The sequence below is a fragment of the Humulus lupulus genome, chromosome 2, assembly GCF_963169125.1.
Source record: "Humulus lupulus chromosome 2, drHumLupu1.1, whole genome shotgun sequence".
In the NCBI taxonomy this organism is placed as follows: domain Eukaryota; kingdom Viridiplantae; phylum Streptophyta; class Magnoliopsida; order Rosales; family Cannabaceae; genus Humulus; species Humulus lupulus.
Genome location: NC_084794.1, coordinates 91,038,898 through 91,183,076, shown reverse-complemented (window position 1 = coordinate 91,183,076; position 144,179 = coordinate 91,038,898). Strand labels below are relative to the sequence as shown.

Here is a 144,179-nt window from a genome sequence, read left to right as displayed (position 1 = left end):
AAGTTAAGAAGATCGAGCTCAAGGCCGGTCCCACCCTGGACGAACAATGTCCGGGGGTATAACTAAAGAGGACCGAGCCCAAAGCCGGTCCACCCCGGACGAACGAAGTCCGGGGGTATAATGTTAAGAGGACCAAGCACAAGGCTGGTCCACCCCGGATGAACGAAGTCCGGGGGTATAAAGTTAAGAGGACCGAGCCCAAGGCCGGTCCCACCCCGGACGAACAATGTCCAGGGGTATAACTAAAGAGGACCGAGCCCAAGGCCGGTCCACCCCGGACGAACGAAGTCCGGGGGTATAAAGTTAAGAGGACCGAGCCCAAGGCCAGCCCCACCCTGGACGAACAATGTCCGGGGGTACAACTAAAGAGGACCGAGCCCAAGGCCGGTCCACCCCGGACGAACGATGTCTGGGGGTAGATAATTGTAACGGACCGAGCCCAAGGCTCGTGCTGCTCCGGATGAGTGGTGCCTGGGAAAAAAAAAAGGCATCCGGCATGCCCCAGGGCAAAGCCATGGCGTATAACTGATAAAGGGAGAGACGAGGTTTCGGGTTAAACGAAGCCCCGATGGCCCTGGACTTGGTGCCAGGATTGAAAACTCGGTGAGTTAAGTCGTTGGGTCTAGTCTAGGTCGTTGGAACCGGAACTAAATCCTCACAATCAATTAATCGCGGCAACAAAATGAAATTTCTTCTTGAAATAACGAAAGGATTCCTATATAAAAACCAGAGAAGGTAGCAGTGTTTTGAACTTAATTACAAGCCAAAAGTACTAATAAAAAAGAAAAAAAAGGGACAAGGCCGGGATTCGGGCCTACAGCTCGTCCGCTCGGAGGTCCGCGTCCTCCTTCTCCTTGGCCTTGAACTCGGCCTGCTTCGACTCCAGATCAGGAAAGACAAGGAGGTTCATACTCTTGTCCTTGCACCAGGCCATGTAAATGGCCTCATCAAAGGTGACCTTCAACAAGCCCTCGGCCTCCTCCTTTTCGCGGCGGGATGTTTCATGCGCCGCCTTCTCTTGAAGGAGAAAGTCGCCCAGTTCGCAGACCCGGACCTTCAAGGCCTGGATCTCCTCCTTATCCAGGACGGACTGAGCCGCGGCCGCCTCCAAAAGTGTTTCCCGCTCATCGGCCTCCTTTGATTTCCAGGACAACTCCTCTTCCAATCCGGCCTTGGCGCAGTCGAGCTCCTCGCGCTCTGTTTGGGCACGGGCCATCTCCCGGCCAAGGGCCTCCTTGGCGGCCTCCCTTTGATTCACGGCCGCCTCCAACTCCAACTTGGCCGTCTCCTTCTTCATGGCCAGCTCGGCCACCAGATCGGCACTCCGATGGGACAACAGGTCAACCTAGAGCAAAGAAAAGTTAGAAAATAAAATCCTCATCAACAAGTAAGGGAAGGAATATTAGAAGACAAGTAAAAGTTACCGCGGTGGCCTGGTGGCGGAGAGCCTGGGAGATGAACAGGACGTCCGGGTTGGCTATCGTGGCGTACCTCTTGAGCTGGAGGTTGGACATGGTGTTCCCCACCTGGTCTAGCAGGTCAGCTGCCAGGGGGGCCATGTCCTGTCCAAGTTTAGGGCGGAAGCCCGCTTCGGCGGCTGGCCGATCCATGATCGGCTGAGGAGCGCTGAACTCGGCAGGACGCTCCGCGAATTCAACCTGACGGCGGATCGTCAAGGCTCTGTAAGTTTCGTCCCTCCAGCCCCGACCGTTTTCCCAGGTCCGGTTGATCAGCCAGGACAGCTCATCTCACAAGGCGGACTCCCCCTCCTCGAGAAGAGTCGGACGTATGGGGAGAATGGGCAGAGCAGGGACCTCTTTCGCGGCCAGCATACTTTCACCATGTGACTCTTCAGCAGAGCCAGTTCGCCTCATCTGGGGCCTCTTCCCGGTGTTGCCCTCTTCGGCGCCAGCGTCCAGGCCCCTCTTCCCCGAGCTTCAGCTGACCGCTGCGCCCACCTCCAAGTCAATTACGGGGTGCTGGGCAGGGGCGGAGACTGCAGCAGGCACCACGGCTTGGATGGGGACCGCAGCCAGGACTCCCCCACTGGGATGGAGCTCTGTCCCGGACAATTCCTTGGTGAGGTTGGTCTCCAGGCCCGTCACCTAGTTGTTCTTCCTGGCCGCCCTGTCTTTGAGGAGCCGCCTCATTTCGCTGGCAGGAGTTGACATGTCGAAGTCCCCTGTAAAAGCACAGAAAAGGGAGTTAGGATGGTAAACCAAATAGAAACAAAAACACTCATGTCAAAGCTAAAAATGACCTGGGACGAACCCTCATCTATGCCCCGGGCGCGACTCAATTCCTCTAAAGAAAATGAATGGACCCGATCCCCTATGTCGTCCGGGTTCAGGAAACCCCCATACTGGAGGAACCCAGATAAGAACATGAGGACCTCCGAGCCTACGGGGACGGGAATTGAAGGTCTCATCTCCCCATCGGCCCTGAACGCAGGGCCCGGGGGTACTAGCCTATCCCTAGCTAAGTCCCCGACTTGGGGAGCATAAGTTAAGATTAAAGGGGAGTTACCTCGCCCCGATACGCTAGCCCCGGGAGTCCCAATGTTTGGTAGGGCGTCTTCGAAGAGCTCCTCCAGCTCCCCTGAAGTGGCCGCCTCTGTCGGGGCCCGGTCCTTCTTGCGCTGAGCCGCGTCGACTCGCGCCTCTTTCTCCACTCTAGCAATGTGGTCCAAGGCCAGCTGCTCCCGGATGGCGACGTTCTTCTCGTAAGCGATGCCCCGAAGATTCGGGATGACGATGGTTTGGGTGTCCATGAGCATCCCGACCAGTCGGAGATTGTCATCCGTGACGTAGCCACCCACATCCAGATCCTCCGCGCTCAACCCGGAGTAAAACCTCCTCCTATCCATGATGAACTCGGTGAGGGGAGTTTGAGCAAAAGGCCATGCCACCCGGAAGATATGATAAGAAACGACGAAAAAGGATAAAGAATAAAAAAGGAGAAGACCGGGAAAATACTTACCCACTCGCTGGAAGTCCAGCAGCAGTGTGGGGTTCTTCTCCACAAGGAACCCGGACGTCAGGAACCAATAATGCCTGACGTCCGGGGGTGCCTCCAGGAGCGGGATAGCCACTCCACGGCTTCAGTTTATAAAAGTCGTCCTGGGTCTTGTCCTTGACGTTGACCTGCGGCTCCAGCTTGTAGAATTACAGGATCTCCGCAAGGGTGGGCTCTGCGACCTCCTTCACGATGCAAAACACCCGCCATCCGGCGAGTAGCCGGTACGCTTGAGGCAGAAGCTGGAACGGTGCGATTCCCATGTACGTCAAGAACCACACGAAATAGTCGTGAAGCGGGAGCGTAGCTCCCGCGCTGATGTGACCGGCGCTCCAGGCCCCGAAGCCTTCCACGGACGTATGCGCCCGCTCCTCGATCCTAGCCATGCGGTTGTGAAAGAGCCCAAGAGTTTATTCGATGCCCAGGTGCTGCTCCAGGAGCATCATCATCCAATAATTCCGGAACAGGTTGGGAGCCACGTCCATTTCCCACCTGTTACCCTTGGGCGTCTGGGACCCAGGAATGACGACAGGGGCCCTATTGACCTATTCTTCAGAATGGAGTGTAACGCCCGTTGCCATAGTTGACGATCTGGGAACAAAGAAAGAAAGCCAAGCAGTCAGTACCTAAACCCAAGAAAGTCGGTTAAGGTATAGGGGGTCTCCTAAGGACTACTTGGAGCCCCTTCGGATCAGGTCCGGGATCACCGAAGAGCCACGAGACCCTGATCGGGAAAGAAGAGACTACTAAGACCGCCCTATGTCCGGGAAGCACCTGGATACAGAGCAACCCGAACCATGCGTTTTTCCTAACAACTCCTAAATGTAATGCCTAAACGTGCGAATTAAAAGAACATCATAGGTTCATATAGTCGTCAAGAGGGTCAAGGGGACTTACTGTGAGTTGTTGACCGTAGAAGGTGGTGGTTGTCCGACTGTAAGGGCGGCAAAACTTCGCTCTTGAAATGGTGTAGCCGGTTTAGCAGTTAGTCGACAGGACAGGCCCAAGACGCGTCTTCAGGCAGAAGGGCAAACGTTGGAGTTCTAGGGAACAGGCAGCGGCGCAGAATCAACAGAAGGTGGTGTATGCTGTCGGCGATGTCGGACATGCAAGGCTTGAGCAGAGCTTATCGGTTCCTAAACTGGTTCGAAAGTGAAAAAATGTCAAATTGGCTTTCGTGAGGTATTTATAATGGCCCCAAATCCTGGCCTCCGATCCAACGGACAGATGTCTCCCCATTGGACGGTCAGGAGTCGCACAGAGGTATTTATGAGCCCCCTCAGACTGGATCCTCACCGTCTCGGATCTAACGACCCAGGAGGGGCGGATGCCAAAGGTCGCCCCATCCTATGGTCCACCTCATCCCAAGGATATCAATGATGGACCCCCGTGCGGATGGGACGCTTTGTGACATGTGCTGACACACTAGCCTAGGCCTAGCGACCCTTGGGAGGGATTGGCGACCTTTCAAGACCTGTGCAGCAATCGCCTAGTGACACGTGTACCCTTGCCACGGAGCGGGACAAAGGCAAACGTCCCCGGACATTGGTAAACGGTCCAAGCCCAGCATACGGCCAGTACCACTGCCTGCTATCACGAACCCACGATCCCAAGCAGGAACTGGGGAGGCAACCATACGAGAGTCCTGGGGGCAATGCAAGCCTCCTCCTGGCGGGCCTAGGCGAAGGCTTGAGGGGTAAATGTTATCCCCATTTCTTGCGTGGACCTGGTACCTTCGTCCGGGCCTACGGTCAGGGGCTGTTCAAAATGTGGGCCCGGCCCAAGGCCTCGTGGTACGGGAATGTCCGAGGGGGGCACGGGCCTGGATGCAATTCTGGGCCCTTGAGGAAGTCCGGTACGGTCATCCGGGAGACGTGCAGGCAGTTCGAACCCCCCCCCCCCCCCACGACATACGCGTCATGGTCCCGGATCCTGGTATGGTCCGGGCCGGTGGTAAATGAAGAGGGTCAAAGGTAAACGAACCAGGATCACATCGTCCTCGGTTGGTGGGACCAACCGTCTGGGATCCTGAAGCCGCCCCACTCCGCGTGGGCGTTGTCCCTACTTTTCACTTGCGGAAAAGGCCACCTCGGGATTGCACGCCATTGTTTTAGATCTGCGCTGTCAAGTACTCTGACTGATCTTGTCTCCTGAATCTGCCTCGTAACTCGAAGTGTCCAGACCAAAAGCACCGTTTTGTCGGGTGAAATATAGTTCTTGGGCCAACTTATTGGGCCTTAACTGGTCTGAAATTCATGTATGTTTTACCTTTTATTTTGGGCTCCCACTAGGGAGGCCGAGAGTATCCATATCTCTGATGGGCCCGGGTCATACCCGGCCCAGACCCAGTGTTCCCATAAGCCTATAAATACAGGCTATAGAACACTGGAAAAAGGTTCTCTCTTCAACGAAGATACAGTTACTCTGTCAAAATACAGAGAGAAACTCCATTGTAAAAGGTTTTCCAAGCTCTAATACTACAGACTCGTGGACTAAGGCTCATTAACGCCCCAACCATGTAAAAATCTCGTGTTAATCTTCTACTTTTATTACTATTACCCTTAAATAATATTTATTAATATAGTTACCGAAAACCTCGGTTAACACTAACCCAATTAAATGTTTTGGAAACAAATACTAGCCTCCGGGACCTCGAATTCTACTAAACCGGGTAGTAGAATTCATCCCGAGCTCTTAGGCTTAAATCCCTGAGCTCCTCGAGCCTAGAAACAAACCTAGGCTAAAACTGTCCACGCGGACTGCGACCTGGCCCTAAGGTTCGTGGCGCACCTCAAGTCACAGGCGCAGCCTCTGCATCTGGTAGGAAGTGGGCCATGACTTGCCCCTAGAGTCGTGTCGCTTCCAACAGTCAACAACCCTCCCAGAGCCATCTGGGGCACGTGGGTCGCGGCGACCATGAACTGGGTCGCAGCGCTCCCCCGTGATCCTAGAAATCCCTGGGTTTCCAAAAAAATTTCCCAACTTCAAAGGCTAGAATGCAACCTAATTATACACTCAAACCCATACAAAGTCCAAAATTCTTATATCAGTTCAAGAACAACACATATAACCTAAAATTCTAGTTTAATCTTCCCTAAATGCCCAAATTCAGAGTCCCCTTAACATGATCAAACTCAACCAAAATCTCAATAAACTTAAAACCTGAAACCTTACCTTAATGACTACTAAATCCTCAGCTTCAATCTTTCAGTCCTTGAGCTTCAATTCCCAAACTTCCCAGCTGATTCTTGTCAATTTCTAGCCTAAATCCTCCAGACTTTCCTGCTGAATTCCCTAGGTTTCCACCTCCAAAACCTTAAAACTCCCTTAGGCACAAGAGAGGGAGAGAGAGAACGTGTATGATTAGAGAGAGATTTCAGGTGAGTTCTGGTTATTTCCTAGAGACTTGCAAAGTATATCACTTAACCCCAAAAAGACCAAATTGCCCCTTAAACTAACTTAGCTTCTCATTGCCCTTAAGGGTAAAATGGTCATTCGCTCAGTTTCCCGCTAATTCCTCCAATCATCCTACAAATTCACAATTAATCCCAACATGTCCAACTATTACCAAATACTTACACATTACTCAATAAACCCCTGAATATTCTCTAAGTTCCCAAAATACCCCTAGGCTCACCCCGAGCTGGGTATTAAACCCTGCTATGACTATTCCACTCACTAGGATCGCCTCGAGTCATATACTAGGAATATATCCGCATAATAATATGGTCTCAACCATTTAACACATATAATCACATTTATGCCCTTAACAGGCCAAAATTACAGATATGCTCTTATAAACAGTAACGGGCCCACATGCATATCTAATACTCATAAACATGCATATAAATATATTCACATCATCATATATATCATGCATACCACATAGTCACGCATTTAATCAATAAAACACTCACATCCAATTGTGCCCTCCCGACACGCTAATCAAGACACTAAACTCTATTAGCAGTTTTGGTTCGTTACAGATACTTACTTATCTTATCAATAATCATTATCGGTCCAGTCCAATGTAACAAAATACATCTGATCTTATCTACTTGGTTAATGCCTTGGATAAGACATCACACCTCGAATGTGTATGTAGATCATATCGTAGATTTCAGATCAGTGAAAATTCAATGCATTGACTTAATCTTAGGACTCGTTCTTTTGAACATATAATTACAATTATAATCCACTGTGACCTAGTCACTATAATTGTAATTATTTATATGTTCATAATTTTATAAATGTTTGTATTATTCAAATAATCATGTAAAAAAACAAGCAAGAAACATAGATGTCAAATTAAATAATTTCTACTTCTTTTATTGACAATATAAAATCGTGTTACATGCCCGACATGGTTTTATAAGGGCATAAAACTCAACAAACTCACACTTGCTCTTTTAAAACAAATGGGACATATTTCTCAAAACCATTCATTTTACATGCTTCACAATTATGCTCTTTGCTTATATATTTGTAAAGGGATATGAAAGATTGCCTTACAATGCTATTTTTATCACCTTCACATCACGCTTTCACCACACATTTTCAATAATGTGGTACTTTCTCTCTATATGCTTTGCTCTTTTGTGGCTTCGAGGTTCTTTCAAATTCGATATTGCCTCATTATTGTCAAAGTGGAATCTAAAATGGCAAATAGCCTAATGCTTCTCCAAATCACAACTACTGAGATGGCAGACAACCTATCGCTTCTCCAAATCATAGCTCCATCCCCAAGAGTAAACACATTTTTCAGAAGTAGACTTCTTGTCATCAACATCAGTCTAAAATTCGAATTTATGTAGCCTAACAGGTTCAAAGATCCACCCCGAATAGACTAACATATAGTCTCTAGTCCATCCAAGATAATGACCGCTATTTATTGTTCATTTCCAAGGTTTCACTGGAATTTGCTCACCACTCCCACTGCATAGCAGATCTCTAGTAACAACACACAACATAACTTGCATTAGACTTATAATTGCAAATGCATAAGGAATTTGTTTCATATGTTCTTTCTCTTGACGAGTCTGTGGAGACTGCTGCTTAGAAAAATAAATTCCATGATAAGACGCTAAACATCCTTTCTTAGAATTTGTTACAGAGTAATGTCCAAGCACCTCACCTAAGTAGGTCGCTTGAGTTAGAGCTGAAATTCATTTCTTTCTATCTCTGATGATCTAGATACCAAGAACACAACTTGCTACAACAAAATCTAGAATTTAGCTTCCCACCAGTTCTTTATGTCTGATGATTTCTTGACATTGTCTCTAATGAGTAAGATATCATCTACATAAATGATTAAGAACACCACAATGTATTTTTCCCAAATTTGGTTAAACACAAGGCTCAACTACATTTTTTTCAAAACCACGGGTCTTAATGTTTCCATTAAACCTTATGTTCCAAGAGCGCGAGGCTTCTTTAAGTCCATAGATTGACCTACTCAACTTGTCGGCTTTCTTGTGTAGCAACTTTAAATCTTTCTAATTGATCCATGTTAATGGTCTCGTCAAGATAGCCATTAAAAATGCTTCTTTGATGTCCATTTGCCTTATCTCTTAATCAAGAGTTATGGCTATAAATAAGATTATACTAAATGAATTTTAACATGGCAACCGGAGAAAAAGTTTTCTCTAAGTCAACTTTCTCTCTCTGCCACGAGTCAAGGCTTAAATGTCTCGACCTTTCCATCAGCTCCTCTTTTCTTTTTATAGATCCACTTGCACCCCATGGGCCTAAAGTCCAATGGTGCATCTACAAGATCTCAGAAAAAATTAGAGTACTTAGACTCAATGTCCTGGTACTTGGCTTCGAGCCAAAGATCCATTTCAGACCTACCCATTGCCTATTTAAAGGCCAACATATCATTTCTACTTGTGTCCTTAACCAGCTTGTGGGTTTCACTATCCATCTCGTAGGTATCAAGTTCTGAGAAACCCTCCCACTATGACTAGTGTAATGTCCCAAATTCCCTAATGTTGCTTAGAGCCTGGACTAGGGGGCCATGAGAGCCATAATTGATTTAATATGCAATTATCTTATTATATGCATGATTATGTGAGCTATATTCATGTGGGCCCACTTCTTATTAGAAGGGTATTTTCGTAAGTTTGGCCATTGAAAGCATAATTGTATATTTATGTGCGTGTTTGTGATTTATGGGTGAGACCACATTATTATGTGGATATGTTCGAGCTATTTAGCATGAGACAACCCTAGGATGCAAGATTAGCGGTTTGTTCATGACGGAGTTAATTACTGGGCTCAAGGTGAGTCTGGGGGTTAATTGGTAATTAGTACATTACCGGGAATGAACGTGTAATGGGATATGATTTAATAAATATTTAAGGATATTGGGAGTAACGGGAATTGGACGACGTTAATTATGATTAACGGGATAGGTGGGAAATGACAGTTTTTCCCTTGGTGGCTTTGAAGGCTTAGGATGGCCCTAGGGGCAACTTGGTCATTTTGACCATGGGTTAAGTTTAGCCAAAGGATGATTGTAGAAGGGTTAAGGTAGAAAAAGTAGAGTTTCCTTCTCTCTCACTCTCGATCATCTCTCCCTCTTCTCGGTTTGGAGTTTTGAAGCTAAGTGGAGAATTGTAACTTGAGGATTAAACCTTGAGAGTTTAGGATTGTGTTCAGCAGTTGGAAGGGTTCAATTATGTATTTGAGGTAAATATTCTAAGATTAAATCCCTGGTTTTTGCTCTATTTTTTAGATGGTTTATAGCTTGATATTTTGATTGTATAATTGGATATTTGGTGATGTTTCAAGTGGTATAAAGCTTGGGTTTTGATGTTAGAATGGTGATAATGTTATATTAAGGTTTGGTTGTGTTATTGGAGATTTATTGGTGAGATTTGGCTGAGTTTGGATTGAGGAAAATGCAGGGGAGCTGGGTTTGTGGGGTCAAGTCACAACTGAGTTCATGCAAGTTGCGACTTGAATGCATCACAGAGTCTTCCCTGGATTCTGTCTAGTAGGCACGTCGCGACCCACAAGGGCAAGTCGTGGCCCGCCCCTGGCGCCCCAGACAAGGGGCTCTCTGTCTTGGGGGTGCACCGCGGCCCTTAGGGGCAGGTCACAGCCCGCCTGTCCCTTTTGTGCCAGGATGGGTTTTAGTCACTTGTAAGCGGGGTTTTTCATTCTCTAAGCTTGGGATCGAATCTACTAACCGTTTTATTAGGATTCTAGGTCCCAGGAGTGAGATTTTAGTCCATGAACATTTTATTGCTTATTTTATTGATGGAATTTCATACTTGATTATGATTAGGTGACCGCTAAGGGGCCCAAGGACAGATCATTCTCAAGGGTCATTCTTTTATTATTTCATGCTCGAACCAGAGGTAAGAAAATTGCACCCAGTATGTGACATGCATGGTTATTGATGAGGCATGTTGAATACTCTATTTATGGACATTGGTTGCATTATAAATGCCTGGCAGCTTTGCTTACTTGTGAATGGCACTGACTTATTAGTCAAAAATGGCATTGGTGTTTAGTATTGGTCGTAAAGTTCTGACTTATCAGTCATGATCGACAGTAGTACTGAGCACTGGTCGTATGGTATTGGCTTATGAGTCAAGAGCAACATTAGCATGTGTAACTCAGGCCAAAATGATCAGATCTAATCAACATAAGCATTAAATGCTTGACCGATCTATTGGTCGAAGAAAACTAAAGTGCTTGTCTAGTCTAAAGGCTAGTTACTTATAGCCAGGGCTAGAAGGCTAAGGTGACTGAAATGTCACATGGCTTGGGGCGCGAGACCCCAAAGAGACTCATTAGTCATCTATTCAAAGAGACTTATTATTCATCTACTCCAGAGAGACTTATTAGTCATCTATTCAGAGAGACTTATTAGTCTTCTATCCAGAGAGACTTATTAGTCATCTATTCAGAGAGACTTATTAGTCATCTACTACAGAGAGACTTATTAGTCATCTACTCCAGAGAGACTTATCAGTCATCTCTTCAGAGGGACTTATTAGTCATCTATTCAGAGAGACTTATCAGTCATATTCAGAGAGACTTATTAGCTATCTACTCCAGAGAGACTTATTATTCATCTACCCAGAAAGACTTATTATACATCATCTGATTAGGGCTGCAAGCCCCAGAATCATTTATTTATATTGTATACATGAAGTAATAAGTTTTCTTGCTGAGCCTTGGCTCACGGGTGCTATGTGGTGCAGGTAAAGGGAAAGAAAAGCTCACCCAGCCTTGAGTGGAGAGCTTAGGTGGCGATGTGTACATATGCGGCCGCTTGACCACCACAGCTAAGGTGTTTCTCAAGGGAATTAGGGTTTAACCCTATTTTTGCCGCTCAGGTTGGCAAGTTGTAACTTTTAGACTGTAATGACCATTTTGGATTGTAAATAACTTTGGAAACACGTTTATGGGCCCATGTACAGTTTAACGTTTTAAATAAAATATATCCATTCCTTTTGACCGAGATTTTCACCCTGGCCTGTTAATAACACCTAGATGCACGTCTATAACCTAATGACTCGTTCAGTAAGTTAAGCACTATTTAAAGTACACAGTGTGACGGTCGTGGGCTATCCAAGGCGTTACAACTAGGCACCGTAACTTTTTGACTCGAATTAGTGGTTTCTAAATCTACCTTGCTTTCTTTGACTTGCGTTGGCGAAGATGGAACAATAGTTTATCGTTTTTCATCTAATACTATTTTGCTACGAGGCTAGAAATTCATTATGTAGTCGTTATCCAGAAAAGTAGCATTTGTAGAGCCAAATAATTTCTTGTCTACTGGACTATAAAATAGACCACCCTAAGTACATGTAGGATAGCCAACAAACAAGCAAACCTCAGTTCGCTATTCTAGCTTCCTACCTTTTTCCTCGGGACATGAGCAAGACTGTCCCAAATTCCATAATGACATAAACTAGGTTCACAACCATTTCATAATTATAGTGTTGTCTTGGAGTCAACTTTGAGATGGCACAACATTTAAAAAATGTCTTATGCGGTCTAGGTAGTATATCTCTAGAAAAGATATGGGTAAGAAGTCAGTAGAGTTGAATAGTTTATCATAGAACACACATTTTCATAAACGCACGATTCACGTCTCTCAACAACATCGTATTGTTGCGGAGTCCCTAGGGCAGTTTCTTTAGATAATTCTCGAAGTTCAATTAAATGATATTGGTTCTGATTATCCAAATATCCTCCAGCCCTATCAGATCGCAAGATCGTTAACGTTTTACTGAATTTGGTTTTAAAGCCATAGCAATGAATTCTTTGAACGTCTTAAAAAATTCTCATAATTCCTATGCTTTGGGTACTTACATGAGTCTCTAGAGAAATCATCAATGAAGGTGACGAAATACTCATAACCACCCATTGCTTGAACATTCATTTGTCCCCAGACATCTAAATATCCTAGTCCTAATGGTTCATTGGTCATTTCTCCTATCACAAAGAATGGACGATTTGTCATTTTGCCCTCAAGACTAGATTCACAAACATGTAGGTCACCCTAGGTGAGTTCCCTCAAAGACCCCGCCTTTGTTAGTCTTTGAATCCTATCATAGCAAATATGACCAAATCGAATATGCCAAAGGTACGTCATTTCTAACGTTATTGACCTTTTTTCGTTTAACAATCCTAGATTTAGCTATCTTAAACAACTTATTATTGAGTACATAGGGTTCGTATGGTTGCAATAGGTATAACCCGTTTTCAATACATCCACCCCACAATTCACATCCATTTAAAGAAATGGGATTTTATTACTTGTGAAAGTAACTACCAATTGTTGCTGATGTAATAAGGAAAACTTAAATTAAAATTTCCACTAAAATTCATAATAAAATAAACATTGTCTTAAAACAATAGATTTATTTCCAAAATTCATTCAAGCTTATCATTTTTTCTTGTCTGATACGAACAACCCTTGTCGGATTCCAAGCTTTAGCTTCTCATCCTTCATGACTTTCCTAGTTCTAAAAAGTTGTAAAAAAAAAAGGTATATGCATGTTTAGTAGATCCTGATCCAACGATCTAAAATCGAAGAATCATCCTCTAAAATCACATGCTTCCAAGACAAATATTTTATCATCTTGGGTTCCATATGCTTTGAGTACCGAGAAATCTTGTCCCAATTCCTAGTCTCATTGTAGTTGGAAACACTCCCCTTTAGTGTACTTATAATCAGGACTTGCTTCAAGATGCTTTGTAGCATTTGGTGCCTTGCCAGTGGACTTCTTGTTCTTTTTGTTTGAATTTCTTCCTCATTTTCTCTTCGAAGAAGAAGCTTAAGGCATATTCTCCTTTAGCATGTTTGGTAGTATTAGCCTTATTTCCTTTGCTTGGTCCACCATTAAAAATCCTCATTGAAGGATTCAGTGATCGTTGCATAGAAAAAATAGGAATATCTTTGATTATCACGAACTCGATGTTTTCCATAATCAACACCATGTTGATGTTGGACAAACATTTTGTGAGGTCCTCATCATTGAGTAAAATTTTAGAGATTAGAGAGACTATGGGGTGGGAAGCCTAGAACTATGATTATTAACTAAGTAGAAATTAACGCATTGCTTGACAAACATTTATTCATCAAATTTTAGAAATACCATAACATAAAATGTTTTGAGATAAGCAAAATACTAAAACACTTATCTTCTATTTCTCAGGTACTTTAACTAGCCATGAACCCATGTGTCCCGGTTGGAGAGAGTCACAAGTATTCACTTAGTTAAATAGAGAAACATCTCAGACTTTTATTAACTACCTATCAATCTGATCAAAGTAACGAAAATTCACATGTCCCGGTAGGCGAGAGTCACAAATATTTCTTAATTTATGAGTTTGACCCACAGTTTCGATTATTATAGATTTAATTCATATAGTCACTGTAGGGATAAGTCTATAGAAGGTCCATCTATAACCATTTATCCTAAGAAAATTAACCATGTTAAGAAGTCCAGTGAACACCTTCCGAGAGAGACGAAATCAAAGCACCATGAGGCCCCACTGAACTCCGACCTTGTGAAATCAATAGTAGAGATCGAATTCAGATTTCAAAAACTCATTATTAAATCTTTTAGTATTTTATTCTTTTATAAATTATCAACTTAGGTTTTCCAAATTATTAAAATAATCAATAAACCATAGTTTATAATTTTCCTATTAATTCTAAAATTACCATTGAAAATTAATCCAAAAATTAGAATTAATTTGTTTCTAATCAATGATTAGGTCCAACTAGAATTAACCTAATACAATCAAGTCAAACTTAGGTAAATTGGCCTTAACAATTTGAGCTCACATAAAAGAGAGCTGAGTCCAATACGTCGTTCCCACTACAAAGCTCCCTTAACTCCCATACAGAATGCAAAAGACAAGAATTTAAACCTTTGTTTTATTGATCGTTATTTAATTGATTAGGTCTAATCAAGTAATGCAAAGCAAATGAGCATTCACAAGTGAAACCACCCACAAAAGAAGAATTTAAACTTTACATGTTCAATTAGGCCCAAATAAAACCTATCAAGATTATGACCCGTTTTATTTTACATTTTTCTCATTATCTAAAATAATGGGCCATCACTATAAGCCCGTCATCTAAGCAAAAATTTGCAAAAAATGACAATTATAATGATGCATGGCATGTTAATTAATTGGATAGGTCTAGTATACAATCTATATGACATGTTACTAATTTATGTATGTACACATTTATTACCAAAATAAATAATCAGCTAAAAAAATAATTAATCAATCAATTTAATGAAATAAATCACAATAAATTTTAATTCAATCAATCTTCAAAATATTAATCAAATTAAAATTAATTCAATTGTTCCCATTTGAAAAAATGTATTTATTCATTTTTTAGAAGAAAAATTACCAAAAAAGTATTTACTTGCACAAAAAAATATATAATTTATAAAAGAATTAAAGATACAATTCTAAAATAAAGAATTCTTTTTAATGCTCTCCATTTATATAATATGTTACCAAATATATTAATTAACCTCCATATATAAAATATATATTAATTAATATATATATATATATATACTTTCCCAAAAAAAAACGTGACCATTATTTGTTTTCCAAATATATTTTCTTTTTTTTAATCAACCTCACACACACACATATATATATATATATATAATATGTTACCATATAAATATATAAATATAAATATGGAAACAAAAAAAAAACTTAACAAAAGGTGTTGCGGTGAGTTTTGTTTTTAATCTTATACATTTTCGTTTTCATGTATATATATAGGACAATTTTTTTATAGGGGCTTCACTTTAAATCCTACCGGTTAGGCTCTCAGTGTTTCTCAACCCGTAAATAGTTTTTAGCGCAATTTTTTTTATGACCGTATATATTGTAGCTACTTAGAGCATTCTGCAAATTTTCAGAAAATTCCGAATAGTTTACAGTACCGAAAACTAGGTTCAAACATGTTGTTTTCCACGCGCATAAAAAAAATTAGTCACGCGTGCAACAACATGTTTGAACCTAGTTTTCGGTACTGTAAACTATTCGAAATTTTCTGAAAATTTGCAGGATGCTCTAAATAGCTACAATATACATGGTCATAAAAAAAATCGCGCCGAAAACTATTCACGGGTTGAGAACACTGAGAGTCTTACCGGTAGAGCTTAAAGTAAAGCTCCTATAGGAGAATTCCCCTATATATATATATATATATGGGATAATGGCCACATAAATACTTAAGTTTAGGCTTGTGTTGCACTTAAATACTAAACTTTTTTTTATGACATAAATACATAACATTTATTTTTTGTTGCAACTGTTACTTTTTTCTGTTAAGTGACAAATACCAAAATTTTTAAATATGGATATTAACGGCATAAATACCTAAATTTATGTAATTGTTGCACTTAAATACCTAACTTTTAATTTTTGTAACATAAATAATAAAAAAATTAGTTTTAATAAAGAAAATATTTATTATTTATGCTACAAATATTAAAAGTTATGTATTTAAGTGCAATAATTACATAAACTTATGTATTAATGCCGCAAATATTCCTAATTAAAAAGTTTGGTATTTTCCTATTAACGGAAAAAAGTAACGGTTGCAACAAAAAATAAATGTTAGGTATTTAAGTGCAACAAAAGCATGAACTTAAGTATTTATGTCACCAATATGTCTATATATATAAATATATATAACTTAAAAAAAATACTTAAACATGTATATATATATATTTCATAGGCAAAAAAAAATCCCAAAAATATAAATTTAATTTTTGTGCAATTTTCCAAACTTTGTTCATGTACGTAGTTTATGAGTTTTACACAACAAAATAAAACACACGTAAAAAATCATGAACAATATTCTTTTAGCATCACACATACATAAAACTGCTTTGAAAATAATTATACTATCATCCAATTAACATATCTAACATGTCAAAAAAATCACATACATATATATATATAAACATATAAACTAGCAACTTGGGTCTGATACCAGTTGTAGGATTTCATTTATATAAGTCTTTATGCATACTCCCTATTGCACAAAATAACATACAATAGAAAAACATAAATACATGCATATAAGTGATTTTCATACAGAGATTCGTAAATACAACAATAAAATCATTAGAGTAATTATGAGATGCATAGCGGAACAATGACTACACCCTTTGAATTCCCTAACCTTTTGTCCTTGTTGAATGCTAGGCATTGCAAGGAATCCAAACTGCTTTGAAATAAGACCACAATCTTCCAAGTCTTTCTCTAAAACAACCTAGTGACATGGTTATTCTTGATGCATGTTGGATGCTTAAATGTGACATGCATGGTTATAATTGAGGCATGTCAAGTGATTAAATGTGATGCATGTGCTGCACGAGAAACATGTAATTAGGGCATGCTTTGAGTATTGAATATGAGATTATTCAGAGCTTGAGCCTCTGTGTTTATGCATGGTCCTAATTATGCTAGCAGTTGTTAAGTAAACATGTTGAATGCCTATATTCGAATATTTGACATATGATATATGTTTGGTAGCATTGCTTGCTTGTGTGTGGCACCAACTGTTCGGAATCGGCACTAGCCGCGTATCACTGACCTGAGAGTCAGAAACGGCATAAGTGTCGAGGACGCAGGGCCGAATGAAGATTAGATCTAATCGATATCAGTGTTGAATGACTCATATGGGGTATTAATGCTGGACCGACCCGAAGGTCGATCAAAATTATAAGCGCTTGGCTACTCTAGGACTAGTTACTTGGAGCCAGGGCCTAAGGCCTAGGTGACTGCTTGTCACATGGCTAGGGAACAGTGTTCCATAGTTATGACTCTAGGGTCATGAGGAAGGTTATGTTGGTGACTAATCATCATGCACATATCCTGTTTAAGCTAGTGAAAGGATCACTTATTTATAAAGGGAACGGAACCCACTTTAGTGACTTGTACCACTGTCACTCTTTTATTCAGGGCTATCAGCCCGGTATGGTTACCGGAGCCACCAGTGTTAAATCACTTATCTGATTGAGATTGACTTGATAGTCATCCACTCAGGAGGGCAGGATTTCTTATCCTGGATACCCATCATTACATGTATTTGTTTGCCTGCTTGACTAGGGCTATATCTGCTAGGCGTGTGCCTTATGATTTGATGACATGTTATTACTGTTCATGAGCATATTGAGTTCTCTTGCTAGGCTTCGGCTCATGGGTGCTATGTGGTGCAGGTAAAGGCAAAAGAAAGCTGGATCATCCTTGAGTTGGAGAGCTTAGGTGGCGATGTGTACATATGTAGCTGCTCGACCACCACAGCCGAGGTTTGAAGAGGAACTAGGGTTAAACCCTGTTTTGCCGCCTAGATCGGCTGGTTGTAAATATTTTCTTGTAATAGACCTTTAAATTATATTTTTGGGATCCCAATGTATATAATAAATGTTCTAATGAAACGTTACATCTTAACCAAAATTTTTAATCCCTAAACCGCTAATCATACTTAGTTACACGATTTTGGCCAAATGACTCGATTAGCGAGTTTAGCACTGTTTACAAGGCACACCGTAACGGTCCCTAGAGTTTAGGGTGTTACAAAAATCATTCAGTTCCAGAATTAACCCTTAAGAGAACTAATATACGATCCGTTAGGAAAAATTAGATTATGTATTGTTGATACATGTTCCCAGCCATCCATGATATTAAATCTCCAAAACAAAAGTCATTAGCCTCATTCTATGAAGAGACCTTAACGAATGAATCAAAAGATTTAATAAACATGAACAGGAGTTCATGAACACTCAGGATTTAGGTTGATCTATAAATGATCATCAGTTATGATATGAATTACAAGTCTTTATTATTAAATGGTTTTTGGATAAAGACTTTTATTCATATCAGTCCATGTCATATATAATCATATTATATAAAGCACCTTTACCGAGATGTCTTACCACATCAATAATCCGAATCTAGATTATTTGTATGATCATGATACTCAACAAACCGTACTTACAACCCCAATTAAAGAATTCCATAACTTTAATTTGTTGTTGTTGACTATTTTTATTCATTCATGTGATCTTAAATCTCTCGTACTAATACAAGATCACCTCCTCAATAATGAATATGGAATTTTTCTGATATTTACAAAATTATTCAAACAATAATTTAATAATCTAAATATAACAATAATAAACCATTGTATTTATTTATTCATCGAAATAATAAATGTCTTTTACATGCTTTTAGGACATACTCCTAACACCTTAAACCTAGACCGCTCTAATACCAAGTTGTAACGCCCTGGATAACCAAGACCGTTACACTATGTGTTTAAAGTTGTGGAAGACTTACTAATCAAGTCATTTGAATAGAAATTGTGATCCTAAATTCATAAACAAGTTAAGGTTAAAAGATTTTGGTCACAAACGGATAATTTTCATTAAAATAAATGTTTAGTACATGGGATCCAAAAAACAAGGTTAAGGACAAATTTACAAACTTCCAAAAGTCAAATACAAGCCAAGGCCACTCTAATGGAAAATTACACATTTTAGGTTTTCTGTCCCTGTACAATCCCTTAGCCGTGGCATATAAGCAGCTGACAATGTACACCTCGCCCCCAAAGCTCTCCAACTCATGGTTGATCCATCTTACCCTTGCCTTTACCTGCACCACATAGCACCCGTGAGCCGAGGTCCAGCAAAAAAACCATATAGCATAGCATAAATAATAATGACAATCAAATGATCCATAAAGCAGTTAACCATGTATTCAACATGTTATGACAGCCACATAATCAGTGATAACAATCAACGAATCATAAGCCATTCATCACAGTATTCAACAAACCATAAGCATCAGATTCACAATAGTAAACATATCATTACTCAATAGTTTATCATAATCATCATACAATACTTAATGTCAACACCCTTAGACTGCACCCTCTATTTAACCCACTGACTCTAGCTCGCTTAGGCCAAGCTCAGTGTTAATCTATCTTATCCTAGCTCTCAGTGGCCGAGCTGCGTCCTGTGCGCAAATATCAGCTTGGATACTCTTAGGTTGTTTACTTCATGCTCTCATGGCATATTATAATCATACAACATTTGTATTTACTCATAGGGAATCTCAGTCCCAACACAGCCACACAAAAGGGTGCAGTTTTCTTACCTTTAAGTCAGAACGGAGAAAGTGAAATGGTTCTGAGCACGATCCTCAGCCTTGAGCCTTGGCGATAAACCTAGTCACAAGGGCCAATGGGTATCCATCAACTTCCAATCAAAAATAAAATACCTAAGAGACAGAAACTAGCCTTCGGGACCTTAATTCCTACTAAACAGAGTAGTAGAAATTGTCCCGAGCGCCTAGCTTCAAATCTCCAAGGCTCTCCAATTCTAGGAACAATTCTAAGGCTAAAATCCCTAGGCGGGTCGCGACTTGGCTTAGTGGGTTGCGACTTTCCCCCAAGTTAGAGAGCAAGGACCCCAGCCAAAAAGGGAGGCGGGCCGTGACTTAGCCTAGTGGGTTGTGGCGCGCCTCCAAATCAGAGGCCACGCCCAGGCAAAAACGGCCACACACACCACGGCGCCCCCAGGATGGGTTGCAGTGCGCCCCCTTTGAACCCAGAAAATTTGGGTTTTCTCTTCTTCTTCCTAACCAAGAACATCAAGAAACCAACCCATAATTTCCCTAGGAAACCTCCTTAATTCAACTCCAAACTAGCTACGAATTCAAGACTATATCACACATTTTTAATCACCAAAACCTTAGAAATTAAACTACAATCACCACCCTAATCATCAGCTATTATCACCCAAATACCCAAAATTAACACATGTTCTAAGCTTCAAACTACTTAGTTCTACTTAGTGAATTCAAAGGTGAGAAACAAAAGGTTTACCTGAATTGATGATCCCAACTTCCTGGTAATCTTGGTTGTCTTTAACTTATCTTTCCCCTTAGCTTTATCCAAGCCAAACCCAGCCTAAACCTTGACTTCTCCTTTGTTTTTCCCAGCTTAATCCCCTTGGTTCCAAAGATTCACCTTCCTCCAAGTTCTACAAGAGTGAGAGAGAGATGAAGTGAAATTGGAGCCTTTTCCTCACATGTCCAGTATTTTCCTGAATATCCTTAGAGACTAACCGACCCTATCCTTACTCCACACCCAAATGACCAAGCTACCCTTCTAATTTAACTAGCCCTCAAGTGACTCATAGGGGTAAAAAGGTCATTCTCCCCTGGTTACGCTAATTCCTCAAATGTTCCCAATATCTACCAATCAATCCTATCATCCAAATTAATCACCAATTATTTACTCAATATCAAATAATTCCCAAGAGATCCCTTAAATTCCCAAAAATAATCGCGGGCTTCCCCCGAGCCGGGTATTAATCCCCGTTGTGACTATTTTTCCAATCCGCTCGCTAGGACCGTCTCGAGCCATATGCTACAAATATATCCACATAATAATGTGGTCTCAAAAATTTAGCCATATGCATATTTAAAACTCATAGCACATGCATTTCACATATCCACATAATCATATAATCGTGCATGCCACATAATCATGCATTTAACCATTAAATCACACATAAACCAATTATGCCCTTCCGACATGCTAATCAAGGCCCTTAAGCCTTATTAGTAATTTTGGGTCATTACACCAGGCAAGCTTCAAATATTAGCCATCTCCTCTTTGCTGGTGACATCGTTCATTTTGGGAAAGCTACAATCAAAGAGTCAAACACATTCATGGATTGCTTTAATAAATTATGTCTTTGGTCGGGGGAGAAAATTAGTAAACCAAATTCCTCTGTTCACTTTTCAAAGGGGGTTCTGAATGCCAAAAGATTGGAGTTAACTGGTTTCCTCCAAATGCCCAGAGCAAGAATTGATATAATCCACCTTGGCCTACCCCTTCTGCACTCGAGATCAAAGACCAAAGATCTTGATTTTATTCTAAATAGGATTCATGCAAGGGTCCAAGGTTGGAAGGCTAAACTATTGTCTAAAGCTGGTCATACAACATTGGTCTAGTCATTTGGGTCCTCACTTGTATCCTATGTTGCAGCGTCAGGTCCCATTCCAGGTGTAGCCTCAAATTCAGTCGATAAAATTCTTCGATCCTTCTGGTGGGGTGATACTTCAATCAAGAGGAGAGTTTACACCACTTCTTGGAGGGGTCTTTTCTTCCCCAAACCCTATGAAGGTCTCAGGTTTCGCATGACCAAAGCAATCAGTGAAGCCTTTTTAGCAAAACGGGCCTAGGAGAACCTCACATAGATGAAAGGTTCATGGCATGATTTAGTTCGGTCTAAATATCTAAAAGGAGATGAGCTACTCAATTACCACTATAAACCAATTGATTCTGGGCTTTGGAAGGCCATTGTGAAGTTAGTCAAAACTCTTGTGAAGGGCCTTTGCAGTAGGGTCGGTAATAGTAAAACAACATCCATTTGGTTCGATAACTGGCTTCCATCTAAACCACATAGACTTACCCCGCTTTTGGATGCCACTCACGGAGTAAGTTGGGTCAACCAGTTCATTGACAACAATATGTGGAATCTTCAAAAACTTCGTCAATGGTTCTCTCCAGAGGATGCCAAAAGAATCCTTAAAATTCCACTATCTGAGTTTGAAAGGGAAGATAATTGGATGTGGTTCCCAGACTCTTCAGAAAAATTCTCAATAAAATCAGCTCTTGCCATCCCACATTTGGAAGGTTCGCAAGATATGAGGTGGACTACAATTTGGAAAAGCAAGTTACACTCGAGGCAAAAAAATCTTTGGTGGGAAATCATGGCTGATGTTCTTCCAACGAAATCTAAACTCAGCAAGTTCTTAGAACTTGACAACTTAGGCTACTACTTTTGTGCTTTAGAGAAGGAAACTTCCTTCCATGCCTTTTGGAAATGTGAGGGGAATATAAACTATGGTAGATCAATATTTGCAGACTGAGAACGGAATTGACCGCTCTAGACAATTGGAGTGACTGTTCGCATTTTTTCACTCTACCAACTGTTGGGTTTTATGCCCTTATAAAACCATGTCAAACGTGTAACGCGATTTTATATTGTCAATAACAGAAGTAGAAACCATTTAGTTTGCAATCGTGCTTCTTGCTTTTTTTATTACATGATTATTTGAATTATACAAATATTTATAAAATCTCGAACATATAAATAATTACAATTATAGTGACTAGGTCACAGTGGATTATAATTGTAATTATATGTTCAAAAGAACAAGTCCTAAGATTAAGTCAGTACATTGGATTTTCACTGATCTGGTAATCTACGATATGATCTAGTTACACATTCGAGGGTGTGATGTCTTATCGAAGGCATTAACCAAGTAGATAAGATCGGATGTATTTTGTTACATTGGACTGGACCGATATTGAATATTGATAAGATAAGTATGTATCATTATCAACTAATCTAATCATATCACAATGTTGACCATAGGCCAATTCAATCTTAATTCTGAGTGATTAATATTCTGCTAATTATATTATACAAGTCTTTTGATTTGTTCGTTACAAGCTTACCCTACAGACTAGCTCATACTTACATATTAGAGATTTGGTAGTATAATTTAGTGGGAGTATTTATCATAGAAATGAAATCTATAGCTTCTGTTTAAGAAGTGAAACTATGATTTCCTTATAGCTTGGTGCAAGTGTTAAATGATAGAGTACTCACTTCTGTAATTAAGTTTACGGAAATATTATTTACAAGGAACTTTGTGGGAGGTAAGGATAGAATACCAATGAAGGGTAATGTAATGACCCAAAAATACTAATAAGGCTTAAGGGCCTTGATTAGCGTGGCGGTAGGGCATAATTGGTATATGTGTGATTTTAATGATTAAATGCATGATTATATGATTATGTGGATATGTGAAATGCATGTTTATGAGTATTAAATATGCATGTGGGCCATGTTTAGCTTATAAGGGCATATTTGTAATTTTGGCTTGTTGAGGGCATAAATGTGATTATTTGTGATTAATTGTCGAGACCACATTATTATGTGGTTATATTTGCAGTATATGGCTCGAGACGGTCCTAGTGAGCAGTTGGGCGAAATAGTCACGACGGGAATTTATACCTGGCTCGGGGGAGCCTGGGGGGATTTTCGGGAATTTAGAAAATATATTGGGGATTATTAGACATTGGATAAGTAATTAGAAGTTAATTGGATGATGGGATTGATTGGTAGATATTAGGAACAATTGAGGAATTAGTTGGAATTGGGAGCAAAATGATCATTCTATCCCTAGGGGCTATTGAGGATTAGTAAACCTGGAGGGGCATAATGGTCTTTTGGGTTAGTGATATATTCAGGCTTAGGAAAATAGAGAGAACTAGAAGAAAAGGAAAGTTCCTAGCTCTCTCTCTCTCTCTCATCTCTCACATTCTCCCTCTCTCTCACTCTCCCTTGATGAAATTTGAAGCTAAGGATCCAAAGGGTGCATAAGCTAGGCTTACGCTGGGAAATATTTGAAGGAGAATAGAAGGAATTGGAGAGGAATCAAGCTGGGAATTGGAGCTGGAAAACAGAGGAGAATTCAAGGAATTAAGCTGAATTGGTGCAAGGATTCTGCTGGGAAGTTGGGCTATCATTTGAGGTCAGAACCTTAGTATTAATCAATGTGTTTTGTTGAATTGGTTTAGGTAGAATTCTAGGTTCTTTAGCATGAATTGAGTGTTGAATTAACTGAGTTTGTGGGGTGATAATAGTTGAAGAATTGGGACAGTGATTCTGGTATTGTTGCTAAGGATTTTGGGTGATTAAAATGTGTAATTTAGTCTTGAATTTATGGTTGGTTTAGTGTTTAATTGAGGGGAGTTGATAGGGAAAATTCTTGGTAGAGTCTTGGTGTTCTTTGCTGGGAGATGCATGAGAAAGACCCAAATTTTCTGGGTTCGAAGGGTGTGCGCTGCGATCCAGCCTAGGGGTACCGTAGCGCGTGTGGCCATTTTGGCCTGGGGATGCCTCTAACTTGGGGGGGCGCTGCGACTCACTAGGCCAAGTCGCGGCCCGCCTCCCCTTTGGCTTGGGTGCTTGCTCTTTGACTTAGGGGAAATTCGCGACCCATTAAACCCAAGTCGCGATCCACCGGGGATTTTAGCCTTAGAATTATTTCAAGAATTGGTAGGACTTAGGGGTTCGAACCTAGGTGCTTGGGACAATTTCTACTACCCGGTTTAGTAGAAAGTGAGGTCCCAGAGGCTAGTTTCTGTCTCTTAGGTATTTTATTTTGATTGGAAGTTGATGGATACCCCTTGGCCCTTGTGACTAGATTTATCGCCAAGGCTCAGGGCTAAGGATCGTGCTTGGAACCATTTCACTTTCTCCGCTCGGACTTAAAGGTAAGAAAACTGCACCCTTTTGTGTGGCTGTGTTGGGACTGAGATTCCCTATGAGTGAATACAAATGTTGTATGATTATAATATGCCATGCATAAAATAAATGGCCTAAGAGTATCCGGGCTGATATTTGCGCACAGGACGCAACTCGGCCACTGAAAGCTGAGGTCATCTAGATAATTACTGAGCTCGGCCTAAGCGAGCCGGAGTCAGTGGGTTAAATAAAGGGTGCGGCCTAAGGATGTCGACCCTGAGTATTGTATGATGAGTACTGTTGACCACGATTTTGGCCAACGACGAGTAGACGTCAAAACTACAATAAGCCTTGAAAAGAAAGTAAATAACACACGTAATTTTTATAGTGGTTCAGCCCCAATTTGTTGGTACTAGCCTGATCCACTTGGAGTTGTGATATATTTAGCCTACACTTAAGATCAGATGAACTTGAGCCAACTGAGTTTCTTAAGTTCAAGTAGAAAAATACAGAATTTCTCTCTCTAGAGAATCCAAGCTTTATCTTTCTAAGCTCTCAGAAAATGCCCCAAGAATGCCCTGAGTGATCGTCCCAAAATCTCAAAACCAAAGAGTTTTTCTTAGTCCCCAAAAGATCAGATCCCCCCTATGATGCCATGAGCTTTGTATTTATAGGCTCAGGATCGTACAAATGAATTCCCTCATAATCAGGATATTTTGTTATTCTCACTATATTTAATTAATAATAATATCTAAAATACAACAATATGCGATTCTTTGGGATAAAATGAGAGATTCCCGCGCAGGTACGACCGATTCTATCTGAAGCCGTTACTGGGATTTCTTTGCGTAACAATGATCTGTTTAGTTGGTCCACTTCATACACTTCACCAGTCAGCCAAACCCTTACTGGTCGGCCAAGACAAGTGACTGGTCGGCCAAACACCTGTCTGGTCGGCCAAACACTTGACTGGTCGGTCATGACACTTGACTGGTCGGCAAGCACCTGACTAGTCGGTCAAGCACCTGACTGGTTAGCCAAGTACCTGACTGGTCAGCCAAGTACCTGACTGGTCTAACATGACACATCTCTGGTCTAACATGGCACATATCTGGTCTAACATGACACATTTCTGGTCTAACATGACACATCTCTGGTCTAGCATGACACTTGACTGGTCAGTCAAAAATCTTCACCAGTCGGACAGAAATTCTATCAGATCGGTCAGATCACTTTATCACAACTCTGAAGAGCCAATACATTTGACTATTAATGTGTCGTTTATGGACCATGTATTGCCACTTGTCACTTCTGATTGCCACGTCATCGAACTCCAATATTTGGGGATAACATTTGCCCCCCAAGTTTATTATATGATTTACTCGTATGATAAACTTTTTCTCTAGCAAAATTTTTTTGAGGTCATCCAAAAGCTTCCATCTGGTCAGTAACCTTCACTTTTACAGTAAACCCACGGCTTAACTTTTCTATCCATAAAAACGGTAGTTATCAGTTTCCCATTACCATTGCTCTTTCGGGCCCACGGGTATAGGATAATCATTGATGTTATCTTGAAGTTTATTGAACCCTTAAAATTCAACTTGTTTGATTTTTTTGTAGTATCCCATGAGTAAGAAAACATGTTTGTGCCCCATGCCCTTGAGATTTATTGTCCTTTCGGACCTTATAACCAATTGGTCATTGTTTTTTGGCCCTTGAATGCATACGTGACTAATAGGATAGGCCTAGTTCCTCGGAAATGGTTTGTTGGAAAATATGTGTATGGCCAATCGGCCATTTTCATCTAACCGCTCAGACAATGGGCATGCCCCAAGCTGCTCGGACGCGCGCCTAAGCCACTCGGACACGCCCACCACCATCCGCTCAGACGCGCGCATGACTGCTCGGATGCAGACCCCAGGCTGCTTAGACACGCACGCCAGCCCCTCGGATGCTTCTCCATCCGCTCGGACACGCAAACTCGGATGCCCAGCCAGCAGCTCCTAGTCGTAACCTTGAAGGTAAAAATTATTTACAATGGGTTCCGGGTTTCGGATCTCATACTATGTCTAGCTCTGTTGCCCACTCTGGTAATTTCTCCTCTGCTCTCACCAACTCTCAAATACCATGGATAATTGATTCTGGCGCCTCTGATCATATGACCAATTTATATTCTTTGTTTGAATCCTATACTCCATGTTCTAATCCTTCTAGTGTTATAATAGCAGATGGCACACTCTCTCAAATTGCAAGAATTGGTACCATTAAATTGTCGGCTGATTTAATCCTCAAATCGGTCCTTCATGTTCCTTCTTTAACATGCAATTTAATTTCTGTCAGTAAGCTGACTACTGACAATTGTTGCCTTGCTAAAAAAATTTCCAATTCTTGTCAATTTTAGGAACTATCTTCGAGAAGGATGATTGGCAGTGCTAGGATTCAAGTTGGACTTTATTTCTTTGAAAATCATCAACCAATAATGCAGCAACCTTGTTCATCTAGTTTGGCTTCTAATTCTATCTCTACAATAAACTCTGTTTCAGTTTCAAACTCCAGCAAAATTATGTTATGGCATTATCGACTAGGTCATCCAAGTTTTTCATATTTAAAACATTTGTTTCCATCATTATTTTCTAATAATAATTATGGTTCTTTGCAATGTGATATTTGTCAATTAGCTAAGCACACACGGGCTGTTTTTCCTCAAAAGCATTATACTCCAACCAGCCCTTTCTCTTTAATTAATAATGATATGTGGGGACCTTCAAAAGTCACTACTTCACATGGTCATCGACGGTTTATCACATTTATTGATGACCACACACGCCTTACTTGGGTGTATCTCCTCAAACACAAGTCTGATACATTTCATGTGTTTCAAAAATTTTATAACATGATTCAAACACAATTCCAAACATCTATTCATATATTATGAACGAATAATGGCACAGAATATTTCAATTCTATCTTAGGACCCTACCTCTCCAAAAAAAGGGCTTATTCATCAAAGTTCATGTGTTGATACCCCTCAACAGAATGGAATTGCTGAACGTAAGAATCGTCATCTCTTAGAAGTTGCCCGAGCTCTACTTTTTACTATGCACATTCCTAAGTACCTTTGGGGAGATGCCATCCTTACCGCTGCTTATCTCATTAATCGTCTCCCTAGTCGTCCAATTGGTTTTCGGACACCATATTCTCTTCTTCACACTTCATATCATCATCTATCTTCAAACACTCTTCATGTCAAAACCTTTGGGTGTACCGCCTTTGTCCATATTCATCCTAAAGATCGCACCAAACTTGACCCAAGGGCCATTAAAACTTTCTTCATTGGTTACTCTTCTATTCAAAAAGGCTATCGATGCTCCTGCCTTCTTACCAAAAAAATCTTCGTCTCCAAAGATGTCAGATTTTTTTAAAACACTCCATACTTTTCCCCAACCTCGATTCAGGGGGAGACCAATACTTATCAAGAGAACAAAGCTCATTGGTCATGGGGATTAGAGCTACCTCTGAGTCAATCCATAATTCCATCACATCCCACAAACTTCTCTCTTCTAGAATCGACTCACTCTCTTCCAAAACCAACTCACTCTTCAACAGATTCAAATTTAAAAGACCTTGCCTCATCTTCTGAGTTAATAGAAACATATACACATCCTCCAAACCAACAACAAGAGTTGCGTGTTTATTCTAGAAGACAAAGAAATAACCAAATCATGAATCCTCAACATAGTCAAGAAGTCAACCTGGTGGTAGATCCTCTTCCTCCAAACGAGTCAGGTAATAATCACTCAAACACTGATCTAGACATTCCTATTGCCTTGAGAAAAGGAATTAGGTCTTGCACTCAACATCCCATCTCCAAATTCATCTCTTATTCAAAGTTGTCATCCTCATTTAAAGCATTCACTTCTAGTTTGTCAGATGTTTTTATTCCTAGGAATATTGAAGAAGCTCTTAAAATTCCTGAGTGGAAATCAGCTATACTAGAAGAAATGAAAGCGCTCAAACAGAATGATACTTGGAGATTAGTGGAATTACCTCCTAATAAAAGTGTCGTGGGGTGCAAATGGGTGTTCACAGTCAAGTATAATGCTAATGGCTCTATTGAATGGTACAAAGCACAATTGGTAGCAAAGGGATTCACACAGGCCTATGGGATTGACTACACTGAGACCTTTGCTCCGGTTGCCAAGCTCAATACTATCAAAGTCCTACTCTCACTTGCAGCAAATCTAGAATGGGAATTACATCAGCTAGATGTAAAAAATGCTTTTCTGAATGGAGAACTTGTAGAGGAAGTTTACATGAGCCAACCACCAGGCTTTGAAGAAACTCCCGATGCAAAGGTTGTCTACAAGCTTAACAAGTCACTATATGGCCTAAACCAATCTCCTCGAGCTTGGCTCGATCGGTTCTCGAAAGTAGTCAAAAGTCTTGGGTACACACAAGGTCAAACCGATCATACACTGTTCATTAAGCAATCAGAAAAAGAGAAAATTACTATCCTGATAGTATATGTCGATGATATAATTTTCACTGGAATTAATACTGAGGAGATAAGTCTAATCAAAGAGATGATGGCAAAGGAGTTCGAAGTCAAAGATCTCGATGCATTAAAATATTTTCTAGGTATGGAAATTGCCAAGAGCAAAAAATGCATTTCTGTATCTCAACGAAAATATACTCTTGATCTCCTAAAAGAAACTGGGATGCTCAGTTGCAAGCCTAGCATAACTCCAATTGAACTTGGAGACAAGACTAAAATGTTTGAAAGAGACCCAGTTGACAAAGGAAGATACCAGCAGCTAGTAGGGAACTTATTTATCTATCTCACACTAGACCAGACATTGCCTTCGTCGTGAGTCTAGTAAGTCAGTATATGCACGATCCGTGTCAAGGCCATCTCAATGCTGTGTATAGAATTTTGAGATATCTGAAACAAGCACCAGGAAAGGGACTATTCTTCAAGAAGACAAATGAAAGAAAGGTTGAAGTCTTTACAGATGCTAACTGGGCTGGATCAATTGATGACAGGAAATCTACATCCGGTTATTGTATCCTACTATAGGGTAATCTAGTTACTTGGAAAAGTAAAAAGCAAACCATTGTTGCAAGAAACAGTGCAGAAGCATAATTTAGGGCTATGGCTTATGGGGTATGTGAAGTTATATGGCTAAAACGACTGCTTGGAGAATTAAAGATAGAATACGAAGCTCCTATCCAATTATTCTGCGACAACAAGTCCACCATCAGTATAGCACATAATCATGTACATCATGATAGAACCAAGCATGTAGAAGTGGATCGACACTTTATCAAAGAAAAAATTGATGGAGGGATAATCAGTGTTAAGCATGTGCACACTGATCAACAATTGGCGGATATACTAACTAAGGGACTATCTGAACGAGTAGTTAATTTCCTTACAAACAAGCTTGGACTTATTAACATTTACAGTCAAGCTTGAGGGGGAGTGCTGACAGCCAGGAAATAAAATCACAAGGATATGCAATATTAGCTATAGTTTTTAGATGTGATAGTTGTAGTCTTTTATTGTATATAAGTTTCCTTATTTATAGGATTTTTATTCTTTGACATTTATTGTGATTATTATGTACAGCCCTATAAAAGGGCATACCTAGCATTGATAAAATATACAAGAAAAATAGTTTCAAATCTTCTCTCATTTTATTCTTTAGCTTCGAACCTCTAAGACATTCATCGGCTGGGGCCAGTCTCTAATGGCCTCATCTTTGACGGATTCACTGCTATCCCATTCTTGGACACTATATGCCTTAGGAAAGTTACTTGTTCCAGCCAAAACTCACACTTATAGAACTTAGCGTATAGCTAATGTTCTCGTAGTCTTTTTTTAGGGTCAATCTCAAGTGCTCCTCATGCTCCTCCTGGGTCCTTGAGTAGATAAGGATATCGTCTATAAACACTACTACAAACTTGTCCTAATAGTCCTTAAATACTATGTTCATCATGTCCATGAATGTTGTTGGGGCATTAGTGAGTCCAAAAGACATCACTAGGAACTCATAGTTCCCATAGCGAGTTTTGAAAGTCGTCTTAGGAATGTCTCCCTCCTTTACTTTCAATTGATGATACCCAGATCGCAGATCAATCTTTGAGAATACTGCTGCCCCTTGCAGTTGATCAAAAAGGTTATCTATCCTAGGCAAAGGATATTTGCTCTTAATGGTGACCTTATTGAGTTCTCGATAATCGATGCACATTCGCATGCTCCCGGCCTTCTTTTTAGAAATAGGACTAGTGCCTCCCATGGCGAATGACTAGGTCTTATGAACCCCTTATCCAATAATTCATGTAGCTGGTTCTTGAGTTCCTTCAACTCTGCAGGTGCCATTCAATAGGGTGCTTTAGATATTGATGATGTTTCCGGTGCAAGTTCGATCACGAATTGGTGGTTGGTCAGTTAGCTAACATCACTCTTCAATCTACGCTTCTTGAGAGGATCAAGGAGGCACAGGGGGAGGATCCCCAGTTGGGAGAGCATAAAGAGGGTGTCTTAGCTGGAGCGGCTAAAGACTTTTCTATTTTGGAGATGGGATTACTGAAGTATAAAGGCTGGATTTTGTTTCGATGGATTCTGGTATCCAGTGAGAGATCTTGGATGAGTCTCATACCACTCCCTATTCTTTACATCCGGGTATGATGAAGATGTACCAAGATTTGAGAACTCTGTACCGGTGGCTGGGGATGAAGAGGGATGTGGTGAATTATGTGGCCAAGTGTTTGAGTTGTCAACAGGTAAAGGCTGAACATCGGAGGCCAGCAGGGTTGTTACAGCCTCTAGGAATTCCGGAGTGGAAATGCAAAGATATCACCATGGACTTCGTGGTTAGATTACCGAAATTCGTAGGACAGCATGATTCAGTGTGGGTGATTTTGGATAGGCACACCAAGTCAGCCCACTTTTTGCCTGTTAGGACAATTTATACTGTTGAGCAGTATGCTGAATTGTATGTGAAGGAAATTGTATGACTACATAGGGCTCCGAGGTCAATAGTATCCAACAAGGACCCCACCTTCACCTCCAAGTTTTGGGAGAGCCTACAGAAGGCTATGGGCACACAGTTGCGGTTTAGTACCGCTTATTATTCCCAAATGGATAGGCAGTCTGAGAGGACAATTCAAATACTGGAGGATATGTTGTGAGCCTGTGTGTTGGATTTTGGGGGATCGTGGAGTAAGTATCTCCCTTTGATTGAGTTTTCATACAATAACAGTTATCAATTGACTATCAAAGTGGCTTCGTATGAGATGTTGTATGGAAGAAAGTGCAAATCACCTATCCATTGGGATGAGACGGGTGAGAGAAAGTATTTAGTTTCTGAGGTTGTTCAGAGGACCAATGAGGCAATTGAGAAGATCAGAGCTTGAATGCTCGCCTCCCAGAGTCGGCAGAAGAGTTACTCAAACTTGAGATGCAAGAGTATAGAGTTTCAAGTCGGTGATCACGTGTTTCTCAGAGTTTCTCCCCTATGAGGAGTGAAACGGTTTGGAGTACGGGGCAAGCTGAGCTCTATGTTTGTTGGCCCCTTTGAGATTCTGGAACGGGTTGGAGAGGTAACTTACAGATTGGCGATGCCTCCAGCTCTATTGGGGGTTCACAATGTGTTTCACGTATCGATGCTCCGGAAGTATGTATCAGATTCTACGCACGTGTTGAGTTATGAGAACTTGGAACTGGATCAAGATTTATCATATGAAGAGAAGACGGTTTCGATTCTCGACCGAAAGGATAAAGTTTTGCAGAGCAAGACCATCCCCTTAGTAAAAGTGTTGTGGAGAAACAACAAAGTGGAAGAGGTGACTTTGGAACTTGAAACAGATATGCGGGACCGGTATCCCGAGTTATTCAGGTAAGTTCGAGGATGAAATTTTTGTAAGGAGGGGATAGTTGTAGCATCCCAAATTTACTAATCGGGCTTAAGGCCTTGATTAGTGTGATGGGAGGGCAATAATTGATTTAATTATGTTTATATGTGAATTTAATGATTATGTGATTAGAAATGCATGTTTAGGTGAATTAAATATGCATGTGGGCCCCATTTGCCTGTTAGGGGCATATCTGTAATTTGAACCCGTTGAGGGTATGATTTTGAGCTATGTGCGGTGTTTCCGGCATGAGGAGATCTTGTCCCATGGTGTTAGCAAAGAGTCACGAATTTAGTGTTTAGTTATGAGATTGGTAACTACTAGTAACCTGAGAATTGGTGTTGTTACTGAAATAACAAGGAAAAGGTGGTATTTTTTATAAAGAGTGAGAGGACTAGGTTTCCCTTGAGGTTTAGTATAGAAGTGAGTTAAAAGGAGGGGTAGAATGGTCATCTAGGCTCTAAACTAGACAAACCCACAGCATAAGTTAGCCTTCACGTTCTAGGCTTCTCTAGAGACCCTTGGTCATTTGGTTCAAGTTTTCAAGAAGGAAGGGGAGAGCTCAAGACTAGGCAAATGGATTTTTTAAGGAATTTGGAAGTGAATTCATTTGAGAAGGAGATTAGCAGCCATTCACACCTAGGAATCTCGAAATTTAAGATGAGGTAAGGATTTCATTTCTATGGTTTAGGTTTTTTATATTGCTCTTGAGGAATGTGAAGTTGATTTCTGAATTTGGGTTTTGGGATGAAGTTTTGAGGAACTTAAGCTTGGGAATTTGAGAATTGAAGCTTGGAGTGGCATTGGAGGCAGCTTAGGGTCGAATTCTGATCCAAAGGTTAGGATTCCTTCAAGTTTTGAAAAGTTTCTAGTTTGGTTTAAGTTTCTGTAGAATTTTAAGCCATTGATTGAAATTGAGTTTAGGTGTGAGTTTGGATTAGGTTTTGATGCATATATGTTGTCTATGTTGTTTATTTGGAGCTTTGGGTTCAATTGAAGCTTGGGTACACTTGGGGAATGGTTTAGGCAAGTTTTCGCTCAGGGGAAAATGATGGGAAAAAAACTAGTTTTCTGGGTTCGCGTAGGAACACTGTGGCGCTGCTATTCCAAGCTGTGTGGCTGGGGTGAACCAGGGCAGGGGGCCCTGGCTGGGTGCCTCGGCGCCTGTATGGCTGAGCCGCGGTTCTAGGCCATTTTCAGGGCCCTTAAATTTGTGTTTTTAGGGCTTAGGCCCAGGGGGCTCGGGGACGATTTAGAGCACGGGATTGGTTCTGGGGTTCAATTATAAAATTGGATAGTAACGAGATCGTTACTTGTGGTTTGTGACTAGGTTACTGCTAGGACTCGGGAGAGGATCGTACTTGGAAGTCGTGGTTGCTAGCCTGACAGCTAGCACTCGGATTAAAGGTAAAGAAACTATTGTACCCGTAAAGCAGGGTGTGGCCCTATTGCTTGTATTGCAGGGCGTAGCCCTATTGTTTGTATTGCAGGGGCGTGGCCCTAATGTTTATGTTCAATATATGTTTAAATATATGTTGATATTATGCTATATTATGCATGTTTGTGAGTGAACGACGAAGGTTGGGAACAGCAAAGGCCGGGAACAATGAAGGCCGAGAACGGCAGGAAGTCGAGTATGGCAAGGGGCTGGGTTCGGCATTGAGCACGCTGAGTGCAGGCTGCTAGGGCGAGACCCTCTTAGGTTGCTGGAGCCACCCTCTCAGTGAAGACCACAGACCCAGGGCCTGGTGAAGCGCCCGGGACGACGTTGGCAGCTATGTGTTTAGCCCGTTGGCTATTTTGTTGTACTTTGTGGATTGTTATATATGTTATATGTTTTGTGTTGAGTTTTCTTGTTGGGCTTCGGCTCATGGCTGCTCTATGGTGTAGGTAAGGGCAAGGGAAAGGTCGATCAACCATGAGTACGGAGAGCATGGAGCGACGGGTACATGTTCGGCCTACCTGGCTGCCACGGCCAGGGTGATTTTGGGAAAAATGTAATGTTTTGGTTGTTTTGTCGCCTCGGTCGACCTTAATTATATTTTTGAGTTGTAAAGTATTTCCTAAACAGTATTTTGGGATCTCAACTGTGTAACTTTTTAATGATTTAGATAAATGTCTAGATTTTATAATTAATGTTATTAAACGAGTTTTGTATCAGTTTAATCACACTTTTAACCTAAAACCTCAATTAGCGAGCTTATAACACATTTTTTAACTCACTTAGTAATGGCTTTAATGAAGTAGTGCCTTACAATCTATCTACATATATACCTATTTTTAACGTTTTCACAAATCATGAGGCCCAAAAGTTCATTTTTTAAAATAAATGGTGTAAACTGGTAATCGAATACATGTGGTTCAAATAATATATCTATATATACCTATTTTTAACTTTTTTACAAAACACAAGATCCAAAAGTTAATTTATAGACTACTATTAACTATACATTATTTTATATTAGTTTCTAAATATCTATCTATATATAACAATATACATATGACTTTAAAAATAAACGACAACACAATTATATAAAAGAAAATATATTCTGATCCACTTTATTTTGGTTAAATATTATTCTGAAAATTCAATACTAATTCTTTGTTCGATAAATTTTTAGTAATTATTTTACCATTTTAAAAATAAAGGGTCCAAATAAGTAATCAACCAAAATACATATGGTTCAAATAATATATCTATATATACATATTTTTTAACGTTTTCACAAAACACGATGTCTAAAAGTTAATTTTTTAATATAAATGGTCTAAATGGATAATTGATTACATGTAGTTCAAATATTTATCTATATATACCTACTTTTAACGTTTTGACAAACACGAGGTCCAAAAGTTAAAATTTTAAAATAAAAGGATCCAAACATCGGCTAAAATAAAATGTTCAAAATGGTGTGAACCCTTACACAAAACATATTTTATATATATAATTTACTTTTTATAAATAATTTTTAACCTTTTGAATACATACATAGTTCAAAAAATAATTTTTAAAAATAAAATGTAAATATGTGTTATCGGTCAAAATAGAGTGTTTAAATAATCGATCTATTATACTCATATTTTTAATCTTTTGACAAAACACGAGGTCTAAAAGTTAATTTTTAAAAATAAAGTATAATCGACCAAAATAACTCTTACACAAAACATAAATTTCTGTATACATAATTTAGATTTTTTTTATAATAAACCATGCAAAGTGTATAAAAAAATGATAATAAATATATAAATAAAAGTACACATACAACAAACTATTTGAACTTTGTTTTCGGCAGTTTAATTATTCGTTATACAATGAATATATCATAAACAAAAATTGGGGTCAAAATTAACGTGCACACGTCTTCATATAAGAAACATGTTGTACAAGTAAGATGAAAATGACTCTCTACCATTCAATTTAAATATATATACATACTTTAATCATTATAAAAGACTGGGCGATATAAGATTATATTTTCTAGTATTATATATGACAATAATGAGACTTCATGATCTGAAAGTGCTGTATGTTTTGTTCTCTACAATTTGTTGCGGTTTGGTTTGTGTAGCATTTGCTTGGCTCTAGTGTATTCATATAACAAATATGAATTTTTCTTAATTTAGTTTATATAGAATTGAGTAAATATATGGAATTATTAGTTTGGTTCTAGTGAGATATATTATGTGGTAGCTAGGGAATGAACCGTACAAGAGAAGATTTAAAAACACCATTTTCATATTTACATGAAAATTAAATGAATTTTGCTGCTGCTTGTTACTTATTGTAACAGTTTTATTACTGCTTGTACCAATTTTGTTACTAATTGCATTGCTTGTAGCAATTTTGCTGGTGATTTTATCACTTTGTTATGTTTGTATTAATTTCATTGCTGCTTCTAACAGTTTTATTATCTTTATTTATATTACAACTTGTTTTTATTTAAGTAAGTTTTTATTTTTACACAATTTTATATATGAAAAAATAATTACGATAAACAAATAAATAAATTAAGAAATTATAATAATTTTTTATAAATCATATCAACTAATATGGAAACTCATTATAACCATTGTAACTAATAGTAAACAATAGTACTGTGCGCTGACTCTGCCATCCCCATCTTAACTGCCTCATCGCCCTTGATCTTTGCCCCCTTCAACATCACATATCGTCGAGCCAAAACCGATCCTTTCTTTGACCTCATCGTTGCAGCAAAGTAGTCTGGAAAGGGAAATTTGACTTTTTATGCTTAATATGGGGTTGTAATTCAAAAAAATGCTAGGCATTTTTATTATTACAAAATAATGTCAATTCATTTTAGGATACCCAAAATGCCCCTCTCACAACTATCTCCTCTCTTCCTTCTTCTTGTTTCTTCCTCACTCTCTTTCACTCACCTCACCTCACCTCACCTCACACCACCACTAAGAGCACCACGGTAGAACCCCATCGAGCAAGGGACCGCCACTAAGAAAGCCATTTATAGAGGGGATCAAGACCAAAGTAAGGGTTGAGAAATCTTGGAGAAAAATTTAATGGGTAAGCAATTTTTTCTTAAATACTTGGATTAGTGATGTTTCCTTTAAACTTTTTGGGCATTTCGAATAGATCTGAGCAATATTTGTACATTTTTTTGGGTTTTTTCTGGTTTTTTGTCGATCTGCGTTTTCTAGGAATTTTCTGGGTTTGTGTTGTGCTCGATGCCTGCTCGATGCAGGCTCGATGACACATCAATTTTTAGAGTTGCATGTTCTGCTCGATGGTTACTCGATACCTACTCGATGTGTGCTTGATGGTAATGTGCATTATCACTATTTCATGCATGCTCGATGGTTGCTCGATGCCTGCTCGATGCAGGCTCGATGGCACATCAATTTTAGGGTTGCATGTTCTGCTCGATGGTTACTCGATACCTACTCAATGGGTGCTCGATGGTAATGTGCATTATCACTATTTCATGCATGCTCGATGGTTGCTCGATTCCTGCTCAATGTAGACTCGATGGCACATCAATTTTAGGGTTGCATGTTCTGCTCAATGGTTACTCGATACCTACTCGATGGTAATGTGCATTCTCACTATTTCATGCATGCTCGATGGATGCTCGATGCCTGCTCGATGCAAGCTCGATGGCCCATCATTTTTTACGTTGCATGTTGTGCTCGATGCTTACTCGATACCTACTCGATGCAAGCTCGATGGTAATGTGCATTCTCACTATTTCGTGCATGCTCGATGAAGGCCCGATGCCTGCTCGATGCAGGCTCGATGGTCATGTTGTTCAGCATCGTTAAAATACCATTTCCTACCATCTGTTTTTCAGCTAATTGTATTTGTGTTTTTTTATTTCAGGTTCTACTATTTACGTATTTGTTTCTTACAACGGTGTTTGGGAAATGCATGGTAGGAAATGGTATTTTAAGGATGCTGAAGGTGAAGTGATACCTGTAGAGAATGATGTCATTTACTTGTAGCTACTTGACATACTGCACGAGACATTTCAGGTGGATAGAGAGGTGTATGAATTGAAACTCGAGGTGCCATACGTATGTGGCGACCAACCATTTGCACCGGTTCAATTGAAGAATGATCGTCAAGTTCGTGTATTCTTAGGAATAAGCTTGAAAGAATGGGTAGTCTTATGTGTGACTCCAGTTAAGAAGAATATCATATCAGATCCTTCTCCTAGTGTGAACAAAAAAGACACGACCAGTGTCGATCCATCTCTTGCAGGTAGCAGTTACAAGCATCTTAGCGAGGTGGGCACTTTTGTTCCAGTTACTGATCCGATGGCTACTATTCAGCTTGATATACCACAAAGAGGTCCCACAGGTGTGCTTGAGGCATATGAGTACGATCCCTATGTGAATGATGATCTAGTTGGTAATTGCTTTGAAGATAATGATGATGGTTCCGAGGATGACTCGTATTATAGTGCAGATGTTTCAAATGAGGAGTTAGACATTTCCCAAGCCCAAGAAGTAGAAGAAGAGTCAGGAATGCCTCTTGCATGGGCACACCTCCCAACTCAAGGACGCCGAGTGTCACGGGCCGCCAACTTCGATACTCGAATGGGCGGAACGAGCGGCACTTGTTAGCACTTTTAACTAGCAAGTCAGCCTAGAATTCACACCTGCGGCAAGCAAACTCAATGGTTAGCCACGTTACAAGTCTCACACAAGTAAGGGCAATTATGAAGCGGGAGCAAACACGAGGCAAGCTATCCAGAGGCAACATCCCACACAACCATCAGAGCCAACAACACATTCAAGTGGCACGCAATGGCCCAACGAAGGCAACAAACAAGCAACACATAGACTATGAAGAATGCATACGCAAAGGGACATGGCAAATCATTATTTTATTCATATAAGGCCTTGATAGGGCAAGGGAGTACACAGCTTAAGCCCCTATCTGCTGGTGGCCATGGTGCTTCCTTAAGTCACCAGGTCACCCCCCCTAAGGAGCATTCTAAGCAAATGAAGTCTTCCCAGAAACATATATGATTTTTGTCTGGGTGACATATGCATAATTACAAAAGTGCCATTCCCTACCCCTGAGGTTACTTGGTGCAAGACTTGACTAATGATCAAGCACCAAGGCATGCTCATACATACAAAATGGCCCCCTGGAGATGTGCCATGACGCAGCACGTCACACTCTCCCCCACTTAAATCTTCAGCGTCCTCGACGAACTTGCCCCATGCTGATCTTCAATCTTCTGCGTATGCTTGTGCAAGTCCTCCGCCCTTTCCCAGCAAATTTCTTCATCTCCGAGCCCTTTCCACTTCACCAGAAACTCTTTCTTCTTCTTTCTGTCCACGACCACGGTCCTCTCTGCTAGGATTTCTTCAGGTTGTTTGCTGCTTCGTGGCTTGACGCTGACTCCTTCTCTGGTAGACTGGTTGCACGCTGGCTCTTCTGGATCTTCGTGATACGGTTTGAGGTTGCTGACGTGCAAGACCGGGTGTATCTTCATCCATTCTGGTAAGCTGACTTTGTAGGAGGTCAGGCCCACTTTCGAGATGACTAGAACAGGACCCTCGTATTTGCGGACGAGTCTGATGTCCTTATTCCCTCGGAATCTCAGTTGCTCAGGCCTCAGCTTGATCATCACTAAGTCGCCTGCTTTGAATTCCAGCGGTCGTCTCTTCTGATCTGCCCATTTTTTCATTCTCTTTGATGCCTTCTCCAGGTAGGCTCGGGCAATCTCGGTGGTTTTCTTCCAGTCTTTCGTGAAATTGAAGGCTCTCGGATTTCTTCCACGATACTCATCCACTGTGTGGGGTAACAGCGGTTGCTGACCGTTAACAACTTCAAAAGCGCTCTTGTTTGATGAAGAACTCTTCTAAGAGTTGAAACAAAATTGAGCTACATCTAGTAGTTGCGGCCAATTCTTTTGGTTAGCACTGACGAAGTGCCGCAAGTACTCTTCTAGCATCCCATTGAATCTTTCAGTTTGTCCATCAGTTTGAGGATGGTAGCTCGAGGAAATATTTAGTTGTGACCCCAAAAGATTGAATAACTCCGACCAAAAGGTCCCTGTGAATCTTCCATCACGGTCACTAACTATATTTTAGGGTACTCCCCAATACTTAACTACATACTTGAAGAAAAGTTTCGCTGTCTCTTCGGCCGAGCAATATTTTGACACCGGTATGAAGGTTGCATACTTTGAAAATCTGTCCACGATCACTAAGATCGCACTCAAGTCTCCCGTCTTCGGTAAACTAGTAATGAAGTCAAGCGACACACTCTCCCATGGTCGGCTTGGGACTAACAAAGGTTCTAACAACCCTGGCGTCTTGTGTCTCTCCACTTTGTCTTGCTGGCAGGTGAGACAGGTTTTGGTATACTCCACGATATCGTAGCGCATTTGTGGCCAGTAGTACCCCTGCTTCAACAAGGCATGGGTTCTCTGCCACCCTGGATGACCCGCCCACAAGGTGTCGTGACACTCACTCATTAGTGTCCTCCGCAAATCTCCCGTCTTTGGAACATATAAGCGGCCACCCTTGGCCCACAAAAGATCGTCCTCTACCCAAAATTGGCGAGTCTTCCCCTCTTTTGCGAGATTCATGATGGTCTTCACCACCGGGTCTTTCACCAGGTTCTCCTTAATGCGCTCCCGAAGTGGAGTGGTCACCATGCTAGCTGACATATTTGCTAGCAATTTTAGAGCCGCTAACTCAGCTTTGCGACTCAGGGCATCAGCTGCCTGGTTTAGACGGCCCGCCATGTGTTCGAAGTGAAAGTCGAATTCTACTATGAACTCCTGCCATCGTGCTTGTTTAGGGGAAAGCTTTGGCTGGGTGAGGAAATGACTCACCGCTGCATTGTCTGTTTTCACCAAAAACTTTGACCCCAACAAGTAGTGCCTCCACACTCGTAGACAATGAATTACTGCGAGAAGCTCCTTCTCTTGTGCAATGTACCGCCTCTCTGCCTCTGTGAGTTTGCGGCTTTCATAAGCTACGGGGTGGCCCTCTTGTACAAGCACCCCTCCCAAAGCATAATCAGACGCATCGGTCTGCACTTCAAAGGGCCTACCAACATCTGGTAAGGCGAGGACAGGATCTCGCATCATGGCTTCCTTCAGACTCTTAAATGCTTCGACACACTTATCGGTCCACGTCCAAATTACACCCTTCTTCAACAACTCGGTTAAGGGTGCCGCCCTTCTTGAATAGCCCTCCACAAATCTTCGATAATAGTTGGCTAAACCAAGGAAGGAGCGTTTCTTACAAATTTGTGGGGTTCTTCCATTCTTGAATGGCCCGCACCTTCTCTAGATCCATGCGGATCCGACCACGTTCTACCATTCTTGAATGGCCCGCACCTTCTCTAGATCCATGCGGATCCGACCACGATCCATGCGGATCCATGTGGCCTAGGAACTTGATTCTCTCTTGTGCGAAGGAGCATTTCTCTCACTTCACATAGAGTTGGTTCTCTCTCAATTTCTGAAACACTTGAGATAAGTGTCGTTGATGTTCTTCTATTGTAGAGCTATAGACCACAATGTCATCCAAGTAGACTACCATGAACTTGTCTAAGTATTCCTGGAAAACTTGGTTCATCAACGTACAGAACGTGGCTGGTGCGTTTGTCAACCCAAACGGCATGACTCGGAACTCGTATGCCCCATATCGAGTCACACACGTTGTCTTCGGCTCATCCCCTTCTGCTATCCGCACTTGATAGTAGCATGATCTTAAGTCCAGTTTGGTAAAGAATTTCGCTCCACTCAACTGGTCGAATAAGTCGGCGATCAAGGGAATGGGGTATGTATTACGCACTGTCACCTTATTGAGAGCCCGGTAATCAATACATAGTCTCAAGCTCCCGTCGTGCTTTTTCTGAAATAGCATGGGTGCACCATATGGTGCCTTCGATGGCCTGATGAAGCCTGCCTCTAGTAAATCCTTCAACTGCTTCCTCAGTTCTACTAGTTCGGGGGGCGCCATTCTATAGGCCGCCTTTGCAGGTGGTTTGGCTCCCGGCACCAGCTCAATCTGGTGATCAATCCCCCTTCTAGGTGGTAAGGCTTTGGGGAGTTGGTCCGGCATCACATCCCCATACTTCTTCAAGACCATTCGAATTTCTAGTGGGATGACTTCATCCACCGTATCCTCGTATATTGTGGGTAGGATAATATACGTGGGCTCTTGTCTTCTCACGCCTTTCTTCAACTGCAAGGCCAACAGCAGCTTGGTTTCTGGGGGCTGCTCTACTTTAGCAGGCACCACTGCAGGTGTCTCCCCCATTATGAGTAAGCTTCCCGTAGCTGGGATGGGAATGGCTCCCTTTTCCGTAAGGAAGTCCATACCCAATATCACATCAAAGTCGTCCATTCGCATGACCACCAAGTCAGTCTGCCCCTCCCACGAGCCAATCTTCATGTTCACCTTTTTAGCCACACCAGTTGTGGCCAAGGCTTCTGAGTTAACCGCTTTCATGCGGCCATGGTCGTTCTCCCATTTTAGTCCCAGACGTTTAGCTTCGATCTCCGAAATGAAGTTGTGAGTGGCGCCCGTGTCGATCATCACACTTCCGGCCATCTTACCATTTAGGGCGGCGTCCACATACATTAGTCCCTTTCCGGGGGTCTTCTTCACTTTCGCACCGTGTTTCTTGAGAGCATTCAGCATCCGGAGGGCACCCATGTGCGTATACTCCTCCTCCTCCTCCTCTACGTTGTTTTGTTCTGCTTGGGCAAATGTCGCCTGGAGGGCACTCATCTGGCCTTTGTGAGGGCACTTTATTGACTTATGAGGCCCGGTACAGATCCAACATGTAAGAGGCTTCTTGAACTGGGGGTTGCCACCTTTGCTAAGAGCGTTAGACTCCACAATCCTTTTCTCTCCTCCCCCACTCTTGCTCTGCCAAGACTTCCCAAACTGTTTACTCCCAGCATTAGTTCCACTAGTCGACGGATTGGTCTTCTTGGATTGAATGTTCCCTGATGAGTAATCAGTTAATCGTTCGGCAGCAGCCTGAGTAGTAGCTAGGTCAGCCACTCTCTGTCTCTCGATCTCTTGCTTTGCCCAAGGCTTCAGACCCTCTAAAAACGCGAAGAGTTTGTCCACTTCGGACATGTCTTTTATATCTAGCATCAATCCAGAGAATTTCTTAACATATTCTCGGATTGTGCCAGTGTGCTTCAGCTCTCTCAACTGGCGTCGAGCTATGTAGGCAACATTTTCAGGGAGAAACTGCGTCTTCAACTCTCTCTTGAGATCTTCCCAGGTTGTTATGGTGCATCTGCCGTTCTGAATATCGTCATACTTTGTCCTCCACCACACTTTGGCATCCGCAGACAAGTACATCGTCGCCATGGCCACCTTGCCATCTTCCGATTCAGCTCTCACGGCTCGGAAGTAATGCTCCATATCAAAAAGAAAGTTCTCCAAGTCCTTCGCGTCTCTAGCCCCACCATAGGGCCTCGGCTCCGGGACTTTTACTCTGCCATATTCCATGCCAATGGGTCCGGTTGCAGGCTGGCTCCCAACTGCCCTCATGGTGAGGTTCAGCTTGGTGTTCATCTCCAACATTTCCTCTTTAATTGCCTCAACCGACACCCTACAATTCTCTACAAGGTCATTTAATGATTCTTGTAGGTCCTTCATCGCTCGTTCCATTGCCTCCATATGTTCCTCCCTCAGAGGACTATGGGATGTGCTTGAAAGGTTTTATCTCCTCTCGATTGCTGTTATGCGGGCCAGCAGATTGGTCGTATCCCGCTCCAACACAGCCACACGGTTTAGTGCGTTAGTCGTCTCTGGTTCTAGCCTGGCAGATCTGAGATCCCTGACTCTTTCGTCCAGGCCATCAAGCTCTCCAACGCGCCTCTCCAGCGCTTCAATCCGTTGAGTGTTGCCCACCATCCTGCAGGGTCCCCAAGCTTTCTCAAACTAAGCTCTGATACCAACTGTCACGGGCCGCCAACTTCGATACTCGAATGGGCGGAACGAGCGGCACTTGTTAGCACTTTTAACTAGCAAGTCAGCCTAGAATTCACACTTGCGGCAAGCAAACTCAATGGTTAGCCACGTTACAAGTCTCACACAAGTAAGGGCAATTATGAAGCGGGAGCAAACACGAGGCAAGCTATCCAGAGGCAACATCCCACACAACCATCAGAGCCAACAACACATTCAAGTGGCACGCAATGGCCCAACGAAGGTAACAAACAAGCAACACATAGACTATGAAGAATGCATACGCAAAGGGACATGGCAAAGCATTATTTTATTCATATAAGGCCTTGATAGGGCAAAGGAGTACACAGCTTAAGCCCCTATTTGCTGGTGGCCATGGTGCTTCCTTAAGTCACCAGGTCACTCCCCCCTAAGGAGCATTCTAAGCAAATGAAGTCTTCCCAGGAACATATATGATTTTTGTCTGGGAGACATATGCATAATTACAAAAGTGTCATTCCCTACCCCTGAGGTTACTTGGTGCAAGACTTGACTAATGATCAAGCACCAAGGCATGCTCATACATACAAAATGGCCCCCTGGAGATGTGCCATGACGCAGCACGTCACACCGAGCACCTGCTCGAAGCATTAATCAACATGCTATGACAGAAGATAACACTGGGTAAAGGGAGACAATTGTATCAAGAGAATATCACACCAGATGGAGTGCCCCAATGTTTACAAAAGAAGATATTGAGGCATCTGCTAAAACCCATTCCTCATCATCTGGTGGACCAATGGGAGAAATACATGTTGGGAAGACTTTTGAGGACAAGATTGATTTAAAAACCAAAGCTGCTCTATTTGCAATGAAGAATAACTTTGAGTATATGGTGAAAAAGTCTGGTACTGACGTGTGGTATGTCACATGCAAAGATCCTGACTGTTGTTGGAGACTGAGAGGGAAAAAACTACCAATGTCCCCCATGTTTGAGATCACGGTATACAAGAGCGTACACACATTCTCACTAGAAGTGCGACAAAAAGGTCATCGTCAAGCTGCACCGTGGGACGTTGGACACCTCATAAAGAACAAATACGCAGTTGATGGGACCAGTTACATGGCAAACAACATAAAGGAGGATATGAAGAAAATTTTTGGTATTGATATGAGTTATGAAAAGGCATGGAGATGTAGAGAGAAGGCACTTACGTATGTTAGGGGGACATATGAGGATTCGTATTGCAAGTTTCCATCCTACTTGCACATGTTGCAGCAAAAGAATCCAGGTACAATTACTGATTTTGTCACTGAAGATGGTCGTTTCCTATATTTCTTCTTTGCCCTTGGAGTTTGTAGGAGGGGATTCAGATTTTGTCGTCCTGTGATATGTGTGGATGGCACGTTCTTGAAGAATAAGTACGGTGGCCACATGCTATGTGCCTTTGCTTTGGATGCGAATAGTCATTTATATCCAATTGTGTTCAGGTTAGTGGATAGTGAGAACCACAACTCGTGGAAATATTTCATGATGAAGTTGAAGGAAGCCATTGGGGACGTTGATGACTTGGATTTCATGTCAGATAGGCATGCTAGTATTATTCATGCTCTAGAGGCTGTCTTTCTTGATGCCTACCACGTCGCATGCTACCATCACATCAGTATGAATGTGAAAGCCAAGTTCAAGACTGATCACTGTCACAGTGAGATGTGGGCAGCAGCCTATGCATGGAAGAAGACCGAATTTCTAAAGCATTTTGAAAATATTAAGCGAATGGATCCTCCTATAGCTGCCTATTTGGAGGGAATTGGTTTTGATAAGTGGTCTCGTCCTTTCTTTCCTAGAAAACGATACAATATAATGACAAGCAACTACGCTGAAAGCTTCAACAACAAGACCAAGGATGCAAGAACCTTTCCAGTTACAATTTTTTTAGAATTCATTCGGTTCACACTACAGTCTTGGTTTTCTGAACGACGTAGTGTAACAGAGAAGGCTACCACCAAATTATCCACCCTGATAGAGGCAGATATATCGAACAATACTGACAAAGGAAGGTTCATGAATGTCTATGCCCTTGGTCAATTCGAGTTTCATGTAACTGGTGCAGACAGCGATGCTGAGGTGAATTTGATGACGAAATCATGCTCATGTGGGGTATTCCAGCTCATAGGCACACCTTGTCCCCATGCAGCTGCAGCAGCTATAGAGCATGGAGTGAACCTTTACTCTTTGTGTTCACCGTTTTACACCATTGAGTCATGGAGGAATTCGTACAAAGAAACCATTTACCAAACTGGGAACGAGGATGATTGGATACTTCCATATGACATTAAGAATATGGTAGTTGGTGTACCCATAGAGAAACAACAAGTTGGTCGGCCAAAAAATCCAAAGCTAGGAAGACCAAGGACAAACCTTGGCCATCTGGCGGGGAAAAACCAGTTACAATGCATAAGTGCAGTAGATGTGGTGGTCGTGGCCACAACAAGTCATCATGCAAAGCTCGGCTTTGAGTTTATTTTTTGTTGTATTTTATTTAAACTTGAAGTTGAAGGTTATTTTTCGTTTTCTTTTTTTATTGTCGTTAATGAATTTTGGTCGTTAATTGTCGTTAATAAAAAGATGTTCGACTCAAAAAAATTTCTTAATAATCTAGATTTTAAGTAAATAAATATAACAAGAAGAGAATGTTCAATGTCTAACATTCTGATACCATAAGTCAACTGTCCATTTGCTTTTGAACAACTCAATGTTGTCATCGCAGATCGTGTGAAGTGGTAGCCTACCCAATAAGTGGTCGATGTGCTTGATGGCGTACACACCACAATCTCCACTGTAACCAAAACATAAAATGCATTAGTAACAAAATCAACATAGAATTTAATTTTAAAAACTTGAATAAAAACTAGACTTTTGATTACCTGACTTTGGTTTGGGGTACTGAATCAACTGGCATGCGGTGCACATTGAACTCTTTGCATCTTTTAGCTCCAGGTGGAATCATCAACCGAGGGTCGTTCTTGAAAAGTTGTGACTGCAATAACAACGATGGGAACAAAGTAGACCATGACTTCATAAACGATTGCAGTTGTTTATCACTTATCACGGTCACGTCCGAATCATAAACATTTAGAGTCCAAGTAGAAATGGCGGCTTCAACTGCAAATCAATGCACTTGAAGGTAGTTTTGGCACCAATATACAGTGTCTACTCCCTTCCACGATGCCAGAAATTGATTGTCAATTCCCGTAATCATTGATATCACATTTGAATCCCACAAAAACCTTTTCTTATCCGCTTCCTTGGCATTCTGATATGCATCATAACGGGCCGGTACCACTTGTGAGAACATAATATTCATCACAATAGCATCTTGCCGATATGCCCCGGGATAGAACTGTCGACGCCTACGTAGCATATGCTTGGCCGCATCAATATGCTGCAAAAATGATAGGAAAGCAATTAATCAGCCTATCGAAACCCCTATCGAACCCCATGAACCCAAAACATCTGCCTATATAACGCCCATCGAACCACTATCGAAACCCCTATCGAACCCCATGAACCCAAACCACCCTGCCTATCGAACCCCCATCGAACCCCAATCGAACCCCATGAACCCAAACCACCTGCCTATCGAACCCCTATCGAACCCATCGAACCCCACTCGAACCCCATGAACCCAAACCACCTGCCTATCGAACCCCCATCGAACCCCTATCGAAACCCCATCGAACCCCATGAACCCAAACCACCTGCCTATCGAACCCCATGAACCCAAACCATCTGCCTATCGAACCCCTATCGAAACCCCTATCGAACCCACTGTTTATACCAGATAACAGATATTAATAAAATTACTTACCCCATCATCGATCCAAAACTGTGGTGTCTTCATCGTCAGAAACCAACTCGGACCATACACACTAGTTTGGGCATCCCTCTTCGTCTTGTTCGGAATATCTCCAAGCAACCACTTGCCGACCGTCCTGTACTGTGTAGCAAGTGGCTTCTTTAAAGGGTCGAGGACTAATGGCACATCATCAATCGCATCCAAACGAGCTTTCTTTCTGGTTGGGCCGATGTAGTCTTCAAATTTCTTAGGTTTGCGTCTTTTCCTCTTGGCCAATTCAAACTCTACACCAGCAACATCCCCAGGTTCTATAATAGCAACACTTGGGGTCTCAGGATTTGCTATGAGTACTATCGGGGAGGAGTGCCTATGTCATGTGAGTCAGAATCAGAATCATTTGGAAGATCTTGTACGAATGTCAAGATCTTATTGACAGCATCCATGATGACTGCCTGGTTCTTTAGGATGGTATCCTGACGACTCTCGACTCGCTCCAACCTCTCCAACACCTCCCATAAATCAGGTTGATCAGGACTGGGGTGTACCGATGGGGCTGGGGCCGAGGGTGTGGGGCCGATGGGGACTGGGCTATCCTCATCATCAGGGCCATCAACAAAAATATTGGCTGCCTTCGCAACCTCAGCAGCTATCTCCGCCACCTTCTCAAAATCAGTGGGAGTTTCTACCTCTTCTTCTTGGCCCAACCCGGGATACAAGGGAGCATCACCCTCCGTCAGAGCGCTATAATAATCTATCTCCGAAGGCTGGGGCTTCAACATGGACAACACAATCAACTGCATCAAATACAAAGCATTAAGTTAGTTTGAAACCACCAAAGAATACTCTATTTTGACATAATATAGCAGAACTTACACTCGTCTTCTTAAACATCGGTGCAAGGTCGGCCTTCGAAATAGGACGCTCCTTATTGCTCGACCAACTGAGCATCCTCGGAAACTGGTTTCCATGGTTAATACCATACTCACGTGCAAACTGTTGGATGGCTTCGTATGCCCAATACTACAATGCAGAGACATAACCATACAAACTGTATTTTGCTTCTTTCTGTTTCCCCTTAACTTCCTTCTTCTTCTCATAGTTCCTCTTCTGATGATGCATGTCTTTTTTACATGAATCCATAAGCTTGTTAAAAGACACCTTCCCCCATGGGTAAGTAAAGAAGTACTCAGTGTCCTCCACCATCTTCAGCGAATCTATCCAGACATTTAACTTGCCCTCTCGTGCAAGTAAAACCCCCTCAACAAAGAAACATAGGCCCAACTTGTAAGCATCTTCAACTACAGTGCAGTTTTTTAAAGCAGCCTCCAAATGCATTATCTTCACTGTTTCTTCATCATTAAAGTACTCCTTGATTAAGCAGTTACTAGTCAAGTGTTTCTTCAAATCAGTCTCAGATGGCCCGGAACTGAAGTTCAACCCCGTAACCAAAGCAAATTCGCCTCTACCAAATCTACAGGGTCTAGATCCCAAATGTAAATGCAACTCATCCTCTTTGATGCACTGGATCTTGCGCAACATTAATTGATGTATGAGAGATGCAGAGAATTCTAACTTCTCAGCCATGAAAAATTGTTTGAAAGGGGATTCCTTCATCCTTTCTATCAACCCGAGCTCCTCAAACTTGTCCTTGATTGTTTTAAAGTAACCATTGCCCCTATATGTGACTCGTCCAGGAAAGTGATCTGTCAAGGGTAAAAGAAACTTCGGCATCTGCAAAAAATAAAGATAAAAATAATACAGTTAAACAAAGTCGCGTGAAAAATCCATCAATAAACATACATGCAACCATCGAACCCCTATCGAACACCCATCGAACCCCTATCGAGTACCCATTGAAACCCCTATCGAACCCCTAGAGCATGCATCGAACCACCATTGAATCCAACATAAGACCCAATCCATCGAGCATGAATCGAACCCCCATCGAGCATGCATCTAATTTCTTAGGTTTAAACCTGGAACCCATAATGGGCCCACCCCATCGAACCCCTAAGGCCTACCCTATCGAACCAACATCGACAACCATCGAACCCAACAAATACCCAACCCATCAAGCATGCATCGAACCCCCATCGAGCATCGAACCTAAACTTGGAACCCTTAACGGCTTAACCTATCGAACCCTTATCGAGCATGCATCGAACCAACATCGAACCCCTAAGGCCTACCCTATCGAACCAACATCGACAACCATCGAACCCAACAAATACCCAACCCATCAAGCATGCATCGAACCCCCATCGAGCATGCATCGAACCCACATCGAGCATCGAACCTAAACTTGGAACCCTTAACGGCTTGACCTATCGAGCATGCATCAAACCACCGTCGAGCAACCTTACCAGACCCACAAAAATCCCATACTTCACTCTCAACATACCCACACTAATCCATACCCAAAACAAACCAGACACAAACACACAAACAATCCTAAAATATAACACTACAGACACAAATTCAATGTAATAAAAAATAAAAGCTTACCTTTGTTTTGGGTATGGAGAAACTCGAACCGTGGGTTTTGGATGACGGACAAACGGCGAGAGGCGAGACGACGGGTAGCAGCGCGGGGTTTCGACGGGGGCTGCGACAGGGGGCTGCGACGGGGGGCAGCGCGGCTTCGACGGGGGCTGCGACGGGTTTGGGTTCTGGTTAGTTGGTCGGTCAGGGGGAGAGTTTGAACCGAGAGTTTGAGAGAGAGAAAGAGAATCAAAAGGGGGATTGGGGGGAATTGTGACAGGGGCATTTTGGGTACTAGCAAAACTTTTGGCATTATTTTGTAATGATAAAAATGCCTAGCATTATTTTGAATTACACCACACCATTAAGCATAAAAAGTCAAATTTCCCTCTGGAAATGGAAGTCCTACATCGACCTCAGACATGTACATAACACCTTTATCTCTCCGCATCAAGATGCAGTCGTGGTTCAGCGCGAATTAGAAGCCTCTGGTGGCAGCATGATTAGGGAGGGCAGTGATCGTTGGCATCGACATCGGCAAGGAGATGAGTTCAACGACGACTGGCTTAAAGGAACGACAATCTGCCTGAGGCGAGCAACGGTGCCGGATTTAGAGTCAGCAGATCGGGCCCAAGCGAGATCAAATCCATTTGAGCAATACTTGGTGCCTTGGGCGGTGGTGATGAGGACGGAGCAGAGTGTGGCTTGGGATTTGATTTGGGAGATAGCAGAGAGGATGGAGTCGATGCAGTTGGGGCCAAGGCAGTGGTCGTCGCCACCGGTGAGAGTGAGGAAGAACAAGTTGCTGCCCTTCTCTAAGTAAAGAACCAAAAATCACAAACAGAGAAAACACATGGTCCAATTTGTCATTTAACAAAATACAGGGACCGGTCACGTATTTGGGAAAAACACAGGGACCAAACTAGTATTTTTCCTTAATATTATATAACTATTTTTATATTAAATTTTACTTTGGTTGTTTTGCAATTTTTTTTTGTAATATGAATTGTGTTTATTAGTTTTTTTATTTATTATAACATTTTTTCCTATTTTTAGGTGGTACGTTTTTTTCAAAGTCTGGTAAGGTAACCAGTTACTAGATTGATTTTTCATGATTCCAAATGTGTAAAAAAAATCATGATTATATTTGAATTTTTTTTTTTTGACCAAAATTGGGTATAAGGTACTATTTTGATTCATTTTGTAAACCACAGGGTCTAAATTATCATTTACAAAACAAAGGGGTCGATTTCGTATTTAGAAAAAACACATGGGCCAAACTGGTATTTTCCCCTAATAAAATTATATACCACCATTATATATAACAAGATAGAACTTAAATATAATCTAAAAATATATATCATACCACAAAATATATATACTGAGTTGAAAAATAATATACCAACAACACTTACATGATTATTACTAAAAAATGTAAATATTATGTTAACAAAATTATATATTGCTATTAAAATGTATATACCATGATATAAAATTATATACTACCATTATGTACAACAAGATAGAAACTAAATATTATCGACAAAAAAAATAAAATACCATATCATAAAAAACATATACACTAGTTATAAAATAATATACCAACAACCCATAACAAACAAACAAAATCAATATAACTGTTATACCCAAAAAATAGGAGAATGCATCCTAGGAGGCTAAGGAGAATGCATTCTAGGAGAGCTAAGGGGAGTGGTCCTAGGAGACCCCAAGGAGGATGTGGTCCTAGGAGACCCCAAGAGAGTGATCCTAGGAGAACCCAAGGATGAGGTCCGAGGAGAACTCAAGAAAGTGGTCTTAGGAGACCCCAAGGAGAAAGTGGTCCTAGGAGACCCCAAGGAGGATGTGGTCCTAGGAGACCCCAAGGGTGTGTTTGAGGGAAGCCTCCCAAGGTTTCCTAAGTGTTGGCTCGAACGTGTCCAAGGTAAGTAGCTAAGGAGGAGGAGTCCCATGCAAGCCAAGAATAGAGACTTAGATTTTTCCAAGGAGAGCCTACACAATGTCCGATCGGACATAGTTGGGAGATGCTATAGGGGAGTGCCTCAGGCTTGTCCAAGGTGAGATGTCAAGGAGGATTCCTTGGACCACCTTAGTCCAAGGAGAAGGCAAGAGGAGGATGCCTCGAACCACCTTGGTCCGAGGAGAAGGCCACAAGGTCCGATCGGACCTTGATTGAAGAAGGTATGCTCGGACTTGTCCGAGGTGAGAAGCAAGGGTGTTGCCTCGGACCACCTTGGTCCGAGGAGAGCCAAGCTTGTATCACCTTGGTCCAAGGAAAGCTTGAAGGAGTAATCAACATGCATGTGAGACTACGTCAAAGTCCCCAGAGCGACTCTAGCAAGAATTGGTCTAAGCACCCGGGAATCTCTCATTCCTCACTCAAATTGAGGAATTAGTTGTATTTTAAATATTTCTTGTAATATAAATATAAGATAAATAATAAAATATCCCTATCTAAAGGGGATATCAGTTGAGTATCCCAGGCCTATAAATAGAGGGCTTATGGGATTAGAGAGGGTCTCCTTCTGCTTCTTCTTTCTAGAGAGAGAGAAAATTGGGTCTGTGTATTCTAGAGAGAGAAAGTGCTGATATTTGAGAGAACTCTTGTATTTTCACAATCTATACTGAAGAAACTCAGTTGGCTCAGTCCATCTGATCTTGAGTATAGATCTATAAATCACAACTCTAAGTGGATTAGGCTATTACCGACAATCGGGGCTGAACCACTATAAATATCTCCTGTGTTATTTACTTTTCTGGTTTAAACCGTCTGTGTCGTTTTTATTTCTTTTGAAGGCTTGTCGTATTTGACGTTCTCACATCGTTGGCTAAAAAGACAGTCAACAATAACTTTAAAATAAAAACTAATTAAACAAAAATAATATACATATATTACGATATTAAAGTCATATGTTTCTAAATAAAAAAATGATAGAGAAGAATAAATTAGAAAAAATATATAATCTCTTCTATATAATAAGTTTGTAGATAACAGAAATTTTTTGTTTTAACGATTTTTTTATTTTTTTTCGTTAACTTTAACGAAATATTCTTATATGTAACAGAATATTCTTATATTTAACGATAGATTGTAAACATGATTTAAACTTAAATCAAATTAAATAAATAAATCATTAAACAAATTAAAATAAGATATTTTACAATGATAATTATTTAAAAATAATAAAAACCATATGTTTTATAACATAAATAAAATTTAATTAAACTTAAACTTCATGTATTAGAATAATATCATATTAAACATATAATATAATATAATCTACTATCAACTATAAACAAACTTCTTTTTTTTAAAAAAAAGCTAGCAACAAACTTAAATTTAAAATCTATGTATAATATTAATATTATATTAAACATATAATATATAATCTTTGTTGTCACTATCAAATTCAAAAATTAGAACAAATATAAACTTAAACAAAAATAAATAAATAAATAAATTAAAATATGATATTTTAAATAATTTAATCATATTTATTTAAAAATAATAAAGTCATACATATCATTTTTTCATCTTATAAATTTGTGTGATAAATTATTTTTCTCAAATGATTGGAGTTCTTTTTATTCATCAAATTCATCAAAGGACATTGCGAGTTACATTGGAAACTAAAAATAGTTGATGCATGTATACTACTCTACACTATGACTTTTTCTATTATTATTTTATTCTATTATTAATTTCTTTTTAAATTTTATTGTAATTTATATATATGTCATGTAGCCATGTAAATATATATATCTATGTCAATGTTGTGTTTAGATGTCATATATGTAGAGATTATTAATATAAATATTTATATATACTATAGAATTGTAATTCATTCTATTACATATTTAAAAAAAATTAACCGATTTTTATTAAAATTACAGACAATGTTTTGCTCTAATTTTTTAATACATTTATGTCATACATTATGGCCCTGTTCGGTAAATTTTTTTAAATAATTTTCTTATTAAATAATAAAAATTTTGATAACAAAACCGAAAAACATGTTCGGTAAGTTAAAAAATTTTTAAACTTATTTTTAATTTTTTAAAATTTTAATTAAAATTTACCAAAATTTTGAATACACCATTTTCATACTTTTAAACAAAATTTAAACCAATTTTTATTTTTGCCCTCTCAAGCTCGTGCACAGGGAGCTTTCTCAAGCTTCAATGGCTTCTCATAGCTCTCTCCAAGTTTTCTTCAGTTACACCATCTCTTTCATGTCTCTCCCTCATATGATTTCTTCTTCTTCTTCTTCTTCTTCTTCTTCTTCTTCTCAATCTCTTTTTCTGATTTTGTTTGGGATTAGGGTTTGTGATTTTTCTCCATTTTCTCTCTTGTCCAATATACTTGACACAGGGCTTGATTGTCATACCTTATCTTTGCTCATTGCTCTATGTGATTTGGGTCTCAACTCTAAGGTTTTGGTTGTTGTCGTCAAGGAACTCCGATTCGAGGTACTAAATTCATTAATCCTTAGCTTTTTTAGTAGGGTTAAGTCTTCAAGAATTGATCCTTACCCCACTTCATGCCTTAACTTAATTACATCATAATCGCTCGTTTGGTCTATGGAATGCTAGTACTAGTATCACGTAAAGTGGTAATTTGAATTCTCATTATAATCGAAACCCAAATTAGGAAAGGTGATGAACAAAGGTTAGGCTTAGGCTTTTACCTAGTTTAGCTAAGCTTAGTGTATTCTTTATTCAAGAAGAATCAAGTTCTCTTGGCTTCCTTTTCTTGAGTTTTGGCCAAAGTTAGACCCTCTTCTTATTTTACTTATAGTAATCTGATGGGAGCTGAATATCAGAATCTAATTGAAAACCAAAAGGTTCTTTCTGGGTTTTGCCTAATGAAGCCAGCGAGCTATTGAAAGCCACGGTAGCTATTGAATCTGGCAAAGGTGAGGCTTGATTATTGGATCAAATTATAAAGGTGATATAGGCTTGCCATGTTGATAGTCAGCTTACTTTTCTAGAGACTGACTACCTGAACAATCTTGTGGAAATATAGATTCATGATCATGTTGAAATCATTTCCAACAGAACCTCTTTTTCAAACTTTTGTAGTATGATGATAACTTCTATTAATCTAGAACCGGTCATATACTGTTTGACAGCATGACCACATCTTTGAATTTGAGGGTACTTCAATCTCTATTAAGTTCAAGTCTAGATCTTTTTGCTTGTCTAAGCATTATGAGAATAAACTACTTTGCTGAAAGAACTTATATTTATTGGATTGGCCTTGAGTGGAGATCAGAAACTGGGGGCAGTTTTATGAATTTAATGGTAATAAGTCCATTTGAAAAAGTAGTTTGGGTGATAAAATGAAGAACCCCTTTTGGAAATACTTTTACATTTTAGTTTGACAAGTACATGCATATTCATTGTTTATTTTGAGATAACTGTGTGATGAAGTAAGTTAAGTTAGGATGATAGTTTTGAAATCACTGTAATTATGAATGTGGAGTTGTTCTAAAACTTTTGCTGCATGCACTTTATCTTTTGGTAGATGCATACAAGATAAATTTTATTTATTATTGAATTTGATTTTGTAGCTACTTTAGTTTACTATGGTTTTATATGTTATACAGTATGTTATGTAGCTATGTGAGTCGTCTACTCTAAATGGAGGATTTTAAAGTCGGTACTTGTACTTCATTTTTCAATAATGGCTATATGCAAAATTCAATATCTTATCATTGATGCAGGCTTTTATTTTATGAGAGTTAGATAGTTTTGTTAAGCTTTTGGTTGGTTCCACTGCCATAGTTACGAGCTTCAAAATATTACTAATCCAACTTTTTTAAGTTGCTTTTTTCAAAGAATTGAGGTTGATGATGTTGTATACCTTCAGCCAAAGCATCTTATATAAGCCAAATTGGAGAAATTGAGCCAGTGGGCAGTAGTAAAATACCATCATGTTCACTGCAGAGTAGCATAAGTTAAAGCAGAATAAAACATTTTAATGTGACATTTTCCAGGAAAAATAACTACAATAATGGACAGTAAGTCAACTTAAAGCTAAAACTTACACTAAAAACCTTGGTTTTGAACTTATTGGATTATAAAACAAGTAGATAGGAGGCTAAAATAATGTTGCTTCAATATCTTATGATGTAATAAAATAAAGGGATAATGAAAACTTTGCTCTGTTTTTCCCACCTTTAGTTTCTCATATAAGAAGATTGTTAATAATAAAAATACATTGTTATTGACCATCCGAGTCTATGTTATTGACATTGTTATATCATATAAGGGTTTTATTTTTTGTCCTTAGTTTGTATGTGTTGACCGCGTTTTTGGGCAACGACGTGTAGACGTCAAAACGACAAAAATCTTCAAGAGAAATATATGACACAGATGATTTTTATAGTGGTTCAGCCCCAAATGTGTTAGTAATAGCCTAATCCACTTAGAGTTATGATTATAGATCTACACTCAAGATCAGATGAACCTCAGTCAACTGAGCTTCTTCAATGCAGATTAAAAGAATACAAGAGTTCTCTCAAGATATAATTACTCTCTCTCCGGAAAAATGAAATCGGAACCCTTTTATGATGCCATGAGCCTTGTATTTATAGGCTCAGGATCGTACAGATGATGTCCCTCAAAATCGGGATATTTTGTTATTCTCACTATATTTAATTAATAATAATATTCAAAATACAACAGAACACTATTTTTATGGGATAATTTGAGAGATTCCCACGCAAGTATGATCGATTCTTGTTGAAGCCGTTACTGGGATCCTTTGCATTGCACTGTTCTGTCTAGTCAGCCAAACCTTCACTGGTCGGACATGCACCTAATTGGGCAGACAAACGCATGACTGGTCGGTCATGCACATAGCTGGTCGAACAAGGACATTAACTGGGCAGACAAGCCCATAACTGGTCGGCCAAGGTCATGCCTGGGCAGACAAGCATGTGATTGGTCGGCCAAGGTCATGGCTGGTCGGTCATGACACTTGACTGGCCAGTCAATAATCTTCACTGGTCTACCGGGTCACTCCTAAGCCAGATTACCCAACCATTCCTTACCATTTGTCACTTCTATTGCCACGTCATCGTTTTCAAATTTTGGGGATAACAGTATGTTTGCTCATCTGTCTTTTATAGGATATCTTATATATATTTATATATACATCATGATAGAATATATATATATATATATACACATATAATATGTATGCCTTTTATGTTTTTTGGTGTGTGTTTTTATTTCATATGACATTGTATTATTTTGTTAATTTGATGAATATATGGATTCTCTTCATTGCTATTATTGGAATTACTTACTTGGAAATTATAACTAAATCAAATTTTCAATTCTTATTGTTGTTCTTGAAATGATTGTTTCTTTAGGAATAGTCTTGTGTTTTCATTTAGAATTCTTATTGAATCATTAGGTCTTACCTAGATGGCAGGTATTGATAATGAAGTTCTTATTATTGAGAACAATGATGAGGCTTCTGTTTGGACTCAAAGACATGAAGAAATTTTCATCGAACTTATGGAAGAGGAAGTTTTAAAGGGAAATAAGAATACCACAACATTTACAAAGCAATCATGGAAATATATAAAGGAAGAGCTTTGTGCACGAGCAAAAAGAAATTATAGTGATATGCAACTAAGGAACAAATACAATCAATTAAAGCAAAAGCACAAGGATTTTAAGTCCTTACTGAAAGAGACTGGTATGGGATACAATGCAGTGACTAGAGAAGTTAGTGCGACTGATGAAGCTTGGGATAAACTTATTCGGGTAAAAATGATTTGAAATAGATTTTATGCTTGTTTTATTATAATAGGTATTGGTATATTTTATCAATATAATTTCATTTCATGTAGGTTAACAAGTCTGCTAAAAGATTTAGAAAGAAAGGTTGTAGGTTTTATGAGAAATTATGCACTATCTTTGGTGATACTACTGCAACTAGTTTCAATGCTCATCCTTCAACTTGAAGTCCTTCTAACGATGGAGATACTAATGATGATGATGCAACATCAATAAGTCCTTCTACTAGGAATGAAGAAAGTGGTTTTGATGAGGATGGTAGCAAAAGAAGAGGTAAATCAACAGCCACTTCGAATTCTCGATCAGTAAAAAGAGCAAAGTTCTCATCAACTTTGGCAGATGCACTTGTAACATATAATGAAACTGCAAAGCGAAAGACAAAATTGATAGAGAGATCAATGGCAACATCTGCATCACATTACTTATTGGATGAGAGTGTTGAAGCTCTTAATCAAATTGATGGAATTAGTGGAGAAGTATACACAAAAGCTATTGAGAAGTTTGAGAACGAGGTGTCCAGAGCATTGTTTCTAAAGATGGCAGAGCATAGAAGAATCGATTGGTTGCTGAATTTGAAGTGAAAAGTTTAGACTTTGTTTAGCTATGAACAAGATGACTTTGTTTAGCTATTGATTGGATGAGTTTGCTAAGCTATTGACTGGATGACCTTGTTAGTTATTGACTGTATGAATTTGTTTAGTTATTGACTGGATGACTTTGTTTAGCCATTGACTTGATGACTTGTTTTGCTTATTTTGTTTTATGGTTTGACTTTGACTTTGAGTGTTTATATATATTTTATGTAATGAATGTAAAATTTAAAAGTTTTTTCTACTATTAGGATAAAATGTCTTTAAACGTTGCTCGGTTCAACAAGGATAATTTACTAGACGATTTAGAGGACGAGTTTGGAGAGATTTTGCTTGCGAGGAATATAATCAATTATATCTATCTAAGCAACCTTGTAGAAATTCAGCTCTTTTAGGCCATGAATACGTTATGGAAGTGTTGTACGGCCATTGGAGTAGGTGTTATGATTTTTTCAGAGTGAACAAAGATGTCTTCAACCTATTTTGTGGTGTTCTAAAGGAAATTTTTTTATTGAAGAACTCACGATATCTGTCTGTTGAAGAACAAGTGGCTATGTTCTTATTTGTGATTGGCCATAATGAACGGCATCGTGTGGTTGCTGAACGATTTCAACACTCCACCTCAGCCACATCTCATTATTTTAGGAAGGTTTTGAAGGCAATATGTCGTCTATCCAAATAACTAATTACTCCACCTTCATTTGATGTAACTCCTCCACAAATTCGATTCGATACAAGATACTGTCCATTTTTTAAGGTACAAAAAGTTGAATTATTTTTTTTCCTTTCTTTCAATATTCAATAAAAAAATCTAATAATTTATTTTGTATTTTAGAATTATGTTGGAGCTATAGATGGGACTCATATTTCTACGCATGTTCCAATTGATGAACAAATACCATATCGAGGTCGGAAAGTGGATACAACTCAGAACGTTATGTGTGTATGTTCATTTGACATGAAGTTCACATATGTTGTCCCTGGATGGGAAGGATTAGCTAATGATGCACGAATTCTTCTAGAATGTGCCACAAACCCAGATAATGGATTTCCAATGCCTCCCTAAGGTAAGTATTTATGAAACTTATTATGTTGATTGACATTATTTTATATTAAATATTTATAAGTAAAAACTAACATGAATTATCGTTAGATTATGAAAATATTACCTTGTTGATTCTGGCTATATAAACATGTCTGGTTTTCTTTCGCCATATCGAGGGGAAATGTATTATTTGGGCAAGTACACAGATCTTAATCCCATAGGAAAAAAAGAGATTTTCAATTATCGACACTCTTCCTTGAAAAATGTCATTGAGCGGTGTTTCGGCGTGTTGAAGGCTCGCTTTCCAATCATAAAGCAAATGCTTTCATATAATCTAAGAATACAAAAGTGCATTGTCATTGCTTGCTGTGGGATTCACAATTTTATAAGGACAAATGCAGAAGTAGATGTATATTTTGATGGAGGATGAAGGAAATTCTGAAGTACAGGCCACTGCTTTACAAAGCATGGATGGAACTTTCACTGATAGTGTAGAGTTTAGTATTTCTAGAACTCATATACGTGAAATGACTCATGTTCGTGATGAAATTGTTGACCATATATGAAGACTTAGTCGACGATAGTGAGATTGAGTAAATAAATTAGTTGATTGTTATGACTCGTTTAATACTTTACTTTAAGTTTGGACAATTATCAGTGCATACGTTTTATTTTACTGTGTAGACTTTATTGATTTTGTGTTATCTCATGAATAGATATTAAGTTTTGAAAATTGAGATTACTTGGATATTATTAATATGATATTTTTTTACTACAATTTTCTTATTTTTTATTTTAAAATAATAAATAGTGGTCACAAAAAATATTTTTATTTTTAAGTTTAGAAAATAAAAATAAAAAATTAAATTTAAAAAAAAATATTTACCAAACATGTTTTTTATTTTTTATTTTTTTAAACAAAAAATAAAAATAAAAGTTACAAAACAAAATTTTGTTTTTATTAAAAAAAAACAGAAAACAAAAATGGTTACCAAATGCATTTTTATTTTATAAAAATAAAAAAACATAAAACAAAAATATATTTTTATTTTTGAGTTTAAAATTTTTTACTAAACACAACCTATGGGGTTGTTTGGTAATACTTAAAAAAAATAGTTTATTTATTTAATTAATTAAAAATTTAAAAATTAAACATAAAATAGTGTTTGGTAACTCTATTTTTATTTATTATTTTTAAAAAATTTAATTAAAATTTATTAAATTTTGAAAATAAATTTTTTTCATTTTCAAATTTTTTTTAAACAGTTTTCGACTTTTGTTTTTTTTCTCTTCTTCAAATCAACATCTCATTTTATATTGTTAAACAAAAAATAAAAATAAAAGTTATCAAACATATTTATTATTTTTTGTTTTTAAAAACAAAAATAGTTACCAAACATATTTTTATTTTTTAAAAATAAAAATAAAAAAACAAAAATAAAAATAATATATCTATTTTTGTATTTAAAAAATTCAAAAATAATTTTTTTACCAAACACAACCTATATTAAACATATTTGATTTATTTTTATAATATTATTTATTTAAAATTTATATAATAATTAAAAAATAATAAAAATAAATACATGTTTAAATAAGCATATGTATAACTTTAAAATTAAATAAACGAACGTGCACTACACGTTATTTTTATCTAATAAAATTAAAAAAATTTACAAAATTATTTTTTTCTAACTAAAAAATAAGAGATAATTATTAATTATTATCCTAAATCAGGTGTCATTTATTAATGAAATACAAATAAGAGTCTTACTTAACAAGACAATTTAAGTAACCAACAACATAAAATAATTATTTCTCTATAATTTTTAATACAAGAGATTGAACTTCATAATTCTATTATTTTAGACATTTACTATGATTTCTCTAAAAAATAATAAGCAAAATGACGAGCATGCAGGTGAAAAATCGGTTCACTGAGCAGGGACACTTTCGGAAATTCAGTTTAGTGAGTAGCGTCCAAATGGCGCGATCTTCAACAGATTTTTTTTTTTAAAGGAGAAAGTGAATTTTTCAAAACACTTTCCTGATTTTCATTTTTTTTTTTGGGTTTACAGGAAAGAAAGAACCGACTTTTCACTAAAATGGAAGGCACATGAGCACTCACTCACTCACTCACTCTGGAATCTGGATAGATCGTCCGTATCTGCGTCCGACTGTGTAAAACATTAATCCTCCAATCAATATATGCCACGTAGGTCACCGTTTTGATCGGTAGTGTACTGTGCTGGCTAGTAGTAGTTTTAAGTGGTGTAGTAGTTTCCCACTATTCAAAATTAAAACCCTAAACCCTTGTCTCTGTACTTTCTTTCTGACACTTCAAAAAAAAAAAAAAATAACACCTTCATTGCCATGAGAAGGTTTCCGAAGAAGTTTTATGGTTTATGATTCTGAAGATGTTGAAGAACGCCGTGTTGTTGTGTTGTCTTCTTGTGTTCTTCGCGAGCCATGGCGAAACGGCCTCGCATTTGGCTTCTGGTCCGCACATTACTGATGTGAATATTCTGTTGCCTCCCAGGATGACTCATCCTGTGGAATACAAGCTTCAAGGAAGTGACGGTTGCTTCAAATGGTATGTCACTACACTGCGTTTTCTTCTTCTCCCTCACACATTAATTAGTTGTTATAATTTTGATGAAATTTCTTATTTTTTTTGGATGATAATGCTTGAATTTGAAGCTTAAACCTATTTGAAAATGAGTTACAGTTACGATCGTAGTGATCTAATTGGGCTCTGTGACTACTGTTCTGTTCTTTTGTAAATATTTTTTCTTGGTAGTTGACCGTTAATGTGGTTAAAATATATAGGTCGTGGGATCATCATGACATTTTATCTGTTATACCTGAATACAATTCGAGTAATCACTGCTCAACAAGTGCACGGTTGAGATCCATTGCTTCTTATAGTGGTCGAAAGGAGACGGCTGTATATGCTGCGGATGTCCATACCGGAACTGTTATTCGTTGTAAAGTTTTCATTGATAAGTTTTCCAGAATCCAAATTTTTCATAACTCTGTTAAACTTGATCTTGACGGGCTTGCCACTCTGCGTGTTCGTGCTTTTGATAGTGAAGGTAATTCTAAAATGTTGATCATCATTACTCTCTAGCTTTATTAATATTTGTTTTGATGAATATGACTGATTGATTACTCCTTAAGTATCTCCTTTAGTAACTACATTATCCAGTCATCACTATATTGTACTTTGGTTCTTTCTTTAGTTACTTAATTTAGCTACAAGATACTGTCGAATTTTGTTTAATTTTGTTTTGGTTATTTGCTGCAGAAAATGTTTTTTCTTCATTAGTGGGCTTACAGTTCATGTGGCAGCTGAGGCCTGAAAGAAATGAATTGCCCAATCACCTCGTTCATGTTCCTTTGAAGGATTCTCCCCTAAGTGATTGTGGCGGGTTTTGTGGAGACTTAGATAAGCAGATCAAACTTGAAGACAGTGTATGATTGTTGATATTGGACAAGAATAAGCAATGGAATGAGCTACTTTTTTTTTTTTTTTTCAATCTTATTTTCGTCTTATTATTTTTTTTCAATTTGTGATGCAGGGTGTATTTTCGGATCTTTATGTTGTGAAAGGAATTGAAATTGGGCATGAGATTGTTTCTGTGAATTTGTTTGAGCCAACATTTGAGCATATGGCAGATAAGATCATTCTAACTGTGGCAGAAGCGATGTCGATTGAACCTCCCTCACCTGTTTTCGTCCTCACTGGTGCTGTTGTTAGCTATCGTCTAAAAGTTATCTGTGGGAATAACCCTCAAGGTTTGTATATTAAATTATATTTTTGGTACTATCATTTAATTCTTTTGTAGCTAAATCAAATACTTACTGTTAGATTCTTTACTGTGAAGGCTAAATTAGTAGATTGACATTGAGTTCACATGTTTGAGCATTATTTTACTGTCATTTTGAGGTATGTTGTTTATTAATGTTAGCTGAGTCTTTAGCAAAATGTAAAACATTCTTTATTGACGTACTATGTATATGCATATAGCCACATTACCTTTTCTAGTACTAGTTTAGTTAGAATAAAGTTTGAAGGTATTCTTTAGTTGGGCTCATATTCATAGATTTTATACGAGCTTTCATATTACGCTGTTTTAGTCTAGTTGTGATTGCTTACTCTTACTTCTTGGGATTTTGCAGTGGTATCTTTACCATCACCACATCATCGATGGTCAGTTTCAAACTCTTCAGTTGCAAAGGTTGACTCAATGATGGGTTCAACCAATGCCTTACACTTAGGGGTAACTAATGTCGTAGTTGAAGATACAAGAGTTGCAGGGCATATCCAATTGTCATCACTTAATGTTATTTTACCAGATTTCATATCTTTATACATGTTACCCTTGTCTACATCTGGACATTTGGTGGAAGGGATTGAAGCAATTTCATCCAAGGCAAGGTGGCATGTTGTTTCTGGTTGCCAATATCTTATTCAGATAAGGGTTTTCTCACAGGGATCAGATGCACAAGAAATCTATATAACAGAGGTAACTTTTTTTTTTTAAAAAAACATAAGGTAATCTGCCTGCAGTTATAACCTGTAACAATACTTTTTTACATCGTGCGTTTGAATTAACTGACAAACTTTGTTTTTGTTTTTATCATAATGAGATATTAAAACTTCGAATGGTGTCACCATATGAGCCATTCTTCTTTGAAGTTGAAACAGGTGGTTGTGGTTTCCTAGAAGTCATTTTGTTTGGTCCAGATCTATAATTAAAAATGGTGGGCTAGGATTTTCCATAAATAATTCATGAGAGTTTGTGTTGCTTAGGAATGTATAAATTAAGCTGTTGATAAGCAAAAAAATAAAATAAATTACGAAAGATTAAGCAATTTCCTTATAATCACTTAATCTTCATACCATGTTGTTTCTTGTTTCTCATCATTATTAGCTGCACTTTGCTCAGGATTTATTTGATGAAATGCAGAGCGATGATATCAACTTGTATGATGACCATGCAGACAATTGGAACATTTTTCCAGTTTCAGATAATATTGCATCCACATATGGCAGAAAAAATTCCAGAATTCTGAAAGCAACTTCACAAGGACTGGGAAAATTGACAGCAACTTTGAACTACTTTAGTCAGCTTAGTGAAATGAAAGAGGTCGTGCCTTTTAGTTTATTTTTGTTTGCATTTAATCTTAGCATCTGATGCCGTTACCATTGCTTGATCTGTTTTGAACACCAAAGTTCTTTTTTGGTAGTAACTATTAGTGATAAATAACCCCTTTCAGATTCTCAAGGTAGGGCAAGAAGTCATGGTTTGTGATCAAGTGAAGTTTCATTTGGACAAAAGAAGTGGTGCATCTCAAAGTATTATCCTACCATGGGCTCCTAGTGTTTTTCAAGAGGTGGAGCTAAAGGCTTCAGGAGGTTGGTAGCGTGTTACCATTACTCAATTATTTTAATCTTATGTCATTAATGGGCCTGACCACTGTTTTAATCATGTAGGCTGTGCTAAAGCATCAAAGGATTACAAATGGTTTTCATCAGACATTAGTACAATATCTGTGTCAACTTCTGGAGTTGTCCAGGCTAAGAAGCCTGGTAAAGCTACTATTAGAGTTTTGTCTATCTTTGATTCATTCAACTATGATGAGGTAACATCTTTACTCTTTAGGATTTACCCTGCAGGATTTTTGATACCCTAATAGAAGTGAACATTGTAGGATTGAAACAATCTCTCTCTCTCTCTTTAATTTATATGTTTTGTTTCGTTAAAATATGTATATGCAAAATTTTGTTGCTATTTTTACTCTTGTTACATTAATCAAACCTGTAAAAACATTAAAGGTTTTGCTTTGAATTTTTACCTGTCTTTCTAAAATTGGAGTTCATTTATTTTATTTACAAGTATGTTTTTTCTTAGGATTCTCTCTTTTCTTTTCTGAGCACAGTGTGAGTCTATGGTCGTGCAGGGTTTCCTTGGCCCCTTTGGCCATGGACCTGGATGAAGAGTGCACCATGATCCTATTGAGCCATGGTAACTCCATAACCTGACAAGTTATGGACGGAATTCTAGAAAGGAATTTTGGAGTTTGGAGCCATTTAACGTTATTGAAATTTCATAATTGAACATAAGGTGCTCGTGTTAACGCTTTCCAAGGATGGAGGTGCTGTTAGGATTGCTCAAAGAACTAGACTATCGGGGTATGAGCTGTTAGTTTCTTATGGAATGAGATTCTAAAAGAAGAATGAGAGAAATTGAAAAGGGAATGGCATCAATATGTTTTAGAGGAGGAGCAAGCTCTACGACGAAGAACAAAGTTCCATTGGGCAAAGGATGGCAACAGAAATACCAATTTGTTTTATAGTCATTTAAATGTTGGAAAGTCAAAGAATTTCATTTCGAGGATAGGGCTTGAGAGGTCTTTTGAGGAAGAAGAAATAAGAAATTTGATAGCTGAATGTGATGGAGATAAGGCTATGAGACTTGATGGTCTCACTATAACATTTTATAAAGAAAATTAGGACATGGTTTAAGATGAGCTGCAGGAAGTTTTTGAGGAATTTGAAAGCAGTGTTATATATGGAGTCACTAAGGCCACCTACTTGTGTTTGCTACAAAAAAAGGTGAATTATTGTCGAGTAAAATTAAAGGAGGTTTTGAGTGAGACAATGACAGAAAATGAGAGTGCTTTTGTGATTGGTAGCCAGATGAGGTTGTAGAAGACTAGGCAAAGGAAAAAGGAAGAAGTAATATTAAAATTTGATTTTGAAAAAGCCTATGATCTAGTGGAGTGGAGATTTTTAGATTCTAGAAAAAAAAAAATTTGGAAGGAAATGGAGAAAATGGATAGTGGGGTGTTTATATTCTATTTCTTATTCCATCTACATTAATGGAAGACTGAGGGGAAAGTTTAGAAGCTCTAGGGGTTTAAGACAAGGTGACCCTTTGTCACCTTTCTTATTTACTTTGGTGGCGAATGTCTTGGTTAGATTAGTGCACGAGGCGAAGGACGCTGATTAACTACATGGTTTTAGAGTGGGGAAAGAGAAGTTTGAAGTAAGTCACTTACAATTTGTAGATGATTCCCTATTTTTTCTAGAAGTAAAAGAGGAATATTTAGAGATTTTGGTTAAGATTCTTCAAGTTTTTAGCACTTTTTCGAGTCTTAAGATTACTATGAATAAGAGTAATTTGTTGGGTCTGATTGTGGAGGAGGCTTGGTTATTAACAAAGGAATAGGGTGTGTTGTGGGGAAGTGGTCTTTGAAGTATTTAGGGATGGCCCAATAATGCAAGGTTTTGGGAACCGGTAATAAGTAAAGTTCATTAAATACTTTAAGAATGGAAAAATGCTTACTTGTCTAAAGGACGATGGGAACCCTTGTACAACATGTGTTATCATCATTTATCATTATTCAAAGTTCAACTTTCAGTGGTGGATGTTTCTCATAAATTTTCTTTGGGAAGGAGGGGATTTGGGGGGGGTGATCATATGATTTCTTGGAGAGAGTGTGCAAGTCTAAAAGTAAAGGAGGATTAGGTATTGGGAATGTGTTACTAAGAAATAAGTTATTTTTGACTAAGTGGTCGTAGAGGTTTCCTAGAGAAAAAGATTTGTTATGGTGCAAGGTAGGTAATCAAGGGTATTTATTGCCTACAAGCTAATAAATGGGATTCAAATACGGGCAATAACCAGACTTATAGAAGTCCATGGAAGGTGAGCAAAATATGTAATAGTACTACCAATACTAGAAGTATGAAGGTTTTTGATAGTATGGTAGGAGAACTAATGCTTAGAGATCCACCACTTATTAATAGATAGTTTACATGGTCCAATATCAAGGAGAACCAACATGAGGGGATAACCAATTTGTAATCGTTTGGACAAATTTACATTATCTAACTTTTGGGTAGAATTGTTTATTTCAACAAGACAAGTGGTAGAAATTAGACTAGTTTCGGATCATTGTGGAAAAAGAGACTTTTTCTGCTATTTTATTCATGAGGAATAAGGCCTTTAAATAGGCACTAGGCACTGTACAACTCTAACAAATCTGGTAGTTAATACCAAATATACAAAAAATAATTACGAATATTCTAGAGTAAATCAATTAGCCTAATCAAAATAATCTAATTATAGTATCTACTACAATTTTACAGCTATACTAAATAAATGCTAAAAATAGAATATTTTCTACACCCTCCCTCAAGTTGGTGCATAAAGATTCCACATGCCCAGCTTGCAAACTAACTCGTTAAAAACTTCTTTTGTCAAGCCTTTGGTTAACATATCAGCTTGCTGCAGTTTGCTAGGAATGTACACAACGCATAGCTCTTTTCCATCGATCCCTTCTTTGATAAAGTGTCTATCCACTTCAACATGTTTGGTCCTGTCGTCTATGTCTTTCTCTGTGTTTTTAAATGGTCGTCCTAGGGGTAAATTTAAGGGCTCGAGGGGTCTGCGTCAAGGGGATTCCTTGTCCCCTTTCTTGTTCACTTTGGTGGTGGATGTATTGGATAGAATGATTGATAAGGCTAAGAGTAGTTTGGCTTTTAGAGGATTTTCAGTGGGTAGCGATGGAGTTGATGTTCGCCATCTTCAATTTGCGGACGATACGATTTTCTTTGTTAACGATGACGAGTCCCTGTGTGTGCTCCTTGACATCCTGAAGGTCTTTAGTTGGGTGTTTGGGCTTTTTATTAATCTGCAGAAATGTCAGTTGTTGGGGATAAATTTGCCCGAGGAGTTAGTGGATATTCAGGCTAGTGAGATAGGGTGTGAAGTGGGCCAATGGCCTATTTAGGATTTGGGACTTCCTTTGGGAGCTTCTCCAAGATCCAAAGTGTTTTGGGAACCAATGATGTCGAAGTGCGTTAAGCGGCTGGATGGATGGAAGAGTGCTTTTCTGTCACGAGGTGGAAGATCGACTCTTATTCAGTCAATTCTGTCTTCTATTCCGGTTTACTATATGTCTCTTTTCTGGATTCCTAAGAATGTGGCAGGGAGTATAGAGAAATTGATGAGAGATTTTCTGTGGGAGGGAGCAGATCGGTCGGGGGCCGATCATTTGGTTTCTTGGTAAGAAGTCTGTATATCTCGAAGTCATGGTGGTTTGGGTATTGGGAATATTGAGAAGAGGAGCAGAGCTTTTCTTATGAAATGGTTATGGCGCTTTCCTTTAGAAAGCAAGGCTTTATGGTATAAGGTGGTGAAGAGTAGGTATGGGATAGATGATGGTCACTAGGATATGGGAGAAGGGGGAAGATTGTCGGTTCGTGGTCCGTGGAGGGATATTGCGGCTTTGTATGAGGAGTACAGGAGGATGGTCTGTTTCAAGGTGGGGAAGGGGGATAGGATTTGGTTTTGGGAGGATGTTTGGCTTGGCAAAGATCCCTTGAAGTCTCAATTCCCTGATTTATTCTTGGTGTCCATGGCCAAGAATTGTGTGATTAAAGACCTGGCGGTCTTGGGCGGTGATGGGAGTGTGGGGGCCATAGGATGGAATAATCCATTTCAGGAGGAACTTGTTTGATAGGGAGGTGTCTAGTCTCGCTCAGTTGTTGCACATGCTTCAGGTTGTGGCTCTTTCGTCAATTTTGGAGGATAGAAGGAATTGGATTCCAAACACCACTGGAGTTTTCAATTGTGAATCCGCCTTCCATTCCTTGAGTTATGCTAATTTAGGCCCAGAGTTGGTTTGGGCTAAGAATTTGTGGAGGAGTGTTGCTCCGTATAAAGTTAAATTGTTTGGATGGTGGTTGTTCTTGGATAAGGTGAATGTTCACGATAATTTACAAAGGCGTAGACCTTTTCACTATCTTTCGCCAAATTGGAGCGTTTGCTGTAAGAATGAAGTGGAATCAGTTCGCCATCTTTTCCTAGAATGTCTTTTTGCAAGGGAGGTGTGGTTAAAAGTACTAGCCGAGTTTGGGATTTCTTGGTGTATGCCTTCTTCGTGTTCTCACCTATTCCTTTGCCATCTGGGGGGCGGTCAGAGGGTGGCGCACTTGTGGCAGAGTACTGTTTTTGGTGACTTTTTGGGCAATTTGGTTGAAGAGGAATAGTAGAATCTTTGAAGATGTTTCTTGTGCAGTGGACAACCTTTGGGATAAAATCAAGTTCTGGGTTGCCACTTGGGTGTATAGATCGACAGACTTTGAGGATTTGTCTTTCTTGGATCTATGTAGGGAGTGGAGTAGTTTATGGTCGTATTAGTTTTTGTTGAGTGTGTCTTTGGATGTTTTACTGACACTGTTTGGTTATTATTGTTGTTTTTGTTTTTGTTGTTGTTACCACGATATTCCTCCGCCATAAGTGAGGGTTCTCAATTTATTTGAGAGGAGGTCATTCTTTGACCTCTGTCTCTTTTCCAAAAAAAAAAAAAAAAAGAATAGTTATCTTACCCTCTTGTGAATACTTAAAGAACAAGGTATAATCTGACTGCGCCTGTTTGTACCCATACTTTTTTACCACCTGATTAAATCTTTCAAACCATGCTCGTGGGGATTGTTTCAAGCCATACAAGGATTTTTTCAGGTGACACACCCTCCCTTTTCCATATCTCTCTTCGAAACTTGGAGGAATCTTCATGTAGACTTCTCCTTCCAAGTGTCCATTAAGGAAGGCATTCTTTATGTCCAGTTGTTGAAGTGGCCAATCGAGATTTGCAGCAATTGATAGCAGAACCCTTACAGTATTTAGCTTAGCAACAAGTGCAAAGGTCTCTTTGTAGTCCACTCCATATGTTTGTGTGAACCCTTTCGCAACTAGTCTTGCTTTATACCGATCTATGGTTCCATCAGCTCTATGCTTAATAGTAAACACTCATTTGCATCCTACCACATGTTTATCCTCAGGCTTTGTAACTATTGTCCATGTAGTGTTGTTCTCAAGTGCCCCAATCTCCTCATAGACTGCTTTCTTCCACTCTTCTCTCGATAAAGCTTCGTTTATATCTCTTGGAACCACCTCTTGCTCAACTTTTGTAAGAAAGGCTTTGTATTGAGGAGTGAGCTTACTATAACATACATATTTGGACATAGGATGTACAGTGCAACTACGAACTCCCTTTCTTTTGGCAATAGGTAACTCAGCTTTATGTTCCTCCATACTGTTAGGAATTTCATTTGGTAGCATAGAATTAAGAGAAGGGTTACTTACATTAGGAGTAGTCCGAGAGTCGGACTCATGAGGTGGAGGCTCGGTAGTTGACTGTATTACTTGATGGTTTCTATTTCTTCGATGGTATACTATCACCTCTTTTGTTATAGGCTAAGATAGTGGCTGCTGAGATGACTGAGATAGTGGCTGCTGAGAGGATTGATCAAACGAGGGATGAATAGCAAAATCAGGAATAGCCTTAGGTCCCAACCAGAAACTTCACTCATTGTCCCTCCCTGAAGTGAAGTGGTGGGATAAAAAAAGTGCTCTTCATTGAAGGTGACATCGTATGAAACATACACACGACGAGTAGAGGGGTGATAGCATTTATACCCTTTTTTTGGTAGAAGAGTAGCCCAAAAAAAAAACACTTAAGAGCACGTGGGTCAAATTTTGAGCGATTTGGACCTAAAACATGCACATAAGAGACACAACCAAATGTCTTCAAGGGAAGATTAGAAATAAGATGTGTATGAGGATGAGTTTTAAGAAGGATAGATAGAGGAGTATTATATTTTAACACTCGAGAAGGCATGCGATTTATGAGGTAAACAGCAGGGAGAATGGCTTCTCCTCAAAAGATTTTTGGCATAGAAGCAGTTTACATGAGTGCTCTAACAATTTCCAATAGATGTCTATTTTTTCGTTCGGCAATCCCATTTTATTGGGGTGTGCCGGGACAAGAACTTGTATGAAGAATACCATGAGATAAAAAATAATCATTTAAGATAGAGGTGAAGTATTCAGTTCCATTATCTGTGTGAAAGACTTTCAGAGTTGCATTGAATTGATTTTTAATCATAGAATGAAAATTTTTAAATGTCATGGCAGCATCAGATTTATTTTTGAGAAGATATACCCAACTAGTTCATGTGTGATCATCAATAAATGTGATAAACCAGCTGGTATTGGTAGTATTTGTTATCTTAGATGGTCCCCATAAATCACTATAAATAATAAAAAAAAGGGTGAGATGCTTTGTATGGAATAGAACGAAAAACAGCACGAGTATGTTTAGCAAACTGACAAATTTCTCATTTAAATAAGCTCAAGTGTTTATTTTTAAATAACATAGGAAACAGATATTTCAAATAGGGAAAACTAGGGTGGCCTAGCCGATAATGCCACCGCATAATATCATTATCACTAGAAGCAAGGCAACTAGCAACAAGAGTGTTATTCACTTGAGCAGAATAGATAGGAAACGGATCGATGTAATACAGCCCACTACATGCCTTCGCACTCCCAATCGTCTTCCTCGAGGACGTGTCCTAAAATGTACAACAATTAGGGGAGAAAGATGCAACACAATTCTGATCTTTTGTGAGTTTACTAACAGAGAGTAGATTGCAAGAGAGTTTTGGAACATGGAGAACATTTGTAAGGGTAATTGAAGGAGATAAATAGATAGACCCTTTACAAGCTACTGAAGAGAGAGTACCATTAGCTATTTTAATTTTTTGGTGACCTGAATAAGGTGTGTAGGAAGTAAACTGATGTGACTGACCAGTCATATGATCCGAGGCACCTGACCTGAGTCCACAATCCAAGCAGAGTTTGAGTAGTAAAGGCAGTGGAAATACCTTGTTTTTCAGAGGTAGAAGGATCAGGTGTTGTTGGTGGTGTTGAGGAAGCATTAAGCAGCTGATGGAGTTGATTTATCTGAGCTTGAGTGAAGGGAAAAGACTCAGCTGGTGCACCAGAAGGGCTTTTTAGGATGGATGAACCAGCTGAATTATTTTTTGAGATGATGGATTCTGAGGTTTTTTCTTGAGGGGCGGCCATGAGTAAGAAAATAAGGCTGAGATTGAAAAAGATTTTCGAATTTCTTCGGGATTGCTCTGATACCATGTGGAAAAATATACTTTTTCTTCTATTTTATTCATGAGGAACAAGGCCTTTAAATAGACACTAGGCACTGTACAGCTCTAACAAATCTGGTAGTTAATACCAAATTTACAAAAAATAATTACAAATATTCTAGAGTAATTCAATTAGCCTAATCAGAATAATCTAATTATAGTATCTACTACAATTATACAGCTATACTAAATAAATGCTAAAAATAAAATGTTTTCTACATAGATACTTTGTCCTCCAAATTGGGGTCCATCATTTTTCAGATTTGATAACAGTTGGCTGAAGAAGAAAGGTTTTTGTAACAATTTTGCAAATGTTGGTAGGAAGCTATTATTTTTGGTTGGGAAAGGCCTTAGGTTTATGGAAAGGTTGAAGAGTGTTAAAGGTAAGATAAAACAATGGAGCATGGAGAGCTTGGGGGCCAAAAAACTTAAGAAGATGCTGATTGAGGGAAGAATTATACATCTAATTGCTGAGGAATCTAGAGGAAGATGGAATTAGCAAGTTATATAGAGAAAAGAGCGTTGCTTAAGCTTGAATGGCAGCGATTGTTGTTTAAAGAGGAACAAACACTTAGATTATAATCTAAGTTCATTTGGGCAGAAGAAGGAGATGCAAACGCCATATTGTTCCATGGTCTTATGAATGCTAGAAGATCTAAGAATTTTATTGATAAAATTGAGAGGGATGAAGGGACAATTTTGGATAATGAAGAAGATATTGAAGCAGTGGCTGTTTCTTTTTACCAAAAAAAAAAAAGAAAAAAAAAAGGAAAATATATATATGTATATATATATATAAATCAAAAGAAAGGGTTTGGTGATAGATAGAGGAGGTAGATAGGGGGATGTCTCAGTTCAGCCTCTTTTTCTATATTTATAAATGGAAGACCTAGGGGAAAATTCAGAAGTACTAGGGGGACTAGAAAAGGGTGATCCACTATGACCCTTTCTTTTTTCCTTGGTGGTTGATGTTTTTGGAAAGAATGGTGGAAAAAGCTGCTAGTATGGATTAACTCGAAGGGTTTACTTTGGGAGGGATAAGGTTGAACTAAGTTGACTATAATTTGTAGATAACTCATTGTTTTTTCTTGAAGCTAAAGATGAGTACTTGGGTAATTTGTTGAAGATTCTGAGGCTTTTTTGTGTTGTTTTAGAGCTGAAAATAAATATGAAATTATGAATAAAAGTCAGTTATTTGGGCTCAATGTGGCAAGTGAGCTGAGATTATTGGCTGTACAATTGGTTCTTTGCCACTTAAATATCTGGGCATGCCCCTTGGAGATAATCCAAGGAAATTTAGTGTTTGGGAGCCTGTTATTTCTAAGGTTTCTAAAAGGTTAAATGGATGGGAATGTGCATATTTGTCAAGGGGTGGCTGATTTTCTCTTATTTAATATGTCCTATCATCTTTACCGATATATTTCTTGTTTCTATATAAAGCGCCCAAATCTGTCATTGAGATTTTGGAATGTTTAATGAGGAATTTTCTATGAGAAGACAGTGATTTAGATGAAGGGAAGCACTTGGTCTCTTGGGATTTTGTGTGTAGACCTAAATGCAAAGGGGGTTTGGGTATTGGTAGAATTATTGAGAGGAATAAAATTCTTCTCGTGAAGTGGTTGTGGATGTTTCTGTTGGAAGAAGAACTTTATGGCACTGTATTATTAAAAGTATATATGGCTTGAATGAGAATGGATGGGATACAAAACTAGGGGAAAGATTCTCTTCTCGCTGGACTTGGAAAGGAATTGCTTCTCTTTATGGAGAGTTTTAAAGTGGAAATGGCAACAAGATTTATTTTTGGGAGCATGCTTGGTTGGGAAGGGAGCCTCTAATAATTGTTTTTCGAAGACTGGGCAGAATTTCTAGAAGAAAAAAATTGTAACATTGTCGATTTTGTGGAAGATGAAGGCATGAGTAGAGGCTGGAATCTTCTTTTAAACGAAACGTTGCAGTTAGAGAATTTTCCAGAGTTGATTGAATCATTAAGTAGGTTGGAAAGGAAGAATATCTGCAAGCTTTTGGAAGACCAAAGGGCCTGGTTGGAGGATAGTTCTGAGACCTTCTCTTGTAATTCAGCCTTTGAAATACCAACTTTGGACAAGAATGATCAATCTTTTCCCTATGGTTTGGTGTGGAAAAGTCCAGTCCTAACATTGTCAAATTCTTTGTGTGGTTGCTTGTCTTTAGAAAGCGTAATGTTCATCAGGTGTTGAAGGAGACCTTCTAGCTTTTATCTCTAGGATTGTGTTTATTATATATAAAAATAAAAATGAGAGGAGACATGTAATTCAGAGATAGAAGTTTTTTATTTGAGATAAACCAAGGAAACCTAAGGAAGTTTCAACTCGAAGAGCAAGCAGAATTTTTAAGAGAGTTATATCGTGGTTGGACTTTAGTGAAGTAGAGAAGATTTACCATTACATGCCTATTTTGAGAAGTGAAGAAACTGAGGTAGAAATGGTGGAAATTGAAAAAGGAGTCATGGTCCATCAAAGAACTAATAGCAGAAAAGTGTATGGATATGGAAAAGTGAATAAAGAAATTTTAGAAGATTTTGAAGATGGGAGGGGTCCCTGTATCCAAGAAGAAGACAATGATGAAATTCAAATCAAGGGGGAGGGGCAGTCTGAATTACATTATTTTTTTAATACATTGGGGATTTGAACCTCTCCCCCCTCTCACACACACTCACACACCCCCAACCACCTGAGCTAGCCCCAAGTGGCTTACATTCTAACAGTAGTAATTAGGATGAGGAATTGGCTTTAATGGAGGCATCTGACAGAGTAGATTTTGAAGAGTTTTTCGGAAGGAGTTAAGAAGATTTTTAATACACTAGATGAGGAAGATAGCATAACAGGATAATGAAATCAATTTAAAGAAGGATGTTAGTGATATGAATTTGCAAAAGGAAAAGGAGACTAGGAAATTGTTGGTAAATCAAGGGGAGGAAAAGCAAATTCAGCAAGATGCAAGAGATAATAAAGTCTCAAATGATAGTTGGGATGTTGTTGAGACCCTTTTTTTCTCAAATGGGCTTCTTCCTAACAATGGTGGAGTTGGAGATTATTCAAGTGGTATTAGTTTGAATTCAGAGAAAAAGGTTTCAGGAAGTTGCGGAATTTGCAATTTCATAATAATTACGGAGAAGGTAAGGGTGACAAGGGGAAGAAGATAGGTTCATCAGGATTTTGACTTGGAATATCAGAGTTAGTGGCTCTGCTTCTAAAAGAAGGGTGGTGAAAGAATTTAATATTGCAAGAAATGAAAGGAGAGGTGATTGACAGAGTTTTTGGGAAGTGTATGGAGATCCAAATTTAAAGAATTGAGTGTTTTGCCTTCGATAGGTTGATATGGTGGTATTTTAATAACTTGGGACTTGAGAAGAATTAAGGTTATTGGTTCCTTAATAGGATATTTCTTTGTTTCAATTCAGATAGAAGAGGATGATGGAGATTAGTGGTGGTTTTTCTAGAGTGTATGGTCCTAGTACTTACCATGGTGGAGAAGTATTTTGGGATGAGTTGGCCGGTTTAAATAAATTATGTGGAAATGAGTGGTGTTTGGGGGAAGACTTTAATGTAGTTAGAAATATTTGAGAGAAATTAATAGTTCTACAAATACTAGAAGCATGAAGATTTTCGATGTTTTGATAAATGAACTCTCTTTGCATGATCCAAGATCGAATAAGGAAATAGTATCTTGTTATGAAGAATTCTTGAGACTAGTGGTGTTCAAAGTGGGAAATGATATGAATATAAGGGTTCAAGAAGATGTTTGGGTTGATTTAGAGTCTTTGGCGGTAGTCTTTCCAAATCTATACAGAGTATGATAAAAAAAAATAAAAAAACTCCATTGTATATAAGATTTTCAGGAAAGAGAAGGTGTTTCACTTTTTCAGAGTGGACCGCTTTTCTCTGGATAATTATTGCACCTCCTAAAGTCGTATTTTTATGGCAGGTCATGTGGGGTAAGGTGAATGTTCACGAGGTGTTACAGAGAAATAGACCATATATGGCCTTGTCTCTGGGTTGCTGTGCACTATGATGAGTCTGTCAGTCATCTTTTTCTGCATTGTTCTGTTTCATTGCTGATTTGGTATAGGCTTTTGAAGGCCTCTCTTCTTCTAGAGAAGGTCAAGGGTTCAATCGCTCCCCCACCCCTTAGGATAGGTATCAACGATGTAATAATAATAATAAAAAATCTGTTTTGGTGCATTCCAGTTCCAGCTCACTGTGAGGAAGTTTTGCTACTTAAAATTAAGGGAAGTCGGAATAAACAGAAGCTTTGGCAAACTGCAGTAGCTGCTCTTTTATGGGTCTTATGGCTGGAAAGGGACAAAATAATTTTTAAAGAAGAGGAAAGTGAGGTGGAGAGACTGGGGGATAATATAAAGTTAAAAGTTGTTCTATGGCTGCATAATGATAAGATTTTTATAGATGTTCCTTTCTTGGTTTGGTTGCAAGATTGGAGTTTTTTGTTGTAATTCTGATTTAGTCAGGGAAAGGTTTTATATATTTTTTTTTGTGATGTTTTGTTCTGAGTGTTACAGATATTATACGCTATCTTCTTGTATTATGAACCATATTAATAATTCAAGTAGTGTTGTTTTGCTTCAAAAAAAATTGGTGCCAAATGTTTTGTCCAGAGAATATATATAGTTATATTCTCTTGCAAATTCTTGTCCTTGTATGAACCTCAAAATACTTGCTGGGTGTGCAGTCTGTGCTGACTTAGTGGCTGAAAATCTGAATCATTATAAAAGAATATATCTTCATAATATATATACATTATTCTTGTTCCTATGTTGCTTATACCCATTTGTCCAAAACTATCTTCAAGTGTTTGCACCTTGTAGTACTGGAAATGCCTATGATCATGTGTTACTGTTTAATGATTGCACCTTTACTTTCCATGCATTAAGTGGCGCTCTCTTAATCTTAGACGTCATTGCATACTTATGTAACAATTTGCACCTTGCATATCTGGATGTATTTATAAGTTATTTGTAATTTATATTAGGTGATTATCGAAGTTTCCATTCCATCTTCTATTGTCATGCTTCGGAACTTCCCTGTTGAGACTGTTGTAGGATCTTATATCCAAGCTGCTGTAACATTGAAAGCACCTAATGGTAATGCCTTGTGATATAGTACTCTTAGTATTACCTTGTTTAAGTGTTAGTCAACTTTCTATAACTGCAGTTTGTTATTGGCAGGTGCCTATTTTTATAGATGTGATGCTTTTAATTCCTTCATAAAGTGGAAAGCAGGAAGCGAATTTTTCATTGTTGGCAACACAACCAAAGAGACACCTCCTTTAGATGTGTTAGGGAATGCTGACCTCTTCACAGCTTTTCATGGTCCTCCTTGTTCATGGAAAAGCATATATGCCTCTCGTGCTGGTCGCGATTTGTTGCATGCCTCATTTTCAAAAGAATATGACCATTTTGATAGTTCTTTTCATGGGCCAATTGTTTTAAAAGCATCTTCACGTATTGCAGCATATCCACCACTCATTATTCATCAGGCAGGTGATGGAAACCAATTTGGTGGTTATTGGTTTGATTTGGATCAAGCAGAAGCTGGTAATAAAATGGAAAGCTTGGACAAGTTATTCCTTGCTCCTAAAACATATCTAGATGTTATTCTTGTTGGCGGACCTGAACAATGGGATAAAAATATTAACTCCATTGAAAGAGTAGACATTTTAAATAAGGAATATGATCGAGGGGATGTTGGAGTTCATGTGCACAAGTTATCTGGTGACTATAGGAGTTTGTATAGAGTTTCGTGCCAAGTATCAGGACGCTTTGTAATTTTCTTTCTCATATACTCGCTCTAATTCTTTAGATTCAGTTCAATATCTCGCATACATTGATTTCTTCTTAAATGACTCAGGAAGTTTCTTTCGAACGGGGTAATTTGGTGGCTGATGACCATCCTCTACCAGTATTAGAGAAAAATGTGTTGTCTCTTATTTGTAGCATTCCTGATTCTATTGCAGTGATAGCTGACGAACCTGGTATAATTATTTCCTTTACTCAGGCTATATGCAGCGCTAATTTACTTCAACTATTTGGAATATATACTTATCATGTTTTCCTTGAACATGTGACATGTCATTCTTCAGTAAATGGGCTTAAGATTATCCGGACTGCAATTCAAGCTGACCGAAGTTCAGAACGAATTCGCAGCACCCCAATAACTGTTGCTAATGGGCGGACAATTCGATTAGCTGCTGTTGGAATTAGCAACACCGGTGAAGCTTTTGCAAATTCATCTTCTATCCACTTGAGGTGGCAACTAAGCAGTTGTGATGGCTTAGCTTATTGGGATGACACTGATGATTATAGGGGGACTAAGTACAACTGGGAGAGGTTTTTGCACTTACAAAATGAATCTGGGCTGGTACCACCAAATTTTGATATTTTGTCTGTTATTATTTGCATTGAGATTTATTACATAACATTCCAATTTACATTGTTTTACTGTGAGGTTTTTTATTGTATTTATTTATTTGCATGGAAAATTTACTAAGATGAGTTTTGACTGAGATTTTACTGAAAAATCGCAAGCATGTCAATTGGTTTGTTCCCATGGCCTGAGATGGGCTAAAGGATTTAGTTTTCAGTTCTAAGTTAGATTTCCATTTCTCCTAATTATTTATTGGGAACTGATGTTATATCAATTTAATATTGAATGAAGGATCAGATGTATTTCCCAGTCAGTTGTGAAACTTTTGTTTGAGCATGAGTTATCAGTATCACAGGGGGTTTAAGTTCATAATTATGTTTTGTAATGCTAAAAAGTACGAGAGGTTTCATTTCTAAGTCATCTTCTTGGGCTGCAGTTCTACCATTATCTTATTTATTTTTTATGTAAAGTAATATATATTTATTTGACATTAGAGTATAAAAATTGTCTTTTTTCTTTGGCAGGATCTAACCTGGTTAATATACTTTTCCTTAGCTTCATCCTATGAATATTATAAAAATAAGTTTACCCTGGTATGATGTGTTTAAGGTAATATGCGGTGTGAGCTGAAATGCTAATATCTTGCTTCTCAGTGTATTGTTCGTGCTATTGCTGTTCACTCTGGTGATTCGATTGGTGAGAATAATTACGTTAAGCTGCATGAGAATTTAGAGAATGTTCTAACAGATGGAGTGCGTTTACAGGTATGTTGTTTGGAGATCATTCACACCTTTATACTAGAGTTACGAGCAAGCAAGAGAGGCTCTTACACTTTTAGAAATGCCCTAATATTCCTTGTTACTGTTTCAGTCGTCTTTTACTTGGTGTGTTTTCATAGTCATGCTGTCGTTTGTATTTCATTTGCTGAAGTTTCTTCTCTTGTTTAATCTGTTGAATTGTGCAGCTTGTTTCTACTTTGAGGGTCAGCCCAGAGTTCAATTTGCTATTTTTCAACCCCAATGCTAAGGTAGGGCTCTATATCTAGCTATAACATTTGTATTTAATTTGGTCATACACAAAGTACCAAATTGGTCAGTTTGTCTTTTACTTCTGTCGAAACAACTGTGTCTTGTTTTAGGAAGACCATATATTCTTTAATAGTGATTGCCATTATCATATTGCCCCTTACTTCTTAATTCATACTTGGACAAAAGGGGGGTGATGGAGGCTACAAAATGCATAATGGTATTTGATCAAGTGCTCTGAATTATGCATCCTGTAGAATCTACAAGGACACAGCTATACAATTCCAATCACATGATAGGCTACAGATGTATAAATATTTTATATATTTTCGAGAGTCAAGAGCTTTGAGCCTTATGTAGAGTTCCATACATTTGAATGCTAGGTAATGCATTTTATTGATCAAATTGGCATTACACTAATTTGTGCACCAGCTTATGTAGATTTCTTTCAATAATTTATTAATTAGTAAATTTACCTTCTACATGGTTGAGAAATATTTGATTTTATTCAGCTGGTAAGTAGAAATCCCATATGTTGTAACCTTCCACAGCATAATTGCTTCGTTTTGTTTTTTTAAAGGTTAATCTATCAACCACTGGTGGGAGCTGCTTCTTGGAAGCTTTTGTGAATGATACTCAAGTAGTAGAAGTCGTTCAACCCCCAACAGGTTTACAATGCTTACAATTGATATTGTTTCCAAAAGGGCTGGGAACAGCGGTTGTGACAGTGTATGATATTGGACTTACTCCTCCATTGACTGCGTCTGCTGTGGTAATTTTATTTACGAGTCCATTTGATGTTTTATTCTGTGTAGACCTTTTGTTTGGCTCATTTCTTTTTTCTTTCTTCCATATCCCCTTTATATAATTTCACTTCTTATCCATATATTCAATATTATTTCTACTGAAGAAAAAAGAATGTTTCATTGAACAAAGGACTCAATCTTGAAAAAAAGATTTTGCAATTCATTTCTTGAGCCATTTTTTGTCTTCAAGTTTTAGTTCCTTAATGGAGACTTTTGATTTTGGCATAGTATTACTGGTGGATTAAATTTAGCTTTCTGGTGGAGTAGTTTTTTCATGCAATTTGAAGTTGCACAATCTAAGTGTCCAAACTGCCATCATACATTATATTATTTTTTTGATCAAAACCTCAGCTTGTATTCATATAGCAATTAATACAAACAAACATGAGGAAAAAATCCTTATGAAAAATATAAACAAACAAAATCACCTAAAATAATGCCATCCTAATGCTATAAAATAATACATTATAATATTATAGCATCCAAGACATTAGATGCTGTGCAAGAGTTTGTAGAGGACCTTTCTTGCAAGCATATAAAAATGTCCTAAACCAATTTATTAAAGACTACATAGTATACTTTCAGTTTCAGATGAATCATTTGCAGCTGTAAAGTATTACACGAGATTTTTTTTCTTGCTATTAATATCATTTGTTACCTCTGTAATGACATGTTCATTCTTTAGCTTACTTCTGAAATTTCTCATGGAGATAATTTATTTTGTAGGTTCAAGTTGTAGATGTAGACTGGATTAAAATTATTTCTCAAGAAGAAATTAGCCTTGTGGTATGCTTCTTGGTCTTTATCTTCATTTCTCTTTACTCTGTAGTCCTCCATTGAGGCCCCTTCAACTATGGGTTTGACAAAATGAGGAAAGGTAATCCAACCTTGCTAAAATATATACTGAAGCTGGTCTGAAATTTGTGCAATGCAAATTCTTGATTACAGGTCGGGAGCTCCTGGACCATTGATCTGATGGCTGGCATAAACGATGGAAGTGCTTTTGACTCTTCCCAGGTCTGAACTGACTTACACTATTATGTTTATTATACGTCGCTCACTTTCCCATGTATAGCTTTGTTGGTGTCCTTGACCCTTTTTTTTCCCCATTATTTTCATGTGCTCTTGCTAGCTCATCATATTTGTATGCTATTTAATGCATTGTGTTTATTAGACAGCTTAACTCACAGGAAACTTACATGCAGTTTGCTTTCATGAATATTCAAGTGCATATTGAGGATCCCATAGTTGGATTTGTCGGTAATGATGATATCTTAAGCTTTGATGGTGGATATTTAAATGCACCAAAGTTTGAAATAATGGCAAAACATCTGGGGATCACTACTCTTCATGTAAGTTCATAAGCCTTGTAATATTATGTTGTTCTTTTTCACTGTCTTTTTGTTGTCCAATTTCTTTGTTGGGTTTTCTGGAGTGATGCAAATTTACTGTTGCTACTTAAAATCAGGTCACTGCTGTACGGCAATCCAGGCAAGAAATTTTAAGCCAGCCAATAAAGATTGAAGTGTATGCACCACCCAGAATTCATCCTCACGATATCTTCCTTGCACCAGGTGCATATTTTGTGGTATGTATGCTCACCTCTTTTACCTTATTATATCAGATGAGCAAAAGTTTAGTTGCTACTAATACTACGGAGCTCAATGTGCTTGTTTGAAATTAAACTATCCAGTCTTGGAAACGTCAATATGCATAGCCCCCCTCCTCTTTATTTATTTATTTATTTTTTTGAAAAAGAGACAAGGTCAATCAATGATTGACCCCCAAATTTCATTAGAAACTCTCACTTAAGGCGGAGGAAAGCCATAGGATCATTACAGAGAAAAACCAATACCTAGAACACAAGTACAAGTTATAAATCAGATCAGATTCTAATCATGGGCCATATCGTAGGATAAAATACAGCCCCAGTCTCTATGGAGATCTTGAAATGAAAGATTTTTAAAGTATTTTGTCCTATAGACCCATGTTGCAACCCAAAATTTAACTTTATCCCACACCTCTACACTCTTCTTTTCTATATTGTCAAAAATTCTGCCATTCCTTTCTAGCCATATTGCCCAAAGGATAGCCAATACTGTAGCTGTCCATAATCTAGCAGACCTTTTCCCCCCAGATATCTTGCAAGACAAGAGCTCAGCACATTTCTTTGGCATGCACCAGCTTAATCCAAATTCTCTCAGTAATCTATTCCATAGACCTTGGCTAAAAGGGCACTCAAGAAATAGGTGTGAAAGAGATTCATCAGCATTCTTGCAGCAGACACACCAGCCCGGAGACAACACCTGGAAAGGCCTTCTCTTTTGCATTAGCCCAATTTCCTTGTGAAGTATACTGGTATGAGACTAAACTTTGAAAGGCACTTTTACAAGAGAAAATACCATTAGTCCCAGGAGACCAAATTCGAGAGTCATCCACTACATCAAGAATTGGTTTCTATTCAAGAAGCTGAAGCAGACCTACTAAATGGGGGGCCTCCCACTCTCTCAAGTGTCTTCTGAATTGAAAGTCCCATCCAGAGTTAGATCTTGAGAAGCCTTCTCCCCCACCCGCCATTTCTTTTACACTCTTTTGTCTCCCATTAGAAATCTGCATAAGATCAGGAAATAGTCTCATAAAGGCTTCATCACCCACCCAAACATCCTCCCAAAATCTGATTCTATTCCCCTTACCAACCTTGAACCGGACCCTAGTCAGGAATACATCATACATTGCTGCAATACTCTTCCATCATCCTCTTTATTTTATTTTTGGGTCCTTTTACTAGAATGAATGTTCTTTTTCATGTCTCTTGGAGTTTATAATCAATTTTGGTTTGTTTAGCTTACTGTGGAAGGAGGTCCAACAATCGGTGTATCGTCGGTTGAATATACAAGTAACGAGGATGGGATTGCAACAATTCAGAAATCCTCTGGGCGCCTTTCTGCAGTTTCCCCTGGCAACACTGTAAGAATGATTTTCAGTGAATACTTTAAGTTTATATTCAAACTTTAAAAGTTCTGTGTGGTTCTTCATTGAATTGTCCTTGATTATTATATTCTGGTTTGACTACATTTTAACTTGTGAACTATGAGTTGCTTGACAATTGTCCTTTTGAGGTTTTCTGTCGTTGTGAAATTATTTTACCTGTGTAATTGGTGAGATTGTGGCTCGGTTAATTTCAATTTTTCAACTGTGCCTATTTTAACTTATGTCTTCACAAGAATGATGTTTAATCTTACCTTGAGCATAAAAACCTGTCTAAACAAAAATATTGGTTCAGCTCTCCTGTCATGAGATTATAATTTTTTTGTTTTATTCATATCACTTGAAGCCAATCCTTTATCACTTATATTTCATTGCTTTTAATAATGAAGGGCTATTACAGTTACATTTATCTGATCATATGCATCTTGTATCATGTGTTCAGACTATTATTGCTTCAGTCTTTGGAAATGGAGGCATTGTCATTTGTCAAGCATATGGAAGCGTCAAAGTAGGACTTCCTTCTTCAGTGCTTTTGAATGTACAAAGTGAGCAGCTTGCTGTTGGCCGTGAGATGCCAATATATCCTTTGTTTTCTGAGGTAAAAAATACAAACAAATATTGGAATCTCGTGCCAATTACCTATGCTTATCAATATACTAATTCGTGTTGGTGTTTTCAGGGTGATTTGTTTTCATTTTATGAGCTTTGCAGAAATTACCAGTGGACTGTAGAAGATGAGAAGGTTGGACTTCATTTCGTTACTTGTGCTTGCTTGTGGGAAACATAATTGTGTCTTAAAGTTAACAATGAATATGTTGTATTTGTTGACCAGGTTTTGAGTTTCTATTCATCAAAGCACTTAAATGTAGATAAGCATACGGTTCGATTGACTACTCCTGAAAAAGTTCAACTCACTACTCATTTGAGTGAGAATGAGCTTGGTTTTATCAATGTCTTGTACGGAAGGTACGTACAAATTACAGTGTTTTTTTTCCTCAAAACATTTGTCAACTCATTTATAGTTCTAAATATAAGAAATAGATTACAACATTTGTAGCCTATTAGCGTATCCTAGCTTTTCTTTCTTCAACACCTAAGGCTTCCAATCCAAGTCTTCTTCACCAGGAGGTTGGTAGGTGGGCATCTAAAAAACAATTGCAGGACAAACATACTTGCCTTTTTCTTATCTTGTTATAGTTCTCAACACATGAAATAGCAAAGGAAAAAATATTTTAGAGAGAGTCTGATATAGGTTTTAGATTCAATCTCTTCTCTTATGCTTCAGATAGTTAATTTTTTAGAACAAACTTCTCGTATCTTTTCCTTCATTCTTTCTCTTAGAGAAAATTTGACATCCCTTTATTAATTTTTGTTGTTGTTAAAATACTATTTTTTATTTAAATATACAACGAATTGAGCACATATGTCTCCATTACGGTAATACTATCCTACTCCTTTATATACATTTATTATATTATATAATAATATTAAACATGTATAATGTATTTGCTTTTATTTTATAGTTAAATAAATGTATTTTAATTAATCATTTTGCTCGGATTATGAGACAACATTTGTAGCAATATTATCATGTAGTAGCAAACACTTGTAATGTGACACGTTTTCTGGACTACATGATAATATGATTATTTAAATGTATTTTTTAGTTAAATATATATATATATATATATAATATTATCCCATATTCTAGATCTGCAGGGAGGACAAAAATTACGGTCTCCTTCTCATGTGAATTTAAAACTTCTAAATCGAAGTTGCAAACAAAGAATTATAATGCATCAGTGTCTGTGCTGGTGGTACCTGAGCTCCCTCTTGCTCTTGGGGTTCCAATAACATGGATTCTTCCTCCCCACTATACTACAAAAAGTCTGCTGCCATCATCATCAGAATCTTATAGTCAATGGGACAATCAGAGTCGCAAAGGAACTATATTATATTCTTTATTGAGGAGTTTTTATGAAAAGAGTGAAGTTGTGCAAAAGGATGCTATTTCCATTGATGGAGATAGAATAAGGACAACAGAATGTAACAATATTGCTTGCATTCAGGCTAAAGATCGTACCACAGGTAGAACTGAGGTTGCTGCTTGTATCAAAGTTGTTGAGGTATGGATATTGTCTTGTGTCCAAAACCAATAAGTTTTCTTAGATGGCTTCTTCCTGTCCACATTTTAAAATCATGTCCTTTCATTTATCATAAGTTTGCCAATGGTAAATTTGCTACAACTATGACCTAGTGTTAATGTGCTTGTTGAGCTGCAGTCACTTGTCTAAGACAGTGGTGAATTTTTAGCATTGACCAATGTCAATATCTCATTTCATCCTTAGGCCTTCACTCATTAGGGTTTGCTTTTGTATAAGGGATTTGATCACTTTGGTCTTCTTAGTTTAAGCACATTACTAAGTTTAACCCTACTTTTCCAAAAAAAGCTAAAAATAACCCTTGGTAATTTTAATTAGTCAAAAATGGCCCCCCCTTCCACATGTTTTTAATCAAAGTTTTATTTAAAAAGAGAAAAATTGCCCTTATTTATTTATATAATTTATAAATTTGATGAACAACTTAAATTTTAAAATAAATAAAAACCAAATTGAAAAACTATATTTGTCATTTTTATGTGCATTAATATATTTATATATTTTGTAAATAGTTTATATAATTAGTTAATAAACATAAAATTAAATAAATAAATTCCAAAACTAAAACAAATTTAGTTTTTAAGTTTAAGTTTTTTCAAACTATTTATAAATTATATTTATATAAAAAAAGATATTAATGTATTTAAGTTAGGGAATTTATGTTTTTATATAAAATTGAGGGGCCATTTTTTCTATTTAAAATAACATAGTAATTTTTACTTTTTTAAAAGCTCTTTATTAAACTTTGTAATGAACTTAAACTGAAGGGCTAAAGTGGTAATTTTCCTTTTAATATTTACGTAAATGTGCGTTGTTTGTTAACTATTCAAGATCACTCACCAGTTTTTATGAATAATCTGAGCAGGTGGCTCAAATAAGAGCTGCAAATGAGGAGTTTCCATTTCATGTGATCAATCTTGCTGTTGGTTCTGAAATTTCTCTTCCAGTAACCTACCGAGACTCTCTAGGTATCTATGATTCTGTAACATTAACTACCACTACTACTGACAGTGGATATGATTCATATTCTGATTAGTCTCTACTTGTGAATTTGTATTGAACCAGGCAACCCTTTTTACGAGGCACATGGCACCGTTCTCTTTGAGTTTGTAACTAACTACCCTGATGTTGTGTTCATAAATAAGACACAGGATGGCAGTGGAAATATCTATATCAAGGTATGGTGGTCGTTTGAAATGTATGAATCTTCTGAGTTTCAGCTGAAAAAGATTGAATGCAACAAGCAGCCCATCAGGCTGATGAAGCGGATTTTATTTGCTTTTCAAATCTGGACAAAATATCTACAGCTTTCTTGTTGAGTTTTTTTTCCCAAGTAAAAAAATAATGATGAAGACTTCTCTCAAGCAACATTTTGAAAAGATCACCACAAGGCCTAAAGTAAAAAAAGTCTTCCATGTTAGTTATATATCTGGCATTACTGATTCATTTGATATCTGTTTGTAGGCTATACGACATGGTAGAGCTCTTCTGCGAATATCAATTGATAATATTCCACAGAAATCGGACTATGTGCTGGTATCTTGTTTAACTGCATATAGGAGCTTAGTGAGCCATGATGTTGCCTTTTGCTTTTAGTTATTTAACTTTTTTTAATATATAAATCTATATATATATATATAGATATATGTTCAAGCATCTGGTTCTTTTTCTTCCTTTGATACGTTCTTATAATTTTATGCACAAGAACAATAATGTTTTTATTTTACGTTTTCTAGCTCTTATTGAGAGCTTAGCCACAAATTCTTTTCCAATCATAATTTGGGTGCATGTGCAAAAGTGTTGTGATCAAAGAACTTCCGTTATGGATTAGGATAAGCTAGCTCCTATTTTTTTTACTTAATATATATATATATATATATATTGTGGAAAATAGCTTCTAATATTTTATTTCTTAAGAGCTATGCCATTTAAATAGACATTGTACAACCTATAGACAGACTTGATATTTAATACCATATATTCTAGGATAATTACAATAAACCTGAAATCACTTAAATAAGGAAACAAAATATTCTATACAGCTTGGTTTCCATTCTAGAAGATACTGAAATAATAAAGAATAATAACAAAAATTAAAACAATATTTTCTACACCCTCCCCCAAGCTGGTGCATAGAGATTTCACATGCCCAACTTGCACACAATCTCATTATCCTGTCTTTCGATAATCATTTAATCAGAATATCAGCTTGTAGTTGTTTGCTGGGAACATATACAACACATAACATTTTTTCTTCAATCTTTTCTTTAATGAAGTGTCTATCTACTTCCACATGCTTCGTTCCATCATGGTGAACTGGTTTATGAGCAATGCTGATTGCAGACTTGCTGTCACCGTATAACTTTAGAGGCTCCGTTCTTTGAAGTTTTAGCTCTTCAAATATTCGTTTAATCCAGATTAACTCGCATACTCCTTGAGCAAGAGCTCTAAGTTCTGCTTCAGTGCTACTTCGAGCTACTACCGGTTGTTTCTTACTTCACCAAGTAACTTAGTTTCCCCACACTTTGGTACAATAGCCAGTTGTTGATCTTCTATCCTCAATTGATCCTGCCTAATCAGTACCTATGAAGGCTTCAACACCTCATTCTTCATTTTTTTGGAACAATAATCCAGTTCCAGGTCTTTTCTTTAGATAGCGTAAGATTTTGTACACAGCTTCTAAATGTTCCTCTAGGGGGTTGTGCATGTATTGACTAACCAAGTTGATGGCGAAGGCAATGTCTGGTCTTGTATGAGACAAGTAGATCAGTTTTCCTACTAACCGTTGATACATTCCTTTGTCAACCGTCTTCTCTTTCATATTCTTCTTGTACTTGCCTTTTGGTTCGACTAGAGTTGTTACAGGTTTACAACCACTCAATCCAGTTTTTTGTACTTGTCTTGTGTCAACCTGGCTCTGATACCATGTGGAAAATAGCTTTAATATTTTATTTCTTAAGAGCTATGCCATTTAAATAGACATTGTACAACCTATAGACAGATTTGGTATTGAATACTATATATTCTAGGATAATTACAATAAACCTAAAACCACCTAAATAAGAAAACAAAATATTCTATACACAGCTTGATTTCCCATTCTAGAAGATACTGAAATAATAACAGAAAATGAAACAATATTTTCTACATATATAAATCTTCTATATTTTTCTCTCTGAAAGTGTATCCCTTGGAGACTTTTTTCGTAAATATAGAAGACACTTTTAAACAAATATTTCTGCTTGTAATCGAATTATGGATCTGTCTTCCACTATATTGGCTTCTCATCTTCCGGGATTATTACCTATTACTGCATTATTTACCTTTAAGGTTTACTGATCCTTAATTTTTTTTCAGATTGCAGTTGGAGCCCACATTCATCCTCAAAATCCAGTTCTTCCCAAAGGAAGTCGTGTTAACTTCAGTGTAGAAGGTGGACTTTGGCTAAAATTTACTTTGATCATTGAATTGTAACCTTTGGATAGTTCAATAGCAGACAGCAGTATTGCTGTTTGTTTCTTAGTGAAGAAAAAAAAAAACAAAGAAAAATAGCCACAGATTGTATTCGTTGAATGGTCATTAGTTAGCCATGCATTTACTATGAGCACATAGTTCAGATGTTTGTTCTGCATGGTTCTGGTGAGACTCACATTGATTATTTTGATATGCTAGGCATAAATGATCATGTTCCTGGTCACTGGGTAACTTCTAATTCAAGTGTAATATCCGTCAACATGCTGTCAGGAATATCTGAGGCAGTTGGGGAAGGTACAACCCAAGGTAATAGGCAAAAGATACCTTAGGTATCCTTTACTGTGCTGAAATGGTTTTCACAAATTTTAGTATCCCCTATCCTGTCCTACAATGATAATTTAGCAATTTTAATTTTTTTTACGTGTGAACAGTGTATTTCGAAGCTTCAAATTTGAATCTGCAAACATCAGTGACAGTGCTATCAAGGGATGTTTCTGTGGATGCTCCGAAAGAGATGCTAACAAATGTTCCTTCACCTGCAAAAGGATATAGCTTTCTTGTGAAGTTCAGGTTTGTATGCCATGATTTGTGGCTATGGATTTTTTATCCTGTAATTTACTGTTAGTGTTGGTGTGCAAATGCAGAAAAACAATGGACAGTATAATTTTCATGAAGTAGCTAGTTCCTTTGGGAAAATAAATAGCTTATAAAAGTGTTTTTGGCTCTATTGAAATTTCTATGCTGTAGATGCTCATTAGTCCAAAGTCCAGTCTATTGATTAAATATGCTTGCAGATTTTCTTAACCTATTATCTGCGTCATCATTATGTTTCATATGATATGAAGATACATTGGTTGTAGTAGTTGTTATCTTGTTAGTTTTTTCTGATTTCAGACAGCATTTTGCTCATTATTTTTTTTTTCTCCTTTTGTATATTGGCAAACAAAAGTACTTCCAACAGCAACAAGGCTATAGCTCTTGGAGATATTGATGCAATTGCATATGACTGCAGAGTAAACCCTTCTTTTCTTGGGTATGTGCTTGTCCTTTTTTGACATGCTTGGCTTCTTTTAGAGAAAAAAATCTCAACTCTTTTGGTATTCTTTGCTTTATGAACTGAAGGTATGCAAAGCCGTGGTTGGATCTTAGCACTGGCAATTCATATTGCCTGTTTTTCCCCTACTCGCCGGAGCATTTGGTTCATTTGATGCCCAAGACGAATTACATGAAGCCAGAAATACCTGTTTCTGTTCATGCCTCGTTGAGAGAAGCCGAGCATATTCAAGGATCTGCATTTGCTCTTTTCATTGGAGGGTTCTCCATGTTGGAGATGGACGAGGTTAAATGTCTTAAATGACAGTATCAAGTTCTCATTTCTTTCGTGTCAAAATTAATTTTGTTGATTAATATGGCTGTTTGACATACATATAAGATTGGCTAAGAGTTATATTCTACAAAATGCAAGTGCTTGCCAATTAATAAACTAGTTTGGGTCCAAATTAGGATGTTCATTTCTTGTGATATGAACTAACATTTCACCATGCAATGCAGTTGAAGCTGACAGCGGATTCTAACAAGACTGTTATAACCATCTTGGGGAATACAGGTGATGTTTCTTTTTCTGAGGGGCTCACTGTCTCTCTGTAGTTCCTGTGCCTCACATTTGGTTCAGCAATTGAAGCAGGGGCTGACAAACATGAGTCTTCCATATCTGATTATATTACAACCTCCTACTTTGTGCATGTGTCATGATGTACTGACAGCAAGAAGAGGGATGGGAAATGTCTTCTTTTCCCAGACCTTTTCTTGCTACCACCATGTTGTGTTATATGCTTGTAAGGTGACCCTTGTACATGAAACAATACTTTGTTCTGAGCCTAATATGACTGCTTGTTTTCTAATTGCAGATGTTGACATTTATTGGCATGAGCGTGATTTATTAATCATCAATCTCATCCATAAAGAAGATTTTGGATCTGGTAGCCGTGCTCAGTATGAGGTCAGTGCCGTGTACTCTTCACTTGTTTTTGGAAGTATTATATGCATCGTTCAACTAAAACAGCGATATTATTCTTGGTGGACATAGCAGTCCAACTTCCAAGTACCGATTTTTACTTTATCTGGGGATCTCCTTTTCCTTTGCCTTGTTTTCCAGATCAAAGTGCTAGGAAGCAAGAAGTTTAAAGATAAAATCACCATCAGCCTTCCTGCAAATGGTGAGCCTACTTTTTTTTATTGCCACTACACTGACAGAAGGAAGTCAAGAAAAAAATATTGAGATAAAGGGTGTTGATCTCTAAATTGTTTTAGGACAAACATGTCATGTGTTTGCATCTTTTTAATACAGGCCAGAAACTTGAAGTTGATGTGAGCTACGAACCTGGAGAAAGAGGACCATTAAAACGCTCCATAAATATATCCCTCTGGGCAAGTGTACTTGGATGTGTAGCTGTACTAGCATTGACATTGGCCATCTTTATCTGTTTCTTGGATAAGCCTGGCAGATCTCAGGCCCCTTCCCCTCCTCCTCCAAGTTTTGCAGCTCCGGTCACACCAGACCGCAGCAGCAGTCCCACCGTTTCGATGGATCAGTCTCCTAAAACGCCACAGCCTTTCATGGAATATGTTAGGAGGACAATAGATGAGACTCCATATTACAGGCGAGACCGGCAGCAGAGATTTAATCCACAGAACACTTACTAAATCGGTTTACAATTACAAGTAGGACTGTGATTTTGTAGAGGTGTACCTACCCTATGAGAAATGCTCCTCTGAAATTATAATTTTGGCATTTTTCTTGGGTCAGGATTTTGTTGTGCTTTTATGTAAATTAAGAAAGCCGGTTAGTCTGTTACTTGAACAAAAACTAGACGATAAGGCAACAGTTTTTCTTTCCTATTTATGATCTCCGAGGGAGGGGTGTGAAATCCCAGCTCTGCAATAACATATGGGATGGTTCCTGCTATTTGCAAAATCACCTACAATTGTGTAAGAAATTATGTATCTTTGTTAATGTTTCTCAGTGGAGAGTGGCTTAAAATCAGTAACAAACCCCCTATGTTAGGACTAGAAATAAAAATATTTGCATTATTTAGGTGATTCTGTGATTAACTAATAATTCAGTTGGTGAAATTTAAGAATATGTTTTTTTTAAGTAATAGGAGACTATTTATATGCGCTAATTATGTCACATTATTTTAACCTACTAGGAATTTGAGAGTGGATATGGCTGGGTTTTTTTGGACAATAAATATGGCTGGCTAAAATTCATATTCCATCATTTATTTGTTGTACAATTTTGGAGATAAATAAATAAAAATAAAGAGAATTGCTTAGCGGCATCAATAGTGTCCAACACCAAGTAAGTGATATATTATTATTAATGTAATTTAATATTGAGTCTCACTTATTTGAATTTAATAAGTATTATAGGGTATCGTTAACCATGTTACCTCATGTGGTGTTGGACATTTTAAGATGGTATTGGGCATGTTAAGGTGACAAATAATAACACTCAAAATAAGTTATTCATTATAGGTTTAGATAAAAATGGGCATACGGTGGGGGCGTTGCGCACTAGATTTTAACATCTCAAGTGTGTATGGGCACCCTCCTTTGCCTTTGGTAGCCAGTAGCTCAGGAGAGTAAAAGAGGGCTCTTTTTTTAGGGGCTTCGCCTCACAAAGCCAAAAATCAACGACGTCTGCTTGAGCTCTAAACTCTAGGGCTAGAATATAATACAAGCCTTTTCCCATTTTCTGCTTCTTCTTCCTCTTTGAGAGCTCTATTGAGTTTCAGTCAAACCCTTCGACCTTTAACTCCTAACTTAGCCCCATGGATTCACAACCTAACGAAGCTAACGTTAATGGAGAAGCTCATGACGGCGAGCGGTTAGACCGCAGAGATGAGGATGAAGAAGAAGACTACAAGTCTCAACCTCATACCGGTGACGGAGCTAGTCCTGGGTAATCTCTCTTCTCTACCTTAGTGTTTTTTTCCTTGGGAATATTATTGGTAGGATTTTTTTTGGTGAATCTATGTGAAAGACTCCGTTTTTATTCTATCTTTTTTGTTGGTAATTTGTAGGAAAATCTTCATAGGGGGTTTAGCGAGAGAGACGAGTTCTGGTAAGTTGTTAGTTCGTCTTAAGATTGATTTGATTTGGTTTGGTTTTGGGGATTGTTATTAAAGCTCTGAAAATTTTGAAATGCAGCACAATTTATTAAGCACTTCGGTAAATATGGTGAGATTATAGATTCAGTGATAATGAAGGACAGGAAAACAGGGCAACCCCGTGGATTTGGGTTTGTGACCTATGCCGACCCCTCTGTTGTTGATAAAGTTATCCAAGACACTCATGTTATCAACGGCAAACAAGTAAGGTTTCTTGTGTGTTTATTCTTTCTTTTGGGTTGAAAATATTTTTTTTCATTTTCTTTTTATATTTATTGAGAGAGTTTTGGTTTATGGAGAGTATTTCGTTTGTGGGTCTTTGATGTTTTTTCTCTTCTTTTAGGTGGAAATCAAACGGACAATACCAAGGGGAGCTGCTGGGTCTAAGGATTTCAAGACTAAGAAGATATTTGTTGGTGGGATTCCCACAACAGTTAATGAAGGTGAACCTCTTATTTTATTTCAAGCTTTCTATGTACAGCATGCTATTATTTGATATTGATTATAGAGTTACTTATGCGCTTGTTGTATGTGGGCAGATGAGTTTAGAGACTTCTTTTCACAGTTTGGAGAGGTGAAGGAACATCAGATTATGAGGGATCATGCAACAAGTCGTTCACGTGGCTTTGGTTTTATTACATTTGAAACTGAGCAAGCAGTTGATGATCTCTTGGCCAAAGGAAACAAACTTGAGATGGCTGGAGCTCAGGTAAGATGGACCTAAGAGTCTGAGTATCACATGTTTGTGTCATTCAACAGAAATCATGGTGTTTCTTGAGCATAATATTCATTGTTGCTCACTTGACTTTATGATGAAGTTGGATTTGTGTTTCACAATATCCCAGGGATTTCTTTTTCTTTTTCTGAGAAACTTTTAGAATGCTTCCTTCAGGAACAATAGTTGGTACTTAAGGTTGTATTGCCATGCTGATTGACACTTGGAGTTTTATCTACCCAAATACCTCAATAGAATGGCACTACAGGTGGATGTGTTGAGTAATTATGCTTGAATGACAAGTTCTCAATAGAGGCATTGAGTTTTTTCTCCTCTCCTATTTTCTTTATCGTTGAGTCAAAACCAAAATTTAGTGTCTTGTTTGTCAAACGAAATAACTATATTTCTTTGAGAAGTTGTTACTGCGGTGATGAGTTTACTCTTATATTTGAAATTAAGTTTGCAAAAGTTTTGCTGCTTTTGATTGTCTAATAAGTATATACTAATTGAGCTTAAGCCCGCAAAAGGTTTGCTTCTTATATTGTCTAGTAACCATCTTATTTTCTTATGTGTTTGTTAACGTATTGATTGTGTTATTGAGACATGATGCCTTTTCTGCTACTTTAAAGTTGACACGTGGATATTTGGTAACAACGAACATCATTCATAACATGTATATCTAAGAAATCAGTGTTGTCACTTTTGCAGGTGGAGATCAAGAAGGCTGAACCGAAGAAGCCAAACCCACCTCCACCCCCATCAAAACGTTACAATGATCCTAGGTCTGCATTTAGTGGTGGGTATGAAGACACTTATGGAGGATTTGGTAGCAGTACCTTTGGTGGTGGTGGCGGTGGTGGTTATAGATCAGCTGGTGGGGCCTATGGTGGTAGAGGTGGTAGTTACGGTGGGTATGGTGGTGGATATGGTGGGTATGGCGGAAATGAATTTGGCGGCTATGGAGCATACAGTGGTGGAGGTGGGGGTGGCGGTGGTGGTTTTGGCTCTTACAGGGGGGAGCCATCGGTGGGATACTCTGGACGTTATGGAGGAGTCTTCAGCAGAGGTTATGATCTAGGAAGTGGTTATGGCGGTCCTGGTGAGAATTACGGGGGATATGGTAGTGGTGGTGGTCCAGCTGCTGGTGGTGGTGGTGGTGGTTATGGAAGCAGCTACGATGCTGGGCTTGGAGGTGGCTATGGTGGTAGTGGTAGTGCAGGTTCATTCCATGGAAGTAGAGGTGGGTATGGCGGTGCAGGGAATGGTCGATACCATCCCTATGGAAGATAGATTGTTGTACTTAGGACTTATTTAAGAGAAAATGTAGCGGCGATATGATTTTCTCAAGTTGTAGCATTGAGCTTTCATCCTCAACTCTGTAAACTTGATTATGTTTTTGGGTTCTTGTCATGAAGGCATTTGGTATTTGTCTTATTTGATTTGAGGTTTAATATTTCAATTTAGTCCTATATACCCCAACTGATCTGATTATTTTGTCTGACCATTATCGATTATGAAATCAATCCATGAGAACTAGTTTTTGTTAAAGACATTTTTTAGTTTATTAATCAGTTAGTTAAAAAAAATATAACAATTTTTTTAAAGTGGTCTTAACTAGGAAATCATTTATTTATTATGAGAAAATATGAGTTTGTTTTTTGTATTTTTCTTAAATACGCGATTCACTTTTGTATCTTGTTAAATGACAATCTAAATCATCTGTTCTACAAAATGAGTGACAATAGTATTTTATAACTAATTTTGGTCAAAAAAATTTCAAATATAATTTTTCAATCTTAACTCTTCGATTATTTTCTTTATTTCTCTGAACTCATCTCATCACTGACGATCTAATAATTGATCTTATAATTGAAAATATTTTAATCAAAATTTAGTCTAGATGCTCTTTTAATCCATTTTGTAAACACACATAGTCCAAATTTTCATTTAACAAAACAAATGAGTCAATTGTGTATTTGGGAAAAATACAGGGGCCAAAATAGTATTTTTCCCTTAAATTTAAACGACGACTCCTTAAAATTTAAACCATGACTTTTTAAAATTTAAATCATAAAGTTTAAAAGTTAAACGACTAAGCTTAAAATCTAAATCACGACCATATAAAATATAAAACATGGTCCTTTAAAATCAAACTATAACTTCTTAAAATTAACCACAAGGCTTAAAATTAAAACCATGACTCTTCAAAATTTAAACCATAAAGCTTAAAATTTTAATCACAACTCTTTAAAATTTAAACTACAAGACTTAAAAGTTAAACCACTATGCTTAAAATCTAAACCACAACCATATAAAATACAAACTATGATCCTTTAAAATCTAAATCAGAATTCTTTAAAATTTAAATGACTAGTCTTTAAAATTCAAGGCTTAAAATTTAAAACACGACTTTTTAAAAATTTAAACTAAGGCTTAAAATCTAAACCACAAGACTTAAAAGTTAAACCATAATTTTATATAAATTAATATTTTATTAGATGTTTTTAATTTTTTTTAAGAGAGAGAGAATGGAGTCTAAAGGTGGAAGTGATTGTGTGAGAGTGAAGACTTGCATTGAGAGAATGAACTTGCAAAGGGAGAGATGTTAGCTATGTATTATTCACAATTGCAGTTATAGTAAATTAAGTAACATAAGTCTGTTTTTTAATTTGATTTAAAGATTAAAAAAAAAAAAAACTTTACACGTGTCAATCAAGGAAGTAGTGTCTGAACAAAAGTGTGTGAATTAAATATATTATTTTTCTAAATTAAATTAAAACTAATTGACGCTATTTAATGTTTTAAAACAAAGCTTCAGTAATTGTTAGTTGACAAGTCTTAATAGTTATCTTTCAAAATGCTTAGTGTGAAAAGTCTCATTGATTTTCTCCTATACTTTTGCTTTGTATATTTATTTACTTGAAATTATCGGGAAGTTGATTGCATAACATAAGGGAAATTTCACTTTTTATCTCTAATAATACTTAATATTACCAAAAAATCCCAACATTAATAATATTTTCAAATTAATGCTAAGCTTTTCCCTCCTACCGAAAATACCCTTCCCATTCAATCTCAGCCTTCTCTCTCTCAGTCTCGGTTTCTCTCTCTTTCAGTCTCACAAAAATCCCCCAAAAACCATCGAACCCCCACCTCCGTCGAGCCGTCGAGCCGCCATCTCCGTCGAGCCCCCACCTTCTCCGTCGAGCCCCCACCTTCTCCCATTTCTCCGGCGATCTCGAGCCCACTGCAAACTCCCATTTTTCTGTCAAACCCGAGACCCACGGAGCATATTTCCTTCGAAGTTTAAAAAACTAAGGTAAAATCTTGAACCCAAGTCCATATTTGCTTTATATCGTTGTTGAATCTGTGATTTGTGGAATGGGTTGTCCGATTTTGTGGGAAATTTTTTCTGGGTTTGAACCAGTGGCTCGATAGGTTCGATTATGGTTCGATAGTAGGCTCGATATGGTAGTTTGAACAGTTCGATGATGGATCGATTATGGCTCGATATGAGCTCGACATGAGCTCGATAGGAGCTCGATAAGAGCTCGGTAGGATATGTTGTATTATATTACAAGGGCTCGATAGGTTCGATAATGGTTCGATATGAGACTAGACTGTAGCTCGATGGTTATTTATCTAGACAGACAGATTTTTCATAGCTCGATAGGTTCGATAATGGTTCGATATGAGACTAAACTGTAGCTCGATGGTTATTTATCTAGACAGACAGATTTTTCTTAGCTCGATAGGCTCGATGCTGGCTCGATAGGCTCGATAAATTTAGGTTGTTGATATTTCTCGATGGAACTCGATAGTTTTTCGATAGTGCTCGATAGGGTATGTTTCAGCTCGATGATAGCTCGATAGAGATCGATAGAGCTCGATGACAACTTATTTCAGTGTTTTTTTGAAAAAAAATTTATTCTGTTTTCTTACAAAAAAAATTTCATGTGTTGTTACAGATGCCTAAGTTGCTTGTTCCGTTCAGTGATCACTTTCCTGGTCGAGTGACATATCGGGGTAGTAGTACTTTAAATCACATCAAGACCAGGTTTTTGGAGCTCGGGCTGCTTGAAAGGGCTAAGGAATCCCCTTTTAAGCAATTCTTTTTGGCTTCGGAGTTTAATTTCTCCGGAGTCTTGGTGCATCAACTGTTGCTGAGGAAAATCGCCAGCAACAACGAAGATGAGGTGCATTTTTTCTTGGGGTCGAAGTCTTGTAGATTCGGCATGGGAGAGTTTGCCCTGGTGACGGGGTTGGATTTCAGTGCCTTCCCGTCACCAGAAGAGTTGGAAGGGCGTAATCTCAGCGATCGGTTGATAAAGGAGTATTTCAACGATGCTGAGAAAGTAAAGCTGTCACAGGTGGACCATGCTTTCAAGACTTGTACGGTTGTGGAAGATGTGTACAAGCTTGGTCTATGTCTGTTTGTTGAGGGGGTTCTGAATGCCATTGAGGGAAAACTGCACATTTGGCGAGATATTCTAAAAATTGTTGAGAATGTAGAGTACTTCTTCAGCTATCCATGGGGGAAGTACTCTTATAGGAGGCTATTGCATTCTTGTAAGAAGGACATGGTGAAGCAAAAGGCCAACTATGACGCCAAGAAGGATGCCAAGGTGCAGCAAGAGTCCAAATACAGTATGTATGGTTATGCCCCCGCCTTACAGTACTGGGCATATGAGGCTATCCAACAGCTTGCGGTGGAGCTTGTTGTGAGCTCGGGAAACATGTTCCCGAGGATGCTTAGCTGGTCGCATCGGAAGAACAAGGATTTCACCAAGTCCGTCATCGCACCGATATTATTGAAGAAGAATGTAAGTTATGTTGTTGTTTTTTTTTATCTATATGCTTATCTTTTATCATTATTTGAGTTAACCAAATGTTTTATGTTGTTTGCAGTTAATTGTTCTTCCGATGTTGAAGCCTCGGCCAGCAGAAAAAGACTATTACTTGTCTTTGACTGAGGGAGATCTTCCCCTTTATCCTGGGCTTGGCCAGGATCCCTCGGAGACTGATGAGGAGGAGGATGCGACTTTTGAGAAAATGGCAGAGAAAGTTTCTCAGGCTGCCGAGGCAGCCAAGATATTTGTTGATGCTGCCCCGGGGGAGGAGGTTGCAGGTCCCACCCCTCCTATTCCCCCAGCCTCAGCCCCAGCCTCAACCTGTGCCCCAACATCAGCCCCAGCCTCAGCCCCAGCATCAACATGTGCCCCAACATCAGCCCCAGCCTCAGTGTCAGCCCCAACACCAACCCCACCACCAGCCTCAGCCTCAGCCCCTGAGCTGGCCGACTTGATTGAGCGGTTGGACAGAGTCGAGGGTCAACAGGAGACCCTCTTGAAGAACCAGTCAGTGATCTTGGACGTACTCAGTCAGATCCTGACATTTGTTAAGGAGAAACCGAGGGGGTCCAATGAAGATTCAGAGTCAGAGTCATTGGATCTTCCGCTAGACTATGTTGATGATCCAACGACGCCCCCTACCATCATTGTGACACCAGATGCTGAGACTCCGGGAGTCGTTATTGTCAACCCTGAGGATGTTGCTGGGGTTCAGTTTCAGAGGGCTAGACGCCAAAGACGCAAGCCAGATTGGTTTGAGGACTATACGGATCCCACGAGGAAAAGACCTCGCACTGCTGCAGCTGCACCAGCAGACGAGGCTACACAAGAGGCTACACATGTGCTGGACCCTCTCAAGAAGCCAGATCCCAAACAGTATAGGACAATGTGCAAGTGGCTTCTTGGAGACATGCCCAACAAGACGCCGCGGGATGTAAAGACTGGGAGTCACGGTCCAGCATGGTTTCTGACGTTGAAGACACCCCAGTCGTGGCTCAATGATGGGGTAAGCAATTTATACCTAATTATGGACTGTTTTCAATTTTACATGTTTTATTTTTACTGACTCGATGTGAGCTCGATAGGAGTTCGATAGTAGTTCGACATGGATGTTAAAATAGAGGTTGTTCTTTACTATTTCAGAGTGGCTCGATGTGAGCTCGATGGAGCTCGATAGGTAGTTCGATAGGGATGTTAAAATAGATTGTTTTTTTACTGTTTTAGAGTGGCTCGATGTGAGCTCGATATTAGTTCGATAGGGATGTTAAAAGCTCGATGTGAGTTCGATATGAGTTCGATAGGGAAAATTCCCTTAACAAAGTGGCTCGATGTGAGCTCGATGGAGCTCGATAGGGAGTTCGATAGGGATGTTAAAATAGGTTGTCTTTACTATTTCATGATGACTCGATGTGAGCTCGATAGGTAGTTCGATAGGGATGTTAAAGTAGGTTATTTTTACTGTTTCATACTGGCTCGATGTGAGCTCGATAGGAGTTCGATAGTAGTTCGACATGGATGTTAAAATAGGGGTTGTTCTTTACTGTTTCAGAGTGGCTCGATGTGAGCTCGATGGAGCTCGATAGGTAGTTCGATAGGGATGTTAAAATAGATTGTTTTTTTTTACTGTTTTAGAGTGGCTCGATGTGAGCTCGATATTAGTTCGATAGTAGTTCGATAGGGATGTTAAAAGCTCGATGTGAGTTCGATATGAGTTCGATAGTGAAAATTCCCTTAACAAAGTGGCTCGATGTGAGCTCGATGGAGCTCGATAGGGAGTTCGATAGGGATGTTAAAATAGGTTGTCTTTACTATTTCATGATGGCTCGATAGGTAGTTCGATAGGGATGTTAAAGTAGGTTATTTTTACTGTTTCAGACTGGCTCGATGTGAGCTCGATAGTAGTTCGATGGTAGTTCGATAGGGATGTTAAAGTAGTTTGTTTTTTTACTGTTTCATACTGGCTCGATGTGAGCTCGATATGAGCTCGATATGAGTTCGATGTGAGCTCGATGGAGCTCGACATCAGCATTTTATGATGGTTTTTGCTAATTTTTTTATCGTACTCTCTTTTGCAGCATATTGATGCGGCAGAACACATGCTTCGTATGCGTCGCAAGTATTTTCCCAATATATATCGACAGAATGCAGTTGTGATGAACAGTTATTTCTCACAAGTGATACATGCCCGATATGATCAATTCAAGAAAACAGCCGACAAAACAAAGTATTATTGGGATGCTGACATTATGTCCATGTTGACCGGCATCGAGCAGCAGTTTCTGGCATCTTGGGGAGGAGTTGAGGATGTATATTGGTGCCAGAACTATGGACAACAACATTGGTTTGCCATTGAGGCTTCCATTTCTAGTTGGACTCTGACTGTTTACGATTCAGACAACTTGGTGATTAGTGACGCAAAGCTTGAGGATATTATGAGTCCATGGTGCTTTATGCTACCTTCTCTGTTAATGCAGAGTAAACTGTTTACTGATAGCTTGATGTTGAAGATTCCATCAGCAGGAAATAGGCCGCATCAGTTCACATTGCGTCGCAAACAGAAACACGAGCTCCCTCAGTCAAAGAGAAGGTAACAAACATCATCTTCATACTAATTTTGTTTCTAACTAAATTTATAGTAATGTGCACTTAATATATATTTTTTTTTTTACAGTGGGGATTGTGGTGTGTATGCTATCAAGTATATTGAGCATCTAATGGTCGGTCTTCCATTGGAAGCTATCTGCGATGAAAATATGGAGGTGTTCAGGAACAAGTGGACCACAGACTTGTGGTATCAAAATTTGTTACCTTGATGATTGTATATATACAGGGTCTTTACATGTACAGTTTGTTGTTCACAAATCAATATAATTTTCATGGGCTGTTATCGAGCTAATATCAAGCTATATCGAACTGTTATTGAATTATCAAAATTTGTTACCTTCATAAAAAGAGTTTATTAATACAACAAGTTCAAATGGGAAAAAAGAGTTTAAAGCCTAGCTTTGCCATAAACATAACTTTTCAGAAAAATCAAATAAAAAGAGTTTATTAATACAACAAGTTCAAATGGGAAAAAAAAGTTTAAAGCCTAGCTTTGCATGTAGCCCTGTTGTGGCCAAGACCACCACACATGCTACACTTGCGATGACTGGGAATGATTTCTCCATTCGATGGAGTGCGGTTTGTCTTCCTTCTTCCCACCTTATTCTTCTTCGGTCGACCAACTGGTTGTTTTTCAACGGGAACCCCAACTTGCATTTTCTCTATGTTCTCAGGAACTTCCCAATCATCCTCATTGCCAGTTGGGTAAATTGTTTCTTTGTAAGACTCCCTCCACATCTCAGTAGTGTAATATGGTGAACACAGTGAGTAAATGTTGACATTGCGCAACATGGCCGCAGCCACACCATGAACACAAGGGTAACCCATTATTTGAAACTGACCACAAGAGCATGATTTGGTCATCAAATTCACCTCACCATCACCTTCTGGGTCTACCACATGAAATTCAAACTGTCCAAGAGGATGGACTTTCAAGTACCTTGCATCATCCGCAATGCCTGAGACATCTTTCTCATATGTTGTTGCTAATTTCGATGTGCACTTCTCTACCTCCTCACGACGCGCGGCAAACCATGACTGAATTGTGAAACGAATGAATTCCACAAAAGTAGTGACTGGGAAGGTTCTTGCATCTCTGGTTTTGTTGTTGAAACTTTCAGCGTAGTTGCTTGTCATTACATTGTATCGATTCCCAGGAAAGTATACACGAGTCCACTTATCGAAGCCAATACCCTCGAGATATTGAGCTATGGCAGGATCCATTTGCTTTATATTATTGAAGAACCTGTGAAATTTTGACTTCCGAAATGCATATGCCGCATTATACATCTCCTTGTGACAGTGATCGGTCTTGAACTTAGCGATTACATTCATACTTATGTGATGGTAGCATGCGCCGTGGTAGGCATCAGGGAAGACCAACTCAAGAGCATGAATAATGCTAGCATGCCTGTCTGAAACAAAAGACAGATTATCAACAACTCCAATGGCTTCCTTCAATTTCATCATGAAATACTTCCAAGAAGCATGATTCTCACTGTCAACAATCGCGAATGCAATTGGATAAATGTGGTTATTCGCATCCAATGCGACAGCACACAACATGTGGCCACCGTACCTTGACTTTAAGAAAGTGTCGTCCACACATATAACAGGACGACATGATGTAAATCCCCTTCTACAAACTCCGAGTGAGAAGAAACAGTAAAGAAAGCGACCGTCATCTGTGACAAAATCAGTAATTGTACCTGGATTCTTTTGCTGCAGCATGTACAGGTAAGAAGGTAACTTGGAGTACGATTCTTCAGGTGTCCCCCTAACATAACCAAGTGCCTTCTCTCTGCATCTCCAAGCCTTAATATAACTCATATCGATCCCAAAATTATTCTTCATATCCTCCTTTATGCTGTTTGGTGGATAGCTAGTGCCATCAGTAGCATATTTGTTCTTGATAAGGTGCCCAATGACAGAAGGTGCTGCTTGACGGTGGTCTTTTTGTCGCAATTCTAGTGAGCAAGTATGTACACTATTATAAACAGTGATCTCAAACATCTCTGATCGCGCTACTTTTTTCCCTCTTATTCTCCAACCACAATCAGGATCCTTGCAGGTGATATACAACACATCAGTACCAGACTTCTTAACCATAAACTCAAAATTATTCTTCATTGCAAAGAGAGCCGCTTTGGTTTTCAATTCCATCTTGTTCTCAAATGTCTTCCCAAGATGTAATTCCCCCAACGCTATACCGGATGAGGGTGATTCAGAACGACTACAAGCTATGATATCTTCTTTTGTAAACATGGGAGCACTCCATTTTCTGTGATCTTCTGTTGAACATATTGAAATGTTCCCTGTATAGTTATATTCTGTTCCACCATGACGACTAGAGCTGGTGCCAGGTGTTCGGCGTCCTTGACTTGGTGGGTTGATAACTCTACAAAATAGAGTTATTTTACCACTTTTTATGTGCTAATTGTTGCTTAATTCTTGAGTTTTTAAGTAATTTATTAAGTTTTTAAGTAATTTTGAATTTATTAGTCTTTTCATGATTTTATATACTTTTATGTGTTTTTATAGTTATTTTGTTGTAAAATGTTATAGTTTAATTATTTAAAATTAATATTGTTAAGTTAGGAGTAAAAAGATGTAATTTTGAGCTTAAATGTTTAAGTAAATTAAATTTTAATTAATATTTTCATGGACTTAATATAAGTTGTTTTACAATTGAAAGTATTTGATTCTAATTTAATGTTTACTTATTTTGTAGATAAATTGTTGCATTTTTTATTGCTCTTGAAAAGAGAAGAAAAAAATGTTAGAGTTGAAAGAAAAGAGAGAAAAGTTGGTGTTTTTGAGCAAAGGCCCAAGTCAGCCACCTTCAACAGCCAGCCCACTTCAGCAGGCCCAAAGAGAGTCTCCAGCCTTCATTCCACCTCCCAAATCAACCCTCCAGCCTCAACAAGCAGCAGCTCCCCAGCCTCTTCCGCCTGATGCATGCGCCTGGCACCTAGCAGCTTGCCACCAAGGTCTCCTTCAGCAATTGCCTCCAACAATCACACCTGCCCTTTTTGTTATGCCCAGCCGCCTGCCAGCCAAAAGCCCATGCATGCCACCAACATTTTGAGCCTACAAAAATGCTTTTGTACCATTTGTCCCCTATGACAAAAATACCACTTTTTACCCCACTTTCTACACTTTTTACCCAAAAACATAATTATTACACCCTATAATTTATCCCTATTTGCCATATTATAATTAATTAAATTAATTTAATCAATTTAATTAATTTAAATTGATTATTTTAATTCCCATTTTTTGGCTATAAATGAGGGAGTTAGGGTGTCCATTTTTTTAGGGAGGGAGGTTACCATACCAAAAAACTCTACACATTTCAAAACCTCTCTATTCTCTTCATCTTCTTCTTCTTTTTATTTTTTTCTATGTATTTTTAGAGGAAAAATTTGGGGGTTTCTCCTCCAAATTTTCTTATTTATGTTTGTAATTTTTAGTTTGTATTTGTTATTCTAGTTATGTGTTTCTAATCTTTTTAAGATTATTAAGGTGATGATGAAACATTATGTAACTAAATAGTATTTATTTTGTATGTTGATTTCCCATTTTGTGCAATAAAGTTTATGGAATTTTCTTCTTCAAATATTTTCTTTCATCTTAAATATCATGTATTTTGGATTGTTAGCACATATTTAAACTTTGTTCTTCATTAGTGCAAAACATAATATTCTTTGTGTAAGATGTGTCATTAAATTGTACACATCCATGCTTAGAACAAAAATATTATGTTTTGCCTTATAAATAATGTTCATTGATTTATTTGTTATTTCATTAGATTGATTTACACTAAATGCTTTGAAATTATAATTTTAAAAAGTGAAGAAAAACCCTATCTTTTTAGAAATAATTTGTGCTTAAAATTATAAATCTATTTAGAAAATGATAGTTTGATTTATTTTAACTATCACTAAAACTTGGGAATCAATGTACTTATAAATATTATTAAATTTATATTTTGTGGATTTTAATCCTTAATAATCTTATTTTACCACCTTCATCTCTATTATTAATTTATGTTATATATATTGTCTTTAATTTCTTTATTATTATCTTTTATTTTATTTTTATTGTTACAAATTCTCATCAATCTTTGGAACTAGGTTAGAATTTATTAATTTTGGTTTAAAATAGTTTCTCTTTTCGATTTTAGACAACTCCTTTGGGTTCGATCTCGTGCTTACACGAAAATTATTCTATAAATACGATTCGTGCGCTTGCGAGTATAAATATTTAAAACATACCCGTTTTGGGTCCATCATGGGTTCGTCCGTGCAATATGACGTATTGGTTGTTCATGTGCTTCTTCTACTTGCAAATGTTCAGCTAATAGATCATCATCCACCGAATTGTCTCCTAATTCCTCATTGTGTTCGGCTACCGGATCGTCATTCACATAGGGGTTGTACTCATACTGGTTGTCCCTCAGGTCACCAATAGGAAATCCTAAAGTACTGGCTGCTCCCTCAGGTCCGAGAGTGGAATATGGGTCTGCAATGACAATCTTTTTAACAGGAGTGACACACAAGGCCAACATTTCTTTAGATGTTACTCCTATGAATGCACGGACACCAAGATCACTTTCAACATGAACGGGTGTAAACGGTTGGTCGCCGCAAGTGTAAGGAACCTCCAATTTCAACTCATACATCTGTTTATCAACTTTAAGTTCCTTGTGCAATATGTCAAGAAGTTGCAAGTACGTTACAGTATCCTCCATCGGTATCACCGTGCATTGAGGGTCCTTGAAAATCCACTTATTCCCTTGTAATTCCCAAACACCATTGTAGGATACAAAAACGTAGACAATAGAGCCTGTGTTGGAAAAAAAAACATTAACATTGTCAGGAAAACTGTCATTTTTCCAGAAATGCAATAAAAAATAACATTATCGAGCTTTATCGAGCTATTATCGAGTTGGAATCGAGCTACCATTTCTCAAAACAGAACACAAACCTAACCAAACCCTCCATCGAACCCCTATCGAGCTATTATCGAGTTATCATCGAGCTACCATTTCTCAAAACAGAACATAAACCTAACCAAACCCTCCATCGAACCCATATCGAGCTATTATCGAGTTAGCATCGAGCTATCATTTCTCAAAACCGACCATAAAACACAACCAAACCCTCAATCGAACCCTATCGAGCTCATATCGAGCTACTATCGAGCTCACATATTATAGATCCATTCGACCCCTTATCGAACCCTTATCGAGTTTCCATCGAGCACTAAACCGAACCTATCGAGCTATTATCGAGCTAACATCGAGCTACATCGAGCTCTTACAAAGACCTTCTTCTACATACCATCGAACCGTTATCGAGCTTCTATCGAGCAAAAAAATTGCAGAAAACCCAGAAAAACACAGATCGTGGAATCTCTCAAAAAATCCCGAAAAATACACCAATATAGGCTCAGATCTGTTCAAAATAGCCAAAAAAAATATAAACAAATAATACCCAACACAAAATGTAAAATCTCATTACCCATGGTTTTTCTCCTCCAAAAACTCTCAAAATAGATGTTGCCTTTGATATTAACGAATTCACAGAAACAATGGAGATAACTAACAATGATTTTGACAAGAAAATTATACAAAACTGTAGGTTTTATGGAGATTTTGTGAGAATTAGAGAGAGAGAGGGAGGAGAGTGGAAGAGAAGGTTTTGTGAATTTTTGATATAATGGGAGGGGTATTTTGGGTATGGGAGGAAAGTTTAGCATTAATTTGAAAATATTATTAATGTTGGGATTTTTTGGTAATATTATGTATTATTAGAGATAAAAAGTGAAATTTCCCTAACATAATTCTCTCTATACCCTGAAGTTTAACCTATGTAAGGTGAACACAATAAACTCAACTAAACAGGAGGAGTGAGGTTGAGTGATTTAGGAAAGAAGCCTTTAGGGAAGAAGCTTAATGGGTTCTGTTTTAGAGGGTATAATAGGTTCAGCATATGAAATAGTGGGCACTTTAATAAAAGTTTAAAATTGTGGGTATAAACGAAAGTACTTAATTAAAAACGGGTATGTATATAGTATTTTTTGGCATGACTATTTTTGAGAAAACGCTTGGATTTTTAAATATCTTCATCCCATTTAATATTTATACAACGAATTCATCAAATAAAAAACATAAAACATATATATTTTGAAATATATATATATATATATATTAATTATAATACATAAAAGGTGCAGATTTGGTGTGAAGAAAGTAATACCACCACGGCACCACCGTCCCGTCCCACCCCATCAATTTTTAAACAGCGAATTCCCTCCCTGTTATCTGTCCCGTTTATTTCAGAGAAAATTATACTATTAGAGACAGATCACCACAGTACACTGCCTTGCCAGGTCAAATTACCATCCCTAAGCTAAGTGAGTCCACGAACCAGGTCGAATCCTCAAAGCAGGGATGCCTGATGGAGTAGTATCAGACAGAAGGAGCCACACAATGAACCTAGTTAGCTAAAATCAAGCCAAAAGACCCTCTGTCTGAGCTCGAACTAAGTTTGCATAAAATTCATCTTTTAACATGAGCTCTAAGTGGTTCCCCATCTGTATACACAAACAATGAAGCAAATGATAAGTACATGTGTATGTGTTAATCAAGAATCACTGTGTTTGAATAGCTGACTCTATGACACTAATCTTTTACTCAAAAGAACACTAATTACACAACAGCAACCAGTGGTGTTTAGTTTAGTATAATTGTAATTTAGTACTGCTCTAATTAGCTATATCCCGTATGCACCACAATACAGTGGCCCATTTACTGATATAATGTGTTCCCCATGAGGAAAGCAAAGGCCACTGTTTTGATCACAAAGTCGATATGTCTAACCTCAATGACTCGGCCGCTGTCCATAACTATGATTCTGTCAGCAGCTTTGATTGTAGAGAGCCTGCAAAACCATTGCCCGTAATTGTCAATCACATAAAAGGTGGCAAAGTAGGATGAGCGAAATGAGAAATTCACCTATGTGCTATGACAATAACAGTTCTTTTGGATTTCAGGTCATTCCTGAATGCATGGATAACCCCCTAAAGGATAAAGAGTATCATCAGAGTGAGGAAGCAGTGCTAATAAACTTGAAAAATGTTGAAACAACTTGCCTTGACATAATGTTCACTTTCAGAATCTAGAGCACTAGTAGCTTCATCGAGGATCAAAATAGCAGGGTCTCTAAGAATGGCCCTAGCAATAGCTATTCGCTGCTTTTGGCCCCCACTGAGTAACTTGTCATCAACAAGGGTTTCATAACCATCAGGGAAAGATGAGATGAAATCATGTGCATATGCCTGCTTGGCTGCACATTCTATGTCTTCCTGTTTAATGTCTCTAGAGCAGCCATATTTGATATTTGACTTGACATCCATATGAAACAGATGGGGTTCCTATCTAACAAGAAAAATTAGATGTAATTTTCTAGGTGGCTTATCAAATGTCTAGCTAATTGGTATTCTTACCTGTTCAACTAAACCAATTTTTTCTCTCATCCACCTGACATCCAGCTCTTTAAGAGGGATACCATCAATGTAAATCTGCAGTTCAATTGCACCTTTTATATGAGATACAAGTTTCCACATTCAACTCTTACAGTGCCCTTTACAGAAGGTCACGTAACATGGAAGAACTGAGGTTACCTGACCACTGATGGGCTCATAGATACGAAGCAAGAGATTGATTATTGTGCTCTTCCCACTACCATTTGGGCCGACCTTGGAAAATTTAGATGCAATTAGTCTGAGTGCTTTTGTGAAAGAATCATGTAGAAAAACACAAGTAAAAAGTAGAGATAATTCATACAATTGCAATGACTTCATTTGCTTCTATAGAAATGTTTACACGATCTAAAACCAGTATCTAGTAAATGCAGAAGAAAAGTAAAAAATTAAGTTAATCTCCAATCTGGGAAACAAAAAAAACATTAGTACCAATGAAGTCACTTAAAGAATCAAGCAATCTACATAATACACTTCTATAAAGACTCAAATCTTTCTTTCTCTAAAACCTACATCCATGTATTCCTTCAAACTATTATCATTATGTGATAAGAGGTATATCATACTTTCATCCTTGAAGCATAGCAAAACGATACATTCACAAACTGAATGTGTCCCATAATCTTCTGTAATTTCTCACCTGTAGACAGGGGAATGCTCATTAACTAAAACATCTTTAGAGAATAAAAATATTGGATATATAAATAGCTACACTTTTAGTTTTAATGAGGATAAATGTCGTTGACTTCTAGATTATAGTTTGTAAAACATATCAAACAAGGAACCTAATCACATGTTGCATAGTCCGAAGTCATTAACCAGAAGAATCTATGAGTGGCCTTGAGATAAACAGTGAACTTGCCTTTTGATAGAAATTGATTACTGGGCACAAGATTCATTAATTGAAAAACTTCCTCACTTGCTCCAACAGACTGCACTAATGTTGATACACTGTCTGTGACCCTCCAAGTGGCAAAAATTAACCATTCACAGTATAAAACATACTTAGTAAGATGCTCAGGCGTTACATGACCACTTAGAATTGACATTCCTCCCAAAAGAACTGCAAAAACCTGTAAAGCAGGTTGTTTGATAAACTGAAATTTAGATTAGAACTAGTTAAATACAGGTTGAATAAAGCTATATGAATGAACAAATACAAAACTGTTTTAGAGTATTTACAATGGTACAACAATAAATAAGAAAAATATCAAATTAGCAACCATAATGATTAAGAATTAAAGCATAAAACACAGTGTGTCTAACAAGTGACCAGTGAAGTACAAAATCAACTGCTCATTCATGAGTCCATTTTATGATTTCCAAACAACCTACAGATAAACTTTACCTGTGTTGAACGGTATAGAGTAAAAAAGCTAAGATTCCAGAGTCCATAAGCCACACTTTCTCGCATAGTTATGAAACTAATTTTATCCAGCCAGTGGTTGAACCTAACATAATATAGGATGAATCACATAATCATTATCACAGCTTGCACATGTATATACATGCCTTGGATGCCGAAGTTTATGACTAAAGCAAAATTAAAAAAAGCATGGAGATGCCAAGAGGAAATTAACATCAAAGATCATTACCTTCCTTCTTCTTTTTCTTCTGTCTCATAAATCCGGACAGTTCTTATCAAAGAAAATGTTTCTCGTGCAACCTACATGGAAACAATAGAAAAAAAATCATATTACAATGTTTTCATATGACCAAAACTACAAATTAAATTGGATTATACTTTTACATTTTCAATTCACAAATAATTCAAACCAGTTTGGTTTATAATTTTTTAAATTCAATTAAAACAAAGCTCAAACCAATTTGGTTTACATTTCAGCATACCTCATTAGCACCAGCGGTGAAATCTTGTGTCAACTTTGCAGCATTCTTTTGATACCTTGAGGGAAAAATAAGAAAGCATGACTATGTTCATTATATGTATAAAGAAAATATAATGAACATATTCATATCCAAAGTATAACTTTCTTCTCTGTAGACTATAGTAGTACCCTTTTGTTTCAGAAATAAGACAGCAGTTTTAAGAGAATAATCCAAAGGCAAAACTCAAGCGCAGATAGTAGTTGAGATGCATACCAACTATAATGATGAAAAATTGTAGATAATACAGAGCATATCACCACTGCAGATAATGCGAGAGGCCAAGATAACATCAACAAATTTACCAGTGCCCCTGTCCCCTAAAAGTATAAGTTTAACTTTAACTTAGGCTCTCATCATTAAGGACAGATAAAGAGATGTAATTTAACAGAGAAAAATGTTAAATACAAAAACCTGAAGTAGATTCCGTAAAATTAAGTTAATATCATTCCCAATGACACTAGAAAGCCGTTGGCAGTCTGCCCCAAGCCTGCTTGTCAAATCCCCAATAGTTTCTCTATCGAAAAAGGATATATCCTACATCAAGAAAGCAGACAGTACAGTCTATTCTTTGAATAATTTTGCCTAAAATAGCATGTTCAGAAAAACTGTTGCTCGAATACTTGCCGAAAGTTTTACAATTGCTATAGGAGGCACAAAACCTGAAAGATGATCACAGAATATAGAGTTTCTCTTAGTCGCCTGACCTGCAATATGCAAATGGAGCACTAGATGATTACATATTCAGTTTGCATACCAAAGAACATATGCAAATTCAATACATGTTGGTCCTGAGATGATGCATATTGCAGTGTAAAACAAGAACTCTTAGTTCAAGAATTACTTTGAACGCTATCCACAATGAATCATGAGAATATAAAATGTTTTAAAGTACCCCATTTATCACATAATAAGGGTAATTAATATCATAAATTTCTACTGAATGCCAAGCCTGAAGATTCCTTTGAGTTGCTCATTCCAACCAGACCTATGAGAAATGAGAATACCATCATTGTTTGCAAAAGGGCATTGGAAGAATCTCAAACTGTTTTACATGCTTTTCTTCCCAAGAGTTGTGACACACCTCTATAACACATTAAAAGATGAATTATCCAAAGAAAGTCTACAAATTACAACATTCATAATGACAATCACTATGCAGTGAAATATTTGAATCCCATTTTAGACTTTAACTCGTGTCCATAAAAATTTCTTAAGAAGAGAGGGAAGGGGACTTACCAAAATTGTATTAACAACTGCGAAACAGCCACTTCGGATACCGCTGAAATTCGACGCAAAACATTATTTCAATAACATAACAAATAGTCTTAAACAATAATGAGACTATATATATATATATATATATTTAAATCAACCTGTGAGAACCCTTTTTTCCTTTTGGTATGAATAATCGATTCTTTACTAACAGTGTAAACATGGTGAGCAGTGCTTCTCTAAAACTGCAGAGAACAAAAACCAACCTGCAAATTCCAGAGATGAGACACAGTAGAACCAGTAACTGCGAGTTCCTATAAAAAACCATGGAATCACCTCGTTGAGCTGAAAAAATAACTGCGGTCAATATAGCAGGCATTGAAATCTCAGAAACCTGCAAAAAGAAAACATATGTGAGAAAATGGACATTCAAGTATAAGTTATTTCTATTAATATTTTATTTAATAGCAGCTCAAACTCACCGCGGCTCCGATCAAAGCACCACATCCCACGAAGACAATCCACCTATCGTCCCCAATCAACTCCCACATTCTCCGAATAGCGAACGACGCCGTAACAGGTTTCGCCGCTGGGAATTGCGGTACTTCATCTTCCTGATCATCATGTAATCTCCACCAACTTCCGTGTGGTAGAACCGAACCGAAAAATCGAGCCCAATCTTCGACTATTGTTTCGCCGCCGTCTTTTTCAAGTTTCGAAGAACAGAAAGGGCGAAGAAACGCAGAACTGTGGGCTCGGAAACGAAAAGAGCGGAGATTGGAGTGTATGCTTTGAAATCGCCATTGGTGTTTTTTCGTCAAAGCAAGAGTTGAACTTTCGGGACAGTGGTTTGGGAAATGTAGATAAGCGGTGCTAAGTGAGGAAATGTTAGAGTGGTGGAGAACGGCCATGGAAATGTAAATTAGAGAAATGTGAATGGTTGTTTTGGTAGTGTCGACGGGAACATCGTGGTCTGCATAGCGCGCAGCGATGAAGCTTTTGACGACAAGTAACGGAACTTCAGTTATCAAGAGTCGTGTATTCATGGTATTGAGTTATATAACCTTCTTCACCGAACAGTTTAACTATATAACCCTCTTATGATTCAAATATGTATATTTTTTTTATTAATTTTTTTTTTACAATTTTAGTAATAAAATTACTAATATATCCCTACTCTAAAACTTAATATTAATATTAAACTTAACATTACAATACAGAGAGCATCTCACACAACAGAGACACTTGCTTTCATACAACTTAGCAGGTTCTCTGGTCATCTCATTCTCTCTATCTCAGCTAAAAGTGTTCTCCATTTGAGCTAGCTTAGTATTTTTTAAGAGTCCAAGCTTGTTTAGCCATTTGATCACACTATTTATCTTCTTCAATTTTTTTTCTTCAAACAAAGGTATGTAATTTTAAATCTTAAATAAGAACAAATTGCAACTTGTTTCTATGAGTGGATTAAAAAAACTTGATAGACAACTACTTTGATTTTTGTTCTAGCTAGAGTTTTGTTATTAGTGGGTAAATTTGTTTTTTTCTTTATATATTCTTGATGATATTAAAAAATGCAAATCATATGTTTGTGAAAATGCCTCAATGAACTAACTTTATTAAATTAGATTGAGATTTTCAACTCATATACAATATGTGATGCTGCTTATGGTTTGATATTTGAAATGAATATTTACATTGTTTGTACTACTTCATTATATTTTTTTGTTAAAAAAATATATTGGATATGTGATGAAGGGTGTACATATTAGCTTAGTTTTATAATTGATATGTTAACAATCTTGTTTTTATTGAAGATTACAGTCATGGTGCATAATCACTTCAAGTCAATTTCCTTAGACTCATATATTCAAATAGATCTTATAATAGTGTTTGGGTAATGATATTTTTATGTAAATTTGCTTTCTATTAGCGTTTTTAGGTGGATCGACTGTCCAATTAGCCAAGCTCAACCCTTATACACTCTATTTCTTGGATTCCATGGCACGGACAAAAGTACCAAGCATTAGAGATTCACAACAACCGATTCAACGACGGTTGATTATTCACGAATCTAGTCCGGAGTCGTGCTCGAAATCATCGGATTCTAGTGTGCCACCAACACCTCCAGCAAACACAACAATGACTCAATCTAATAATGAGGTAAATGAAGTTAAATACATTTTTTCTATTCTTGTACTTTTTTATTAGATAATATATTTAATTGAAATCAATTAACTATAAATTTAGAGCACTAAAGGCATGATTTGAAAAATATTGGTCTAAAATGTAGAACTCAACCAAAACAAGTAGAGCTCAAGGGTTATGGTTGAAATTTTAAAAAATGCTATGAACTTTCAATTTAGAGCTCGACTAGCTTGAGTCGAGATTTGCAAAGTCTAATTGATAGAATAGAGCTCGACCATATATAGTTGATATTTCCAAAGTCTAATTGATAGCATAGAGCTCGATCGGTGAGTAGAGCTCGACCATATATTGTTGAGATTTCCAAAGTCTAATTAAAATTATAGCATAGAGCTCGACTGATGTGAGTAGAGCTCAACCAATGAGAGTAGAGCTCGACCGATGAAAGTGGAGCTCAACCATACAAAGTGGATATTTTCAAAGTCTAATTGAAATTGTAGAATGGAGCTCAACTAGTGTGAGTCAATAAATACCATAAATAGTCGAGAGTTCCAAAACATAATTGAAATTGTACCATAGAGCTCAACTAGTGTGAGTAAAGCTCTACTGATGTGAGTAGAGCTCAACCATACATAGTAGAGATTTCCAAAGTCTAATTCGTTGTAGAAAAGAGCTCAACTGGTATGAGTAGAGCTCGATTGGTGTGAGTAGAGCTCGACCATACATAGTCGAGATTTCAAGGCTTAAGTAGAGCTCTACCAAACATGGTTGAGATTCCAAAATTTTAATGAAATTTTCATAGGTTTTCTCAACTAGAGTGGGTAGAGCTCGTCTAACATGTGTTTTATTCTATTGATTAAAATTTTATCTTTCCCTTGTATTTAATTACTAGGTACATAATGAAGAAGAGTCAGTGACATGTTCTAAGAAACAATCAGAATCACATGTTGATGAACAATCAAATTCTTCCTCTGTGCCACGACAGAATACACTTCCAGTAAGTTTTATTTTGTAATATATTTAATTTTTATGTTATTTATTATTGAGAAATATGATATTTAATTTATTGCAGATCGAAAAGATTCCTCGATTGAAGCCTATATTAGAGGAGAATGAACACTTTGAGTGCAAGATAGGTGTAAAAAGTAAAGTGGATGATGTCACAAAACTTATCAATGATGTACTAAAGAATGACCCGACCAACTTAAAATTGTTCAAGGAATCTCCACTCGGCCACTTTCTTGAACTTAAGAACTATGAACATTCAAATCAAGTGATGTGGTTATTACTCATTTAAGAAGCCGACTATGATAGAGAATCAGAGATGTGGTTTGTTGTTAATGAGGTACCGATCTGATTCTCGTTGATGGAGAATGCATTAATATCTGGGCTAAAATGCTCAGAATATCCAAAAGGTTGGAAAAGTCAAGTTAAGTCAAACACATTTAGAGACAGACACTTTCGTGGGAAAACAATAGTTAGCATTGACGATGTGAAGGCCAAATTTACACAAATGTCCAACCCAAACCAAAATAAAAAAAGGTCAAAGGAATGTAAATGTATAGCCAAGCTCTACTCATATCAGTTGAGTCATATTGTAAAGGTTCTACCAAACTCAACCATGTATAGTCGAGCTCTACTCATGTCAGTCGAGCCATATAGTAAAGGCTCTCAAAACTCAACCATGTATAGTCGAGTTCTACTCTTATTAGTTGAGCTATACTGTAAAGGTTCTACCAAACTCAACCATGTATAGTCGAGCTCTACTCATGTCAATCAAGCCATATAATAAAGGCTCTCAAAACTCAACCATGTATAGTCACATTGATTAAGATTCAATTATTCTTATCAAACACATTGTCACGTCTTCTATCTACTATATATAAATTATCCCATTTAATTAATACAATAATGTTCATGCCAATATTTTACTAATAAATAAAATTGTCAATATAATTAATAAATTAATTGTACAAAAAATATTTGTACTTTCATAATTTTTCTAGACTAAATTGTCACATTTGTTAAGATTCAGTTATTCTTATCAAATACATTGTCACGTCTCCTATCTACTTTTTACTATACATAAATTATCACATTTAATGAATACAATAATGTTCATGCCAATATTTTACTAATAAATAAAATTATCAATATACTTAATATATTAATTTTACAAAAATATTTGTATTTTCATAATTTTCCTAGACAAAATTGTCACATTTATTAAGATTCAATTATTTTTATCAAACATATTGTCACGTCTCCTATCTACTATACATAAATTATCGCATTTAATTAATACAATAATGTTTATGCTAATATTTTACTAATAAATAAAATTGTCAATATAATTAATAAATTAATTGTACAAAAAATATTTGTATTTTCATAATTTTCCTAGACTAAATTGTCACATTTGTTAAGATTCAGTTATTCTTATCAAACACATTGTCACATCTCCTATCTACTATACATAAATAATCACATTTAATGAATACAACAATGTTCATTCAAATATTTTACTAATAAATAAAATTGTGAATATAATTAATAAATTAATTGTACAAAAATATTTGTATTTTCATAATTTTCCTAGACAAAATTATCGTATTTATTAAGATTTAATTATTCTTATCAAACACATTGTCACAAGCTCGATCACCCATAGTTGAGCTATACTCATGTCAGTTGAGCTCTAAGATGAAATTATCATTAGTTTTCCAAATCTCGATCGTTAACAGTTGAGCTCTACTCACATCAGTTGAGCTTTATGCTAAAATATTTATCAATCTTTGCAAAGCTCAACCATCCATGGTCAAGCTCTACTCATGTCAGTTGACCTCTATGATGAAATTATCATTTGTCTTCCAAATCTCGACCGTTGACAGTTGACCTCTACTCACATCAGTAGAGCTCTATGCTGAAATATTTATCAATCTTTTCAAAGCTCAACCATCCATGGTCGAGCTTTACTCATGTCAGACGAGTTCTATAATGGAATATTTATCAATCTTTTGGCTTCAGTGTCTCTTTTCCAACTGGTAACTTTTGCTGCACACACTGACCAATTGCATGACTTCTCAATACATTTTGTCATATATAATGACTTGGTAGATTTATTAATTTCCATCTCAAAGCAAGCCTTTATTACAATATCATTCAACTTAGTTTTTACCTCGTCCTTGTTCTTGAATTCTTGACCAATTGCCAAATCTGATCCATCTGGGAAACTAAACGGGTCTTCACTAGTGACTTGATTTTGTTAGTCGTGATTGTCTGATGGATCATAGTAGTTGAGTGGGTCAATGTCATCTGGAGTTGGAGATGATGATGTTGTCCTTTTGTTAAGAAGGTCCATATGTTCATAACCTATATTAACACAACTTTCGCCTGGTGCAGAAGCAGCATCACAAATATTATTTTTAATGTAGAATTCACGGTCAAAGAAATCATCTATTAAACTTTGTTCATTTTCTTTTATTCCACGTTCAACTTCCCTATCACAATATCTTCTCTCTTATGATGCTAAAACTGTCGTCAAGATTGTTGTTAAGGTGGAATAGATCCTTCAACAATTGTACACTTATGATGCAAATATTTAGTTCTAACATTCAAATGTAGAAAGATTCAAAATTTAAAATACTAATGTCGACTAAGTCCAATTGAGCTCAACTACTATTTTAACCATAAATAATTGAGCAATAATTGAGCTCAACCATGCACCCTTGTTTGGTTGAGCTCAACTGTACATAGTCGAACTAGTATCTCACCCATGTTTGGTCGAGCTCTACTGTAACTATCATCTCAACTGAACCCAATTAGGCTCAACTGTGCATAGTCTATAACCATTTTCTGGTTTTTGAGTTGAAAATGTCAATTTTTCGAAGTGAAACTCACAAAGAAGATAATACACAGATCTCAACTGTGTACTGTTGAGCTCGACTGTGCACAGTTGAGCTCTCAACTGTGCACAGTCGAGCTCAACTGTGCACAGTCGAGCTCAACTGTGCACGGTCGAGATCTACGTATCATATTCTTCGTGAGTGCTCTCAACTGTGCACAGTCGAGCTCAACTGTACACAGTCGAGATCTGCGTATCATCTTCTTCATGAGTTTCACTTCGAAAATCGTCATTTTCAACTCAAAAACCAAAAAATGGTTATAATATGGCTCACAATATACTTATATATATTTTTTATCACATTTACATGAAAAAACAAACATCTAAGCCAATAAAATACAACTTTCTTTATTTTCACATTCAAATCAAAAATTAAAAAGTTAGGGTTTTTCACTTACTTTACCTTAATGTAATTGCTTTTTTTCTAACAATGTCACTGAAATAGATAAGTAAGTGTGTCACAACATAATTCTTCTATAGAGTTTGAAGAAGAAATGATGGATGGAGAAGAAAAGGATCAACCCTATTTTTTTTTTCAGATTTTTTTTGGAACATCTTATTTTTGTTCTTCTTTTAATTAAAAATAACAATAAAAATAAAAGGGGCATTATTGGAATACCAAAGTTTCATTAAAAGAGGAGGTTAGTGCAGCTAAAATTTGAAAAATGGAGGTTACAAAGCTAATAGAAAAACTTTTTAAGGTTATATAGCTTAATTATCCTGTCTTCATGAGTAGTAGTAAAAAAAAAAACCAATTCACCACACTTTTCCAGAAAAATATCCTCAATTTACTTAATTGCAATTTGGCTTATTAGCAAATTAAAAAACACAACTATAATGTAATCCTCTATTGCCAACTTTGTTGAATTTTAAGTTTTGTATGTTTTAGTTATAAGTTTTTTGGTAAGTTGTATGTCTTTTTATTTTTGGTCAGTTTTTTTCCATCTAAAGTTGTTAAAAAAGTTTGAACCTATCTCTAAATCTATTTAATTACTCTTTCAAGGAAGTGATATTTTTAAAAATCTCCCTAAAAATGGATATTAATAAGATCTTATGAGGCCCATTTTCATTGTATAGCCCAAAATTCAAAGCCCAAGATCCAATCCAAGCTCTGGTCTCTCCCCCAACATACAAATTCAACTTCTTTCCTCCACTAACAGTTTTGAAATGTTCTCAGACTGGAATTGTTACTTCTAACAGAGCATTAGCTTAAGCTTCACCACTCTACCTTCGGTAACTATGGCCGAGAACGAGACTCCTCCTCCTCGTAAAGCCAAACAACGCCCAATCGTACGCTTGGGGATCTTCCTCATCTCTCATAGCTTTCTATTCAGGTACTCTTTCTTCTTTATATTCGCTTAGAGATCCGATTCAGAACTTTAAATTAAAGCAATATCTAACTAGCAATGACTTTGTTTTTGCTGAATTTTGGGAAATCTATCAGCCTTGTTTGCTGCACTGCCGGTGTTATTGCTCTTCTTCTTCTGCCGATTCTCGCCAAGAACACCTACATTTCTGAAAATGCCCTCATGCCAGGTCTATTGCATCAATCTTTTAAAAATAATTATTTCATTACGACAGTGATTAGTTAGCTCGATCATATGCATAGGGACGATCATTTTGTTGAAATACGAGTAGAATTTATTTTACAGGTTCAGCAAATCCCATGCTCTCCAGTCAAGAGGCTTCAGAGGCGAATAGCTTTGTCAAGGATTTAATATCTTTAAAGTCGAAGTCTCGAGGTGCAGGCATGTATGTGCTTTCTTCGAATAATATTTGATTTAAACAGTTTTTTTATTTTTTCCTTTGCTTAGGCTTGAATCAATATTCTGAAAGATTAGTTTAATATATATATCATGAATTCGGTATTAGAGCACATGTTAACGACCGCCCATTATAATTTTTTTACCTATTAGATTAGGTATGGGAATGGCTTGATCATTTAAATCCTGGGACTGAGCACATGACCCATTATAATTTTTTTACCTATAAGATTAGGTATGGGTATGGCTTGATCATTTAAATCCTGGGACTGATTATTGAAGTAGCAAAGCTTAACATGTACTAAAGTTCGTGTAGCTATTCTGAGAAGTCATAAATTTACATGTTTCAGAGATATAGTTCTTTTAACTTGTTGGCATTATTTGTGTATTGCGTTGGATGCCTGCATTTTAAAATCGTCTTATTTATTTATTGGTGACCAACACATTACTATGATTTTATTCAAATTTTTCTCCAGTCACATAGAAAAATATTTAAGAAGTCATGTCCCATTTTCTGGGTGAGTTATTAACAATAGTAGCCTACTGTCTATTTTGCAATTATTTGGTCGTCTGCTTCAGTTCCCTTCATCACTTCTGCGTTGGTTATTGAGAATCAGTTGTTCCAAGCTCGGACATTTATCTGCTCTTATTTGCACTTTTTAACCTGTAATATTTTGATGCAGAGGGAGTCAGAGACTGATAGCACAATATATGTCTAACTTAGGTGCTGAAGTTGCCTATCACAAATTTCATCCTCAAATGGCACAGTTTCATCCACTACACTTTTTTTCTAGTCCTGATTCTAGAATAACTGAGCAGAACATCAGTTGTTCATCATATGGTACCAACACTGTTGGGATAATAAGAGCTTCACGTGGTGATGGAAAGGAAGCTATTGTCCTTGTAACACCTTACAACTCGGATAAAATTAAGCAAGGGGAGGCTTTGTCTCTAGGCATAGCATACTCGGTATTTTCCTTGCTAACTAGAGTCACTTGGTTGGCCAAGGATGTCATTTGGCTGGTTTCGGATTCCCAACATGGTGAACAAGCTGCAGTTACTGCCTGGTTGAGAGATTATCACATGCCAGTGTTCACTAATAAAATAGATGCAGAAATGTGTCCTGTAAGCAATAACTTGTATGAAATGAATGATTATCCAAACACAGAAAAAAAGATATATGATGGATTTAAGCGTGCTGGGACAATGGCTGTGGCCCTAGTTATTAAGGTAGTGGATAAAAGTGAAAGATTTGATGATAGTTTAATCATCAATGCTGAGGCATCTAACGGACAGATGCCAAACCTTGACTTAATAAATATTGTAAATTATTTGGCAGTGCATAGGCAAGGGTTTCGGGTAAAGGTGGAGAAATTATGGTCTCTACTTGACTCCCAATTGCTTCAGATTTTGGGAGAACTATTTGAATCAATCGGGAAAGTTGCAAGAAGCTTAAATCCCCAATGGATATTTGGTATCCCAGCATCTGATTATGTTGAGGGCATTGCAACTCTTGCAAGTTCATTGTATAACCAGGTACATCTACTTTTCATATGCATATTTGGAATGACATGATAGATCTTTATATTTTATTCAACAATTTCCATTATTATATCCTTTTGTACCATTTTTTAAAGAGTTTTTTGTTTATCTTTGAGTACTGATTTATGTCTATGCATGTATTCTTCCTTATATATTAGGCTTGGGGAGTTCCTACTGGTCCTCATGGTGCTTTTCGTGATTACCAAGTTGACGCAATTACTTTGGAGATTTCACCCAGAGCTTCTTTTGAAAGCATGACAAGGAGAAATGACTTCCTGCTGCGAGGTGGTCGGTTAGTACTTGAACTTTATCTCTTCCAATCAGTACTTGTAGTACTAGAAATTACCTTCATAAGTAGCCAGTGTCTACAACTGAAAATTGTAACTTGTAAGTGAACATTTCTACAGTAATGGCTGGCCATTTTTAGGATTGCTTCCAGAACCTCTAGGCACTAATTATTTTTTTCTGTTTTCTTAATTCAGTGGTCCTCATAGATATTTTTTTAAATGTTTTTGCTTACAGTGTCAAGTTTATTTTAACATATAAATTAATTCGTGATTTCTAAAGTGAATTTGCAGAAATTCTTTTATACGGAGCTTTAGTAAGAGCAATATATTTTGCTGTTATGATGACACTAGTTCCTTTTTTGGTATCATTTGGGTGAAGAGTGTGTTCCTTCTTTTGTTGCAGCTTAATTGAAGGAGTTGTGCGCTCAGTAAACAACCTTCTTGAGAAGTTTCACCAATCGTTTTTCCTCTACCTACTAACATCTCCCAGTAAATTTGTCTCAGTGGGAGTCTACATGATTGCTTTTGCACTTCTTGTTGCACCACTTCCTATGGTTGCAGCATCTCTCTATGCTGATGCTACTAACTTAAATTCTACGCAGAGAAAAGATAAATCCACTCAAGCTACTGACACTGATGAATCCAGCATTGCTCTCAGATCATGGAAATGGGTTAATGCTGCAAAGAAAGTATTTCTGGTTCACTTGTGGGGATCGGTTGTTTTGTTACTCCCTTATTTTATCTGTCAAATACCCAATTGCTCCCCAACAAGCAGCTTTTTGATCTGGTTCTTGCTTTCAATGCTTAGCTTTTTGATCATGTATTTGTTTTTGGCTTCTCCATTTTCTCAAGCCAATGCATCTCAAGTTCAAGTTGGAGAATGGGCTATCTTGAAATCAGTGACCATCTCAACTGCCTTTATCGGTTTGTGTCTCATGTCAGTTGTTAACTTCTCTACAGCAGAAATTGGGGGCTTACTTCTTGTTCCACTGTGTTTAATGGCTCATCCCATTAGACTTGATACTAGACTTCGGAGCTTAAGAACTCTTTCAAGAATGGCATGTAATCTTGTTTTTGGCTTTATTGGATTTCCACCAGTTACTTTTATGGTGTTGAAAGGTGCATTTGAAGGTTTCGACAGAGTTAATGTTGGTGACTTCTGGTGCTGGGTGGAATCTCTTTGGGCTTGGAGCAGTGCCACTTACCTTTATATAGGTATGGTTCACTTACCGTGCTGGGTACTGTGCACTCACATCTTGTTTCATCGTTGTTGACACATCACACTCAAAATTTTCATGTATTATTGATTAGTTAGATCATTAAATCAGAAAATTAAGAGCATTTTTATGCTGATATTATGTTTTATCCGGGGTGTCAAGTACTGGCCACTTAAGAGTACAAGTTCCCATCGGAATTTTTCATTTCCATTTTGAAAGCATTCTATACCACTCAGAAAATAGGTGATCTACGAGCAATGATTTTGTGGAACCTCATCTCTACCATTTTGTTTATCACATGGTTTTAGAGTACAATTATCGTCACATTCTATTAGGTTGTTCGGTTTGGAGATGAGTTTATGCACATGAACAACTTAATTGGAGCCAACTTTGAATTTCATTATTCATGTGGGGCAAGTGATTTTCATACGAATAGAGGGCTGCTTTTTCAGGGTTTTAACCTTAGTGTCTGGTTCAGTATGTATTGAAAGAACGAACCTGGATATTAATGAGTAAATTAAGTATCAAGGACCTTACAATATAACTCATTATAGTGTAGAGGTTGCTCTACTAACTTATTGTATCTTCTCTCTCGCAACACGCACAAATAGAAGTGAGAGGGTTCAGAAAGTGAAGGCAATGTTTATTTATTTTAAATTTTAAATTTTTTGGGAGGAGTGGGGGAGGTTAAAGAAAAGGGTTATAGGGACATTTTTTCAGGCAAGGAAGAAGTCCATTTTGCTTGGTGGTACTTGGGAATAGATAGTTGCAGGTTGCTTTTCACGCATATGATAAGTTATTTGGAAGTAAAAGGGATTGATTAGGACCCATTATCTTGTTGAAGTAATATCGTTCTCCTATCAAATTAGAATATTTAACTTTTTCTATGCTATCATTAAAGAAGATGCCGGAATTTTAAAGATCAAATTCTTCACCCACTCAAAAGAGTAAGGAATTTAGGCCATAAAAAAATTTAAAATGTTCTCATTGAAAATCTATTTTATTGTCTTTGGTGGCGCAAAGTTTCTACTTTCTATTCATTGGTGAAGTGAAGTAGCCACTTCATCTACTTTTTTTTAAATAATATATTATTAAATGTTTTAATGGTTGAAAATATAACCTTGGATGATATGAAGATGTGTTCAATTTTTTTTTCTTCTTCTTAATTAGGAAAATATAATCTACTTAATAGTGATAGATGTATTTTTTCCTCCATAATTAATAACTTCGTCTATATGAATCAATCAGCATATTGTGTGGGAAAGAGTATGGAAATATATAAATGGAGACGACCCTGACCTTTTAGCGGTTGGATGATATGGAATCGAGGAATCTTGTATGGAAAAAAAATTATAATTCACTAATAATACACACGGAGTTTCTTAGGTAGGTGGGGTATTACTTTTGCGCATTTTTAAATTTTGGTATTTGGAGAAATTATAACTCAATTTGTTTTGTATGATTGCGGATATGATAGTTATAGTATATATTTTGCAAATTTTGAATAATTTATCGTGCTGAAATCAAAGTTCAAATAATATGTTTTTCATGTCTAAAAAAAATCAAGCATGCGTGCAAGTGATTGTTCGAACTCTGAAGAAATTGGCGAGATGTCTGTTATAACTATTATGTACGTTATCTTATGAAAAAATTGAGTTATAATTTTTCTAGCCGAAAATAAAAAATGCCCTATAGTAGGAAGAAAGTAATGCTGCTACCTTGTTCAAGTATTCTTATCCGATAAATGAAATTGCGGCTTAAGTTGCTTGCAGGCCATTAAGTCTAAATTAGAGTTGAACAAATAAAAAAAATGCTTAAAGAATTCAATTTTTAGATTATTGTTTTTCTAATTGAAGCTATCCGAACAAAAAAAAAACCCAAAAGTAAGTTGGATGCCTCGTACGAGAAACTACTCATATATTGTGCTGTTCTAATATAATTGGGAACAAATTACAATAGTTAGATATTCCCAACTGTATCTGTAATATTTGAATTTGTTAGTTAAGCGTGAACTAACTTTACTGGAAACGTTTTATTGGTTGTCGAGTTAAACAGCTAACTTTCTATTTGTAAGTACGATGTAATAAAACCACTATATTTGACAACTACAAAGATAAGGTGAATTTTGAGGTGAGACAGATGGTGTAGTTGTACACCATACGTAGTTGACACAAAACAATATAATAATAATAATAATAATAATAATAATAATAATAATAATAATAATAATAAAGCTACTTGGAATTTTCCAAACTCCAAAGGAAACAATAACCAACCAGCCATGGCGTGAAAGATTTGGCTCCTCTTCCAGATTAAGCCTCAAAAAACATTACTTTATAAATTTCCCAAAACCCCATTTCAAGTATTCCCTTATTTTATTTTTCCAAGTCTACATCATTGCAAAATAAAAGCTGAGCCTCTCCTTTGTGGTTGGTAACAAAAAAACAGTTTGTGAAAGAAGAAGAATAGAGAAAAATAGAGTTTTGTGTGTGTGTTGAGAGAGAGAGAGATGGACAGCTTGCTTTGTGATGAGCTTCTTCAAGAAATCTTTCAAAGACTTCCACCATGTTCATCTTCTTCGGTCTCTTTGGTCTCAAAGCGTTGGCTCTACCTCTACCGTACTTCCAAGACGTCCCTCGCTCTCCAACTTACCCTTCAGAAATCCACAATTCCAGCTCTATCTACTCTTCTCTCTCACTACCCTTTTCTCTCTTCTCTCTCTATCATCCTTCCCCTTGAACCCACCACCGGCGACGGCGACGGCGACGGCCCTTTGGTGAAAACCACTTTCTCTGATGACCTCCTTCTCTTAGCCTCTTCCTCTTATCCTCGCCTTCACGGCCTCAGGTTCTTGGCTGGTCCTGTTTCTCGCTCCTCTCTAGTTTCTCTCTCTTCAACATGCACCCATCTCACATCTCTTTGTATCAATCTCTCGAGGCCTCTGTTCCTCACATGGCTTCTGAACTTTCCATTATTGAAGGAATTGTCAATCATGGTATGTCATGGGGAAGGCTTTGACCACGAAGTTAAGGACAATTTGGAATATGGGTTTTCTTCAAGTGATGATTTCGATGCAGAATTGGGCATAGAGAGCCTGTGCTTATCCGGGATTCGTACGGACGATTGGGGGATGGGTTGGCTATGGAGGAGCTGTGATAAGGTGAAGAAATTGCAGTTAAGGAGCTGTGAAAGCATTGGAGATGGAGGGTCTTTTTCGTCATTTACCAGGTGCTTGCAGGGAATTCAAGAGGTGGAGCTCAGAACTTGTAGGAGTATAGTTGATGGGGTTCTTCTAAAACTGGCTGAGTATTCTCACTCTCTTATATCTCTTTTGGTTTATGATGGTGGTAGTAGAGAAGGTCTACTTAGATTTTTCAGCCACTGCAGCTGTAATTTGCAAAAGCTTGATCTTCGTTTGCCTCTTGACCTTAACAATGACCATCTTTTGGCTGCTTCAGTCAATTTCAGGACCCTTTCAAGTCTTAGGCTCCAAAGTTGTTGCCTAGTTAGTGGTGAAGGCCTAAAGGCTCTTGGGGCAGCTATGAGTTCTGGGCTTGAAGAGTTGGCCTTAATTAACTGTGATGTAGTTGAAAGAGAGCCTGGTTTATTAACCACATTAGGACAAAACTTAAAGCAATTAAGGAAACTGGACTTGTCTTACAATGAAATGTTGCTTGATAAAGAGCTTATCTCTATGCTAGTTTCATGTCACTACTTGGTTGATTTGAATCTTAGAGGCTGCAAAGGGCTTGCTAATTCAGCTATGATTACCATGTCCAAGAGCTGCAAGCGTTTGGAGAATGTTGATATAATGAATTGTTGTGGGATTGAATCTGAGGCTGTTGAGTTACTTGTTCTGAATTCTCCTAAGCTGAGAAAGGTGCTAGTTGAGGAAAGCAAGCTCTCTCATGCTGCAAAGACTTGGGCATCTCTTAAATTTATCCAAGTTGTTTGATTTCTTTGGAAAGAAAATTATTTATATGTGAATAAATGTTTCAAATGAAACAGGTACATACATGTATTTCACACCACTTATTATGTTTATCATTGTAAATGTTTCTTTCTATGTTCTGACCACAAAAAGGAGCAATTTTTTTTGCTCGAAATGATTGTGTATCAAAACGTTTGATTTTTTTCTCCGATAAATTATGTGGCCTCGTTAAATTAAGAATCCTTTGTATTATTATCTTATGATTGTGCCAATGAAAAGAAAACAAAACGTAAATTATGATGTTTGAACTTGAATGATAAGTGAAAATGGACCAAACATGTTTTTGTATTCATTCTCCTAACTGCAATTAACAGTCATGTTATTCTAACGCATAAATTTCAATAATGTTCAGCTTGGACACCAAACAGAACTAAGTTTTGTTGACATATTGGTTGAAATTGATACTTAGATTTGGAAATTCATCTGGATTTGAATTGAATTTGTTTGCACTTATAGGTCCTCATTTTAATTTAATAACTTTAGGATAGTGAAAATTAAATTATGTCTTCTATTTGTTTCTTTGGGTACATATTATCTGGGCTCGGTTAGAACAATGCTGCCATTTATTTATAATGGTCACTCAGCATTTGAAGAGCACAATGATATGAAAGGCAGCCCCTTGTTTTCTTTTATTCTGAACCGGTTGAAAACTAATCATACAAATCTGTCCTGTAATGGGATTTCTTTTCTAAACTTAATGCCCAAAATCCACAATTTATGTCAAGGCCAGAATTGGGTTACGATGTATGCATTATTACATTTTATCTCCATTTCTGACACTTAATAAAAAAAATGGGACTTGCTTATAAATAGTTTCATTTTATGTTAATATGTATAAATTAAATCTTATTTTACATGTACAAATATTAATTAACAAGTATAAAAATCACATTGTATGTATATGAACGGGACCAATTCCAAACCGGGACAGCACTTGTTGCCACCACTCATGAAATTTATATGAATGGTTTTAAGTTATGAGCTTCTCAAATGCATTTCAAGCATTCCAATCGTGTTATTTAGTGTGTTGAAAACAAAATGGTAGATATTATTGTTGTTGTTGTGTAAAGTATGAAATGAATGTCCTTTTAACTTAATGCTAGATCATCTTCGTTGGAGTGTAAAAAAAGTAGGACATTGTTATATTTAACATATTTTAACAAAATTATCACTCCATTGTTGTTTTAAAAAATGTGTCAAATTTAATAAATATTAAAAGTTATATTAAATTTTGGCGCGCGTTTCCCTGTTTTCTCTCTTCCATGGCGAAGAAGAAGAGAGTGGTTCGAAAGCCAGGTTTACAGACGCCTGAACGGGGTTCTACGATTGATCTTCATGAAGGAATTGATGCAGCGGATGAGACTGGGTCTCCGGCTGGATTGACTCTAATTGCAGAAGTGGTACATTCAAGGGAAATCAATCAGACTAATGGCAGTTGTGAACTTCTTTCTGGTTCGAAATTGGATTCGAAGCAGCAGCAGGTTTCAGATTGGGCTAAAGAGGTGGAATCAAAGATCGATTCTGAGATGGACCAGAGTCATTTCCAAGAATCTGCAAAGACTCACTGGAAATCCTTTTCTAAAGAGAACATGTTTGTGCGAGACCCAATGTTATCCTATTCTGAACCACTGTTTAAGGATGGGAAGAAGATAGCCCAAGTGGATCCAGAAGAGGTTGTGATGCAAGCGGCTAACTGGAGATCGGCTGTTATTTGTATGGTTTTGGGAGCTAATCCACCCATGGCTGTGTTTGAAGGTTTCATCAAGCGGGTTTGGGGACATCTAGGGAAAGCTCAAGTAGCTAGAATGACTATGGGTTTGATCATGGTGAAATTTAATGATGATGCCACTAGAGATCAGGTCTTGGAGTCCGGAGTTCTGCAATTTGATCGGAAGCCAGTTAAAATCAGGCTATGGTCCACAGATCTAAACACGCTAAAATTGGTTCAATCTGTACCTTTGTGGATCTGTCTCTACGACCTTGGTCTTCAATACTGGGGGAACAAGAGCTTAAGTGCCTTAGTTAGTACCATTGGAAAACCAATTATGGTGGATCAATATACTAGGGATCGCACTAGAGTCCAATTCGCTAGAGTATTGGTTGAGATGACCATTACTGATTCTCCTCCTCGCTGTATTCAGTATCTAAACGAACATGGGCAACTTGTGGAGCAAAGTATAGATTATGAATGGCTTCCAGTGAAGTGTAAGAGCTGTATGGGGTTCGGTCACAGCATGGCTGATTTTCGTAAGGGGGAAACTGAGAAAAAAGGGAAGAAGATAGAATATGTTAAGGCTGTAGCTGTTACTAATGAGCAGGCACCAGAACCTTTGGTGGAAGAGGGGAAGGTTAGCCAAATCTTGACTCAGAATAACAAGGATCATGATCAATCTACCCAAATTAAAGAATGGCATATTTCGAAAAGAACTATACATTCGAAGGGGCAGGGCTCTCATGTTACCTGTAATACAAACTGGGAATACTTTTAGGGTGTTGCAGGAAACAGAGGCTGGTTTGGAGAAAGGATCAGTGCCAATTGCGGCAAAGGGTTCAGGTTTTGCAATTACTTGAAGATGGATAACTATAATATAGCTAGTTGGAATGTTAGGGGTGTTAATAACAAGAATAAGCAAAACTCTGTGCTAGAGTTTTGTAGTCTGAATAAAATTGGAGTTGGGGCATTGCTTGAAACCAAGTTGAAGGATAACAAGATTAAAGAGATGATGGTGAATAAGTTCAGTAGTTGGGATTACTATAGTAGCCTTACTATCGAAGGTCGTTTGCTTATTATTTGGAGGAAAAGTTTTGTTAAGGTGTTAGTCTTGGCTGAATCTTCCCAGTTTGCTCACTGTTTTGTGAAAATGTCAGGTCAGGCAGAAGCATGTTGTGTTACATTTGTTTATGGTTTGAATACCATTGATGAGAGGAAAACTCTTTGGGTGGATTTATTGAATCTCAAGTTTCCTGTGAAGCCTTGGCTGATTCTAGGAGATTTCAATGCTGTTTTCAATAGCGAAGACAGAGTTGGGGGGAATCCTATCTCAATGAATGACTTGTCTGATGCTTCTATTTGGCAATCTCAAGTTCATGTGGAAGCTCTCAGAAGGTCGGGCTCGAATTTTACTTGGTCTAACAACCAAGATGGTGCTAGTAGAATTTATTCTAGAATAGATCATGCTTTTGCCAATGAGGATTGGTATGATAATTTTCCCAATTCCATTGCCCATTTTGCTTGGGAAGCAATATCTGATCACTGTTCTTGTGTGGTTTCTGCCACTGTTTCGGAGAAGATAGGTCTTAAGCCGTTTCGTTACTATAATTTCTGGGCTGAACACCCGGAGTTCAAGGGGTTAGTTGCTGCCAGTTGGGAGAAGCCTTTGGCTGTGAGGGGTTTGAAAGGCATCTATTATAAGCTCATGAGGTTGAAACATAGCCTTAAGAAATTTAATAAGGCTACTATTGGAGATGTGGGGGCAACTTACCTTGAGGCCAAAACCAGCTTCACTGCTGCTAGACAGCAAGCTCAGGCTCACCCGAGGGATATCACTTACCAGGATAGGGAAAAGTCTGCTGCTGAAGTTTTACACAGCAAGGAAAAGATGTATTTCAGTTTTTTGAGACAACGGAGTAAGATTAAGTGGCTTCAACAAGGGGATGAGAATACATCTTTTTTTCATGCTTTTTTGAAGAAAAGGAAGGTGGAGAACAGGATAGCCTATTTCGTTACTGATCAAGGTGTCATTAATGATAACTTTTCTGATGTCGTTGATCATTTTGTTAACCACTTTTGTGGTTTTATGGGTAGTAAAAATCCAACCAGTATGCGGCTTAATATGGATTGTATGGGAAAAGGAGCTAGACTTGGTCTGGAGCAGCAGCTGGCTATCCTGAAACCTTTCTCTAATAAGGAAATTAAGGAAGTTTTATTCAGTATACCAGATGAGAAATCCCCTGGACCAGATGGTTATGGCTCGGGTTTTTTCAAAGTAATGTGGCCTATTTTAGGGACTGAGTTTTGCAGGGCTGTTCAGGATGTCTTTGTTTCAAGGAGTATGCCACCTGAATTTCACTCTACTATGATATCCCTTATCCCTAAGAAAGATAATCCCTCAAGAGCTGTTGATTACCGTCCTATTGCTTGATGTTCTACAGTTTATAAATGCATTTCAAAGCTGATGTGTTTGAGGCTTGCAGGAGTACTTCCTTCTTTGGTCAGTCTAAATCAAGGAGCCTTCATCAAAGGTAGATCCTTAGCCCACAATGTGATGATATTGCAAGATCTTTTAAAGAACTATAAGAGAAAGACAATTTCTCCTAGATGCACCATCAAAATAGACATAAGCAAGGCTTATGATACTGTTAACTGGGACTTTCTTGAGGATTTGCTCAATGCCTACAACTTGCCTGAAAAATTTGTTAGAATGATTATGAGTTGTATTCGGTCAACTACTTATTCTATCACAATGAATGGGAGGGTGCAGGGCAGTTTCAAAGGGGAAAAGGGGCTGAGGCAAGGTGACCCTTTATCTCCTTTACTCTTTGTCCTTATCAAGGAGTATCTAACCAGAAGGCTTCAGCTTGCTGCTTCACAGACCTTATTCAGATTTCATCCTTTCTGTAAGAGTCTTAAACTCATAAATCTCTGCTTTGCAGATGATTTAATTTTGTTCAGTAAAGGCACTCGACAATCAGTGTTAGTTATTCAAGAGGTGCTTTCTGAGTTCAGTAAGACTACTGGTTTGCATGTCAGTAAGGACAAGTCCCATGTGTTTTTCGGTGGTGTCAATCCATATGAGAAGAGTGCTATCCTCAATTATCTTCAACTCACAGAAGGTGTTTTCCCCTTACAATATTTGGGAGTGCCTCTTAGGCCAACCATGTGGAAAGCTGAAGACTGTGGCATCATCATCAAGAAAATAAACCAGAGGCTTCATTCTTGGGCTAGTAGACACTTATCATTTGCTGGAAGAATGCAGTTGATTCACTCTGTATTATTTGGTCTCCGCAACTACTGGATGAGCATATTTGTGCTCCCTCACAATGTGATTAAGGAGGTTGAGAAATTGTGTAGAGGTTTCCTTTGGGGTGTTAATGGTAACAGGAGTAAAGTTCATATAGCTTCTTGGGACAAGGTGTGTCTCCCAAAATCTTATGGGGGTCTTGGGTTCAAGAATGGGACAATTTGGAACCAGGCTATTCTTGCCAAGTTTATCTGGGCCATTACTGAAAAGAGTGACTTACTGTGGGTTAAATGGATCAATTCCATCTATCTTAAGGAAGTATCTTTCTGGTCTTATGAGCTCAAACCAGACACGAGCTGGTACTGGCGCAAGCTCTGTAACTTGAGGCTTCGCTTTTCTTGTTCTGAGATTGCTGCAGCAGGATGTTCGGGTAAATTCAAGGCTACAGCTCTTTACAACAGTTCCTTAAATCAAACTCAGGTTTGCTACTACTTTAAAGCTATCTGGAACTCTTATAATCTGCCTAAGCACTGGTTTTTGTTGTGGCAAGTGGTGAATTCTCAACTTCTCACAAGAGATAATTTGATCAAGTTTCATCTTGATTTGGTTTCGTTGGACTGCCCTGTTTGTGGAATCAGTATTGAGTCTCATGAGCATCTGTTTTTCAGCTGCAGTTTATTTGGTAAAGTAGTAGATCAGATCTTCATTTGGTTGGGCTTGACTGCATGGCCTAAGGAATTCAGCAGTTGGATCAATTGGCTGAATAGGAAATGGGCTAGTTTGATTCACTTTATTAATGTGGTTGTTCTTGCAGCAGTCATCTACTATCTCTGGCTTAATAGGAATAGATGTATATATGAAGGCTATTCTCATTCGGTTTCCCTCATTGTGAATGACATTAGAGATTCAGTGAAATATAGATTACTAAATGTGAAAAATAGAAACTTGAATAGACTTGAGAGAAATTACTTGTTGAGATTACTCTTGTAATTTGTTTTTGGTGAGTTGGAGGGTGTATTGTTCAGTTGATTATTGAAGTTTTTATTCTTCTTGATAAAAAAAAAAGTTATATTAAATTTAGCATAAAATATAGCATAGATCAAATTTGATATAACAATAAATGTTACTTTTTTATTTAATATATTGCCACTAATTTAATAATTAACAATTAATTATAACTTTTATTACAATAAAAAATAAAAATAAAAAAATTATTTTTTATATATTATCAATAAATATTAAATGAATTGTTAATTTTTTTTAGTTAATTTAAATCTTGTGAACATTTACCCTTTTTTTTAATGTCAAATTTGGCACAAAATTGAGATAGTATAACAATTTGCCACTCTTCTATTCATTGCACAAGTTATACAACACAAAAGCAAGCTTCCTTGTTTTAATATATATAAAATTGGAATTAAAACTATTAACATACGAGAACATGATAATCACATTTTGCAAAATAACCCTCTTAATCATTTACACAAAATTACATACCAATCACACTCAACACCCTATCAGAAAAATACTCAACATCCTATTGAAAATGCTGCTTTGCAATAAATTATCAACAAAAAAAGTCATTTTGCAAAGTAAAAAAAAAACAAGCCTATTTAACCTACTATTCTGTCAAATTGTAGGCAAAACAAAAACTAAAGATGGTTTAAAATGCAAAATACACGAGCAGCTCTCATAGACAGGCATGTCAGGAAATTGGTCTGGGGATCTTAAACAAAATCTCATTTTCAGAGGAGAAAATAATGGGACATCATAAAGATGTACTTCCTGGCATTACACACTCACATAAAGCCTTAAAAAATTGTACCCAGTCTATGGAAGGCTAGAGTTGAAACTGAAAGCAAAGCTATTGGCCTTTAAATCAGGAGGTCCATTTATATGCTCAAGTAAAATAAATGATAATTCTAACAACTCACATAAGACAGGGAATTTCCAAAACAAAAGTGATTGGCTTTTCATAGCCACTTCATCCATTCGTAAATAAAAAACTTAAAAACAATGACAAAATGTTAATTAAGCTAGAAACAATAAGAGGGGCTGAGAAAACTGGGAAGAAATCACCGCTTCCCACCACCACCTCCAAGCTTGGGGCCCTTGGTAGCAGCACCACCCTTGGGTACATTACCCTTACCCTGAGATTTCTGTGACTTGGTCACCTCTGCTTTCTTTGCCTTCTTTTCATCCTTGGTCTTCTTGATCCTCTCCTTGATCTCACTGTAACATATCACAAAAAAGGTTGCACACTCGGTAAAAAACTGTAGTTACACAGAACAAATTGATCAAGCCGAAAATTCTTTCTATACAGCTCCAATTCAAAAACAAGCCTAGTATTGTTTTCCCCTATGCAAATCAAAGGGACTCCAATGCATACTAATTGATTAAACCAGTCATATATTCAGACTTCAAAATAAAGAGGCATACCGGAGGGCGGCTTCACGGGCGGCGTCACGAACTTCTGGCTTCTCTGTCCTCCTCTTCTGAATAACTTCCAACGTGGCACCAACAATGGACCTAGAGTAAGGCTTCTTGGTGGCACGACGCTTCTTCCTCACAGATTCAGCAGCAATGTCCTGTGAAACCATGCCATAAAAAAATCGACAGTTTATTCAAACCTGACCAATGCCCAAACGAGCACTACTACGAAAATCACATTTTGGTTTAGTTTCAATAACAATAAAAACAAATAACTACACATAAATCTTGAGTCTGAAGTGCAAAACACAGACAAATCTCCCATTGTGAATTCTACTTTTCAATAAAAACTTGACTTGTATAAAACACAAAGAAGAAAAAGTTTCCAAGTAAATGTAACCTTCTTGTGTTGTTTACGGTACATGGCGGTCCAGGTGAGCTTGGATGGCTTCAGGCGGTTGTGGAAATACCTCTTGCATTTTGAATTTGCAAAGAGGAAAACCTTCATTCCATAAACATCAATATATATTAGCTAGATATCATTAAAAATGCAATGACCCACAATATATACCAGCTGCAAAATCACCATAATAAGCCTCGTTACCTGAGAATCTGAACGGATGAATCTGATACCCCTACCTGGGTATATCTTTGCACCACTGAAACGGCAGAGCTCGGTCCTGAAGATAGAGAATCCCAATTTCAGAACAACCCCAGAAGTAAAAGAATCTAAGAGCCTCACAGTGAACAAGAAATTGAACCAAAAACTGTGAAATGATAAGAGCTATTGGGTTCCACCATTAATGCATAAATCTTAAAAACCCTACCTTTACACGTATAACATAACACAAAATTACCGAAAAACCATTCAAGTTCAAGTTTAACAAGCAAAAACAACATCACGAATGGAAATGGAGAAATACATACTTGAGAACCATGGCGGCTTAAGCTGGTGTTTGCCGCTTTGTGCTCCTCTTCTTCGACTTTGATAAAGAGAAACCCTAATCCTCAGAAGCAACAATTTAACTACACGGGAAATATAGCGTGAACCCTCTTAAGGTAAAACGATGACGTTTAAAAGGTACTGAAAAAGAAAGATAACTAATTGGGTTGGGCCCGTCACAGTCACTAAAGTGGGCTTTGAGCCCAAGTTTCATCATTCGTATCTTCTTTTTATTTTGAAAAATTTACATAAAAATGAAAAAAATAAACATAGTTTCTATCTTTACGAGAAAAAAATAATTATACAAATTATGATAAGCTTTTAAAAAAAGAAGTTTAAAATATGATAATTCTATATAATATAAAAAATAGATTACCATAATCATAAATACACAAAACAATCTTTCACTCTCTCATTTCTCTCTTTCACGACATGTCTCTCTCTTTTCTCATTTCTTCATCTCTCTTCTCCCATTTGGTTCTCTCATCTAAGCACTTCGTCGTCAATACTACCCCTGCCCCCGACAACGACGCACCTCCACCCTTGCTCCTAATTGCGATGTACCTCCGCCTCTCTAATTCTTCTTCTTCTTCGTATCTAGTTTTATTTTTATTCTCTTTATTCTTGTTCTTCTTTTTCACATTTGGCTTTGTCATTTCAAATATAATTTTACACTTCATATTTAATTTTTTTACTTCTAAACCTAACTGTATCTGGTTACAGTCACAATTTATTCTGAACTATAGGTTTTCTTTTTTCCAGATCTGTTTAAGTAACCGGGTACAATGGCGAATAATTCTTTTTATTCATATCTTATTTTTTTTAGAACTAGCTGTAACCAGTTACAATAACGATTAATTTAGATTTGTTTGTTTAGATCTGATTTTGTTATCACACCTGACTAAGTAACAGGTACCATGACGATTGATTCTTTTTTTTTTAGATCTGAATCTGTAACCAGTTACGATTATGACAAGTTTCGTTTTTTTGTTTGTGATCCTATTTGTTTCAAAGTCTCGCTAAGTAACCGGTTACCATCGCAACTGATTCTTTTTTTTATATCTATTTTTTTCAGACCTAGCTTTAACCAGTTACAATTCAGTTGATATTGTTATAATGGTACATTACTGAAAAAATCAAAATTATCTTTATACCTGTAACTAGTTACTACAACACCACTTAAAAATAAAACTGATTTTTATTATTATAACCAGTTACCACACATTACTAAAAAAAAAATGACAGTGGCACAGGATTACTATCACAAAAAAAATCAAAATTATTTTGATAGTGGTAATCATTTACTACAGATAAAATGTTGAATGAGGAAGATAAAAAATGGAAGAAAAGAATAAGAAATGGGAATAAAATATATGGTGATGAAGGTCTCAGATTTTTTTCTTCAAAGAATTATGTAAAAAATATATTTTATAAAATATGAATGATAAAAATTAATACAAATAGATTAAAATTATAAAAAATAATCTCAAAACATATCAAAACTAACTACTAAAAATGTATAAAAGATAAAATATGGTATACAAATAAAATTTTATAAATATATGGAAAAAAAAACTCCCATCAAAATGTAAACAAAAAAATATACCATAAAAAACTTAAGAAAAAAAAACTGTCATACTTTTCAAAGTTTAAGAATAAATCTCATATATAGTGTTGTTATCCAAAAAACAGGCACGGATGACGTGACAAGTGATTTCTGGACACGTGGCTGACACTTGGCGGAGTTCTGCTAGGGTATCGACTAGTAAAGATATTGCAAGCAAAAGGTAGTCGAAGTTTACTTGCGACCAGTATGGTCGTAGGTTCCGCGTGTCTCATGATAATTTTATAAAGATCTTAGTCAATCCCGAGATTGACTCCCATGATTTCCTGAGTATCCGTTTAGGAAAGAATATCTGTAACAAATTAATGCAATCCCCCTCGAGCCTATAAATAGAGAAAGATAGCTCAAGGAGGGGACTTTTGGCTTTCGAATTATCTGAGATTAGAGTTATTCTATTTGATATATTGTCTTGTTCTTCAGAGGTTGGTGAAACTCATTGAACCCTAGTTCTTTGATCACTCCTTTGAATTATATATCAATAACAATTCAAGTGGACGTAGGTTGTTACCAGATTCTGGGGTCGAACTACTATAAACTCTTGTGTTCTTTATTGTTTTTGTCATCACATTCATTTAAACGTATTTGTCCACATCAAGCAAATTTGACTCCGGGTCAGTTGGCCAAAATCAGGGTCAACAAGTGTAATTTCCTCTTTTATTTTGGAATCTTTACAATTATATACATATAACATAAAACAATTACAAAAATCACCTATAAATTTTTTTTTACAAAAATACCTTGTCACATTATCAAAAAATACCAAATTTTAAAAACAATATACCTGAATTAGAAATATTCCTGAAATCCCGAATTTCCTATTTTTCTGGGTTTTCAAAAGTAACATTTTGGTTACTTATAATGCTGATAAGTTACCAATTGATTACTTTTTCATAAAAATGTTTATTTTTAGAGCATATTATTTCATATACGTTTTGGTTACCTCCAAAAAAAATTTATATTAAAATACAGATTACTCTTTTTTAAGTTTGTTGACGCGGTTCTTCGCCAACAGGTAATTAAGAAAAGAAGAGAAAGGGATTAGTGCTAATGTTGAACCGAAACAGATATATGATCTTAGAAATGAAAAGGTGACTCAAAACACGTTTTTTAAGTGGTTCAAAGGTTAAAATCCTTCTACTCCACTAGTCAGTATTATTGCTATATACTGGATATTTGATTACAGGGTATTTCTTACAAGAGAGAATCCAACCCTTATTAACTCCCAGGGTCTCCATATTTATAGGAGAAGGCATCTGGGAGTTGGTAAGAAGGTCATCCCGTGACCTTCTTACCTATCGTATCAACTCTGTGACATTCATGATTAATTCCTAAACCTGACACATAAGTGTGGTCAAATCAATAGGTAAGGAGATAATGGGCCGCATGGCCCAACCCAGTTGTGGGTGTCTGAATACGCACGTTCCTGCTGCATGTCCGAGAAGTCAGGGGCATATCAGACACGTGATGTCTGATATATGCACGTTTACCTTGCGTGTGTTGACTTTACAAAGAGTCATAGCCTCCAAATCTAGCTCGTACCACGAGCTGGATACCTAACTCAACCTTCGGCCTTCAGAGTCCGGACTCAGTTCTTAGGCAATCTTGGCGAACCCTTGGGTTACCTCGAGCTAAGGAGGTATGATCTTATGACGGCAGCTCTGGTTTTGGGGATATCCACGAGGTAATCATGATTAGGCCGCAGCTCAGCTCGCTAATCAGCCCGTGGGAAAATCAAGGCGTACATCTGCCCCCCAAGCCCCTGCTCGTGGCAAACGACGTCGCATAAGGCCACAGTAGGGGCTTTTAAGCTTCCCCATGAACCCTGCGCATTCCACATTTGACGCAGGCGCCTAATACGTGGAACATCGTGGTTGGTGACGGTACGTCTTCCGAGAACCACATTTAATGGCCTAGCCTATGCCCAGCCGTTGTTTCGTATTTCGATTGGAGGGCCTTGGATCCCACATCAGGGCCATCCAACGACCCTCTATACGTGATCCTTCACGTATATAAAAGGGGTGGCCACCCTACGCATGGGCCACCCTTTCATTTGAAATTTCTCAGAACTTCTTTCCTTCTTCTCTCTTCTTCTCAGAAGAAAAAAGAAACCCTCTTCTCTGCGACCGCCATTCTCAGTGTTCAAGAAGCTCATGTGTGAGGATTCCTTTGAATCTTTGGAGACAGCAACTCCTACGAAGCTCCAACCTAGGCGACACCTTCATTCACCTCCCAACCAAACACTCTGTAAGTCTCCTGACCATGCGTGTTTTGAAAATATTTTTCACTGTAGCTTAGGTAAATATTTACTGTAGCCACATGCAAGGGTTTACTGGTTTTTGTGGGTATGAAGGGTGAAAGTCTTTTAGGTTAGGGTATTTTTGCTGTAGGAAATCGTTTAGGAGTACGGCTTACAAGATGCATTTTCTGGGGAAAATTTATGGGTAGGAGTTTTGGAATTTTGGGTGCAAAACCAGGTAGCTTAGGGGACACGCTTCACAGGCGGTTTTGCAATCTTTGCCTACTGAAACTTTCCCCCCAAGGCAAATTCTATCCTGACCCTCCTGACACACGAATTCTGAGTAATCGGGGATCTGTTGGGAGCACAGGCGCGTGTTCATTGAACCGCGTGGTCCCACTCTCCACGGGCTGGGCTTACCTCAGCTCGTGCAAATAACATTTGATTTTTCCTCATGCTTGGGTTGCCTTTTCTGAAATATTTTCTTTTGTTCGCTAGGCGACTAGATGGCACCGAAGAGGAACGCTCCCAAGCAGACCGTCGGCAGCTCGGCCTCCCAGCAAGACAAAGGAAAGGCGGTGATGCCGGACTCCCCGATCCCCAACTTTGGGCCGGCAGTGGAGTAGGAGCTCGAGGTGGCTCCTGACGCGTTCTTCGAGGTGGAGAAGATTGTCTCAAAGATTACTGACCAGACGAAGATCAATAAGATATTCCTCTCCCACAACATCGGGCTGGGGAGAGCGTCAGTGATTGCCCGACCTCCCGCGGAAGGCGAGCGGAGTTGCGCGCCGCTTGACGAGGCATTCACGTCCTGGAGCGGCGAGCATTTCAAGGCGGGGGCATTCCTCCCGCTGGACCAGTATTTTGCTGACTTCCTAAATTATGTGAAGTTGGCCCCATTCCATCTCCCCCCAACTCTTATCGGTTGTTAGCGGGGTTGAGATATTTATTTTTGAAGCATGAGTGGGAGGTCCCCACTCCAGCGGACATTTTGTACTTCTTCAGCCTCAAGGCCAGCCCGGACCAGCGGGGGCGAGGCGACGGGTTTTACTACTTAACCCGATTTCCCAATACGGCTACGGTCATCGAGCTGCCCAGCCATCCCAATGACTTCAAGGATCAATTCTTCATGTCGACGGGGTTCAGAAACTGCGAGCTCCACTACTTCAATCGTCCTCGTAAGTGTTTTTTATCCTTAGCTCGTAAGTTAAGTGTCGTTTTAGCTCCTCCCGTATCCCTTTCTGACTTAGACTAATCCTGCAGCCATCTTCGCGAGGACAGAGAAATCTGTGACCCTCGGGGCCCAATACGAGACACTGGCGGGCTTGCCCCCCAGTGAGAAAGATTACCGCGTGCTCGTAACAGACGAGACGATGGTAGCTTGCAAGATGATTTTCCCAAATCATACTTTGAACCTAAGGAGGCCCCGGGGGCTTCCCCCAGCTCGCGACACCATACCCATCATCGTGGAGGAGGTCACGGGAGATGAAGATGAGGAGGATGAGGAGGACGAAGTTCCCCTCGTGAGGAACAGGAAGCGGGCTTTGGAGGTCGCCCAGAGGGCGGGCGAGGAGAGGATCCAGTCCGGAGCAGCCGCGGGTCCTTCTGGCCAAGGTAACCCTTACATGTTTAGGAGTCTAGATAGGGCCACAGCAGACCCCCGGCTAGCTAGGTTCAATCCTAGGCAGCTCGTCCATCGTCACCAAAGTGATCTAGATCTGAACACAACCCTGCTCCACTGTGTCGACCGGCTTGTGCTGGACTACCAAGATAGCCGGCCTAGGGGTACCGTAGTAGTAGATAACACCCTAGCCTTTAGGTCGATCCTATTCGAGGAGTATGGGACCAACCTTCGGTCATGGCCATCACTCCGGAGGGGTGCCGTAGCTCCGGGGCTTAGGCAATATGTAGAGGAATCTAGTCCTGAGTTAGCCTCGGACCCAGAACTTGCGCCAGCTCGGGAAGTAATCAACTTAGATTCTTCTTCTAGCTCGGGGGGTAGGATTCCCTTTAGTATACATATACTTGAATTTCTCTCTTTACCCCTTTGTTTTTGTTTCTGCATGATTGCCAACTCTCGTACTAACCATGTTTTTGTTTTGACAGAAGAGATGTCTCAGCCCGAGGAGAGCCTGCGAGGTGCGTTCTTCGGGGGGAACCCCCCAGCTGGGGCCGCTGGGCCAAGAATGAAGAGGCTCTGGACGTCCAAGCACGCCGCCGGGACCCCCACCAAGTCTCCTGCAAAGGAGAACGAGCAAGCCCCAGCTGCCCAGATCGTGGGAGCGGTTCCTCCTGCTGCAGGGGGAAGCAACATGCCTCCACCCCCTCCGCAAGCTCCGGCCGCCGCCCAGGACGCAGGAACGGAGCTCGGGACTTCGGTGATTGTACCCTCTGAGGTACGCATCCCTGTCAATCCCCAGGACCTGGGGAAGATCCCCGAGGCCTTCCGGGGAACGGTGTATGAGTCGGCGAACTACGCCATCAGCCATATATACAAGTTCACCGAGAAAGGGCTCCAGGCCATCGAGACAATGAGCCCGGTGGGCGTGCTGGAGTCTTCACTGGGCATGGCCATGACGGTAAGCTAACTAACCTTTTTGTGGTTTTTATTATTACACTTTGCCCTGTTTTTTCTCTATTTTTTCTAAGGCAATTGTCTTTTCACCTTCGCAGAGCGCCGTTGCCCTTCACCGGAGCATCGCCAGGACCAAAACTCAGCTCGAGGACATGAGGAGCGAGCACCAGACTACTCTGCAGGCGGCTAAGGATGCCTTGGCGGCCTCGCAGGTCGAGTTGGAAAAAACCCGCTCGAAGGTCCAAGAGCTCGAGACCTCCCTCGCCACCTTGCGGATAGACCTAGATGCCACGAAGGCTGAGGCCCAGGCCGCCCTAGAGGCCGAGCGGACAACTTCGGAAAAGGCCCTGGAAGACCTATTCTACCATTGCTGGGCCTACAATCCAGACGCTGACTTCTCCTTCCTGTCAGCGAGCCTCTGGGAGCGCTTGCTGGTGAAGTTCCAAGCTCGCCTTGATAAAGAGGCACCCTCCGAGGCCGGGGAAGGCTCTGGCGCAGCTGAGCAAGGCGAGACGGCGACCTCCAAGGGGCCACCTGGCGGAGCTTAGGGCGTTTATTCTCTTGTGCCCTTCACTATTTTTTAATATTTTTTGTGTAACCTTTGCATGAGGTGCTTTCACCTTGACACAATTTGACTCAATGTTGTTAATTGATCCTCTTTCTTGCCCTTACGCATTTTGGTTACAATTTTTTGAAAAACTTAGTTCGCGTTAATCTTTATCCATATCTCGTGCTCTCTAGGAAGAACAACGATCAATAGATTTAAATCAACTTCTAAGTTTTATGACCCAGTTATGACCAGAAACTTAATTTGAAAACTTAGTTCGCGTTAATCTTTTATCCATATCTCGAGCTCTTTAGGAAGAACAACGATCAATAGATTTAAATCAACTTCTAAGTTTTATGACCCGGTTATGACCAGGAACTTAATTTGAAAACTTAGTTCGCGTTAATCTTTTATCCATATCTCGAGCTCTTTAGGGAGAACAACGATCAATAGATTTAAATCAACTTCTAAGTTTTATGACCCGGTTATGACCAAGATAGGACTTAGTTAGCGTTAATCCTTATCAATATCTCGCGTTTTTTAAGAAAAACAACGGTCAATCGATATGAATCAACTTCTAAGTCATTAAGGAGACCTGGTTATATCCATGTACCATATGCCCCCCAAGTAACTGGGAAAGGGTCTTTCGTGGTTACTTTAGATTACACTTGCAAACATGTACAAAAAGCTGATTCTCATTAATACATAAAAAAATGGCCCTCCTAGGCCTTACAAGTGAATCATTGATAATATTTCTTTAAATGGATGGCGTTCCAAGTCCGCGGGACTGCCCCTCCATCAAGTCGAGCTAACTTATAAGTTCCCTCCTTAATGATTTCGATGACCTGGTACGGTCCCTCCCAGTTCGGTCCTAAGACTCCATCTTTGGGATCCTTACTGGCTAAGAAAACTCTCCTTAAGACCAGGTCGCCAACGCTAAAGGTGCGCTTTTTGAACTTGGAGTTGAAATAGCAAGTGATTTTCTGCTGATAATGGGCGAGCTGGAGTTGCGAATCTTCTCGCCTTTCATCAACTAGGTCAAGGGAAGTGCACAGTTGCTCGTGGTTGCGGTCCTGGTTGTAAGATTGGACCCTATGCGAAAGCACCTTAATCTC

General features: G+C 38.0%; 8 protein-coding genes and 1 long non-coding RNA gene across 16 annotated transcripts; 6 read left to right on the top strand and 3 right to left on the bottom strand.

Annotated features, from left to right (window-relative positions):
* The first annotated feature begins 58,009 nt into the window (after positions 1-58,009).
* LOC133814512 (L10-interacting MYB domain-containing protein-like) lies at positions 58,010-58,968 on the top strand. The gene is made up of 3 exons (XM_062247461.1): positions 58,010-58,354; positions 58,441-58,448; positions 58,557-58,968. The coding sequence occupies exons 1-3, from the start codon at positions 58,010-58,012 to the stop codon at positions 58,966-58,968; spliced, it is 765 nt and encodes a 254-aa protein (XP_062103445.1).
* A 3,100-nt stretch (positions 58,969-62,068) lies between these two features.
* Positions 62,069-96,235, top strand: LOC133818214 (nuclear pore complex protein GP210). 2 transcript variants are annotated; one of them, XM_062250959.1, is made up of 41 exons: positions 62,085-62,615; positions 62,852-63,117; positions 63,330-63,496; positions 63,604-63,820; positions 64,205-64,551; positions 64,996-65,175; positions 65,306-65,444; positions 65,523-65,671; positions 78,069-78,180; positions 78,265-78,860; positions 78,947-79,070; positions 79,179-79,456; positions 80,116-80,226; positions 80,427-80,489; positions 81,068-81,259; positions 82,020-82,079; positions 82,242-82,310; positions 82,499-82,645; positions 82,762-82,881; positions 84,138-84,260; positions 84,724-84,879; positions 84,961-85,023; positions 85,114-85,247; positions 85,993-86,407; positions 87,306-87,408; positions 87,506-87,618; positions 87,905-87,976; positions 89,798-89,873; positions 90,113-90,220; positions 90,346-90,484; positions 90,864-90,947; positions 91,037-91,253; positions 91,466-91,520; positions 91,822-91,913; positions 92,070-92,130; positions 92,262-92,588; positions 93,996-94,040; positions 94,127-94,290; positions 94,430-94,529; positions 94,626-94,795; positions 95,510-96,235. In XM_062250959.1, the coding sequence occupies exons 1-41, from the start codon at positions 62,428-62,430 to the stop codon at positions 96,089-96,091; spliced, it is 6,924 nt and encodes a 2,307-aa protein (XP_062106943.1). In that variant the 5' UTR covers positions 62,085-62,427; the 3' UTR covers positions 96,092-96,235. The 2 variants fall into 2 exon arrangements, with proteins under 2 accessions (XP_062106942.1, XP_062106943.1); XM_062250958.1 differs by lacking the exons at positions 93,996-94,040; positions 94,127-94,290; positions 94,430-94,529; positions 94,626-94,795; positions 95,510-96,235 and having other exon boundaries at positions 62,069-62,615; positions 87,905-88,006; positions 92,262-92,932.
* Positions 96,236-99,331: 3,096 nt separating this feature from the next.
* On the top strand, positions 99,332-107,927 carry LOC133814511 (uncharacterized). The gene is made up of 3 exons (XM_062247460.1): positions 99,332-99,624; positions 99,710-100,036; positions 107,901-107,927. The coding sequence occupies exons 1-3, from the start codon at positions 99,382-99,384 to the stop codon at positions 107,925-107,927; spliced, it is 597 nt and encodes a 198-aa protein (XP_062103444.1). The 5' UTR covers positions 99,332-99,381.
* A 444-nt stretch (positions 107,928-108,371) lies between these two features.
* On the bottom strand, positions 108,372-114,042 carry LOC133818212 (ABC transporter B family member 26, chloroplastic-like). 6 transcript variants are annotated; one of them, XM_062250955.1, is made up of 19 exons: positions 113,385-113,459; positions 113,239-113,296; positions 113,064-113,168; positions 112,927-112,969; positions 112,350-112,394; positions 112,102-112,224; positions 111,904-112,007; positions 111,652-111,706; positions 111,399-111,469; positions 111,152-111,254; positions 110,666-110,876; positions 110,370-110,443; positions 110,108-110,164; positions 109,945-110,019; positions 109,768-109,842; positions 109,414-109,695; positions 109,277-109,341; positions 109,142-109,202; positions 108,372-108,855 (listed from the first exon to the last, which is right to left on the bottom strand). In XM_062250955.1, exons 3-19 carry the CDS (start codon positions 113,123-113,125, stop codon positions 108,772-108,774), a joined length of 1,590 nt encoding a protein of 529 aa, XP_062106939.1. In that variant the 5' UTR covers positions 113,126-113,168; positions 113,239-113,296; positions 113,385-113,459; the 3' UTR covers positions 108,372-108,771. The 6 variants fall into 6 exon arrangements, with proteins under 6 accessions (XP_062106939.1, XP_062106934.1, XP_062106936.1 ...); XM_062250950.1 differs by lacking the exon at positions 113,064-113,168 and having other exon boundaries at positions 113,169-113,296; positions 113,385-114,042; XM_062250952.1 differs by lacking the exon at positions 113,064-113,168 and having other exon boundaries at positions 109,414-109,536; positions 113,169-113,296; positions 113,385-114,042.
* A 218-nt stretch (positions 114,043-114,260) lies between these two features.
* Positions 114,261-116,912, top strand: LOC133818213 (uncharacterized). Of its 2 annotated transcripts, none has more exons than XM_062250957.1 (3): positions 114,261-115,062; positions 115,937-116,041; positions 116,126-116,912. In XM_062250957.1, the coding sequence occupies exons 1-3, from the start codon at positions 114,901-114,903 to the stop codon at positions 116,339-116,341; spliced, it is 483 nt and encodes a 160-aa protein (XP_062106941.1). In that variant the 5' UTR covers positions 114,261-114,900; the 3' UTR covers positions 116,342-116,912. The 2 variants fall into 2 exon arrangements, with proteins under 2 accessions (XP_062106941.1, XP_062106940.1); XM_062250956.1 differs by having other exon boundaries at positions 116,117-116,911.
* A 640-nt stretch (positions 116,913-117,552) lies between these two features.
* On the bottom strand, positions 117,553-118,314 carry LOC133818211 (uncharacterized). The gene is made up of 2 exons (XR_009885826.1): positions 118,223-118,314; positions 117,553-118,107 (listed from the first exon to the last, which is right to left on the bottom strand). It is a non-coding gene; the product is annotated as an uncharacterized LOC133818211 (long non-coding RNA).
* A 1,789-nt stretch (positions 118,315-120,103) lies between these two features.
* On the top strand, positions 120,104-124,028 carry LOC133818210 (uncharacterized). The gene is made up of 6 exons (XM_062250949.1): positions 120,104-120,282; positions 120,393-120,484; positions 120,601-120,700; positions 121,395-122,247; positions 122,412-122,545; positions 122,944-124,028. Exons 1-6 carry the CDS (start codon positions 120,188-120,190, stop codon positions 123,812-123,814), a joined length of 2,145 nt encoding a protein of 714 aa, XP_062106933.1. The 5' UTR covers positions 120,104-120,187; the 3' UTR covers positions 123,815-124,028.
* A 1,993-nt stretch (positions 124,029-126,021) lies between these two features.
* On the top strand, positions 126,022-127,996 carry LOC133818209 (uncharacterized). The gene has a single exon (XM_062250948.1). It carries the CDS (start codon positions 126,267-126,269, stop codon positions 127,710-127,712), a length of 1,446 nt encoding a protein of 481 aa, XP_062106932.1. The 5' UTR covers positions 126,022-126,266; the 3' UTR covers positions 127,713-127,996.
* A 6,580-nt stretch (positions 127,997-134,576) lies between these two features.
* Positions 134,577-136,190, bottom strand: LOC133818208 (large ribosomal subunit protein eL24). Its single transcript, XM_062250947.1, has 5 exons — positions 136,067-136,190; positions 135,744-135,819; positions 135,540-135,641; positions 135,149-135,297; positions 134,577-134,941 (listed from the first exon to the last, which is right to left on the bottom strand). Exons 1-5 carry the CDS (start codon positions 136,075-136,077, stop codon positions 134,785-134,787), a joined length of 495 nt encoding a protein of 164 aa, XP_062106931.1. The 5' UTR covers positions 136,078-136,190; the 3' UTR covers positions 134,577-134,784.
* Between the last annotated feature and the right edge of the window lie 7,989 nt (positions 136,191-144,179).

Excerpts from the sequence above, each read along its gene's own strand:
- LOC133814512 (XM_062247461.1), top strand. The coding sequence starts at position 58,010 with ATGGCAGGTATTGATAATGAAGTTCTTATTATTGAGAACAATGATGAG.
- LOC133818214 (XM_062250959.1), top strand. The coding sequence starts at position 62,428 with ATGATTCTGAAGATGTTGAAGAACGCCGTGTTGTTGTGTTGTCTTCTT. Across the intron at positions 82,882-84,137 it reads CACCAGGTGCATATTTTGTG|CTTACTGTGGAAGGAGGTCC; the intron begins GTATGTATGCTC and ends TGGTTTGTTTAG. Across the intron at positions 89,874-90,112 it reads TGTTAACTTCAGTGTAGAAG|GCATAAATGATCATGTTCCT; the intron begins GTGGACTTTGGC and ends TTGATATGCTAG.
- LOC133814511 (XM_062247460.1), top strand. The coding sequence starts at position 99,382 with ATGGTGAAGCAAAAGGCCAACTATGACGCCAAGAAGGATGCCAAGGTG. Across the intron at positions 99,625-99,709 it reads CGATATTATTGAAGAAGAAT|TTAATTGTTCTTCCGATGTT; the intron begins GTAAGTTATGTT and ends TGTTGTTTGCAG. Across the intron at positions 100,037-107,900 it reads GTGCCCCAACATCAGCCCCA|GTTTTATGGAGATTTTGTGA; the intron begins GCCTCAGTGTCA and ends ACAAAACTGTAG.
- LOC133818212 (XM_062250950.1), bottom strand. The coding sequence starts at position 113,948 with ATGAATACACGACTCTTGATAACTGAAGTTCCGTTACTTGTCGTCAAA. Across the intron at positions 110,877-111,151 it reads CTCTATACCGTTCAACACAG|GTTTTTGCAGTTCTTTTGGG; the intron begins GTAAAGTTTATC and ends CCTGCTTTACAG. Across the intron at positions 109,342-109,413 it reads AAAGTGAACATTATGTCAAG|GGGGTTATCCATGCATTCAG; the intron begins GCAAGTTGTTTC and ends TTTATCCTTTAG.
- LOC133818213 (XM_062250956.1), top strand. The coding sequence starts at position 114,901 with ATGGCACGGACAAAAGTACCAAGCATTAGAGATTCACAACAACCGATT. Across the intron at positions 115,063-115,936 it reads TGACTCAATCTAATAATGAG|GTACATAATGAAGAAGAGTC; the intron begins GTAAATGAAGTT and ends TTTAATTACTAG. Across the intron at positions 116,042-116,116 it reads CACGACAGAATACACTTCCA|ATCGAAAAGATTCCTCGATT; the intron begins GTAAGTTTTATT and ends AATTTATTGCAG.
- LOC133818210 (XM_062250949.1), top strand. The coding sequence starts at position 120,188 with ATGGCCGAGAACGAGACTCCTCCTCCTCGTAAAGCCAAACAACGCCCA. Across the intron at positions 120,283-120,392 it reads TCTCATAGCTTTCTATTCAG|CCTTGTTTGCTGCACTGCCG; the intron begins GTACTCTTTCTT and ends GAAATCTATCAG. Across the intron at positions 122,546-122,943 it reads TTCCTGCTGCGAGGTGGTCG|CTTAATTGAAGGAGTTGTGC; the intron begins GTTAGTACTTGA and ends CTTTTGTTGCAG.
- LOC133818209 (XM_062250948.1), top strand. The coding sequence starts at position 126,267 with ATGGACAGCTTGCTTTGTGATGAGCTTCTTCAAGAAATCTTTCAAAGA.
- LOC133818208 (XM_062250947.1), bottom strand. Across the intron at positions 135,298-135,539 it reads ACCGTAAACAACACAAGAAG|GACATTGCTGCTGAATCTGT; the intron begins GTTACATTTACT and ends ATGGTTTCACAG. Across the intron at positions 134,942-135,148 it reads GCCCGTGAAGCCGCCCTCCG|TGAGATCAAGGAGAGGATCA; the intron begins GTATGCCTCTTT and ends GATATGTTACAG.